Here is a 144,179-nt window from a genome sequence, read left to right as displayed (position 1 = left end):
TTCTCCATCCATCTTTCCCACTCTATTTCTCCATCCATCTTTCCCCACTCTATTTCTCCATCCATCTTTCCCTCTCTATTTCTCCATCCATCTTTCCCTCTCTATTTCTCCATCCATCTTTCCCCTCTCTATTTCTCCATCCCTCTTTCCCCTCTCTATTTCTCCATCCATCTTTCCCACTCTATTTCTCCATCCATCTTTCCCTCTCTATTTCTCCATCCATCTTTCCCCTCTCTATTTCTCCATCCCTCTTTCCCCTCTCTATTTCTCCATCCATATTTCCCCACTCTATTTCTCCATCCATCTTTCCCACTCTATTTCTCCATCCATCTTTCCCTCTCTATTTCTCCATCCATCTTTCCCCTCTCTATTTCTCCATCCCTCTTTCCCTCTCTATTTCTCCATCCCTCTTTCCCCTTCTCTATTTCTCCATCCATCTTTCCCACTCTATTTCTCCATCCCTCTTTCCTTCTCTATTTCTCCATCCATATTTCCCCTCTCTATTTCTCCATCCATCTTTCACCTCTATTTCTCCATCCCTCTTCCCCTCTCTATTTCTCCATCCCTCTTTCCCACTCTATTTCTCCATCCCTCTTTCCCCTCTCTATTTCTCCATCCATCTTTCCCTCTCTATTTCTCCATCCCTCTTTCCTTCTCTATTTCTCCATCCATCTTTCCCCTCTCTATTTCTCCATCCCTCTTTCACTCTCTATTTCTCCATCCCTCTTTCCCCTCTCTATTTCTCCATCCATCTTCCCCTCTCTATTTCTCCATCCATCTTTCCCTCTCTATTTCTCCATCCATCTTTCCCTCTCTATTTCTCCATCCATCTTTCCCTCTCTATTTCTCCATCCATCTTTCCCCTCTCTATTTCTCCATCCCTCTTTCCCCTCTCTATTTCTCCATCCATCTTTCCCACTCTATTTCTCCATCCATCTTTCCCCACTCTATTTCTCCATCCATCTTTCCCTCTCTATTTCTCCATCCCTCTTTCCCACTCTATTTCTCCATCCATCTTTCCCCTCTCTATTTCTCCATCCATCTTTCCCTCTCTATTTCTCCATCCATCTTTCCCCTCTCTATTTCTCCATCCCTCTTTCCCCTCTCTATTTCTCCATCCATCTTTCCCTCTCTATTTCTCCATCCATCTTTCCCCTCTCTATTTCTCCATCCATCTTTCCCTCTCTATTTCTCCATCCATCTTTCCCCACTCTATTTCTCCATCCATCTTTCCCACTCTATTTCTCCATCCATCTTTCCCTCTCTATTTCTCCATCCCTCTTTCCCTCTCTATTTCTCCATCCCTCTTTCCCCTCTCTATTTCTCCATCCATCTTTCCCACTCTATTTCTCCATCCATCTTTCCCCACTCTATTTCTCCATCCATCTTTCCCTCTCTATTTCTCCATCCCTCTTTCACTCTCTATTTCTCCATCCCTCTTTCCCTCTCTATTTCTCCATCCATCTTTCCCCTCTCTATTTCTCCATCCATCTTTCCCACTCTATTTCTCCATCCATCTTTCCCCACTCTATTTCTCCATCCATCTTTCCCTCTCTATTTCTCCATCCCTCTTTCCCTCTCTATTTCTCCATCCCTCTTTCACTCTCTATTTCTCCATCCCTCTTTCCCTCTCTATTTCTCCATCCATCTTTCCCTCTCTATTTCTCCATCCCTCTTTCCCCTCTCTATTTCTCCATCCATCTTTCCCACTCTATTTCTCCAAACCTCTTTCCCCTCTCTATTTCTCCATCCATCTTTCCTTCTCTATTTCTCCATCCCTCTTTCCCTCTCTATTTCTCCATCCCTCTTTCCCCTCTCTATTTCTCCATCCATCTTTCCTTCTCTATTTCTCCATCCATCTTTCCCACTCTATTTCTCCAAACCTCTTTCCCCTCTCTATTTCTCCATCCATCTTTCCCTCTCTATTTCTCCATCCCTCTTTCCCTCTCTATTTCTCCATCCCTCTTTCACCTCTATTTCTCCATCCATCTTTCCTTCTCTATTTCTCCATCCCTCTTTCCCTCTCTATTTCTCCATCCCTCTTTCCTTCTCTATTTCTCCATCCCTCTTTCCCTCTCTATTTCTCCATCCCTCTTTCACCTCTATTTCTCCATCCCTCTTTCCCTCTCTATTTCTCCATCCCTCTTTCACCTCTATTTCTCCATCCCTCTTTCCTTCTCTATTTCTCCATCCCTCTTTCACTCTCTATTTCTCCATCCCTCTTTCCCTCTCTATTTCTCCATCCCTCTTTCACCTCTATTTCTCCATCCATCTTTCCCTCTCTATTTCTCCATCCCTCTTTCCCTCTCTATTTCTCCATCCCTCTTTCCTTCTCTATTTCTCCATCCATCTTTCCCTCTCTATTTCTCCATCCCTCTTTTCCCTCTCTATTTCTCCATCCCTCTTTCACCTCTCTATTTCTCCATCCATCTTTCCCTCTCTATTTCTCCATCCCTCTTTCCCCTCTCTATTTCTCCATCCCTCTTTCCTTCTCTATTTCTCCATCCATCTTTCCCTCTCTATTTCTCCATCCATCTTTCCCTCTCTATTTCTCCATCCCTCTTTTCCCTCTCTATTTCTCCATCCCTCTTTCACCTCTCTATTTCTCCATCCGTCTTTCCCTCTCCTTTTACTCTCTCTCTCTCTCTCTCTCTCTCTCTCTCTCTCTCTCTCTCTCTCTCTCTCTCTCTCTCTCTCTCCACACACAGGCAGTGCTCTGAATGACAGGCACATACCCACTCAGTTGGCAGAACCGATCGATTTGCTCCCGTGTCTGTATCGGGCTAGCGAGATGAGGGTTTATGGGGTAGGAGGAGTGACTTCGCAGCCGCATGTCCACCTGCACAGACGGGCTCTGAGTCCAGACAGAGGCACCCTGTAGGGGGGCAGCTAGCTACCCAACTGGAACTGAACTGTAACACAACTGCAGTCAAAACAACATGCTGGTTAGCGACTAATTGCGCCTGCCTCCATATGGCGCGAGCTGACCCCGATATGTCCCAAAAGTAAGTGTGTGTGTGTCCGTGTGAGAGAGAGCCCACTCAGACTCGTGTGATGGCAAAACAAAAAGCCCGACATCAGCGATGATAAATCTAGCCATTATTACACGTGAGTTGGGAAAACAGAAACAACCTGCGAATGACTTCTCACACAAACCCAATCCCATACCCCTCCATTCCACCCCTGTCCCCCCATAGTGTCCCCCCACTGTCACCCCAAAGGCTGCACCCCCCTCCCCCTCCTCTCCTTAAGAAGGCACCTCAATCCATCTGCTACACATTGCCATTTGCATTTCATGCCTCCCGGCTTTTTTTTGAAGTGGCAATATTTTGATGCAGTCAGAAGGACACATTATCATTATTTCAATTTCCTTTGCGAAGGAAAGAGAGAGATGAGAGAGGAAGGGAGGGAGAGAAGGAGGGAGGCAAGGAGGGAGGAAAGGAGGGAGGAAAGGAGGTAAGGATGGAGAGAGAGAGAGAGAGAGCGAGAGAGAGAGAGAGAGAGAGAGAGAGAGAGAGAGAGAGAAGGACAGGGACTCTCAGTTTGTGAGTACAGATGTGCCTGGTAGCAATACTGTCCACCTATCCCTGCCAGTGTGCCTGTGGTGTGTGTACACTTGTATGGATGTTCTGTATGTGCAGTAGAAAGAGGTAGAAGGAGAAAAAGAAAGCAGAGAGAGAGGAGGGGACACACAGAGAGAGATGAGAGAAAGGCGGAATGAGAAGAGAGAGAGTGGTGAAGAGAGAGAGAATGGAGAAAAGAGTTCTGTGAATTTTGAGATGCCATCTGCAAGCCTCTCCTACAGCAATATGCTTTGTGCTTCGTGATGTGCCTCTCTCTCTCTCTCTCCACCCTAGCTCCCTCTATTCCTGAACAATGACACTGCCAGGCTAGCTCTGCAGAGAGACACTTATAGCACAACATCCTAAATCTCTCTCACTACTGGACTTTACGTTTTAGGAAAAACAGCGATATTAGAGCAGCTCTTCTTCAACCCGGGAAAGAATCATGAACCTACTTAATTATAGGTGTCTGACTGCCATTTTGAATGTGATTTGAATGTTGGCTCTACAATGTGGATTTACATCCAATAGTAACAGACAGCTATCATAGAAAAGGCATAAAAAAGGAGTGATTTAAGGCAATTAGAAAATAAGTCTGAGTGGAGAGAAAGGTAGAGAGAGAAAGAGAATAGCAGAGGAAGAGGAAGAGAAACAATCTCCAGCTAACATGAGAGAGTATAGGACACATAGTCTGATTCTGCCAAAGCCACACTGGAAGCCAGGTATGGTTTCCAATCAGAGGCAGCTGTCTATCGTTGTCTCTGATTGGAAGCCATACTTATTCAGCCTGTTTTTCCTGTGTTGGTGTGGGTAGTTGTTCTCCGTTTAGTTGTATGTTGCCTGACGGAACTGTTTGCTGTCGTTTTGTTTCTTTGTAAAGTGTTTCGTTTTTCATTAAAGAATAATTATGAGCACTCAACACGCCGCGCCTTGGTCCCCTCTATACGACGTCCGTTACAGGGACAGAAATAGAGCAGAGTCTAGATTGAACAGTACTTCCCCTATCCAGCACGTACAGTGTCAAGGTATGGGAATGTCCTGCTCATGACAATGACAGTCATTGCCCAAGGGTAGAATGAGATTGGATCTGTATTGTTCTCTGCCAGGCTAACAAGCTGACCTATCGTTAACATATTTACAACACATTATATAGCATACAGCGGCAGTGGACTTCACATACAAAACCACACATGCATAACAAAGATAACTCAATACCCTGGTCTGTGTGGATTGTTTCAGGCAAACCATTTTCACAGCTATATTGTTTTGGATTTAGTATTTCCCAATGGACTGGCCCAAGATAGGCTGTTATTTACTGGGAATGCTGGGATCCATTAAAGAGCATGGGATTAACCCTCCGCCTTCAACTCTCGCTTTCTGGGGTTAATGTTAATGACGGTCATAAAACGCCAGCGCACTCAATCTTACATTACTTCCCTGTGGGTCAAAGCCATCCATATGGAATACATTAGAATAAATACCACTCTGTGTGGCTGGCTAGAGGTGGCCAGACATAGGCTGGAGCAATCACCATCAGAGAGAGAATATACACACACACACACACACACACACACACACACACACACACACACACACACACACACACACACACACACACACACACACACACACACACACACACACACACACACACACACACACACACACTTTCTCACATCAACATACAGCTCAAGTCCCTTCCAAAATCTCCATGTTACACCCCAACACTAAATAGTCCTGTGCTCTCGGCCTGGCTGGCAATTTCCAAGGAAATGAGAAGCCCTTGCATCAGTGAGTAGATTTAAACAAAAGCACATGAGATTGTCCTAGCACACCAGAAAGGTAGTTAATGATGTGTTTTTATGTGCAGATCAAAATGCAACCCCCAAATCCTCCCGTTTGAATTAAGGGGCCGGGATATGGAAAGACTGATGGGACTAGCTTGGAGTTCGGAGTTAGTTAGCTGCGGACACAAACACACATACGTGCAAACACACACAAATGCACACAAATGCACACACACACACACACACACACACACACACACACACACACACACACACACACACACACACACACACACACACACACACACACACACACATACACACACACACACACACACACACACACACACACACACACACACACAGCAGAGATCAGCCAGTGAAACAGTTTTGCAATGGATTTCTGAAGAAAAAGAGGGACACCTGTTGGTCAGAATGAGGAACTGCACACTGTAAATGAGCCACTTCCGTCAAGTTGTAATTTTTGCTTCAGTTGAGATGTGCTCACAGTCAAAAGAGGCTAGCTGGATGTGAGCAGGCAAACAGTGTAAAGGAAATGAGAAGAAATCCCTTTGTTTTGAAGGAAATGTGTTTTGAATGTGTTGTCGAAATGAATCTCTCTCTCCATTCAACATTCCCAGTATTCTCTAGTAGGCTACACATACTAAAACATGATTGAATGACACAGCACAGGGGTTTGTGTTCGCTTCACCACTGTTTCACACACACACATATTTATTATATATTTTTATATATATACATTTCTTTATATATATATTTATTTTCACACTACTGCAACAATGCAGACAAACCTTCCCCTCCCTCTCATCCTCCCAGCTCTAGGTTTCAGGGGCAAAAACAGCAGCCTTCCAAAAATCATCTGTCTTTGAATTAAAAACAGGCATTGTTGTCCACAAACCCAACCACGGAAAATGGTGCCCATTATTCGGAGGCAAGAACAAGCTTGCCTCACATCTACACTGGTATAAGTGTTAATTAAGGAGAGTGAATACAATGTGTTTTCAACTGGATCCCTGTTTAATGCTGTCTGGCAACTCTAAATAGAGAAGGAATGAAATCCTCCCCATATGTCTCTATTCACTACTGAGGCTACTTGCCAGGTTGTGAGAAATAATTATAAAACATGTTTTAAAAAGCAGTAGGTGTAATGTTAATTCTCCATCCCTGTGTATGAGTTTATGGTTGTAATGTCAATCGTCTATGGGTTGGGACTACTTCTTGTTCATGGCTACTAGTGATTATGGAAATAAGCCAATAAGACAAGTTATAAAATACTAATTTAGAGTTTGTAAAAGCAATTACAAAAATTAATTTACAAGCCATAACATGTATATGCATTATTGCAGAGCAGTGACTATATCTGTGTTTAATAGAGAACAAACAAGCCCTATAATAACTATGTACAATTAAATGTGAATATTAAGGTAACAAAACTATATATTAGCAATGTAATGAAACCCTTATGCTTTAATGGATTTGAAATTACATTGTTAAGTTTTAAATACCAGTGGGTTTATAATAATAAGGAGCAGATTGAAAATAACTTTTATTAATTTTGATACAAGTTACTTTTATACCATTTATAATTTGTTTGCGGCAATTACAAATAACTGCAAGTCAGTTACATCTGCAACTAGTCCACGACAATCCAAATAGGCCAGCCAGCGAGTACCAAAAATACACACAGACTAGCATCTCCAGCCTAGAACTTAACAAATAGGCCAGCCAGCGAGTACCAAAAATACACACAGACTAGCGTCTCCAGCCTAGAACTTAACAAATAGGCCAGCCAGCGAGTACCAAAAATACACACAGACTAGCGTCTCCAGCCTAGAACTTAACAAATAGGCCAGCCAGCGAGTAACAAAAATACACACAGACTAGCGTCTCCAGCCTAGAACTTAACAAATAGGCCAGCCAGCGAGTACCAAAAATACACACAGACTAGCGTCTCCAGCCTAGAACTTAACAAATAGGCCAGCCAGCGAGTAACAAAAATACACACAGACTAGCGTCTCCAGCCTAGAACTTAACAAATAGGCCAGCCAGCGAGTAACAAAAATACACACAGACTAGCGTCTCCAGCCTAGAACTTAAGGACTGTCATAGGCCCAATCTTGAACCTGAAGTTTTCCTCTTCCAATCAAGCATTCAGTCCAACTCTTTTTGTCGGACAACTACTTTAGCTGTGTCTGAATGTGAAGAAAAAGGGAACGCGATCAACTGCTTGAAAGATAAGGAGTTTATTGAGATGGAAAATGGCTGCCGGTTAGTGGCCTGGGCTAAGTAAATGATATAAAAGGCAATCACATCCTCTTAATGGGTGCCGTTTTTTCTCAGAGGGGGTGAAAGTAATTAAAAAGTTCATTACAGTAATGAGGCAGGCAGCTTTCAAGGAGCCTTGGCTCGGCCTGGCCTGGCCAGAACTGACATGAGAACACTCACAGCATGCCGCGGGGACAGACGGGGGACAGACAGGGAACAACATGTGATGATGTCATCTAGAGGGTACGCTGAAGTCTCTCTACACACCTAAGACCTCAACCCACTGCAAAAATTACAACTTAAATACTCTGCATGTGTCAATTGACTATGCACAAAATGTGAGACACTTCAATGCAATTTTGACATTTGACATTTTGACATCTGATTTGCTTTTTGCTGAAGATTATGTTTTAAGAACATATGAAATGGCAGATTGGATTCTCCATGCCAGGGATACTGTATAAAACCATGTCATGGCTCTCCAGTGTACTCATCCTCACTGTCTTTCCTGCACAGACCTAAAGGATGGTTGTGCATTGAGTTTCCTGAGTACTCTGGACATGTAGAGAGACTGGTCTATACAAACACGCCACACCACTGTTATTTCGACCAGATGCCTCTCGTGTGTGATGGAGAGAACAGAGAATCGATCCAAAGTTGTTTCAGATGCAAATCAGCACTCTGAAGGAGACAGCAGACATACAGCATGGAGGAGAAAGAGAAGAGGTGAGAGAAGGAGGGGTGAGGATAGAGAGGCAGCGAGAGGAGGGTAGAGATGGAGAAATAGAGTGGTGGAATTCAGCATTGACGTCAGTCAGAGACTTTTGTGTCTGTTCTTCAAAAAACAACTTGCAAATATGCTCATTTCAAGTTAACTTTGCTTGTCAAAGCTTGTAGATGAGTTAGTGTAGGTGCGGGGTGGAGGGACAGGGTGGAGGGGGTCTATTTTAGCCCTGTATGCCCGAGCAAGAGGCTCCCACTGAGCACTAATCTGATCAATGTTGTGAAAACAATCCTGATGATGCCCTGGAATTATCCCGACGAGGCCCCCCTCTAGCCAGGAGATTGGAGAACGATCGGGGAGAGACCTAGCCTAATGACACCGCTAACTATCCAGCAAGCCTGGGAAATTGGGTGCCTGGTACTTGGAGAGCCCTTAATGGTGAATGCATTGTGAGTCAATTAGCAACTGTAAATACTGTACAGTGTGCACCTTAGAGACTATTTGCACTGACTCTCCACACATCCAACCCTTACACACAATCACACATGCACACAATCACCTATAAACAAACACACACAAGCACACAAACACACAGTCAACGCTGCTGTTCTATGCTATTTATTCAACTGCGCAACCAATACAGGACTGATGTTGAATCCTACTACACCGGCTCTGACGCTCGTCAGATGTGGCATGGCTTGCAAACTATTACAAAGGGAAACCCAGCCTCGAGCTGCCCAGTGACGTAACCTACCAGACGAGCTAAATGCCTTTTATGCTCGCTCCGAGGCAAGCAATACTGAACCATGAGTAAGAGCACCAGCTGTTCCGGGCGACTGTGTGATCATGCTCTCTGTAGCCGATGTGAGTAAAACCTATAAGCAAATCAACATTCACAAGGCCGCAGGGCCAGACGGATTACCAGGACACGTACTCAGAGAATGCGCTAACCAACTGGAAAGTGTCTTCACTGACATTTTCAACCTCTCCCTGACCGAGTCTGTAATAGCGACATGTTTCAAGCAGACCACCATAGTCCCTGTGCCCAAGAAAGCCAAGGTAACCTGACTACTGCCTCGTAGCACTGACGTCTGTAGCCATGAAGTGCTTTGAAAGGCTGGTCATGGCTGACATCAACACCATCATCCCAGAAACCCTAGACCCACTACAATTTGTATACCGCCCCAACAGTTCCAAAGATGACACAATCTCCATTGCACTCCATACTGCCCTTTCCCACCTGGACAAAAGGAACACCTATGTGAGAATGGTGTTTGTTGACTTGAAGCTCAGAATGGTGTTTGTTGACTACAGTTTAACACCACAGTGCCCTCAAAGCACATAAGCTAAGCTAAGGACCGTGGGACTAAACACCTCCCTCTGCAACTGGATCCTGGACATCCTGATGGGCCACCCCCAGGTGGTAATGGTAGGCAACAACACATCTGCCATGCTGATCCTCAACACGGGGGCCCCGTAGGGGTGCATGCTTAGACCCTCCTGTACTCCATGTTCACCCACAACTGCATGGCCACTCACGACTCCAACACCATCATTAAGTCTGCCGATGGCACAAACGGTGGTTTGCCTGAACACCGACAATGATGAGACAGCCTACAGGAAGGAGGTCAGAGACCTGACAGTGTGGTACCAGGACAACAACCTTTCCCTTAACGTGAGCAAGACAAAATAGCTGATTGTGGACTACAGGAAAAGGGGGGCCGAGCACGCCCCCATTCACATCAATGGGCTGTAGTGGAACGGGTTGAGCGCTTTAAGTTCCTTGGCGTCCACATCACTAGCAAACTATCATGGTCCAAACACACCAAGACAGTCATGAAGAGCCGCTCCCCCTCAGGAGACTGAAAAGGTTTGGCATGGGTCCTCAGATCCTCAAAAAGTACTACAGCTTCACCATTGAGAGCATCCTGACTGGTTGCATCACCACTTGGTATGGCAACTGCTCGGCATCCGACCGCAAGGTGCTACAGAGGATAATGCGTACGGTCCAGTACATCACTGGGGCCAAGCTTCCTGCCGTCCAGGACCTTTGTCAGAAGAAGGCCCTAAAAATTGTCAAAGACTCCAGCCACCCCAGTCATAGATTGTTCTCTCTGCTACCGCACGGCCAGTGGTACCAGAGCACCAAGTCTAGCTCCAAAAGGCTCCCAAACAGCTTCTACCCTCAAGCCATTAGACCGCTAAACAGTTAATTGAATGGTTACCAGGACTATTTGTATTGACCCCCTTTTTTACGCTGCTGCTGCTCGCTGTTTATTACCTATGCATAGTCACTTTATCCTTACCTACATGTACATATTACCTCAATTTACCTCGACTAACCTTTACCTCCACACATTGACTCGGTACCAGTGCCCCCTGTAAATAGCCTAGTTATTGTTATTATAAATATTTTAGTTTACTATTATAAAAAAAATGTGGTACTTAAAAAAAAATCTGCATTGTTGGTTAAAGGCTCGTAAGTAAGCATTTGGCGGTAAGGTCTACTACACCTGTTGTATTCGGTGCACGTGACAAATAATATTTGATTTGATTTGAATATACTACCCACTATGTATTTGTAAATACAGTCATTCTTGACATTGCACATTCATTATCTATACTGTATATCCTACTGTGTATATATCAGGATATTACTATACTTCCTCTTCTACTACGTATTATTTTTATTTATTTGTTTATTCTTGATATTGATTATTGTACTACAATGTTGCTATCACACAACCATTTCACTGCACCTTTTATACCTGCTGTAAAATGTGTACGTGACGAATAACATTTGATTTGATTTGCAGACCGGCGGCTTGGAAGAAGTCTCTGATAGAGGGGGAGGCCTCAGAACATTGTAAACACTCACTGCTGGATAGAACATTTCATTTCACAACCAAGATGCAATCTGTGGGTCTCTTCAGAAAATAGAGAACTGAGATTAGGATTCATCTGCCTCTGGGACTGGCCTCATAGTGTTTAGAGTAAATTACAGTAAATAGAAGCTGGTAATCAGCCACTGACCACCTAGAGGAGAAATCACCTGTTGGATGAATAAAACATGTGTACAAAGGCGGCTGTAAAGTGATCTGAGATGAGGGAGTATGTCTGCTGTCTGTCAAAGGTCATTGGGGGGCCTAGTCCCTAGACAATGGTCTGTTAGGTACAGAGACTTGCTGATTGGGCTAGTTCAATGATTGTGCATCATATCAGTAGAGCTGCAGTTGAGCTCCCATAGACATACAAACCTACACCAGGCCACCCAGGCACTATTGGCAGCATCACTTGTAGCGTTCTGATTTGGCAGAGCCATAGCCAACGGCTACACTGCAATTTACATTACTGGAGGGCCGGCTGTAGTTTTACGGCATTGCACCCAGCAATTTGTATTTACAATTCGTCCAAGTGTGCCTGTGTACCTGTGTGTGTGTGTGTGTGTGTGTGTGTGTGTGTGTGTGTGTGTGTGTGTGTGTGTGTGTGTGTGTGTGTGTGTGTGTGTGTGTGTGTGTGTGTGTGTCCGTGCGTGCGTGACTGTTTGTGTGTGTCTATACAAGCGTGTGTTTTTTTTGTGTATTTATGTGTGCTTATGCGTATGTGCATGCATACATTTGTGATTATGTTTGTGCGTATAAATGAACGTGCGTTGGTGGTGCCATGCCATGCATCAGTGCCTCACGCAAACACCCATCCCCACTCTCTCTCCTCCCTCCTACCCCCTACTCCCCCGTTTGGCAGTGAGTGACTCATAATCCACTTTCCTCTCCTCCTCTCGTCTCCTCGGCACCACACACAGCCAGGGTCTCTTTAAACAGAAAACAAAGCAACTATGAGAGAGTGAAGGATCATTTAATAGGATTTCATTCAGCGGTGATGGGGGAGGGAGACAGGGAGCCAAGCCAATGGAAGACTGGGCCATGGCACATTCTCTTGCGTGAGACAGGAACACCTGACAAATACAGTAGGAGGAGGAGGAGGAGACACATAACGAGGGTGATTACCGACTAGGGCCAGGAAACAAATAGGACTGGGTGCAATCAAGGCCATGCCTTGTCTAATCAAATGATGCTGGAGGCTCTAATCCCAGCATTTAAGGAAAACATGAAGCCTTGTTGTCATCTAGCCACATTCAGGGATGTGAGAGGAGTGGAAGGGGGGGTGAAGGGTTCATACACACTTACACCTTGTACATAGACTTATGAATGCCATTTGGCAAGAATATTGGAAGAGCACTGCAGTACTGTTATGAATAAACCATTTGGTGCAAACTGCACAATTTCAATTAGTAGTATTACATGAGTAACAAGACGTGCAACCTAAGTTGTTGTCTAATAGTTGATACAGTGAGACAGTGGAAGCAGTGACTTTCTCAGAGAAATACTGTCCAGTCAGTGTGAGTGGAAATAAAATCAAAGACCGCCTTGAGATACCTATATGGGGACAGAGTGGCTTACTGCATATGTATTCAAAACAACAGCATTGTGCTTACTGAATATGTATTCACATCAACAGCATTGTGCTTACTGAATATGTATTCACATCAACAGCATTGTGCTTACTGAATATGTATTCACATCAACAGCATTGTGCTTACTGAATATGTATTCACATCAACAGCATTGTGCTTACTGAATATGTATTCACATAAACAGCATTGTGCTTTTGTTTATGTACACATTGTTTTGTATGTGTTTATAGTGCTGGATGACAGAAATAAGTGTTTTTGGTGTCTGTGTGTGTGCCTGCGTGAGTGCGTGCGTGCGGTGTATATTTGGAAGTGTGTATGTGTGATGTCTCAGTTGAGTGCAGCAGGGTGATAGAGAGAGAGAAAGAGAAAGAGACTGAGTGGGATTGACAGGAAGAGTTAGAGGGTCCCCCTACAAGCCAGTGACCGCTAGTAGTTCAGAGTCTAACAGGGCCAATCAGCCTCAGAGTGTCAGATAATGAGGGTTGCTGGGGCCTCTCCTCCCCTCTCCTCCTCTCTTCCTGTTATCAGCCAGACCATACTTCTGCTGAATCAGGCAGGCAGTGGGTGTGAAGCAGGTTATTAGGGGCCAGATTAGGTCATCCCTTACCTGCATTACCTCCATCTGATCCCACCTCTTTCACCAACGGTCCGGCAGTCACTCATAGCGATATGATCCTAATTTTCACAAAGGAACAGAAAAGGGCCAGTCTCGTGAGGCCTTGGTGTTTCAGCTCTCTCTCTCTCTCTCTCCTTCACGCCACTGCTCCTCTCACCACACACCCTGCCGAGCGCAGCCGCCCAGCAACTTACAATTTTCCCATTATCATATTTGACTTCCACCTCTTCCACTCGTCTGAGTGGCCCATTTTATCCGGCGAGCAGTGCACTTAAGGAGGAGTTTACAACCTCTCTGGCTTCCACAGCGCTGGACACAGACATCAAATAGAGCCCGAGATGTCTCACAAGAGCACGCATCGGAGAGTCGACCACCAGACAAAGCATGTTGTGGCTCAGAGAGGTCTAAATCTGCTTTACCCTGCCTAGAAATATACAACAGCGCTCTGCCACATAATCATAATCAAAGTGTTCTACAGGCAGCAGAGTTAGTTGCTCATGTAACATAAACCTCCAACATGGCCCAGCTACACTGGGAGGGAATCAGCCTAGGCAGCCCCAGAGATCACAGCATTTGAATAAATCGAGTTGAAGGCACCTTTTTCACCAGCGGAAGAGATTAAAATTGTGAAATGTGTAAACGTCTTTTAAGAAGCTGGGGCATGGCGATAAAGCATGATGTGCTGCTACTAAGGGAGAAGAGGAGGCGGGCAAGGCGAGAGGAGAGGAGGGAAACATGGACTTTGGCAAATGTGGTCTCTTCAGGATGTTCTGGGCTGGGTTACCTTCACTTTGACTGCTCATCTTTTCTGCTGCAGCCTGTAAGCCTTCAATTAAATGACGGCTACCTTTTTCAAGTCACTAATCCTCTTAACTCAGTGTCTGCACCCTTTGCCATACGCAAAGAGCCCTGCATGGTAAAGAGAAGAACATTTTGGAGAGTAGAGTCACTCCTCTCTGCCCCCTCTCTCCCTCAACGTTGCCATACCTTCTGGGGTTCACCAAGTGGGGGCCCAGTCACAGGCCGTGAATGAAGCCTGGGTGTAAATGTGATCTTCCTACAGCCAGGGGGAATGATAGGTTGGTGGTAAAAGAGACTTGGAGGGTGATGGGACACAGTCATTATTCCAACAGCCTTTCCTTCCTTCCTTAGACACACGTCTATTAGCAGTCAGTGATCCCATCAACCCCCCATCCCCCAGCCAAGGCAGAAAAGCCAGTGCTTTATGACAGCAAGATCAAAGGTCAAAGATGAAGGGTCAGGGTCAGCTACACCGCTCCTCCCATCCCCTATGTCTTAGCTTTACTTTGCCTCCGTTCTTGAACCCAAAAAACATTTCCAAAGAACATTGGAATACATAACATAATGTAGCTGCATTTTTTTGCTATTATTTCTTATTCAGGAAGCATTATGAATTTGAGATGTCGGAAATTGAACCATACTTCCTCAAATCTACCAAAAGGGAAATGAAACATTTAGCAATGGTAAATTTCCCTTCCCAAATTGGTTAAATTGCAGAGGGTTGGAAATTGTGGGGAAAGCAATTTTAGGGGGAGAACAAAGTGCAAAAGCCCCAAAAAGCCTTCATCATTTAGGTTTAGATTCGACTCTCATCTTTTTCCATTTAGTATATGCAGAGAGTTAGGCAGGAGGCAGGCAGATGGGGAGGCAGGAGGCAGGCAGATGGGGAGGCAGGGGTTTGGGGGCCGTAATGGAAAGACAGGAGTTTGAGACAGAAATACCGGTCGCAGGTCAAAGAGGACAGAAGAAGATTCACAGAAGTCTCAGACCTTCAAGATGACCCCCACAGTTGTGTCACAATACTACCATAGTCATCCTACATTTACGACACAATACTACCATAGTCATCCTATATTTACTACACAATACTACCATAGTCATCCTATATTTACTACACAATACTACCATAGTCATCCTACATTTACTACACAATACTACCATAGTCATCCTACATTTACTACACAATACTACCATAGTCATCCTAGATTTACTACACAATACTACCATAGTCATCCTACATTTTCTACACAATACTACCATAGTCATCCTACATTTACTACACAATACTACCATAATCATCCTACATTTACTACACAATACTACCATAGTCACCCTAGATTTACTACACAATACTACCATAGTCATCCTACATTTACTACAAGACACTACCATAGTCATCCTATATTTACTACACAATACTACCATAGTCATCCTAAATTTACTACACGATACTACCATAGTCATCCTATATTTACTACACAATACTACCATAGTCATCCTACATTTACTACACAATACTACCATAGTCATCCTAGATTTACTACACAATACTACCATAGTCATCCTTCATTTACTACACGATACTACCATAGTCACCCTACATTTACTACACAATACTACCATAGTCATCCTACATTTACTACACGATACTACCATAGTCATCCTACATTTACTACACAATACTACCATAGTCATCCTAGATTTACTACACAATACTACCATAGTCATCCTTCATTTACTACACAATACTACCATAATCATCCTACATTTACTACACAATACTACCATAGTCACCCTAGATTTACTACACAATACTACCATATTGCCCTACCAAGCAAAAAGGCAGTAACTGCTCATAGAGCGGAACTGAGAAAAATGGCTTTTATTTACCTTGGTTAAACAGTAACTTTATGCAATTACTGCTAACATGACCCCCCATTTTCTCCAAAACACAATACAATATAGGCAGGATACTTGTCCACATGATTAAGTATGTATTTAACATAGCAAAAATGACATGAACTCATGTTCAACCAAATTAGCAGTTACTGCCTTTTTGCTTGGTAGGGCAGCATAGTCATCCTACATTTACTACACAATACTACCATAGTCATCCTACATTTACGACACAATACTACCATAGTCATCCTAAATTTACTACACAGTACTGCCATAGTCATCCTACATTTACTACACAATACTACCATAGTCATAAATTACATTTTATGTACTGTACTATAGGAAAGATCCAAGCTGAAAATCTATGGTAATTCAAATTAGCTCCACATGTAACCAGACTAAATATTTACATTACAACATAAAACAGTGATTTGTGTTTACGTTAATTGTGGTTTTGTTTGTGTCGCTACCCGTCACGTAAATACATGTTTTCCTACACTGACTCATAGAGCACCCATGGAGAGCTGCCTTTCAGTGGCCTTATTGATTGATGTTGTGTACAATGCCTCTTTAAGAGAGGGGGTGTTCCCTCTATAATCAGACTATGTTTACTATTGATTGGCTAGTGGCAGGCAAACAGGGGAGGACACAGTCACAGTCATGGACAATTAATGTTCTCTCCATAGGTCTCTCTCACTCTGTCTTGCTCTCTCTCTCCCTCTCTCACTCTGTCTTGCTCTCTCTTTCTCCCTCTCTCACTCTGTCTTGCTCTCTCTCTCCCTCTCTCACTCTGTCTTGCTCTCTCTCTCCCTCTCTCACTCTGTCTTGCTCTCTCTCTCCCTCTCTCACTCTGTCTTGCTCTCTCTCCCCCTCTCTCACTCTGGCTTGCTCTTGCTCTCTCTCCCCCAACCCCCTCTCTCAGGCAATTCAATTCTATTCAAACTGGTTTATTGACATGGTAAATATGTATCTACACTTCCAAGGTGTGGAGGACTATGCATTATTAGCAAAAACACAAAACTCAGGATTGTGATTACACACCAAACAAAACTGCTCTAAACAGTAGTGTGTCTCCCACTGTCACTAACTAGCTGGTAAAATGAGATGGACACTGACATGTCGTGTTGTGATGTAAAACACACAAACACACCCGTGCACCATGTTCACCCACGCACACAAACACACCCACGCACCATGTCCACCCATGCACACAAACACACCCACGCACCATGTTCACCCACGCACACAAACACACCCGCGCACCATGTCCACCCATGCACACAAACACACCCGCGCACCATGTCCACCCACGCACACAAACACATCCACGCACCGTGTCCTCCCACGCACACAAACACATCCACTCGCACCATGTCCACCCACGCACACAAACACACCCGCGCACCATGTCCACCCACGCACACAAACACATCCACGCACCGTGTCCACCCACCCACGCACACAAACACATCCACTCGCACCATGTCCACCCACGCACACAAACACATCCACGCACCGTGTCCACCCACCCACGCACACAAACACATCCACTCGCACCATGTCCACCCACGCACACAAACACATCCACGCACCATGTCCACCCACGCACACAAACACACCCACGCACCGTGTCCACCCACCCACGCACACAAACACATCCACGCACCGTGTCCACCCACGCACACAAACACATCCACGCACCGTGTCCACCCACGCACACAAACACATCCACGCACCGTGTCCACCCACGCACACAAACACACCCACGCACCGTGTCCACCCACGCACACAAACACATCCACGCACCGTGTCCACCCACGCACACAAACACACCCACGCACCATGTCCACCCACATACACAAACACACCCACTCCCCATATCCACCCACGCACACAAACACACCCACTGGAACCATGTCCACCCACGCACACAAACACACCCACTCACCATGTCCGCCCACACGCACACAAACACCCACACGCTCACAAACACACCCACGCACTATGTCCACCCACGCACACAAACACACCCACGCACCTTGTTCACCCACGCACACAAACACACCCACGCACCAAGTCCACTCACACACACAAACACACCCACGCACCATGTCCACCCACACGCACACAAACACACCCACTTGCACAAAGTCCACCCAGGTACACAAACACACGCATGCACATCATGTCCACCCACATGCACACAAACACATACGTAGCAAAAATAAGATAATCCAAGGAAATCGAGTCTCCTCATTCAACACAGAACAATGAAAATGGGCTGGTAATGACAATAAGGGCTCTGTAATTACCAATCTTTAGCAAAGAGAAAAGCTATTATCTTTCAATATCCTCTGAGCTCGCCCGCCCGCCTCTGGATAGCAAGCCTGGCTGCAACACAATAATTTACTGGACAATTTTATACTGCTCCTGTATCCTTTTCAATCAAATATCCAATATTAACACCAAGAAATAATTTATTCTGCTTTATTACAAATGCAACCCTCCTTTTTCGATAAATCAGCCACAAAAGCTAGAATAATTCACAGTGGAAATCAAGCATATTTTCTTTGAGGCAGAATTACAATCAAAAAGAGTAATTATTTTCAAGTTCTTGTTCTGTGGAACAGAGCCAGAGAGAGAGAGAGCCAGAGACAGAGCGAGAGAGAGAGAGCGAGAGAGAGAGAGAGAGAGAGAGAGAGAGGGAGAGAGAGAGGAGAGATAGAGAGAAAAAGAGAGAGAAAAAGAGAGAGAGAGAGAGAGAGAGAGAGTGAGAGGAGAGAGAGAGTGAGAGAAGAGAGCGAGAGTGAGAGAGGAGAGAGAGAGTGAGAGCGAGAGGAGAGAGCAAGAGGAGAGAGCAAGAGGCGAGAGAGAGAGCGAGAGAGAGAGAGAGAGATGTGTCTCCCTCGACTAGTATCACTTTGTCTAGCTGCCTATCACTCTGTTCTTGTGTTCTAACTTAGTTGTGGTAGAAACTATTGCCTCTTGTCAAGGTATCATGATACACAATACATAACAGAAATCCAGTGAGAATGGAGTTTCAATTAGTCAAACCTTTCTGACAGTTAGATTTGAGATTTTCTGGTCATGGAGACAATGCTGATACCCCTGTGAAGTTATCCATTTCTATTTTTGGTACCAAAACTAGCAACATCTATTTTCACGTACAGTAGTGTACTGTCATGACTTGTCTGCCATGTTGGCGTACAGCACCTGTAGTGGTCTGGGTGTAGCTGGTGCAGAGGAGTCAGGCGCAGGACAGCAGAGATGAGTAACACAAGTAACTTTACTCAAATATTCCAATAACATGTCTTAATACCGAGCCCACAATAACGGACCGAACATACATAAAACAATCACGCACAAAAACCATGGGGAAAACAGAGGGTTAAATAATGAACATGTAATTTGGGGAATTGAAAGCAGGTGTGTAAAACAAAGACAAAACAAATGGAAAATGAAAAGTGGATCGGCGATGGCTAGAAGGCCGGTGGCGTCGACCGCCGAACGCCGCCCGAACAAGGAGAGGGACCGACTTCGGCGGAAGTCGTGACAGCACCTCCAAACCTCCTTCCTCTCTGCTCTCATTAGAATACACACAGAAACCACATATGCCTCAATGCGCCGCTACATCAATTAGCAGCAATTAACACTGGCTCGCGGAGCACCTGTGCAGTGTGTGTAGTGTTAGTATCTGGGCCATGTTAGCAGGAGTGTGTGGTGTGGTGTAACACAGCGATGCCCCAGGTGGACCCTGTCAGGCCCCAGTTGGCCCATGTCTCAGCCTGTCTCTCTGAGACAGGACCAGCCACCAGACAGGTGAGCACAGAACTCTGGTGTGGATGTGATCGTATCAATGAATGTATGGGACATTCATTGATATTTGTTTTAGGTGGCCTGTGCAGTATGATGAAGATTGATTGATTGATGCCTTTTGAACTGATCATGGCCATTCTATTTCCTTCTAGATCTATAGCTGTCACTTTTATTTCTAGATCCTCCATCCAGCCAAGCAGCAGTCAGTCCACATTATTAATTTTTTCACGACTAGCACATTACTCAAGAAAGGCCAGAATCTGGGTTTTAGTGGAGGGAGACAGGAGGGAAGGGTGTGGGGTGGGGGGCAGGCAGGACTAGATGAAAGAAACAGCTGTATACAAATGACAGCCAGGCAGCACACCCCTCTACTCCCCCCTGTGGTGAAGTGCCCTGTGCGGTCATCAAACAGCTTCAAAGAGGAATGCAGGCAAGTGCCACAGAATCCTCAAAGAGCCAGCCTCTGTCACACAGCCACAATCCCCCACGCGCACACACACACACACATACACTAGAGAGAGAGTGAGAATGAGAGAGAGACAGAGTGTGAGAGAGAGTGTGTGTGTGGGAGGGAGTGTGTGTGTGAGAGAGAGTGTGTGAGAGAGTGTGTGTGAGAGAGAGAGGGCTGGGTTCATGATGAATTGCATGTATAGCCAACATTATAGGCAAGGGTTGGTTAGATCTATGCAGTCCATATAGGGAAGTGTGTGTGCGTACATATATGTAAGTGTTTGTGTGTGTATCGTGAGTGACTCACGAGCGAGTGTCCTGTATCTTCTCATTTATGGGTCTTGCAGGGAGATCTCAGAAAACACATTTTATGGTGCATTGCATTTGGTTGGAGTTTTACAAAGGAACAGACATATACATCAAACAAACATAACCTGTCAATATAATAGGTTTGTATCCTATCAACCAGTTTCCTCAAACCATAGCTGCAGTGACCTTTTAGACCCTTCTCCTCTGCACACTGTACCTGTGAGAAGTGTTCATACAGCAAGACGACAGTGTGAAAATGCTAAATGGTGCCAACAAAGGACTTGGCGCCAGCATACTGCAGAGTACACTGTACAAGTGAATACACACCAATACACTGTAACTAGGAAGGGTATGAGAGTATGAACAGAAGACTGTGTGTGTGTGTGTGTGTGTGTGTGTGTGTGTGTGTGTGTGTGTGTGTGTGTGTGTGTGTGTGTGTGTGTGTGTGTGTGCGTGTGTGTGCGTGTGTGCGTGTGCGTGTGCGTGTGTCTGTGTGTGTGCATGCATGGAAGAGTGTGTCACGGAGGTCTCAGTTGGAGATCATGGGTGCTCAGTGTGTGACTTGGGGGGTGGAAGGGGGTGCCTGTATGGAGGGTAGAGGGAGGAATGGTGGGGTGTGTGGGGGGTGGTGTTACCAGGAGAAGGGATCACACCTCCATGCCAGCCCCCCCATAGTAATTACACACTCCAGTGGCTGGACTGGGAGGGAAATTGAAGGCCTGGGCAAGGGAGGCCCCAGCTGCCTCTCCCTCCCTCCCCATCAGCGGAGTGGTGATTGAACCTGGCTAACAAACACACGGCACACACACGGCACAGATGCACACACGGCACACAGACAACACACACACATACTGAATCCTCAGAGGAAATGCTGCTTTGTGTCGCGGTAATGAGATTCTCACACACCCTGCCTTATTTACCAGCACAGATGGGTGAGGACGACGGAGGGAGGAAGAGAGAGAAAGCGGGAGAGAGAGGAAGGGAGGGAAAGAGGAAGAGATGGAGGATGAGGGGAAGAAGAAGGGGCAGGCCATAGCCAGCCACTCCACAGTTATATAAATAAATCAAAATATCCACCCCACTGCCTAGAGAGACGGTTCAGCTGGCCTGGGCTGAAGGAGTGAGGGGTGGATTGAAGGTTTCCTAAAATAGGCCTGTTTTGGCTGTGGGTGGGACCTGTTCTCGTTAATAGGACAAGGGAGAAGGTAATATTGATCAAAAGTATAAAACTATACGCAGCCAAGCACGTCTGGGCCCTGTGTCGCCCTTGTCCTCCTTGGCACAGCGGGGACACAGTCGCCAGCGAGCCATGGGACTTGTACACAATTAAACACATCAGCGTGGGGTAACCCACCACACCTGCAGGGGGTGAGGACAGCAGCACCTCGGACAGACCAGGCACACAAACACGCAAACACACAAACACACACACACACACCTGCAGGGGGTGAGGACAGCAGCACCTCGGACAGACCAGGCACACAAACACGCAAACACACAAACACACACCTGCAGGGGGTGAGGACAGCAGCACCTCGGACAGACCAGGCACACAAACACGCAAACACACAAACACACACACACACACCAGACAGTGGTGGGGACAGGATAATTAAGAAGATACCTTGAGAAGGGGACCAAAGTCCAGCTATGACCTCGATTCCCACTCCATACACAGTAGCGACATGAAGAAAATACATATAGATAACACTAACACATCGTGAAAATGGATTACATAATAATAACTTATTAATTACTTTTTTATTTCTTTGGAATTCATCAAAACATGCACTTGTTCTGTACCAGGTAGTTGCAATTGTATTTCTTTGAAGTAGCCGAATGTACCCATTGTTACCACATCATTTCCTACCAGGAAATAGAGGAAATGGCACCATTAAATGAAGTGCTACTGACAACGTTATACAAATGTTCATGAAAACAGGTGTCATAGTTGTTGGACTAAAGCAGTAGTTTGTCAGACAGTGTTTGCTTTATTTAGCAACCAATCGCACAAGCAGTGCTATTCTTGTTTGCGTTAGACGGAATTACCTTGATTATGTACCAAAAAAGTCAATTAAATGAACTGTGAAAGGCTATTTATTTTAACCCCAGAATGTGTTCGTTTTTTATTTAATAGGCATTATAGGAAAAAACTGAATAGCACAAAATTGGCAGGAGAACAAAGAAAGAAGCAGTGACGTTACTGTGAGCACCTGAGTCACACTGCCATCATGTGGTCAAATAGAAGTACTGCACAACTACAAACCAACATGGGTACCATTACAGTGTAAACCAGTATTTCTAAATTCATTCCTAGGGGACACCTTGGAGCACACATTTTTGTGCTAGCCCTGCTATAACACACCTCACTAGCTAATCAACCAGTCACCAAAAATGTGCATGTCTGAGGTTTTGGACTTCAACAACCCCACCCTACTCTTGAGTGTTGAGAAAAATCCACTCTTACAAAATACACATCTTTATTTATTACTAGAGTACAACAAATTGATTTCTCCCCCAAATGTCACTTCATACGCCTGTTGAGTTGAGTAGGGCTACCCACTCTGTTGTCGAGTATACAGTAGGAGCAACTTCAGTCTGAAGAAACCCTCTACAGTCAGACTGACAGCCACACACACAGAGACTCAAACACACGCACGCACACATGCACACACACACACACACACATGCACACACACATCACGCACGCACACATCACGCATGCACGCACACACATGCACACACACACACAAAGATAGAGGGAGAGAGTGATATGCGAGTGAGAAAAAGACAATGTGATTGCCTTTGATAGACTGTGGGGTTCTTTCCGTCTCATCGAGTTTCAATAATTTCCCAGATCAAATTAACAGTAATTACACAAGACCATCTCATGTAGAATGAGGGAGTGGCCAAGAATGTTTCACTTAATTGTAAACAGCCCACTGAGAAGAGACGTCAATTCGACGTTGTTCAACATAGTTTATTTTAAATGACGTGGAAACAACGTTGATTCAACCAGTGTGTGCCCAGTGGGAGATGTCATATTGGCAATGCAGTCACTTTCTTCACACATAGCTATAGTTGAAGTCGGAAGTTTACATACACTTAGGTTGGAGTCAATAAAACTTGTTTTTCAACCACTCCACAAATTTCTTGTGAACAAGCTACAGTAATGGCAAGTCGGTTAGGACATGTACTTTGTGCATGACACAAGTCATTTTTCCAACAATTGTTTACAGACAGATTATTTCACTTATAATTCACTGTATCACAATTCCAGTGGGTCAGAAGTTTACATACACTAAGTTTTCTGTGCCTTTAAACAGCTTGAAAAATTCCAGAAAATGATGTCATGGCTTTAGAAGCTTCTGATAGGCTAATTGACATAATTTGAGTCAATTGGTGGTGTACCTGTGGATGTATTTCAAGGCCTACCTTCCAACTCAGTGCCTCTTTGCTTGACAACATGGGAAAATCAAAAGAAATCAGCCAAGACCTTAGAAAAAATATTGTAGACCTCCACAAGTCTGGTTCATCCTTGGGAGAAATTTCCAAATGCCTGAAGGTACCACGTTAATCTGGACAAACAATAGTACGCAAGTATAAACACCATGGGACCACGCAGCCATCATACCGCTCAGGCAGGAGATGCATTCTGTCTCCTAGAGATGAACATACTTTGGTGCAAAAAGTCCAAATCAATCCCAGAACAACAGCAAAGGATCTTGTGAAGATGCTGGAGGAAACAGGTACAATAGTATCTATATCCACAGTAAAACGAGTCCTATATCAACATAACCTGAAAGGCCGCTCAGCAATGAAGAAGCCACTGCTCCAAAACCACCATTAAAACAGCCAGACTACGGTTTGCAACTGCACATGGGGATAAAGATTGTACTTTTTGGAGAAATGTCCTCTGGTCTGATGAAACAAAAATAGGACTGTTTTGCCCTAATGACCATTGTTATGTTTGGACAAAAAAGGGGCAGGCTTGCAAGCCGAAGAACACCATCCCAACCGTGAAGCACGGGGGTGGCAGCATCATGTTGTGGGGGTGCTTTGCTGCAGGAGGGACTGGTGCACTTCACAAAATAGATGGCATCATGAGGTAGGAAAATGATGTGGATATATTGAAGCAACATCTCAAGACATCAGTCAAGAAGTTAAAGCTTGGTCGCAAATGGATCTTCCAAATGGACAATGACCCCAAGCATACTTCCAAAGTTGTGGCAAATTGGCTTAAGGACAACAAAGTCAAGGTATTGGAGTGGCCATCACAAAGCCCTGACCTCAATCCTATAGAAAATTTGTGTGGGCAGAACTGAAAAAGCTTGTGCGAGCAAGGAGGCCTACAAACCTGACTCAGTTACACCAGCTCTGTCAAGAGGAATGGGCCAAAATTCTCCCAACCTATTGTGGGAAGTTTGTGGAAGGCTACCCAAAACGTTTGACCAAATTTAAACAATTTAAAGGCAATGCTACCAAATGCTAATTGAGTGCATGTAAACCTCTTACCCACTGGGAATGTGATGAAAGAAATAAAAGCTGAAATAAATCATTCTCTCTACTATTATTCTGACATTTCACATTCTTAAAATAAATTGGTGATCCTAACTGACCTAAAACAGGGAATTTTTACTGAGATTAAATGTCAGGAATTGTGAAAAACTGAGTTTAAATGTAGTTGGCTAAGGTGTATGTAAACTTCCGACTTCAACTGTATAAGCTTTGGCACTGTTGTATGGACTCAAGATCCCTAATGTAAGGTATGGCCTGTGGTCTGTAGTCTGTAGTCTGTGGAGGGGAGGGAGCTGGCCATGGTGCTGAATAAGGACTAAACTTAAAGATGTAACTGAGAGTTCGGGTTAGGGATCGAGCCCAAGATCTACACGTTTCTCCACTGTTGCCATCTTGGAAAGGAGTCACCTAGTCATAAGAAAGCACACAGTCATATAGGCAACCACCTGCTACACTAGGAAGAACCAACAGTACTCTGAAATCACTGAATTTAATCTCCACATTACTCAACAAGGTTGACTATACGTGTGATAAATCAACCAAATGCTCATCCTAACCAATACTTACACCTCCACACCGGTGAAGGCTGCTGAGGGGAGGATTGCTCATAACAATGGCTGGAATCGAGTCAACCTCGTGTTTGATGTGTTTGATACCATTCCAGCCGTTATTATGAGCTGTCCTCCCCTCAGCAGCCTCCACTGTTCAGCATTATAGGCCTATATGACATAATGGGAGCAGCAGCAGACATTGGCAAACTGCCACCTCTGAAACAGTGGTTGTTGGGTGGCTCTATGGAAATTAGGTTTACTTTACTTCAAGCATGTTAATGTGGCTAATCCCCAGATTACGTGCCCATTTTCAAGGTGCTATTACATCACTGAGTGTGAGGATCACCATAATAACGGCTTCTCGTTTCCACCTAATCCTGCAGCATTTTATTATCAAACCAGGTGGCGGGTGATCGGGAATGATGCGGGCCTTAAGGCTCTTTGTCCTTAACACAAAGGGATGGATCAAAAGTGTAACAGGATGCATCTTGCTTTCTGAGACACTGAGACATAAGAGCAGTCCAAGATGGTAACCTATAAGGCAAAGTCCTGCCACCTTGGGGAGAACTGTTATAGTTGTATCCCGGGGGTTGGGTACATCTGATTGTGATGATCTACTGTATCGTCCATGTTCCAACTCTAATCCACTGCTGGTTTCTAGGCAACAGTTGAGGAGGACAGATGGAAAGATGGGTCACATACACAAAGGTGCATGAACCATGGTGCAGGATTGATAACCCACTGTAGGCCACAGAGATCCTATTAACTTTGATTTATAATATGCCATTCTATGCTGTGGGCCAACATCTCTTTAGACACCAGGAATCAGGGGATGGTGTGTGTGTGCGTGTGTGTTTCATATTAGGAACGGTATAAGTAAACAAACAAGCAAACAGCGCCTATAGAGGCAGGGCGCCAATTGAGGCAATCTGAGATTCAGCACCATGGACAGTAATGATACTCTTGGATGTATAGTGTACAAGTAATAAAGGGATGGGGGCTGGTGATATCAAATGGATATCTGTTGTTGAATGTGTCGTGTCTTTGGGGTACCATTAAACTGAAGACATGTTTATCAATTAACTCCCTGTAATTATTATCACGCGATTAAACGGATTAATCGTTTAATTGTAATTCACTAGGAGATCGGGGCACCAAGGAAAATATTCAGATTACAAAGTTATAATTTTCCTAATATAACTTTCCTATATTATAATATTATAGTATAGGCCGATTATCTTCTGGTTTAAATGGTGTATTTTACCTCGCGTCCAGTCTCATTCCAAACGTCGTAAATTGTTGTATCTGCACATACCCAGTCTTTACTAAAATCATCCATACATCAATTGTCTTAAAATCATTTATTTACTACACTAAGTAATTAACAGAAAACATACAAACAGTAATTATCGTCACAAAGAATTGGTAGAGGAATGTGCCCTTGTGGGCTAAACAGGCAGGTCGGCCTGTTGAACAATGGATCATAAAAGGTCAGCTGTGGCACACAGAGTTCATTAATATTAACAATTGATATGCTAATCATTTGCACATGAACGCTCACTCATTCGGGAACAATTGCAATCAATATATATTTACGCTCAGTGTGTCCTCGGGATCCTTGTTGGAGAGTTCTGTTCTTTTGGAGAGTTTTGTCCGCGTTCTCTCTCTCTCTCTCTCTCGGTTAGAATGGATCTTTCAGAGCGACATTCATTAATGTCGTCATAGAATGGATTTTTCGTCGGTCTTCGCGTTCAATGATATCATTTCTAGCTGCAGACTATTAATTAATATCAAAGACTTGTTCTTATTCTGTCGGTCTCGATAGTCTAAAAGTTAACCACGTGGTGTAGTTCACTTTCAGTATAGGAATTGGATGGTCAAACCTACTGGCCAACTCGCCATGGAGTGGAGGCCTGGTCTGAAGAAAGTAAATCAGGGTGGGGGTTTTATAGGTGACCCTAGAACAGGCTTGTCAAATGACGCCTGGTCCTGTCTGTGTCCCTGGGGGGTGTGCCGATGACTGAGTTAAGCTTGGTACAGAAATACAATTCTATCACATTAACATCAGTACATAGCATCTCAATGTATTACAAATAGCTTTATCCTTATTAATACATTTTATACAACCATGTGGATGCAAGTCTCATCGCTGAGGCTATTATATAAACAGTTTTATGGTAATATGGCTATATTGTCTCTTCTGAGTATCACAAAATTGTACCAAGTGGACCAGTTCGTAGCTGGATTCTTCACCAATCTTCCATACCTTCTCCAGAACACAAATGTCTCTTGGCTCCCCAATTCTGTGAGTTGGAAGAATTTCCTGTGTCTCTCTATGGGCCATGTGGCAAGAGATTCTCCTCTTAGAGTTTTTACAACCCTTTCACACAGAGCCTGGGTGGGGGAAGGTAGGTTGGGAGATGGTGCAAAGGGGGGAGGGGGTCAACTGTCCTCCCTGTACTCAAAGAGGCCAACGTCATGACAAAAGATATCCAACAAATGGATGTCAAATACATGCCCACTGCTTTGAAGACTCTTAAAACAGTAAGTGGTACAAACAGTTAATACGTGGCCATTAAATACCATCTGGCTGCTCAGTCTGGCATGCTTGGAATATGCTGTCTCCGCCAACCAAAAATGTGGTAGTTCCCACATGGGCCACAAATATTAAATATTGAACATGTGATGTGTTTTAACTTTGTTGCATTGGATAAATCATGCACTCTGACGACATTATCTCCATAAATCGTGCACTGTAGAATAACTATCATTAGTATTATTAAATATTACTTCAGTGAGAATACTCCAATTACCAACGTAGAATCTTAATTTGATCACCCTATTGCAGGAGAACCTTCCTGTGATGCAGGACATTTAAAATATGTAGTGTTTGAGTTTTCAAAAGGTTTTGGAAGTTTGCGGTTTCCATTTTGAAATTTCTGATTAGATTTTCCTTTACGAAAAATGCATCAACCCCTACAATAATGTCCATTAATTATAATACACATAATAATTAAAATGTCCTGTTGCTGCAGGGTTATTTTCCTGCTGTAGAAAACTGGCTCAAATTAAGATCCTACATCTGTATGACAGATGCAGTGTGATAGTGGTGAATGTGAACAGAAGAGTCAGTGCACAGATTCCCAGGGTTTTGTACAGACTACAGAAACTCTGAAGGGCAATACCTGTATCTGTAAGGTGTTCCCTTGAACCATTCTAAAAGATCATCATGAAACCAGAGTAAAATGTAAATAGTCTAGTGGACAGACCATATGGTTCAGGAGAAAATTGCCTTTTTCATTAAACAAATATATTTTCAACAATGATGGCATTTGAAAGCAACTCTGCAACAACTGAACTATTGACACAGTCAACTGACACCAGTTCGGCCCCAAAAAATAACCACAAAGATATATAAAAGAGAAAGAAAGTTGAACAATATAAAGGTTTTTCTGTGTTGAAATCTTCAGTAACTATATTCACTAGATTGATAGGTAATATTTAGGTTAATATTTTACAGTTTTGAGATTCTATTTTTAATATAAGGGCGTCAGGTAGCCAACTGGCTAAGAGTGTTGGGCCAGTAACCAAAATCCCCGAGCCGACTAGGTGAAAAATCTGTCGATGTTGTAACGTGGGTTGTATAAAGGGGACCAAGGCGCAGCGTGTAAAGTGCTCATATTTCTTTTTAATGATAACACTTAAACAAAATAACAAAAACGACAGCCAACAGTTCCGTCAGGTACATAGACAAAACGGAAAACAACCACCCACAAAACCCAGGAAGAAAAACCCCTACTTAAATATGATCTCCAATCAGAGGCAACGAGGACCAGATGCCTCCAATTGGAGATCAACCCCAAAAACAACAACATAGAAATAGAAAACCTACAAACAAACATAGAAACAGAAAACATAGAAAAACACAAAACACCCCCTGTCACGCCCTGACCTACTCTACTATATAAAATTACATCTTACTAGAGTCAGGACGTGACAGATGTGCCCTTCAGCAAGGCACTTAACCCTAATTTCTCCTGTAAGTCGCTCTGGATGTAAAAAATATAAGAAACATCATCCTTTATAATTTTATCCTTTTTCTTTATCTTACATTTTATTGAGAAATCCCCAGATTCTTGATTACTGGTAAATTTCCGAAGTTATTGGGAATGTTCCCTCTCTTTGGACAACCCCAATAAGGAATGACAATCAGCTGACCTGAAAAAGTTCAATTTCATCGATAGTAGAGATGATCAGAGGGGCAGAATTTCCATTACGTTTACCAGGGCAGAAGTATGGATAGAGTTTCTCAGTGAAGGTGTAGTCAATGAAAGACCTGGCCTCCACATCACAGAAGGAGACCTGACCCTCTTCATAATCCACAAACACTCCCCACCTTCTGTGACTTCTCTCTCAGGGAGAAACGTGGAAGCACCAGTGCCGTACTCATCTTCATTCCTCAGTGACAGAATCCAGAATCCATTCCCAGGGCTCAGTGTAATCTTCCCCTTCCTGTTGATGGACTCTCTGGCCTTCATATAGACTAGTCAGTCTTCCCCTTAACCTCCCACTCATAGTGGAATCTCCCTGAAGAGAAACCCTCCTTTCCCAGGACATAAAAGGAAGTAGTATCAAACCTTGCTGGTTTGTCAGGAAGATCCTGTTTTATATCACCAAGTCTTACTTGTTTCCCATTCTCAGACAGGTAGTTTGCGGTTTGCTGTATCAGGGTCCAGAGTCACATCCACTGCATACTGATGCATCCTCTGTTGCTCAGAATCACACAATGACCACCTCCATGTAGTAAGTCTGGCTTTTCTAAAATCTGCGCACCAGATCAGTGAAGGGTTCCATGGTTTTTGCTTTCTCCCTGTGTTTTTGTTTCTGAGATCTACTGTGTTTCATCTCTTGAATCTTCTGCAGTCGCTCCTGGATCAGATGCTGCACTTCGGCCTATGTCTACACCAGCTGAGCCTTCATCTCTTCCAATAGAGGAACAGTGTGGTGATCTTTGTGGTCTGTCTCAATGCAGAACTGGCACACACATATTTGGTCAGTCCTACAGAACAGCTCTAGGAATTTGTTGTGTTTCTTACACGTCCTGTCTTCTTCCAGGTTGTCCACAGTTAATCAGCGTGTGTCTCTTTAGGGCTGGAGATAGCTGATGAGGCTGCAGGTGTGTCTCACAGTAAGAGGTCAGACACACCAGTCAGAACTTCCAGGATTGAGCTTCCAGGCCTTGAGCCAGTATCCACTGATGCAGGCCATGCAGAAGTTGTGTCCACATGGAGTTGTGGCTGGCTTAGTAAACACATCCAGAGATAGAGCACAAGAACTGCACTTCAGACTGGGGACTGCTGGAGGTAGCTATATCTAGACAGACCAAAGGCAAGACCGTAGGAATAAACAAACCCAGCTTTAGAAAAGTGTCAAGGATGGTTTTGTATGTGCTAATACCAATTAATCGGTATACCTATGTGCATGCATTTAGTTTAAAGGGATATTTTACAAAACAAATGTTTGAGTAAATATTTTTAATCATGTGCATATAGTTTGCCTTATCATCACAGTTTTTGCTCTATACTTAAAGTGCTCTATCTTCAAAATGTGACTGCTGACATGGAAAACATGTTGGGATCATATTAAATGGACTAATAAACAAAATACTAAAAGATAGTTTGAGTAAAATATAAATATAAGTTATATTTTCACCTTGGCCTTTAAAAGATTGGTTGAAACTGGAGCAGCAGCATGACCAGGTGGACTGGGGACAGACATGAGTCATCAGGCCTGTAACGGTAGTCGTAGGGTTGAGACCAAGGCGCAGCAGGTTGAGTGCTCATATTCACTTTATTAGAACAGTTAATAAAACAAGAAAAAACAAAACGAACGACAAACAGTCGTGCAGGCAACACACAGCTATGCAACGAACAACCTCCCACAAAACCCCATGAAAACAAACTCCTAATTATAGGACCTTCAATCAGAAGCTACAATAACCAGCTGCTTCCAATTGAAGGTCCAACCCCAATAAACTAAACATAGACTAGACTAGACAGAACATAGAAATACACTAACATAGAACAGTGCCCAAAAACCCCAGAATACATAAATCAAACACCGCTCTACATACACACACAACCCGAACCATATAAAACAAATACCCCCTGCCACGTCCTGACCAAACTACAATAACAAATAACCCCTATACTGGTCAGGACGTGACAGTACCCCCCCCCCCCACTGGTGCAGACCCTGGATGCACCTCACACAAAAACCCCAAAATAACCCCCCAAAACAAAATAAATACTAAAATTACATGGGAGGGAAGGGAGGCCGGCCAACGTCACCGACAGTGCTCCTACAACACCCCCCCTTTCCCCAATACTCCCCCCTCAGGAGGTGGCTCAGGAGCTGGACGCAGACCCCACTCCACCCCTGGCTCACTCCACTCACACAATGTCTCTACAGCGATGTCCCTCTCCGTCGACCCCGGACTGTAGGGCCGACTCCAGGAGCTCTGGACTGTAGGGCAGACTCCAGGAGCTCTGGACTGTAGGGCCGACTCCAGGAGCTCTGGACTGTAGGGCCGACTCACTCGGTTCCGGACAGTGGGCCGTCTCACTCGGTTCCGGATAGTGGGCTGTTGCCGGATACTCTGGACGGGGTACTGTTGCCGGATACTCTTGACGGGGCACTGTCGCCGGACACTCTTGACAGGGCACTGTCGCCGGACACTCTTGACGGGGCACTGTCGTCGGACACTCTAGACGGGGCACTGACGTCGGACACTCTTGACGGGGCACTGTCGTTGGACACTCTTGACGGGGCACTGTCGTCGGACACTCTTGACAGGGCACTGTCGTCGGACACTCTTGACGGGGCACTGTATTCGGACACTCTTGACGGGGCACTGTCGTCGGACACTCTTGACGGGGCACTGTCATCGGACACTCTTGACGGGGCACTGTCGTCGGACACTCTTGACGGGGCACTGTCGTCGGACACTCTTGACGGGGCACTGTCGTCGGACACTCTTGACGAGGCACGGTTGCCGGAAGGCCTGGACGAGGCACTGTTGCCGGAAGGCCTGGACGAGGCACTGTTGCCGGAAGGCCTGGACGAGGCACTGTTGCCGGAAGGCCTGGACGAGGCACTGTTGCCGGAAGGCCTGGACGAGGCACTGTTGCCGGAAGGCCTGGTGCGTGGGGCTGGCTCAGGACGCGCCAGACTAATGACACGCACCACAGGGCTAGTACGAGGAGTAGGGACATGACGAGCTGGACTGGGCTGACGCACTGGAGCCTGGTGCGTGGTGCTGGTACTGGAGGTATCAGACTGGAGACACGCACCCCAAGGCTAGTGCGAGAAGCAGGAACAAGACGAGTTGGACTGGGCTGACGCACTGGAAGCCTGGTGCGTGGTGCTGGTAGTGGACGTACCAGACTGGAGACACGCACTTCACGGCTAGTGCGTGGAGCGGGAACAGGACATACTGGACCGTGAAAGTGCACTGGCGGTCTCGAGCACAGTACTGGCTCCACCCTTACTGGCTGGATGCCCACTTCCCCCTGACAAATGCGGGGCGCTGGCACTGCGCACACCGGCCTGAAAATACTTGGCCTCGCCACAGTACGCTTTACCCCGAAGCACGGGACCTGTCCAGTCATGGGTTACTTGACAAAAACACGGGGATTTGGCTTGGGGCTTAATCCTCGCCCAGCCAAACTACCCGTGTGCCCCCCCCCAAAAAAAAATGATTGGGGCTGCCTCTCCACATTTACCTGCTTCCCAGGCAGGTTGTCACAATAGTCCAGTAGTTGTTCCCACGTCCAGTCTATCCTTGCCTCTAATACCTCCAGCGACCAGGATGCCATCACCTCCCGAGCGCGCTGCTTTCTCCGCTCCAGGTGCTGCTCCCTTCTTTCCCTGGCCCAGGATCCTTCCTCCTCCTGGGGCTGCTGCTTGGTCCGGGTTTGGTGGGAGGTTCTGTAACGGTAGTCGTAGGGTTGAGACCAAGGCACAGCGGGTTGAGTGCTCATATTCACTTTATTAGAACACTTAAGAACAAAACAAGAAAAAACTCAACGAACAACAAACAGTTGTGCAGGCAACACACAGCTAAGCAACAAACAACCTCCCACAAAACCCCATGAAAACAAACTCCTAATTATAAGACCTTCAATCAGAAGCAACGATAACCAGCTGCTTCCAATTGAAGGTCCAACCCCAATAAACTAAACATAGAAATAGACTAGACTAGACAGAACATAGAAATACACTAACATAGAACAGTGCCCAAAAACCCCGGAATACATAAATCAAACACCCCTCTACATACACACACAACCCGAACCATATAAAACAAATACCCCCTGCCACGTCCTGACCAAACTACAATAACAAATAACCCCTATACTGGTCAGGACGTGATAGGCCAAGTAGTCCTGAGGCATAATCCTAGGGCTTAGGTCCTCCGGGAGGGGAGGGAGAGAGAGAATTAGAGGGAGCATACTTAAATTCACACAGGACACCAGATAAGACAGGAGAATTACACCAGATATAACAGACTGACCCTAGCCCCCTGGGCACATAGACTATTGCAGCATAAATACTGGACACTCACTGTTGCTAAAACAACTCTTTTAGCTAGATGGCTAATACTCCAGAACTGGAAGATGGCAGTTCCCCCATCTTTTAAATATTGGGTGGGAGATGGGTTGTGCTCTCTGAAATTAGAAAAAATTCAATACACGTGGGAACTACAAACTGTTTAATGATGTTTGTGCTCCATTCCGGTCTTCCTTTGAACAGACCACCCTCTGATGGTATTCTTTTGGTTGAAGGAGCATTTCTTTGTGGGTCTATGCGAGGACATTGAGGTTGGTGATGTACCTATTGATTCCCATTGAATGTGACGTGTGGATGCCTTATTTTTCTTGCCCTGTCAGAGACTAAAACGTGAGCTTGTTTTGCCATGTTTTCATTTTGTTTACACAAAACAAACTACAAAAAAACATTGAAAACGTACATTTTGGTCCAGCGAATGATCAGTCTATGACCATGACCGTCTGTGAGTGCTTGCATTTCTCCAGCCCCATCCCACGTCTCTTAACTACAGATTGCCATTTAACCTCTGTACCCGTCTGCTCGGTGTGTTTAACTTGTCTAAATGACGGTGTGTTTTATACGTATGTATTCTTTTTATTATTCTTTTTTTGTTTTCTAGTTGAGTATATTATTTATATTGTTTATTGTGTTGTCTTATTATGTGTGTAAAACTGAATTAACAGAGTTTTCAACAACAACAAAAAGATACTGGAGACTGAGACAGGGGTGGGTCGGGGGACACTGCAGCCCCGTCTGACGATACCCCCGGACAGGGCCAACCAGGCAGGATATAACCCCAACCACTTTGCCAAAGCACAGTCCCAACCACACTAGAGGGATATCAACAGACCACCAACTTACTATCCTGAGACAAGGCTGAGTATAGCCCATGAAGATCTCCTCCAATGCACGAGCCCACTCAAGTGACGCACCCTTCCTAGGGACGGCATGAAAGAGCACTAGTAAGCCAGGTACTCAGCGCCCATAATAGGGTTTGAGGCAGAGAATCCCAGTGGAGAGAGGGGAGCCAGCCAGGCAGAGACAGCAAGGGCGGTTCGCCGCTCCAGTGCCTTATCGTTCACCTTCGCACCCCTGGGCCAGACTACACTCAATCATAGGACCTACTGAAGAGATGAGTCTTCAGTAATGACTTAAAGGTCGAGACCGAGTCTGCGTCTCTCACATGGATAGGCAGACCATTCCATAAAAATGGAGCGCTATAGGAGAAAGCCCTGCCTCCAGCTGTTTGCTTAGAAATTCTAGGGACAGTAAGGAGGCCTGCGTCTTGTGACCGTAGCGTACGTGTATGCATGTACAGCAGGACCAAATAGGAAAGATAGGTAGGAGCTAGCCCATGTAATGCCTCGTAGGTTAGTAGTAAAAATGTTGAAATCAGCCCTAGCCTTAACAGGAATTCAATGTAGAGAGGCTAGCACTAGAGTAATATGATACAAAAATGGGGTTCTAGTGAAGTAGCCATATTTAGCACTAACTGAAATGTATTTAGTGCTTTGTCTGGGTAGCCGGAGAGTAGAGCATTGCAGTAGTCTAATCTAGAAGTGACAAAAACATGGATTAGCTTTTCAGCATAATTTTTTTACAAAAGGTTTCTGATTTTAAACACAATTTCCAGTGGCACACTGACTCACCTAATGACGAAGTTGAAGCCATTGCCGACTACTGACGGTGATGGCCAATGCGCTCCTCTTGGCAATAGCCTATCTCAAGATGAGCTACTTTGAAAAACAAAAAAATGGAGTAGGCAAACAGACAGCCACAACCAACCTTAGAAATATAGTCAATAGATGGCAGTTCCCATTCATACAGAACTGGCAGCCATTGCTAGCGTACCCATGAGTTTAACACTAAATTTCAAGCGTAAGAGGTTTGCAAAACAGCTCTATGGATTATATGTCTATGGCCACAACACAACAAGCTGTATATTTGCCGTGCCAGGCAACCGGTAACTGCCACAATAAAGGAAACACTTGAGTAAATGAGGGATACAACGTTAATATTATGTCGGGTGGATGTTTTCTATGCCAAGGTGCATTGAAGCTGTTCTGGCAGCTCGTGGTGGCTCAAGATCCTTTTAAGACACTTTATGTTGGTATTTTCTTTATTCTGGCAGTTACCTGTATGCGCTTGTGATAAAATGTAATCCACATGTTGTTGTTTTTTAAAACTATTGATCCTCTGTGGCTAAATTATGCTCTCTGGTGCATTTTGAACAATGGAGAGTGGGTTCCTGTGGTTGGATAGAAAATGAATAGTAATGATAATAATAAAAGTCATTGTTTTTGTTGTTGTTTTTTTCCCCTCTTGGGCCCCATATGGGCTTGGTCCCAGCCCCTGACTCACACAATTGACCTGTCACATTATTTATTATTATTTATTATTCCGTTTATTTTTATTTATCAGTTACCCAATCACGTGGGCCCCCTAGCTCCTCTCCTCCCCCCATCTGACGATTAGCAGAGCGGCAGCAGGCAGCAGCAGGCTGTCTACACTCATTGAGAGCAGGCTCCTGAATCCTCTTGAGGTTGGAGGTTGCAGTAAAAAAAGTAAAATATAACGGGAATGGAAAGGGGGATACCTAGTCCGTTGTACAACTGAATACATTAAACTGAAATGTGCCTTCCGCATTTAACCCATCCCTTCGGAATCAGAGAGGTGCGGAGGCCTGCCTTAATTGGCATCCAAGTCTTCGGCGCCTGGGGAACAATGGGTTAACTGCCTTGCTCAGGGGCAGAACGACAGATTTTCACCTTGTCAGCCTATATACTACATATCTAATATATACTTTATATACTGTATAATATATCATGTATATATCAGTGTAGGCTCCTCAGAGGAGGAAGGGGAGGACCATCCTCCCCAGTGAATTTCATAAAAATGATAAAACATTGAAAAGGTTTTCCTTTTTAAATAAACTATACTAAATACAATCACAGGTCACCGAAAAACGTATTAAAACACACTATTTTGCAATAAAGGTCGACAGAACCCTCAACAGCACTCTGTAGGGTAGCACCATGGTGTAGCCGGAGAACAGATAGCTTCCGTCCTCGTCTGGGTACATTGAATCCAATACAAAATCTAGGAGGCTCATGGTTGTCACCCCCTTCCATAGACTTACACAGTAATTACGACAACTTCCAGAGGACGTTCTCCAACCTGTCAGAGCTCTTGCAGCATGAACTGACATGTTGTCCACCCAATCAAAGGATCAGAGAATTAATCTAGTACTGAAAGCGGAATATGGTGAGTAGTTGACTCAAAGAGAGAGAAAGACAATAGTTGAAAAGTTTTGAACAAATTCATTGCTTCCAAAATGAAGGAGAAGCAAAAGAGAAATGGGTGAGAGATTGTCATTTTTTTCAGTTTCATTTACTTAGCTAGCAAATGCAGCTACCTAGTTAAGCTTACTCACCCTGCTCAAACAGAGGGATGCTAGCTGGCTATGACTATCCAACACAAGACTGGAACTCTTCCAAAGGAGGAGGTCAGAAACCGGGCCGTGTGGTGCCAGGACAACAACCTCTCCCTCAATGTGATCAAGACAAAGGAGATGATTGGGGACTACAGGAAAAAGAGGACTGAGCATGCCCCCTTTCTCATCGATGGGGCTGCAGTGGAGCAGGTTGAGAGCTTCAAGTTCCTTGGTGTCCACATCACCAACAAACTAACATGGTCCAAGCACACCAAGACAGTCGTTAAGAGGGAACAACAAAACCTATTCCCCCTCAGGAGACTGAAAAGATTTGGCATGGGTCCTCAGATCCTCAAAAGGTACTACAGCTGCACCATCGAGAGCATCCTGACTGGTTGCATCACTGCCTGGTATGGCAACTGCTCGGCCTCCTACCACAAGGCACTACATAGGGTAGTGTGAACGGCCCTGTACATCACTGGGGCCAAGCTTCCTGTCATCCAGGACCTCTATACCAGGCGGTGTCAGAGGAAGGCCCTACAAATTATCAAAGACTCCAGCCACCCTAGTCATAGACTGTTCTCTCAGCTACCGCACGGCAAGCGGTACCGGAGCGCCAAGTCTAGGTCCAAGAGGCTTCTAAACAGTTTCTACCCCCAAGCCATAAGACTCCTGAACATCTAATCAAATGGCTACCCAGACTATTTGCATTGCTGCCCCCCCCCCCACACCACTGCCACTCTCTGTTGTCATCTATGCATAGTCACTTTAATAACTCTACCTACCATGTACATACTACCTCAACTAACTGCTGCCCCCGCACATTGTCTCTGTATCGGCACCCCTCTGTATATATTGTTATTTTTTACTGCTGCTCTTTAATTACTTGTTACTTTTATGTCTTATTCTTATCCTGTTGGGGATAGGGGGCAGTATTTGCACGGCCGGATAAAAAACGTACCCGATTTAATCTGGTTACTACTCCTGCCCAGTAACTAGAATATGCATATAATTGTTTAATTTGGATAGAAAACACCCTAAAGTTTCTAAAAGTGTTTGAATGGTGTCTGTGAGTATGATAGAACTCATTTGGCAGGCCAAAACCTGTGAAGATTCTGTACAGGAAGTACCCTGTCTGACCATTTCCATATGTAGCGAGGGCCAGCCGACTAGAGCATACAGGTCGCAGTGGTGGGTGGTATAAGGGGCTTTGTTAACAAAACGGATGGCACTGTGATAGACTGCATCCAGTTTGCTGAGTAGAGTATTGGAAGCTATTTTGTAGATGACATCGCCGAAGTCGAGGATCGGTAGGATAGTCAGTTTTCCGAGGGTAAGTTTGGCGGCGTGAGTGAAGTAGGCTCTGTTGTGAAATAGAAAGCCGATTCTAGATTTGATTGGAAATGTTTAATTTGAGTCTGGAAGGAGAGTTTACAGTCTAGCCAGACACCTAGGTATTTGTTGTTGTCCACATATTCTAGGTCAGAACCATCCAGGGTAGTGATGCTAGTCGTGCGGGCGGGTGCCGGCAGCAATGATTGAAAAGCATGGATTTGGGTTTACTAGCGTTTAAGAGCAGTTGGAGGCCATGGAAGGAGTGTTGTATGGCATTGAAGCTCGTTTGGAGGTTTGTTATTAACACAGTGTCCAAAGAAGTGCCAGATGTATACAGAATGGTGTCGTCTGCGTAGAGGTGGATCAGGGAATCACCCGCAGCAAGAGCGACATCATTGGTATATACAGAGAAAAGAGTCGGCTTGAGAATTGAACCCTGTGGTACCCCAATAGAGACTGCCAGAGGTCTGGACAACAGGCCCTCCGATTTGACACACTGAACTCTGTCTGCAAAGTAGTAAGTGAACCAGGCGAGGCAGTCATTTGAGAAACCAAGGCTATTGAGTCTGCTGATAAGAATACGATAATTGCAGAGTCGAAAGCCTTGGCCAGGTCAATGAAGACGGCTGCACAGTACTGTCTTTTATTGATGGCAGTTATGATATTGTTTAGTATCTTGAGCGTGGCTGATGTGCACCCGTGACTAGCTCGGAAACCGGATTGCACAGCGGAGAAGGTACGGTGGGATTCGAAATGTTCAGTGATCTGTTTATTAACTTGGCTTTCCAAGACTTCAGAAAGGCAGGGCAGGATGGATATAGGTCTATAACAGTTTGGGTCTAGAGTGTCACTCCCTTTGAAGAGGGGGCTGATCGCGGCAGCTTTCCAATCTTTAGGGATCTCGGATGATACGAAAGAGAGGTTGAACAGACAGGTAATAGGGGTTGCAACAATGGCAGTGGATAGTTTTAGAAAGAGAGGGTCCAGATTGTCTAGCCCAGCTGATTTGTAGCCGTCCAAGTTTTGCAGCGCTTTCAGAACATCTGCCATCTGGATTTGGGTGAAGGAGAAGCTGGGGAGGATTGGGCAAGTAGCTGCGGGGAGGGGGGGCAGAGCGGTTGGCCAGGGTTAGGGTAGCCAGGAGGAAAGCATGGCCAGCCCAGCCATAGAGAAATCCTTATTAAAATGTTTGATTATCATGGATTTAACGGTGGTGAATGTGTTACCTAGACTCAGTGCAGTCTGCAGCTGGGAGGAGATGCTCATGTTCTCCATGGACTTTACAGTGTCCCCAAACTTTTTGGAATTAGAGCTACAGGATGCAAATTTCTGTTTGAAAAAGCTAGCCTTTGCTTTCCTGACTGACTGCGTGTACTGGTTCCAGACTTCCCTGAACAGTTCTATATCGCGGGGACTATTCAATGCTATTGCAGTCCGCCACATGATGTTTTTGTGCTGGTCAAGGGCAGTCAGGTTTGGAGTGAACCAAGCGCTATATCTGTTCTTAGTTCTACATTTTTTGAAAGGGGCATGCTTATTTAAGATGGTGAGGAAATTACTTTTAAAGAACGACCAGGCATCCTCAACTGACGGGATGAGGTCAATATCCTTCCAGGATACCTGGGCCAGGTCGATTAGAATGGCCTGGTCGCTGAAGTGTTTTAGGGAGCGTTTGACAGTGATTAGGGGTGGTCGTTTGACCGCGGACCCATAGCGGATGCAGGCAATGAGGTTGTGATTGCTGAGATCCTGATTGAAAACAGCAGAGGTGTATTTGGAGGGCAAGTTTGTCAGGATAATATCTATGAGGGTGCCCATGTTTACGGATTTAGGGTTGTATCCCAGTTTAGGTCACCTAACAGAACGAACTCTGAAGATAGATGAGGGGCAATCAATTCACATATGGTGTCCAGGGCACAGCTGGGAGCAGAGTGGGGTTTATAACAGGCGGCAACAGTGAGAGACTTATTTCTGGAGAGATTCATTTTTAAAATTAGAAGTTCAAACTGTTTGGGCATAGACCTGGAAAGTATGACAGAACTTTGCAGGCTATCTCTGCAGTAGATTGCAACTCCTCCCCTTTGGCAGTTCTATCTTGACGGAAAATGTTGTAGTTGGGTATGGAAATTTCAGATTTTTTTGGTGGTCTTCCTAAGCCAGGATTCAGACACATCAAGGACATCAGGGTTGGCGGAGTGTGTTAAAGCAGTGAGTAAAACAAACTTAGAGAGGAGGCTTCTGATGTTAACATGCATGAAACCAAGGCTTTTTCGATTATAGAAGTCAACAAATGAGAGTGCCTGGGCACACGGTTAACCTCCACATCACCCGAGGAACAGAGGAGGAGTAGGATGAGGGTACGGCTAAAGGCTATCAAGACTGGTCGTCTAGTGCGTTGGGGACAGAGAATAAAATGAGCAGATTTCTGGGTGTGGTACAATAGATTCAGGGCATAATGTGCAGACAGGGGTATGGTGGGGTGTGGGTACAGTGGAAGTAAGCCCATGCACTGAGTGATGATAAGAGAGGTTGCATCTCTGGATGTGCTGGTTATCACCTATGTAGTCAAGTGATCATAGGGTCCAGTGAACAGCAATAGATGGAGCAGGGAAGCTCCATCTATTGTCGTTGATGGGAAGAGATATATATCTTTAGTCGTTACTACGCTGGCACGAGGGAGACACAGCGTTTAAAGTTAGCAGGCCGGGGTAAGTAGAAGCGTCTGCTCCGACGTCCAGCAAAGGCCGGTTGAGGACACAGCGGATGGAGTTATGTCTGCGGACCAGTCATGGTGGTACTGTGGGGCGCAGTGTCGACAAAGGGACCGGGCCCGATGGCGAAAGAGGTATTGTAGTTGAAGTAATTTTGTTTGCTAGCCGGGAGATGCGCCTGGCTCAGGGCTAGCTTCGGGGCTGGGTCACTCTGTGGCAGCTAGCTAGCTGTGATGACCAGGAGTAATGGTCCAGGGTTTACGGCAGGAATACGACGTTGTAGTGGAGAAAAACAGTCCGAGGCTGGCAGGTATTGAACTGGTTAAATGGAATATGGATGACATTCATCCAATATGCTGTAATAGAAATAAGTTCATGCTCATGAAAAAAGAAAAATATCATCCTTCCTCATCTTAAATTCCACTGACCGCCACTGGTAAATATGTATTAGTATTATTATTATTCATATTATTGTTGTACTTTTTTTGTTGTTTCAGCCCCGTTAAGCCCCTGCATTAAACCGTCCCTGCACATTATTCCCTTGCAAAGAAAGAAGAAATGTAACTGGTAGGCCTACTCTAAGCTATAAGCACTCAGCCATGCATTAAATGGTCTATTTTGCAAGCAGTGATTGAGTTATATTATTAGACAAAATTATGACTATCCAATATACTCCTCACATTATGAGTAGTAGCCTATCTTACATAAGTCTGCAAATGCGATGATGCATGGAATGCTTTATAGTAAAGGTGCTTTTTTATGGTGAAAACAGGATTTTCCTTTCCCAAATTTGAAACTCATGTGCCACCTATGGTTTGATGTGACATATAATTTGTCACGTGACACTGATGCGATAACAAGATTATCTTTATCATGGAAATAAGTCAGTTATATCGACATATTTCAAATTGTGTTGCCTAGTTGTTACAGGTAGGTGCGGTCACTCGCAAAAAGTTGTTAAGCCATCCGCGCTTTTCTCCCGCTGAATTTTTATGCTCGAATACACGTTACCGTTACCGTATCTCATGTTTTCTGGTTGGGAAACTGAGTAGGATCCTACTCTCAAGCACAGATAGAGACAATATAGCAGCAAATTATTCCAAGCAAGCAGTTTGAAGCACACGTATTCAATCTTCCACAAAAAAGATGGTACCAAAATGTTTGTTTCATTTTTGCGCCTTATCAAAAAAGATGCCAAGAGTGTGCAAAGCTGTCATCAAGACAAAGGGTGGCTACTTTGAAGAATCTAAAATATAAAATATATTTTGATTTATTTAACACTTTTTTGGTTATTACATGATTCCATATTTGTTATTTCATAGTTTTAATGTCTTCACTATTATTCTACAATGTAGAAAATAGTAAAAATAAAGAAAAACCCTTGAACTAGTAGGTTTGTCAAAACTTTTGACTGGTACTGTAGAATAACCAATTATTTTACCCCATCTTTTAAGACGGCATAATACGGTTATCTTATATTATGCAATGGTCATCATACTGGATTAATGATATCCCAGAGGCACACATCTCCATCAAATTCTATCAGCCATTTTTACTGTGAATTCTTGACATAGAGGTCATTAAAGTTCACTGTATTATTAGAACTTATTTTTTTAAAGACACAGATAAAGAATGTGGGGATAGACCAATGAATAATCTCTCTTTAATGAAATTTAAAGAAAAACTAAGAAAAACCTATCAGGCTCAGTTAGATATTGATGTGTCTGTGTGTGTTGGTGTACTGTGTTTGTATGTCATCACTGTAAACACATCTTGTTTTCACAATTGAACATTTGCTAAACAGCACCCACGACAAGCTTCTGCAGCCTCACTCTACCAGTGATATCAAAGTCATTTTTTGATAAAGCGCGAAAATGAAATAAACAATTTGGTATAATTTTTATTGTGGAAGATTGAATAAGTGTGCTTCAAACTGTTTGCTTGGAATGATTTACAGCTATGATCTCTATCTCTGCATGAGAGCGCATGTGACTCAGTTTCGTACCAGAAAACACATGGCAAAGTGTTGTGTTTTCACACGTACAAGTTCAGGAGAATACTGAAGTGTGGATGGCTTGACTGTTTTTTGCTCACTTGACTGCAGTCAAGTCAATTCAATTCAATTCAAATGGCTTTATTAGCATGATAATCATATGTTTACATTGCCAAAGCAAGTGAAATAGATAATAAACAAAAGTGAAATAAACAATCAACAATAAACGGTAAATATTACTCACAAAAGTTCCAAAGGAATAGAGACATTTATTTTAAATGTCATATTATGGCTATATACACTGTTGTAACTATTCACAAATACTTAAAGTACAAAAGGGAAAATAAATGAACATAAATATGGGTTGTATTTACAATGGTGTTTGTTATTCACTGGTTGCCCTTTATTATTGTGGCAACAGGTCCCAAATCTTGCTTCTGTGATGGCACACTGTGGTATACCACCCAATAGATATGGGAGTTTATCAAAACTGGATTTGTTTTTGAATTCTTTGTGGCTCTGTGTAATCTGAGGGAAATATGTCTCTAACATGGTCATACATTTGGCATGAGGTTAGGAAGTACAGTTTCCACTTCATTTTGTGTACACATAGCCTGTCTTCTCTTGAGAGCCAGGTCTGCCTACGGCCACCTCTCTCAATAGCAAGGCTATGCTCACTGAGCATGTACATAGTCAAAGCTTTCCTCTTTCTACCTGACACAGTATTAGTTAGCAGCATGTCCATAAGCAACTTTCTGACCATGAGATTTGGCCTCCTGCCAATCTGAGCTGACCGCTGTTCGAACAGATTAACTCGGCCTTCTCTGTGACCATCAGCAGAGCCATTTCAGGACGGTCCTACCCTATTGCTTCTGGTACTCAAGCCACTGAACAGACGGTCAATATGGTCCAGAAGTTTTTTGATGAGCACGCGGCTCCAGAGGATCAGAGCTCCAGCTCTGAATTAGATGTTGAGTCCGGCATTCCACCTGCAACGGAAGAGGTGATGACTTTTATTGCAGACATGGTGGATTAATTGGAAAAATAATATCCGGAATCAGCTAAGCTGCTTCGAGAAGTGGCTGTGAAAGTTCAAATTTTGGCATCTTACAGTGACCTTGCAGTGGAGCATTTGGATGCTGAAGACTTTCCTGTTCCAGAGGAGCTGAACATAATATTTACATCTTGTAAGGCAAGCCTCAAAGGCAGTGAGCGGTGAGGAGGAAGATTTAGAATGCACATCATCTGTTGCAGAGGGTTCCTCTTACAACTCCCTTGAAGTCTGTGGCTTTTTGGACAGTGTCATGTCTAATCTAGAAGACATGCCTGTGTCTGGTTCTTCATGGTTGGAAGGATTAAGAGATATTCCAGCCTCAGTAATTGAGAAACTCTCCAGAGAAGAGTTACAGATGAACGCTACCAACGAAGTGTGAAAAATACTGATCAAATCAGTCAGTAGCTTTCCCAGCAAAGTCAGTTCCAGCCAGCCAGATTCTCAGATGTTGGCAGCAACATCAACCATTTCCATGAGGAATACCGATCAACTGCTTTTGAAATCATTGGATCAATTGCAAACAACATGAAGAGCCTTTTCCCACCCACAAAGTATTCTACTAATCTATGGCAGGCAGACTCTATGCTTCAACAGAGCGATGTGAAAACCTTAGAGTACACTGAGGTCGCACCCACAGGCTCCAAATCTGGTGTGTAAGAATCTGAGAAGAAGATCTGGACAACTGTGAAGACTATTTACCACAAAGTGAGGAAATATTGTACATGGCAAAAACAAGCCAAGCAACCAAAGCTCAAGATAAAAAGACCATCGGCCATATTCTGGTTTCAATTGAGAAAGACCTGTCAAAATCTGACCAAACTAAATCAAATCAAATTTTATTGGTCATATACACATGGTTAGCAGATGTTAATGTGAGTGTTGCGAAATGCTTGTGCTTCTAGTTCCGACAGTGCAGTAACATCTAACAAGTAATCTAATAATTCCACAACAACTACCTAATACACACGGATCTAACGGGAGGGAATAAGAATATGTACATATAAATATATGGATGAGCGATGACCGAGCGGCATAGGCAAGATGCAATAGATGGTATAAGATACAGTATATACAGTTGAAGTCAGAAGTTTACATACACCTTAGCCAAATACATTTAAACACAGTTTTTCACAATTCCTGATATTTAATCCGAGTAAAAATTCCTTGTTTTAGGTCAGTTAGGATCACCACTTAATTTTAAGAATGTGAAATGTCCGAACAATAGTAGAGAGAATGATTTATTTCAGCTTTTATTTCTTTCATAACATTCCCAGTGGGTCAGAAGTTTACATGCACTCAATTAGTATTTGGTAGCATTGCCTTTAAATTGTTTAACTTGGGTCAAACACTTCGGGTAGCCTTCCACAAGCTTCCCATAATAAGTTGGGTGAATTTTGGCCAATTCCTCCTGACAGAGCTGGTGTAACTGAGTCAGGTTTGTAGGCCTCCTTGCTCGCACACGCTTTTTCAGTCCTGCCCACAAATTTTCTATAGGATTGAGTTCGGGGCTTTGTGATGGCCACTCCAATACCTTGACTTCCTGACTGATGTCTTGAGATGTTGCTTCAATATATCCACAGGATATCACCTCCCTCATGATGCCATCTATTTTGTGAAGTGCACTAGTCCCTCCTGCAGCAAAGCACCCCCACAACATAATGCTGCCACCCCTGTGCTTCAAGGTTGGGATGGTGTTCTTCGGCTTGCAAGCCTCCCCCCTTTTTCCTCCAAACACAACGATGGTAATTATGGCCAAACAGTTCTATTTTTGTTTCATCAGACCAGAGGACATTTCTCCCAAAATTCCGATCTTTGTCCCCATGTGCAGTTGCAAACCGTAGTCTGGCTTTTTTATGGCGGTTTTGGAGCAGTGGCTTCTTCATTGCTGAGCGGCCTTTCAGGTTATGTCGATATAGGACTCGTTTTACTATGGATATAGATACCTTTGTACCTGTTTCCTCCAGCATCCTCACAAGGTCCTTTGCTGTTGTTCTGGGATTGATTTGCACTTCTCGCACCAAAGTACGTTCATCTCTAGGAGACAGAGATGCATAGTCTCCTCTTGTACTCCCTGTTCACCCACGATTGCGTGGCCATACACGACTCCAACAACATCATTAAGTTTGCTGACGACACAACAGTGGTAGGCCTGATCACCGACAATGATGAGACAGCCTACAGGGAGGAGGTCAGAGACCTGGCGGTGTGGTGCCAGGACAACAACCTCTCCCTCAACGTGAGCAAGACAAAGGAGCTGATTGTGGACTACAGCAAAAGGCGGTCCGAACAGGCCCCAGTTAACATCAACGGGGCTGTAGTGGAGCGAGTCGAAAGCTTCAAGTTCCTGGGTGTCCACCTCACCAGCAAGCTATCCTGGTCCAAACACACCAAGACAGTTGTGAAGAGAGCACAACAAAACCTTTTCCCCTCAGGAGACTGAAAAGATTTGGCATGGTTCCCCAGATCCTCAAAAAGTACTACAGCTGCACCATCGAGAGCATCCTGACCAGTTGCATCACCACCTGGTATGGTAACTACTCGGCATCTGACCGTGAGGTGCTACAGAGGGTAGTGCGTACGGACCAGTGCATCACTAGGGCCAAGCTTCCTGCCATCCAGGACCTTTATACTAGGCGGTGTCAGAGGAAAGTCCAAAAAATTGTCAAAGACTCCAGTCACCCAAGTCATAGTCTGTTTTCTTTGCTACCACACGGCAAGTGGTCCCGGAGCGCCAAGTCTTGGACCAAAAGGCTCCTTAAAAGCTCCCATCCCCAAGTCATAAGACTGCTGAACAATTAACCAAATGGCCACCAGATTATTTACATTGACACTGCTTTCCATTTGTGTTTACACTGCGGCTACTCGCTGTTTATTATCTATGCATAGTCACTTCACCACTACCTACGTATACAAATGACCTGGACTAACCTGTACCCCCGCATATATTGACTTGGCACTGGTACCCCCTGTATATAGCCTCGTTATTGTTATTTTATTGTGTTACTTTTTATTATTTTTACTTGAGTTTATTTGTAAATATTTTCTTAACTCTTTCTTGAGCTAAACTGTTGGTTAAGGCTTGTAAGCAAGCCTTTCACGGTAATACACTTGTTGTATTCGGTGCATGTGACAAATAAAGTTTGATTTGATTCCTGTGAGGTCATTGAGCAAGGAGCTTCTCCACAGTTGTAACGAGGCATCAAGAGCAGCCTCAAGAACATCTTTCGAAGTCACCAGTCCTGATGCTCTTCCCATGGCTGAGGATGTCAAGGCTACCAGAGGGAAGCTGTCTTTCTTACAAAGGCTTGCCAGGGTGAAAATCAACTTAAAGGTAGAGCAGACATATTTTAATTAACAATTGTGGGAGAGGAATTGTCACTGTGAATGCTACCATTATATTCAGATTCCAAATTAAATATTGTGCTGGAGTGGTAGATGTGGTTGTTGTCATTGAGGTTGTTGACATTGTTTTTATCTTCCTCTTAGCCTTCCATAAAGGGAACAAGAAGGATTCCAAGGATTCCCACCCCTCTGAATCACAACAAGATCTGACACAGCAGGAACATTCATTGCGATATTGGTGTACATAGAATGCTATTGCAAAGGAACCCTAAGCCTACATTATATATTGATAGTCATATCTTACAGTATATAATAGTATTTATATTTTCCAAACCTTAAGATGCTGTTTCTCATCTATTAATAAAAGTTATGTTGAGTTGTAACTGAGAATAGTAGTTATATATATATTTTTTTACCTTTATTTAACCAGGTAGACTAGTTGAGAACAAGTTCTCATTTACAACTGCGACCTGGCCAAGATAAAGCAAAGCAGTGCGACACAAACAACAACACAGAGTTACACATGGAATAAACGAAAGAACAGTCAATAACACAATAGAAAAAGTCTATATACAGTGTGTGCAAATGGCGTGAGGAGGTAAGGCAATAAATAGGCCATAGTGGTGAAGTAATTACAATTGAGCAAATTAACAATGGAGTGATAGATGTGCAGACGATGATGTGCAAGTAGAAATACTGGTGTGCAAAAGAGCAAAAAAGTAAATATATTCAATATGGGGATGAGGTAGGTAGATTGGATGGGCTATTTACAGATGGGCTATTTACAGATGGGCTGTGTACAGCTGCAACAATCGGTAAGCTGATGCTTAAAGTTAGTGAGGGAGATATAAGTCTCCAACTTCAGCGATTTTTGCAATTCGTTCCAGTCATTGGCAGCAGAGAACTGGAATGAAAGGCGGCCAAAGGAGGTGTTGGCTTTAGGGATGATCAGTAAGATAAACCTGCTGGAGTGCGTGCTACAGGTGGGTGTTGTTATGCTGACCAGTGAGCTGAGATTCGGCGGAGCTTTACCTAGCAAAGACTTATAGGCGACGAATATGTAGCGAGGGCCAACCGACGAGAGCATACAGGTCACAGTGGTGGGTGGTATATGGGGCTTTGGTGACAAAACGGATGGCACTGTGATAGACTGCATCCAGTTTGCTGAGTAGAGTGTTGGAGGCTATTTTGTAAATGACATCGCCGAAGTCGAGGATCGGCAGGATAGTCAGTTTTACGAGGGTATGTTTGGCAGCGTGAGAGAAGGAGGCTTTGTTGCGAAATAGGAAGCCAATTCTAGATTTGATTTTGGATTGGAGATGTTTAATTTGAGTCTGGAAGGAGAGTTTACAGTCTAGCCAGACACCTAGGTATTTGTAGTTGTCCACATATTCTAAATCAGAACCGTCCAGAGCAGTGATGCAAGTCGGGCGGGCGGGTTCGGGCAGTGATCGGTTGAAGAGCATGCATTTAGTTTTACTAGCGTTTAAGAACAGTTGGAGGCCACGGAATGAGTGTTTTATGGCATTGAAGCTCGTTTGTAGGTTTTTTAACACAGTATTTAAAGAAGGGCCAGATGTATACAGAATGGTGTCATCTGTGTAGAGGTGGATCAGGGAATCATCAACCTGGCCAAGGCTTTTGACTCTGTCAATCACCACATTCTTATCGGCAGACTCAACAGCCTTGGTTTCTCAAATGACTGCCTCGCCTGGTTCACCAACTACTTCTCAGATAGAGTTCAGTGTGTCAAATCAGAGGGACTGTTGTCCGGACCTCTGGTAGTCTCTATGGGGGTTACACAGGGTTCAAACCTCGGGCCTACTCTTTTCTCTGTATACATCAATGATGTCGCTCTTGCTGCTGGTGATTCTCTGATCCACCTCTACGCAGATGACACCATTCTGTATACTTCTGGCCCTTCTTTGGACACTGTGTTAACAAACCTCCAGACTAACTTCAATGCCATACAACTCTCCTTCCATGGCCTCCAACTGCTCTTAAATACAAGTAAAACTAAATGCATGCTCTTCAACCGATCGCTGCCTGCACCCGCCCGCCCGTCTAGCATCACTACTCTGGACAGTTCTGACTTAGAATATGTGGTCAACTACAAATCCCTAGGTGTCTGGTTAGACTGTAAACTCTCCTTCCAAACTTACAATAAGCATCTCCAATCCAAAATTAAATCTAGAATTGGTTTCCTATTTTGCAACAAAGAATCCTTCAATCATGCTGCCAAACATACCCTCGTAAAACTGACTATCCTCCCGATCCTCGACTTCGGCAATGTCATTTACAAAACAGCCTCCAAAATTCTACTCAGCAAATTGGATGGTCTATCACAGTGCCATCTGTTTGGTCACCAAAGCCCCATATACTACCCACCACTGCGACCTGTATGCTCTCGTTGGCTGGCCCTCGCTTCATACTCGTTGCCAAAACCACTGGCTCCAGGTCGTCTATAAGTCTTTGCTAGGTAAAGCCCCGCCTTATCTCAGCTCACTGGTCACCATAGCAGCACCCACCCATAGCACGCGCTCCAGCAGGTATATTTCACTGGTCACTCCCAAAGCCAATTCCTCCTTCAGCCGCCTTTCCTTCCAGTTCTCTGCTGCCAATGACTGGAACGAACTGCAAAAATCACTGAAGCTGGAGACTCATATCTCCCTCACTAGTTTTAATCACCAGCTGTCAGAGCAGCTCACAGATCACTGCACCTGTACATAGCTCATCTGTAAATAGCTCATCCAACTACCTCATCCTCATACTCTTATTTATTTTTATTTATTTTGCTCCTTTGCACCCCAGTATCTCTACTTGCACACTCATCTTCTGCACATCTATTGCTTGGTGTTTACTCCAGTGTTTAATTGCTAAATTGTAATTATTTCGCCACTATGGCCTATTTATTGCCTTACCCCCCTTGTCCTACCTCATTTGCATACATTGTATATAGACTTTTTCTATTGTATTATTGACTGTCTGTTTGTTTATTCCATGTGTAACTCTGTGCTGTTGTTTGTGTCGCACTGCTTTGCTTTATCTTGGCCAGATCGCAATTGTAAATGAGAACTTGTTCTCAACTAGCTTACCTGGTTAAATAAATGTGAAATAATATTTTTTTAAACAATATATATTTTCCGCCATCACCAAACGTCTATCCAAGCAATTACAACGGTCCTCAAAGAGCAAGTAACCCAACTAATGTTTTGGCCAATTGATTGAATATAATTGCATTGATGGCCTTACTGCCTTCGTTTTCCTGTTAAGTTGATGTCCGATCCTGTGCAGAAATTAGCAAATTAGCATAAACAAATGTAAAATGCTGATGAATCTCCATGAAGAAAAAGCAAGTTACATGAACAAGAAGTAAGTGCAATATCTAGAGCAAGTCACACTAATAAACTATAGGCCTGTTTGGTTTATTAATTAATTAAATAATAAAGGATCCAGGACACTCAGTGACAAGGGAGTCAGCTGTTTTTATTTTTCAAACGCATTCAAGGGATATATGTCATACCTGAATAAATCCAGTAGGGGGAAACATATACAAAGCAAAGGAATGATGGACCAGCCTGAGCTCCAAATAGAGGCCTGAACGATAATATAAATCTCTGGTAGCCTATCGCTGTCTCTACTACTCTAACGCTAGATGGGGCTGAACATGCAATGGGGTACCAATACATCATTGGGGTACGTGGGTTTTGGGCTCTGAAATATAATTTCAAAACATAGTGAGATATTACTGTCCACTTTGGGATGACAATCGATAGGCTATATTTGTTAATGATACTGTTGGCTCCTTACACTCAATTCTGGACCTGTAAACCAGATCCACTGCTTTTGTTAATGGTTCCTCTCTAATCAGGGACTGATTTAGACCTGTGACACCAGGTGGGTGCAATTAATTATCAGAAAACCAGCAGGCTCCGGACCTAGGTAAGATTTGAATACCTCTGATGTAGGCTAATACTTGCATTCATATATCCCAATTATTTGAAGTAGCTAATCACTTGGAAATTATTATGCTGTAGTTATACACGTGCCGCGTTCAACGAATCAGCAATTCTGACATTTTCGAGTTTCCGAGTTCCAACTAGCACATAAAACGCGGCATTTATTTTAAGGGCGTCATAGTCAAACAATTGCAAAGTTTCAGTTTTTTTATCAAACATACCTAGATACATAACAGTTAAATGAACAACAAAAAATGTGTAGCATAAATTATAATCGTTCGTGGACAGACTACGTACATCGAGCATATGACCAATTACACGAGACTTTAGTAAAAAAAATATATTGGTATTATTCAAATTACAGTAACAAATAAACAGGACATCACTACAATTACAGTTTATTCTTATGAAACAAAATAAAATTATAAAACAAAAAAAGGTCAGGGGTTACATTTGTATAAACCTATGGTACAGTTGTAAGAATGAATAGTTTTTTTTGTCATTGACTAAATCTAGAGATGTTTGTACATTTTCGATTTCAAGCAAAAAAAAATATTGCATTTGGGAACAGATTTAAATTATTTTATTTTGTGTATGTAAAATTGACCAGAGAAAATAAAGACTAACTATTAAGTAGCAGTAGGGGAAACTTTTATACACATTGTTTATGAGTGCGACTCTGTGAAGATATTTTGGAGCGAGCTAAGTAATTACATGTTTTACTTCATTAATAACAATGCAATATGTCATATGTTTTTATTCAAATCAAATCAAAGCTACAACGAGGTTTTAGTTCTGGGTTATCCCAGATGACCTAAATTACGACATCGTGGAACTATCCTTCGTCGCGGAGGGCATATTGCGCATTGATGTAGTCCGCGGAAGGATATAGAAGGAAAGATTTGTCACAGTACTCTTTTCGTCATTTGTTAAGTATTGACGTAGGTAAGGTATGTCTGTAGACAAGGCGGTACTTGGCCAATGTGATTGGAAGGGGAACGACGAAACCAAAATAATTTAGCAGATTAACTGTATTAAGGGACATACATTCAATGGTTGTACTTGTTGTACGGTTTAAGGTGAATTTGAATCGGTTGCCATGTTCTTGCTGACCCAAGTATTTTCGCCCTGTGACTGAGATTTGATGACCAATGATGAAAATCAAGGAATTTGAATAGATGCGATTTGGATTACATTGAAGAGAATCGCACGAACGTCAATGTTTTCTAAGCAGAGACGTCTTCTGGATAGAACATCTCACCAGAGGACTATTATGACAGTAAACTGATTGACACGAATTATATTGAAACTCAGTAGTGTTGCATTTCATAGCTTTTTAGGAAAATATATGGGCCTGTATTTTAGATGTTCTTGCAATAACCTGCGATAATCGGATCATTGCTAATTGTGATCCGTCAATTCAATTGCTATTCTGTTTAGGTAGCATGAAGCTAACGTTAAAGCTAACCAGCTACTGTATATAAGATGCTGTTAGCATGGTTGTTTGCTAGCAACAATGGGCAACATGACGCATGTCACAGCATGTCACTCTCTGGTTATATAGTATAAGTGTCTGTGGGTGTTTGAAGCTTGCAATCTTTTTATCCAGAATACTTGACATCATGTAGAATGTCAAGCAAAGCAGTTTTGAGCTAATTTGTTTGCTAACTAAATGCACATATAACTAGGTAGCTAGCCAGTGTATAACGTTAGCAGTTTGGGTCAGAAAATGACAGCTGGCAGTAGGGACTGACATTGTGTACCTTGGGATTGTGTCCAGCCATGCGTAAAGCTGACTGCATTGTCTGATTGTGGAAATAGTTAAACGTCAAACATTGCAGAATCTGTTGTACGTGGCTACTGATAGGAAATCATTTGACACTAGCTCCAGTTTTGCATCCCATTTTAAAGGTGATCAGTTACATCATCACATGGCTGTTTCTCAGGCAATATCAAAGGTGGACTGGAATGCACGCTTGTCCTTGTAAAACTGACTTGTATTGTGAAAACACAATCACTAGTTTGCTTGACAGCTAAAGCAACGTTTGGGTGGATACATTGTTGCACCAGGGTTCTGATATCAAAAGAGCGCATCCTTCAACGTACATCACTGAAGAAAGAACCTTTCCACACCTGACCTAAATTGGACAGTTACTTTGACAATGGAGACAGTTGGAGACTTTGAATACAGCAGAAAGGACTTGGTGGGTCATGGGGCTTTCGCTGTGGTGTTCAAAGGAAGGCACAGAAAGGTAACTATCTGGAACATGAAAGGTCTGCATCTCCATCTTTCCCGTTGCTTTGCTTGCACCCTTCCTCTCTTCTTATTTTCTCTATAATGTTATGTGAGAGTAGTGACGTTTATATAAATCTATGTCAGTGGCATTACACTGCAGTAAATAAACTGTCATTCGGCATCATTTTGTTTAGTTTTCCTTCAACTAACTAGACATTATAAATATTAGTTACGATAGTGATGCAAAAAAATTGCAGTTAAATCCATTCTATCCATTCATAGTCTTCACTGTATTCAAATATAACAATGTTATATACATGTTTGATCATGCATGTTATTGTGTTTCATAAGCCTCGATCATGTGGTGATGTTGTGCAATCTTGCGTTATGGTCTGGTACTGGGTGCAGAGAGATGCGAGCCGTTCATTCATGAAACGGATGACTCAAACAGCAATGAATAGCTCGCTGACGTAGCCAGCCAGCCTAGATAAGGTGGAAAAGGAGCATGTCTGCTTGTTTTTCCTCCTCAAGGTCTTCTTTCTCCGTCTTCAGTCATGATATGAGCAATCGTCTACACATCAATGTAATCCTTTTTTTATATCAACAATGGAATGTGATGATACAGTCTAGTGATGATACATTCATCCTATTAGCTTGATTGCCACACACTCACAGTGATAACAAAGCATCTTGACTGACTGCCAGGACTGTGGTGACTGTCCATGATAGGGATGTGGACCAAACAGTGTTCTGTTGATCAAGGTGCAGCTGAAGGACGGTCAGAGAGGAGAGAATGTTACATATTTCTGAGCTGCTCCACATCTATCTCACTGTGTGATGCATCCAGGGATGATGTCACCATGCTACCCTATTGCCACTGTGTAGTGTACAGTATTGAATAATTTTTTTCTATGAGAGCAGAACGTCAGTATGCAAAGATTCATTATACAGTAGGTAGCTACTCCAATGGTGAAGGTATGTCAACGTTAAGAATAGATGGATACAATAACAGGGGTGTGTAACTCAAATTCACACACGAGCCATATTGATAAAACACAAGGAATTTGCGGGCCAGACATTTTACAAAAAAGGGATGATGTCATCATGCTACCCTATTGCCACTGTGCAGTATCAAATTAAATCACACTTTATTTGTCACATGCGCCGAATACAACAAGTGTAGACTTTACCGTGAAATGCTTACTTACAAGCCCTTAACCAACAGTGCAGTTCAAGAAGAAGAAAATATTTACCACATAGACTATAATAAAAAGTAACACAATAAGAATAACAATAACGAGGCTAAATACAGGGGGTACCGAGTCAGAGCGCGGGGGTACAGGCTAGTTGAGGTAATATGTACATGTAGGTGGGGGCGAAATGACTATGCATAGGTAACAAACAAACAGCGAGTAGCAGCAGTGTACAAAAGGGACGGGGTTCAATGTAAATTGTCCGGTGGGGATTTTATGAATTGTTCAGCAGTCATGGCTTGGGGGTAGAAGCTGCTGAGGAACTTTTTGGTCCTAAACTTGGCGCTCCGGCACTGCTTGCCGTGCGATAGCAGACAAAACAGTCTATAACTTGGGTGGCTGGAGTCTCTGACAGTTTTATGGGCTTTCCTCTGACACCGCCTATTATATAGGTCCTGGATGGCAGGGAGCTTAGCCCCAGTGATGCACTGGGCTGTCCGCACTACCGTCTGTAGCTCCATACGGTCAGATGCCGAGCAGTTGCCATACCAGGTGGTGAGGCAACTGGTCAGGATGCTCTCGATGGTGCAGCTGTAGAATCTTTTGAGGATCTGGGGACCCATGTCCAATCTCCTGAGGGGGAAAAGGTTTTGTCGTGCCCTCTTCACGACTCTTGGTATGTTTGGACCATGATAGTTCATTGGTGATGTGGACACCCAGGAACTTGAAACTCTCAACCCGCTCCACTACAGCCCTGTCGATGGTAATGGGGGCCTGTTCGGCCTGCCTTTTCCTGTATTCCACGATCAGCTCCTTTGTCTTGCTCACGTTGAGGGAGAGGTTGTTGTCCTGGCACCACACTACCAGTTCTCTGACCTCCTCCCTGTAGGCCGTCTCATCGTTGTTAGTGATCAGGCCTACCACTGTTGTGTTGTCAGCAAACTTAATGATGGTGTTGGAGTCGTGTTTGGCCACTCAGTCGTGGGTGAACAGAGAGTACAGGAGGGGACTAAGTACACACCCCTGAGGGCCCCCAGTGTTAAGGATCAGCGTGGTAGATGTGCTGTTGCCTACTCTTACCACCTGGGGGCAGCCCGTCAGGAAGTCCAGGATCCAGTTGCAGAGGGAGGTGTTTAGTCCCAGAGTCCTTAGCTTAGTGATGAGCTTCGTGGGCACTATGGTGTTGAACGCTGAGCTGTAGTCAATGAACATGCTCACATAGGTGTTCCTTTTGTCCAGGTGAGAAAGGGCAGTGTAGAGTGCAATTGAGATTGCGTCATCTGTGGATCTGTTGGGGCGGTATGCGAATTGGAGTGGTTCTAGGGTGTCTGGGAGGATGCTGTTGATGTGAGCCATGACGAGCCATCATTTAGGCAGGTTACCTTCGCTTCCTTGGGCACAGGGACTATGGTGGTCTGCTTGAAACATGTAGGTATTATAGACTCTGTCAGGGAGAGGTTGAAAATGTCAGGGAAGACACCTGACAGTTGGTCCGCACATGCTTTGAGTACACGTCCTGGTAATCCGTCTGGACCAGCGGCTTTGTGAATGTTGACCTGTTTAAAGGTTTTATGCACATTGACTACCAAGAGTGTTATCGCACAGTCACTTAGAACAGCTGGTGCTCTTGTGCATGCTTCAGTGTTGCTTGCCTCGAAGTGAGCGTAAAAGGCATTTAGCTCGTCTGGTAGGCTCACATCACTGGGCAGCTCGCGTCTGGGTTTCCTTTTGTAATCCATAATAGTTTTCAAGCCCTGCCACATCCGTCGAGCATCAGAGCCAGTGTAGTAGGATTTAATATTAGTCCTGTATTGACGCTTTGCTTGTTTTATGGTTCATCTGAGGGCATAGGGGGATTTCTTATAAGCGTCCGGATTAGTCTCCCGCTCCTTGAAAGCGGCAGATGTTGCCTGTAATCCATGGCTTCTGGTTGGGATATGTACGTACAGTCACTGTGGGATGACATCATCGATGCACTTATTGATGAAGCCGATGACTGAGATGGTGTGTTCCTCAATGCCATTGGATGAATCCCGGAATATATTCCAGTCTGTGCTAGCAAAACAGTCCTGTAGCGTAGCATCCGCGTCATCTGACCAGTTCCGTATTGAGCGAGTCACTGGTACTTCCTGCTTGAGCTTTTGCTTGTAAGCAGGAATCAGGAGGATAGAATTATGGTCAGATTTGCCAAATGGAGGGCGGGGGAGAGCTATGTATGTATCTCTGTGTGTGTGGAGTAAAGGTGATCTAGGATTTATTTTTTTCCCTGGTTGCACATGTGACATGCAGGTAAAAATTTGGTAAAACTGATTTAAGTTTCCCTGCATTAAAGTCCCCAGCCATTAGGAGCGCCGCTTCTGGGTGAGCATGTTCTTCTTTTCTTATGGCCTTAGAGTTGGTTGAGGGAGGTCTTCGTGCCAGCATCTGTCTGTGGTGATAAATAGATGGTTACGAATAATACAGATGAGAAATCTCTTGGTAGATAGTGTGGTCTACAGCTTATCATAAGGTACTCTACCTCAGGCTAGCAATACCTTGAGACTTCATTAATATTAGACATCGCGCACCAGCTGTTATTGACAAAATGACACACACCCCCACCCTGTCTTACCAGAGGTAGTGTCTCTGTTCTGCCGGTGCATGGAAAATCCCGCTAGCTCTATATTGTCCGTATCTTCGTTCAGCCACGTCTCGGTGAAACATAAGATGTTACAGTTTTTAATGTCCTGTTGGTAGGATAATCTTAATCGTAGGTCATCAATTTTATTTTCCAATAATTGTACGTTAGCAAGAGAAATGGAAGGCAATGGGAGTTTACTCGCTCACCGCCGGATTCTCAGAAGGGTGCCCGATCTGCGGCCTCTTTTCCGGCGTCTTTTCTTCACGCAAAAGGTGTGGATCTGGGCCCGTTCCAGTGAAAGCAGGATATCCTTCTTGTCGGACTCGTTAAAGGAAAACGTTTCTTCCATTACGCGGTGAGTAATCACTTTTCTGATGTCCAGAAGTTATTTTCGGTCATAAGAGACGGTGGCAGCAACATTATGTACACAATAATGAAAAAAAAATAAGTTTCACAAAACGCAAAAAAATAGCACAATTGGTTGGGAGAATGTAAAACATCAGCTGTGTTCTTCGGTGCCATCACAATCAACAGTATTGATGTCCACCAGAGCTGTATATTGTATTGAATTATTCTGTGTGAAGAGAATATCAGTATGCAAAGATTATGAATCGGTACCTACGCCAATGGTTAAGGTACAGTGTGTTAACGTTAAGAAAATATGGATACAATAGCAGGGGTGTCAAACTCAATCCGCTATATTGATAAAACACAAGACATTTGCGGGCCAGACATTTTACAAAAAAACATGCATACAACTTCGACCCAACTCTGGCCATTGTTTTATATATATATATTTTTAAAATATGTCCCTTTTTTAAAATGTCCACTTATGTACATAGGATGCTGTATATAGCCTTTTAACATATTAAAACAAAGATATAAATAACATTTGTCCAGCCTTTGCTGCTATGCTTACAGATCTGCATAATATGCTGTGACCTTAATCAAAAAGTATAGAATAACTCCAAATAACAAAATGTTGCTAGGTTGTTCTAACAGTTTAACTTGAATCATATATATATATATCATTTATTTGCACTGCATGGATCACAAGTGCTGTTGAATGCAGCATTGATGTATGGTGCACTCAAAATGAATTACTTTGTTGAGTGTCCAGCCTAGGCTACTGCTCAAATGTTTTTGTAATAGGCCTTCATGTTTCGCATCTGCATGGCGTTTTGTTTTTTGGTTATTAGTTGTCAAACTTTAAAAACCAAAGCCAGACTGCAACATTTAACACTGAACAAAAATATTAACGCAACATGTAAAGTGTTGGTACCATGTTTCATGAGCTGAAATAAGACCCCAGAAATGTTCCATATGCACAAAAATAGTGTTTCTCTCATTCTGTACACACATTTTTTTACATCCTTGTTAGTGACCGCCTGACAGGTGTGGCATATCAAGAAGCTAATTAAACAGCGTGATCATTACAAAGGTGCACCTTGTGCTGGGGACAATAAAAGGCCACTCAAAAATGTGCAGTTTTGTCATACAACACAATGCCACAGATGTCTCAAGTTGAGGGAGCGTGCAATTGACATGTTGACTGCAGGAATGTCCACCAGAGCTGTTGCCTGAGAATTGAATGTTAATTTCTCGACCACAAACCGCCTCCAACGTCGTTTTTTGAGAATTTAGCAGTACCTACAACCGCCTCACAACTGCAGACCATGTGTAACCACGCCAGCCCAGATCCTCCACATCCGGCTTCTTCACCTGCGGGAGTGTCTGAGACCAGCGTGTATGGCATCGTGTGGGCGAGAGGTTTGCTGATGTCATCCTTGTGAACAGAGTGCCCCATGGTGGGGTTATGGTATGGGCAGGCTTAAGCTACGGACAATGAACACAATTGAATTTTATTGATGACAATTTGAATGGACAGAGATCCTGATGCCCATTTTCTGATCCCACGCCCCAACCTTTTTTTTTGACCTGTGACCAGCAGATGCATATCTGTATTTCCAGTTATGTGAAATCCATAGATTAGGGCCTAATGAATTTATTTAAATTGACTGATTTACTTATATGAACTGTAACTCAGTAAAATCTTTGAAATTGTTGCATGTTTTGTTTATTTTTATTCAGTGTGGTAGCATAGCTAGGACTGTGGCATGTGTCTGTACACTTTCCCTCCACTGTGGACACACGAAAGCAGCACGATTGACTTTCAATTCATTGACACAAGCGCATCAGGCTGTAATTTCATGAAGTAGATGACTCAACTGTTGACTCATTTATACTCATTATGTGTCCTATTGTCCTTTAGTAGTAACTTATACCCGCGTGTGAATCCTTTATCTTGTAACTTTTTGACAACCAAGATAAAATTCTGTGTGCTACAGCAATGAACTGTTAGAACCAAAACTTGGCATGGACATTTAGCCTACAACAGTTTAAACTTTCGGTCTGGTAGAAGATTAGGTCAGTGGCATTCATGATGATACAGCGCACTGGCTAGCTTGTGGGTGTGTGTGGGTCTGGGAGAAGGGGTGTATATGAAGGGGTGTGTGTGTGACAATGCACTACCGGTTGGCGTGCAGCACGTTGGCAGTGCCTGCTGGGACTTGTAGTGTAGTGGAAGCAGGCCGAAATAAATTGACAACCCAAATCACTGCGTGGGCCGGATAAAAATGTGTCGTGGGCCGGGTTCTGCACGCGGGCCTTATGTTTGACACGTGCATTATAGGGACACCTACAGTATAGTGTCATTGCTGGGTTGTCATGGTAACACCATAGTATTGTACATTTCACTGTTATTGAGGAGCCTGAGCTGGGGTGTAGCTTATGTTCATACTGTACCTAGCCCTATGCGTTTGCCTGTGACCAGAACATAGCAGCTAAATTTAGTGTACATTTGAAGCTGTGTGTACTACCAGTGTACCGGTATGTGACCTGATATCCTTCCTTCAGTGATGTTCTTGAGCTGGTTAAAATGCAAGCACCAATAACATCCCATTCTGTCTGTCCTCCATCTCCTAGCCTAGGTGGAAATAATCCTATAAATAGAAGGCATGCCGAGGCAGGGTTATAAATATTCCAATCACATGATGCCAGGTCCACTTTTAACAGGGCTGATGAATTGCCTCATCTTTTAAGCATCCTACTGCAGTTTGAACTAGCCCTGCCGTCACTGTTTAGATCAGGGATGGGCAACTTTGATGGGGTGGGGGCCACCAAAAAATCTGAACCCATCATGAGGGGCCACAGTTACTCGCTGGTCTGTGTACCCGCATCTGTGGCTTCCGTCTGGCCTCTCTACCATAAAGGCCTGATTGGTGGAGTGCTTCAGAGATGGTTGTCCTTCTGGAGGTTCTCCCATCTCCACAGAGGAACTCTAGAGCTCTGTCAGAGTGACCATCAGGTTCTTGGTAACCTCCCTCACCAAGGCCCTTCTCCCCCGATTGCTCAGTTTGGCCAGGTGGCCAGCTCGGGGAAGAGTCTTGGTGGTTCCAAACTTCTTCCATTTAAGAATGGAGGCCACATGGAGGCCACTGTTCTTGGGGACCTTAAATGCTGTAGAACTGTTTTGGTACCCTTTCCCCTTCCCCAGTCCTGCGGACAATTCCTTCGACCTCCATGCCTTGTTTTTTTCTCTGACATGCACTGTCAACTGTGGGCTGTTATATAGACATTTGTGCCTTTCCAAATCATGTCATATCAATTGAATTTACCACAGGTGGACTCCAATCAAGTTATAGAAACATCTGAAGGATGATCAATGGAAACAGGATGCACCTGAGCTCAATTTCAAGTCTCATAGCAAAGGGTCTGAATATTTATGTAAATAAGTTATTTATGTTTATCTTTAATACATTTGCTAAAATAAAAAAAATAAAAACATTTTGCTTTGTCATTATAGGGTATTGTGTGTAGATTGCTGAGGATATATAGATATATTTTTTAGAATAAGGCTGTAACGTAACAAAATGTGGCAAATGTCAAGGGGTGTGAATACTTTCCGAAGGCACTGTACATAACAAGAGAAAATGCTAATGCACATCCAAATTTAGAAATTGCACCTGATGTATTGTAACTTGTGCAACAGTAAGTTGAGACCCCGAATGAGTTCCTAATTGGAAATTGATCCGAGGGCCTTCATGCGGCCCACTGGCTGCCATTTGCAAATCCCAGATTTTGACATTGGGATATCATATGCGTTTTGCGTATTGTCTTTTCTATTCTGGATTTTGTCTTAAAGGATCTAGTGCAATTTAGAATCTGTAGTGAGAACACTCACTACAGATACACGTGCATGTATGAACATCTTTATTCATTATTGCCTCTCACTTTGTCTCCTGTGATCTATTCACAAAGTCCTGCAGTTTGAACTAGCCATGCCGTCACTATTGAGATCACATATGCATTTGCCTGTTGTCTTTTCTTTGTGGGTTTTGTCTTACATAGTGTAGTCAGGGCGGCAGATAGCCTAGTGGTTAAGAGCGTTGGGACAGTAGCTGAAAAGTTGCGGGTTCGAATCCCAGAGTGAAAAATCTATCGACGTGCCCTTGAGCAAAAATTATTATTTACAATGACTGCCTACCCCGGGCCAAACCCGGACGAGGCTAGGCCAATTGTGCGCCGCCCTATGGGACTCCCAATCACGGCCGGTTGTGATACAGCCTGGAATCGAACCAAGGTTTGTAGTGACGCCTCTAGCACTGTGATGCAGTGCCTTAGACCGCTGCGCCACTCGGGAGCCTCATCGGGCTATACCTGCTGAAAGGGGCTTACAATAGATTTTATTTGGATTATTCTGGTTCAACGTCAGCAATAGTTTTGGTAGTTTTGCTTTAAACAATCAGTGTATATGGTAATTTTAAGATAAACGGTAAAGTTGGTAATGCCATAGCTAATTTGTGTAAACGATAAATATTGATATATTACTAGCTCAAACTTTTAATCTGCAAAAACAAGTTAATTAGTAGGTGATGGTGATTTAGTCAGCTCAGAGAGGCCCAGCTCAGAGAGGCCCAGCTCAGGAGCTCCATCAGCAGAAGATTTCATTTAGAATGGAAAATGTATGTTTGTGCATCGTATCGCATCAAACTGAATGACATCAATTAATTATCTAGTCAAACCGAATTGCACCAAATCATTTCAAACTAAAACATATTGTTACAGTATCGGAGCCCATGTGTCTAGATGTGTATCGAATGGCCTTGAAAGGGAGAGATGCCCATCCCTATGTTGCTGACATTAAAGGCTTCCACATGCTTTGGTCTCGACTGGCACCTTATAGTTGAACCGAACGAGTGTGCTCACATACTCCCTTAAAAGACCTTCACTTGAAAAAACAGTCCATCTTGAGGCACCGTAGCCATTACGCACTTCCTCAAAATAATTTAAGGTAACTGAAGAAATTGGCAGAGGATATCTTAGTTGTGCAATTTTACATCTAACTAATAAAAAAAAGTCCAATGGAAAGTGCTTACTTTGCCCTTCAGTCTCTCTGACTGTCTCTGTGTCATCCTAGCAGGAGACTGGTCAGTAACTTGATTTGGTGCACACAATACCCACCACCCTCTGCTCAGCATTACACCATAGGCCGATGGGGTGATTCTATTGTATGGGGTTTCTGTTTGCTGCACTGCCTTGGTATATGTCACGGTTGGCTAGGGCATGCTGTCACGTGCTGCCTCCCTGTGCTACTACCAGTAGAACCCTGCCTAGCGGCAAAGCCAATTACAACACAGAATTAAGACCTCTCCTATTAACCTAGATTCATTTGGAAAGCAGCAGCCCTTTTTTATTCATAGAATTGCTCTCGGAAAGTCTTACAATGCACCATCCATTCCACCTAGCCTAGCAATTTAGGCTAGTTGCGGTCATTGTCCAAGCTCAGTGTCTAGCTCAAGGGCAAAGAAATCAAGCATTTTGAGTCTTGTGAGATTGAATAGTCATTTTTTAATAGGCTACTCAGTCACACTAAGGGCTCATGTGAATAAAGAAAGCATGGAAATGATCTCTCTAAACTTGAGTAGAAAATAGGTCTCTCGCTCAGATTTTAGTGGAAGTGGGCTACCTCACATGATAACTCAGTGTTCTAGTATTCTTTTGACTGTTTTGTCATTCAGTGTCACAGAGGCCTATCTGATTGAAACCCAAGAAACCTGTGTTGATTTAATGTCTAAGATGTCCTCTCTTCCCCCGCATCTCTCTCTCAAAAACAATGATGCACAGTGCACACAAAGCAATTATAGGCCAGCTGGCCTAGGCTTTACACACACGCATGCACAAACACTTCCCTTAACATTAGTGTGAGTGATGGGGGAACTGAACACATCTAAAGGGATTTTAACTAATTGTTCTTTATTTCTCTCCTTGCTCCATCTGCAGAAGACGGATTGGGAGGTGGCCGTCAAGAGCATTAACAAGAAGAACCTCTCCAAGTCCCAGATCCTGCTTGGCAAGGAAATCAAAATCCTCAAGGTGAGTAGTATGCTTAACCTAATTGCTTGTCATTTATCTTGGAAACATATTTAAAGAATGAGTTGACATCGATCCTCGATCAGTCAGCATGTTTGACTGAAAGGCCTTGACTTCCTTGTTATAAATGTAAATAGAAGCCAGTCGTCACGTCAACAGTACAGTAGCTAATGCATCACTAATGTGCTTCTTTCTTCATTACTTTTCCCAGGAACTTCAACATGAGAACATTGTGGCACTTTACGATGTCCAGGTAATTCCTTATCTGGTTTTCCATTGAAGTAAGGTCGAGCTCAGCTGATTGCAGGCAGACTGGGTGTGTCTACTGCGTTTGAGTTAGCCTAACTTCACTAAAGCCCGTAGGGTGCGTGCTGACAGCCTCCAGTTCACTCTGGTGCTTTTTACGATGACTGCTCTTCGATTCAACTAGCCATTCTCTTCAACAGTGCTCAATTAGACCTACATGGCTAGAATCCAATTATTTTATTCATTATAACTAGCCAAATGGGACAGTGCATGGGCAGTGCAACTGTATACAAGCAGAACACTCACAATCACTAGCTCACCAGTGAGACAGACAGACACATAATGGGTTGCCAAGCTCCTGAGTAGACCTTCTCTCTGTTTGCCCGGTCCATGTGGAGCTGGCTACAGATTACCAGAGCAGAAGTATGTGTGTAATGTTAGTGGACATTCATGTGTAAACCATTAACTCCGATAAGACTTCTGACTGGTGGTCCAAGGCTGTGAACACTGACTGACTGCTGGATCTTCTCAGTCACATGACACCACATGACTGGCCATGGTTACACCAGCATCATGCATTGTACCGCCCATCACCTCCGCTGGTCGTCAATCAGCACACACCGCTGACTGTCCTCAGTGATGTAACGGGGCCAGGGGGCAGGGTCATCCACTTCAAGGCGGGTGACAAAATGGCTGCCACCAAAGGTCAGGTTTTAGTCTCTCACCATGATCTTACTTCATGGTGACTACTGGACCTGTAGCTTTGGTTCACCATGGAAATCACTGAGAGCCTTCTATAAAAGAGCAGGAAAGCCTTTGAAAACCAGCTTAGCTCAGCCCTCAGTCCAAGAGCTCTCTGTGTGCGTGGGTTTTATTGTTCACTCCAAGGTTAGCAGGTAGCCCTATGAGTCGCTCTGCGTTCTCTATTTATAAAAAGCCTTTCCAGTAGGGTTCCAGCCAATAGGGAGAGATGGAAAGAGCGGTAGAGAGAGAGAGAGAGTTATTGAAGTCATGATCAAGCAGCGCTGCCCACATGGTGAGGCACTTTCTTTGTTTACGTAAGCCTCCCACCGGGACCCTGCTGCTCTCCCATCCGGCCCTCCTCCCTTCATCCCTCTATCCGCACCCCTGATGTGATCACCACTTATAGTCAGACCTGTCATTATACTAATGTAGCGTGTGATGTATAATGTGTTTGAAAAGCCTTTTATCAATACTGAATGGATGGAAGAAGGTTAAACCCACTAATACAGGCACTAGGTGGCAATATCTTTTCATACCCCTTATGATTAAGGTTATGATTGGGGGTCAGGGAGTGTGATCTAAGATACTCTTGGTCAAGTAGTTATGTGGACACCTGCTCGTCGAACATCTCATTCAAAAGTCATGGGCATTAAAATGGAGTTGGTCCCCCATTTGCTGCTATGACAGCCTTTACTCTTCTGGGAAGGCATTCTGCTAGATGTTGGAATATTGCTGCGGGGACTTGCTTCCATTCAGCCACAACAGCATTAGTGAGGTCGGGCACTAATGTTGGGCTATTAGTGCTGGCTCGCAGACCAGGTTTCCAATTCATCCCAAAGGTATTTGATGGGGTTGAGGTCAGGGCTCTGTGCAGGCCAGTCAAGTTCTTCCACACTGATCTCGACAAATCATTTCTATATTGACCTCGCTTTGTACACAGGAGCATTGTCATGCTGAAACAGGAAAGGGCCTTCCCCAAACAGTTGCCACAAAGTTTGAAGCACAGAATCGTCGAGAATGTCATTGTATACTGTAGTGTTAAGATTTCCCTTTTTACTGGAAATAAGGGGCCTAGCCCAACCCATGAAAACAATCCTAGACCATTATTCCTCCTCCACCAAACTTTACAGTTGGCACTATGCATTCGAGCAGGTAGCGTTCTCCTGGCATTCTCCAAACCCAGATTCCTTTGTCGGACTGCCAGATGGTGAAGCGTGATTCATCACTCCAGAGAACGTGTTTCCACTGCTCCAGAGTCATGGTGGTGAGTTTTTCACCACTCCAGCCACGTTTGGCATTGCGCATGGTGATGTTAGGCTTGTGTGTGGCTGCTCGGCCATGGAAACCCATTTTGTTAAACTCCCGGTGAACAGTTCTTGTGTTGACGTTGTTTCCAGAGGCAGTTTGAAACTCCTGTAGTGAGTGTTGCAACCGAGGACAGCTGATTTTTACACGCTACTTGCTTCAGCACTCGGCAGTCCCATTCTGTGAGCTTGTGTGGCCTACCACTTATCGGCTGAGCCGTTGTTGCGCCTAGACGTTTCCACTTCACAATAACAGTACTTACAGTTAACCGTGGCAGCTCTAACAGGGCAGACTTGTTGAAAAGGTGGCATCCTCTGACAGTGCCATGTTGAGTCACTGAGCTCTTCAGTAAGGCCATTCTACTGCCAATGTTTGGCTATGGAGATTGCATTGGTTGTGTGCTCGATTGTATACACCTGTCAGCAATGGGTGTAGCTGAAATAGCCGACTCCACTAATTTGAAGGGATGTCCACATACTTGTGTATATATACTGTATGTGGTTAGGGGAGCGGGCAACTTCTACCTGGAAGTGAGTAGGAATGCCACAGAACACTAACCATAATTGAAGACACTGGTTTGGGCTTTGTGTGTAGTGTGTCTTAGTCAGTCTCTCTCCCCTCTCTTCTCCTCTCCCCCCATTGGCAGTACCCTCCCTGGGCCATCTCTCCCCTCTGCAGCTGTCACTTTTGGCTCACAGGCAGTGGGGCTTAAAGATGCCGTCTGAAAGGGAAGAGAGGAGAGACTCCAGCTTTGGCGTTTTTATAGGGAGATGAAGATAGTGTTGCAGTGTTATTGATGGGTGTTAGGCCTCCAAGCACCCTCTCTCTTTCTAGGGTTTCTTTTCACTCTGTCTCTCTTTCTATTGCACTCTCTCATTTCTCTCCTTTGTTTTGAATTCCCCCCCTCCAGTCCCCAGTTACAATCTTGGCCTTTCTGTATCTTTCTGGTGTTATGTTGTTTATTCCTCTCTCTGTGACCATCAGAATGTGCAGCCTGACTGTAATGGAGAAGTGTGGGCGAACGTTGGCTTCTGGCTTTGTTGCTGCTAGGTTTCTCACTCCGTGTCATTCTTCCCTCTTTCCCTTCCTCCCTTTTTTCTCTATCCCTCTCCTACTCCGCTCTCTTTCTCCATACATCCCTCTATCTCTCTCTCTCTCCCTTTCACTCTTCAATCTCCCTTATCTTTATTTATCTCCATGTCTCTCTAACCATACTCTCTCTCGTCTCTCTCTCTCTCTCTCTCTGTGGGCCTCTGCCCAGCCTCTTCAGCTGTTCTGACTTGCACCACATGCGCCAGGTCACTCAGTTTACCCAGAGAGCTGTAAATGATGGGGCTTGTGCAACAACCACCAGACAGAGTTACAGCATTGTCCTGGCGGGGGCATTGGGGCACCCTCCCCTCTCCCTCTGACTGATAAGGAAAATAGTTGCCATTGTCGGCTAGGTCGCTGTTGTGAGACAAATACCTAAGACAGCTGCCACCCTATCTTTCCAATAGAAGATAGCAGGTGCTCATGCATCTTTGCCCTCATTCCTGTGGATGTTTATGGAGCCCCGGTTAAAGGTGCAATATATATAAATCGCTCCACCATATAATCTCAAATGCGGTTTAAAAAAAACAATTCTATAACCAAAAAGAATGTATTTTCAACTGTTTGAAGCTGGTGTTCAAAACCAATAGTAAAAGATACAAAAATCTAACTCAACAATAGGAAACATAGAAATACCACACACAGAACCGATTATACTGCTTCCGAGACTTGCTTTTATTGAGAATGACAGATCTATAACTCACATTTCTATGTAAATTTGGTAAGGTTGCTCAAAACGTTAAATATTGTCGCTTTAACATTTTAGCAAGGCCTAGCACGGGGGTAAGCAACTAGATTCAGCCACGGGGGGGGGGGCGGAACATAATTATATTAATTTGACACTGCAAATTGACCACAACTAAGCCCAAAAAGAGATTTGTATTTGAAAATAAAAATGTCATACCTTATTTGCACTGAGACACGTTCACATATTTATTTGTGGGAATACTTTGGAACTGATTTTTTTATTTGGGGGAATAATTGGGATTTCTGCAATTATATATTTTTGGGCTGAATTCTTGGTATTGCTGAATTTAAAAAAATAATAATGTTGTTTTACTACTTGGACAAACATTTTTTTGTCCAAGTAGTAAAAGAACAAAAACTAGACCTGACATCTGGATTCAGATATAGGCCTAGATATTAGCCTGTCCTTACTCCTATTCTTCAGTCTTAGTTGAGGTGGAGGGCCGCTAGTGGTTATCGATGCCACACCCCTGAAAGGCCAATTAAGCAAGTGTGGTCTGTTTACAGTCGACGGTCATTAGCTGAGGGTAGGAGGACTGTCACTGCGTGTTTGTAGGAGTGTGAGGTGGTGCCTCGTTAGAGAACGCTGCTTGAAAGGCCCGCTTCACGGTGAGGGCTCCTTTAGATCTCAATGTGGGCAAAACATAAAGCCTAGCCTATATACACAAACATCACAGACCTTGTGATATCAATCATTCATGTGTAGTATACAGTATACCCTATGAAGGCTATGCAGAGACCACACACACACACACACACACACACACACACACACACACACACACACACACACACACAACTACTCCATCTATCACGTACACACTCACAGCAATCACTAGTGTACACACACACACACACACACACACACACACAACTACTCTATCACGTACACACACAGCAATCAATAGTACACAGACACACACACACACACAACTACTCTATTTATCACGTACACACACACAGCAATCGCTAGTACAGTCGTGGCCGCAAGTTTTGAGAATGACACAAATATTAATTTTCACAAAGTTTGCTGCTTCAGTGTCTTTAGATATTTTTGTCAGATGTTACTATGGAATACTGAAGATTAATTACAAGCATTTCATAAGTGTCAAAGGCATTTATTGACAATTACATGAAGTTGATGCAAAGAGTCAATATTTGCAATGTTGACCTCTGCAATCCGCCCTGGCATGCTGTCAATTAACTTCTGGGCCACATCCTGACTGATGGTAGCCCATTCTTGCATAATCAAAGCTTGGAGTTTGTCAGACTTTGTGGGTTTTTGTTTGTCCACCTGCCTCTTGAGGATTGACCACAAGTTCTCAATGGGATTAAGGTCTAGGGAGTTTCCTGGCCATGGACCCAAAATATCAATGTTTTGTTCCCCAAGCCACTTAGTTATCACTTTTGCCTTATGGCAAGGTGCTCCATCATGCTGGAAAAGGCATTGTTCATCACAAAACTGTTCCTGGATAGTTGGGAGAAGTTGCTCTCGGGGGATGAGTTGGTACCATTCTTTATTCATGGCTGTGTTCTTAGGCAAAATTGTGAGTGAGCCCACTCCCTTGGCTGAGAAGCAACCCCACACATGAATGGTCTCAGGATGTTTTACTGTTGGCATGACACAAGACTGATGGTAGCGCTCACCTTGTCTTCTCCGGACAAGCTTTTTTCCGGATGCCCCAAACAATCGGAAAGGGGATTCATCAGAGAAAATGACTTTACCCCAGTCCTCAGCAGTCCAATCCCTGTACATTCTGCAAAATATCAGTCTGTCCCTGATGTTTTTCCTGTAGAGAAGTGGCTTCTCTACTGCCCTTCTTGACACCAGGCCATCCTCCAAAAGTCTTCACCTCACTGTGTGTGCAGATGCACTCACACCTGCCTGCTGCCATTGCTGAGCAAGCTCTGTACTGGTGGTGCCCCAATCCCGCAGCTGAATCAACTTTAGGAGACGGTCCTGGCGCTTGCTGGACTTTCTTGGGCGCCTTGAAGCCTTCTTCACAACAATTGAACCGCTCTCATTGAAGTTCTTGATGATCCGATAAATGGTTGATTTACGTGCAATCTTACTGGCAGCAATATCCTTGCCTGTAAAGCCCTTTTTGTGCAAAGCAATGATGAAGGCATGTGTTTCCTTGCAGGTAACCATGATTGACAGAGGAAGAACAATGATTCCAAGCACCACCCTCCTTTTGAAGCTTCCAGTCTGTTATTTGAACTCAATCAGCATGACAGAGTGATCTCCAGCCTTGTCCTCGTCAACACTCACACCTGTGTTAACGAGAGAATCACTGACATGATGTCAGCTGGTCCTTTTGTGGCAGGGCTGAAATGCAGTGGAAATGTTTTTGGGGGATTCAGTTCATTTGCATGGCAAAGAGGGACTTTGCAATTCATCTGATCGCTTTTCATAACATTCTGGAGTATATGCAAATTGCCATCATACAAACTGAGGCAGCAGAATTTGTGAAAATTAATATTTGTGTCATTCTCAAAACTTTTGGCCACGACTGTATACACACGCGCACACACACACACACACACACACACACACACACACACACACACACACACACACACACAACTACTGTATCACGTGCAATCACTAGTGTGTACACACACACACAACTACTCTATCACGTACACACACAGCAATCACTAGTACACACACACAACTACTCCATCTATCACGTACACACACGCGTGCTCTCACACAATCACACTGTTGCTATTCCTGGTCTTCTGACACACCAGTGTGTGTGCTAATACCTCAGTGACATATTAGTGTGAATGTGGTTTCTAACCATGCACTGACTAGTTTCACACATATTCTTTGTGAACCCCTATGTGTGTGAGATTTCCGACTGTTTTTATCTCCTGCACGTATTGGACGTCTCTGTGGAAATGAAACCAACGTCTGATAAAGGACTCAATATAACTAATTAATTAGTGTTTTCAGAAAGGAGTCATGTTTATAAAGCCAGTATGGGTGTAGGGCTGGGTGACAGGAAGGTTACAGAGCTTATTCTGATTCTGAGGTTCTGCTCATTAGGCTTATATCATAATAACAGGCCTATGCAACACTAGCTAGGCTACGTCTGTCCCAGCTCTTCTTTATGGAGCTGTTAACATTAAGCGGGAGGGAGGGAGGGAGGGAGGCAGCAGTGTGATGCAGAGAACAGTAATCACAGAGTCTCTCTCCAGGCTGACACAGCCCAGGCTGTACAGCATGGCTCGGTACATACCTGCTATTTCATTAAGTTCACTGCAGAGAGTGAGAGTGAGAGTGAGAGTGAGAGTGTGTGTGTGTGTGTGTGTGTGTGTGTGTGTGTGTGTGTGTGTGTGTGTGTGTGTGTGTGTGTGTGTAAGTGGTAGACCCATAAGGCATTGAAATGGATTCGAGACCATCTTGAATTGGCATCTACAACACTAGCCTGGTACACAGCCCTCACCGACTCACCAGACATGAAACAGGAGAGGGAGAGGTCGACCGATAAGAGCCACAACGAAAATAGAAAGAAGTAGGTCTACAGGTTAATTTGCATTATTTTTGTTAGTCGTCATACATTTTATTTATCACACGCGCACAGCATACAGAGCCTAGTTTGAGGAGCGGAATAGCCTACCACCTGTCAATGAGACTAGCTCCTCAAAAAGCCTGCAGGCTACGGGAGTGAAACCTGCTTTTGTAAGCCCAGTCATTGTGCAACAAATAACAAACGCTAAATGCAATTGGGTGTTAACTTTGGTGCCAAGATTAAAAAGGATCTATTTTTACTTCTCAATCTCAACTGGTAAACCGTGCCTCCCGTTCGCCATGCGGATGGATGCCTGCCGACCGTTGACTATCAGACGTAACCCACCACTTTGCAATGTCAGCTTGAGGCAGTATAATTGTTTACTTTACTTCAAATAATTAGGCATGTCTTACCTTGCTTCAAAGTAGCTTTGTGAAAATCCATCCACAGAAACGTGGTGGCAATTATTTTATAAAGACTTCCTCATGCCATTAATCAGTATTTCTCTCCTCTTGTATTGGTTTTCATATCAACTTTCTTTCGTTGTCCAGAAGCACAATCTTAGTCATATTAGCAACCCATCATAGTAGTTGCTATTAGATGTTCATCTCTGTCACATATGGAACTGCTCGCATTAGGTGTGCTGTTTACAACTGTCTTCCCCATAATGCATTTTTGGTAAATGTTTGAAAATGACGTGTTATTAGCTGCTTCATTCCAGGAGTTGAATAATAAGCTACAGTCTTTTGACTGGAAGAAGATAGGCTGGATATTGTTGCATGTTTCCATTAAGCTCTTAATGAAAAATGTCCGGTCCTTGTATGCATGCATAGTTTTAGAGAGGAAGAGGTGACTCGAGAGGTTTCACTCTCACCAAAATCTGTTCAAAATAAGTCCAATGCGTTTCTATGGGCTTATTTTGGGCCTAAGCTTGTCGTCTGCCCTCCCGCCTTGGGACGATTACCATTGTTAGGGCGGAAACATGAGCATCTCGTCATTATATACAGATCTCTGATAGTATTTTCTGTTGGTCACGTCATTTTACTGTTTGGATTATTATTTCTTTTTACTGGTTAATGAGGGTCAGTTAGTCAGCAGTTAAATTGACCAAAATGTGCATCCCTAGAAAGAAGAGAGGCGGATTTGTTTATGAAGTTGAAGAGTCATGTGTCTGTGAGGTAGTCCCGTGGTGGAAGCTTTCAAAACTTCTTCTGAACTCTGGTAGAACACTGTATCCTAGCATCAGCGAGAGAGTGTGTGTGTGGAAAGAAGGGGAGGTAAAGCGAGGTAAACGGGGCGGGGGGATGACTTGATAAAAATAAGGGGTGGGCTCTGGGCAGTATAACTTGTTCTTGGCGCACATGGGAGATTTCAGGAATTCTGTCGGTTTTCCTAGAAAACTAACTGCCTGCCCCTCTGTATTCCATCATCTGGCTTTTCTTTACAGCCCGTTAAATGGGTTAGAACATTCGCCATACTGTAGCAGTTAGCAACTCCCTCCCAGCACACTCAAATCTCCCACACACACACATACTGCTTTCACATAAGATTTATGGTATTTAGCATGTAAAACAAAGTGGGCAATGTTTATGGCCCCCTTACAAACACGCCCCTTTTTACCACAGTCTTGCCTGCGTAGCCTTTTATACCTCCCGTGCGCATGCCAGGGAGGAGTGGTGGTGGTGGTGTGGAGATCTTGGTGGGCATCTATTTTCATAAATCCATTGAGAATATACACCATCAAAAGGAAATCCTTAATTAATTTGTTTAGGCAGGTCCTAAGAAACATTATAAGACTAATAAAATGTATTTTCTAAGGAATAGTATAGCTATTTTGAGTTTAATTAGGCCAATGTTACGGGTCTGTGCAGCCATCCAAATGAAATCAGTAGTTCGTTATTATGTTCATTTAAACTGAAAAGACACACTTACCCGATCACAGTCACAGACATATATTTTATATTAAGAAGAATATAATGGAATATAAAATACATAAAATATTCTTCCCACGCAGCTTAGATCATGGGAACATGTGGAACTGCTGTCATATTAAAAAAATTATATTTTGAAACGGAGCTCAAGAACATGCTATTTTTTATCCACATTTCATCTCTTTCCTACCCTCACTACACTTTGTTCGGGAGCAGGAATAGGGTCTTATCGTCACCATACCGATTTGAAAAAAATATCAGTCCAATTTTCAAAAGCATACAAGTCTGGTGTTCATATTTCACACCCTATGCAGGCTTTTGGAGTTATACGCGATTGAGCAAAATAATAGGCCTACTCTAGATTTAGGCTACGTTACTGCATGCTAAATGTTTCTGATCAGTTATAGATGAGCAAACCACCTCCACTTATTTTCCCATCCGCAAACCAATTAACCAAATAGCCTATAGTAATGAAGATTCAGTGACACAAAATCACATTGATTGATTATCAGACAAGCCAGTGAAGTCGCAGATTTTTGGTTGGGAGTAGGCCTAGGATACTAAGCGACTAACAAGTGGATTACTTTTCTCTTCACTCGTAAACTAGATACGATGGCAAAATGTTGTAATAAATGAGCCAACTAGACAAGATGATGATGATGATGATGAGCAGCATTCACCTCAACTTAGATAACATTTCCCTAGCCTAATTGTGGCCTAACCAATATCCAAACGAAGATTCAGTGAAAACAAAAGTCTGACATAGATTAATGTATCAAGATGATTCCCCACGCTTGTCTCAAATCAGAGCGATGGCGCTGTCCCAATCAAAATGGTGCTGAAATTATCATCTAGTTGACCACACGCAGGTAGGCTATTGCTTAAAATATATTTCAAGGATTACTTTGGGAGTTTCAGTAAGCAACCATTTGATACATGTCTTCAGTTGCATTAGCCTACTTCATTCCAGTATTTTCATAATTCAGTGATATTTATTCCCACTGTAATTATTTCTGGATCCATCCCATTGTGGTTAAGAAAACAGTGCATGCTTAGTGGTGGGCTATGCCAAGAGATGGGCTAGATGCCTTGCAAAGTTTAGAACTGCCAGGAGGATGGTAACAGGGCGCTGCCTAGCAAGAGCTTAAGAGCGTAGTGTGTGCCAATGCCGCCTCAGCATTACGGCTACGTTTTATACTAAGCCGTAGGCAGAACTTTACCGAAATGTTTTTTATTTATTTTCTTTAACCCATATTTTACCAGGTAAGTTGACTGAGAACACAATCTCATTTACAGCGACTAGGTCGTTTGGCTTTGATACCGGCAATACCTTTCAGATCTAAAGAAAAGGTGGGAAAAAGTTGATGGGATGGTAAACTATAGTACTGTAGGTCTTAGAAAAGCTGGGGGTAGTTTGTGTGCTTTGTTCGCCCTAAGTGAGGAAAAATAACACAAACATGCATATTTGGTTCCATATGCACCAAGCAAGGAGAAAGTGTTATGCTAGAGGCATCTCATTTCATGAGTCAATATTTTCCTGACATTCTTTATTGTACAGTACTGCCTTTTTCTATACTCCTCTGCCTTGTCTTGGCCTAAGGAGGGGGAAGAGGCGCAGGATACCTCTTGTTAGTTGGCCTAATTTCTGGACACTCGTGACCTAAAATGGTGATCTCATAGAGAGACATTGCCAGGTTGTATATGATGTGATGCCTTTGCAGGACATTAGGTTCTCCCATAGGGACAGTCTGTGCCCTTCCACTGTGAGTAGATCACGTGTGTGTGTGTGTGTGTGCATTGTGCACATGTGTGATGAAAACACCAACAGGTCCCGTGCCACCACTAACAAAGCAGTATGTCCCCCTAAGGGTTCACCCTGTCTCTGAAACACATTAACAGAACAACGCTCTCTCAGCATCGTATAGTCATCATAGCAAGCGTCATATAATCACTACAGTGTCTGTCATAGGGTGTGACACAGCTATGTATCTAGCATGCAGTAATATTAGACTAGGCTAGATACTTGGTTCTCAGAATGCTCTTTGCGTAACAGATGCGTGCCGGGTGGATTTCCAGTCCACATATGGAACCCTGTTCTCTAAAGTCTTCAGCAATTTTAAACTGAGCCAAGCCGGCCCTCCCCCGATCTTCTCCCACTGTTACCTTCCCCCCTTCATTCTTATGTAGCCCAGCACTCATGGAGTCAATCGTGTGATGCAACAAACAGGACCGACACACTGAGAATATGTTGTTGTTTTGGCCCGGCTCTAGAGTGGCTGACATTCTACAAATGTCTGAGGTGGAGGGCTGAATCAGTGGAAAATGCTTGGGGGATGTTTTGAGTTTCCCTCAAGACAGCAACATTTCTTAGAGCTGATGTAGTACACTTCCTTCCAGTGTTTCCTAGAAGAGCATCGATCAAAGCTTGTTTGTGGCATAACTCTGGCTGGATCGCCTCAGTGGTTTTCCATCTAACAAGTGGATGGGAATAGAAAGATTGTGAAATGCTTTTATAAGTGGAATATGACTGCCTGTGTTTGCGGGGCTGCTGATGTTGGATAGCATGAAGCAGAATTGTTTGTGCTGATGTTTTTGTTTTGCCGTATTCCTTTTGAGGAAGGAGGGTTATGTAGAATAACCCTGTTGGCAGGTCTTGTGTGTGTCCAAAGTCCAATTCTTTAACAGATAGTGTTTTGAGTATCAGTAACATCTGAGTCATTGGGTGTCTCCTCTCGTGGTAAACATGTTGATAATAGCAACAGCTGTAACCAACCACTGCCTTAGAAAATACAGTGTCACTTAGTCTAGATTTGGACCATGGAAGAGGTTTTGGACTCTATCGTAGGATAGGTTTTCTGGTGGCATAGACAGTTCACTTTCAACCTACTGAGGGCTGGAGGTTAAAGGGGGAGAGGCTGTCCTGTATTTGTACCTCTCTCATCAGTTACCCTCCCCCTCCAGGACAGTGTATTGTACTGTATTTGTACCTCTCTCATCAGTTACCCTCCCCCTCCAGGACAGTGGTATTGTACTGTATTTGTACCTCTCTCATCAGTTACCCTCCCCCTCCAGGACAGTGTATTGTACTGTATTTGTACCTCTCTCATCAGTTACCCTCCCCCTCCAGGACAGTGTATTGTACTGTATTTGTACCTCTCTCATCAGTTACCCTCCCCCTCCAGGACAGTGTATTGTACTGTATTTGTACCTCTCTCATCAGTTACCCTCCCCCTCCAGGACAGTGTATTGTACTGTATTTGTACCTCTCTCATCAGTTACCCTCCCCCTCCAGGACAGTGTATTGTACTGTATTTTGTACCTCTCTCATCAGTTACCCTCCCCTCCAGGACCAGTGTATTGTACTGTATTTGTACCTCTCTCATCAGTTACCCTCCCCCTCCAGGACAGTGTATTGTACTGTATTTGTACCTCTCTCATCAGTTACCCTCCCCCTCCAGGACAGTGTATTGTACTGTATTTGTACCTCTCTCATCAGTTACCCTCCCCCTCCAGGACAGTGTATTGTACTGTATTTGTACCTCTCTCATCAGTTACCCTCCCCCTCCAGGACAGTGTATTGTACTGTATTTGTACCTCTCTCATCAGTTACCCTCCCCCTCCAGGACAGTGTATTGTACTGTATTTGTACCTCTCTCATCAGTTACCCTCCCCCTCCAGGACAGTGTATTGTACTGTATTTGTACCTCTCTCATCAGTTACCCTCCCCCTCCAGGACAGTGTATTGTACTGTATTTGTACCTCTCTCATCAGTTACCCTCCCCCTCCAGGACAGTGTATTGTACTGTATTTGTACCTCTCTCATCAGTTACCCTCCCCCTCCAGGACAGTGTATTGTACTGTATTTGTACCTCTCTCATCAGTTACCCTCCCCCTCCAGGACAGTGTATTGTACTGTATTTGTACCTCTCTCATCAGTTACCCTCCCCCTCCAGGACAGTGTATTGTACTGTATTTGTACCTCTCTCATCAGTTACCCTCCCCCTCCAGGACAGTGTATTGTACTGTATTTGTACCTCTCTCATCAGTTACCCTCCCCCTCCAGGACAGTGTATTGTACTGTATTTGTACCTCTCTCATCAGTTACCCTCCCCCTCCAGGACAGTGTATTGTACTGTATTTGTACCTCTCTCATCAGTTACCCTCCCCCTCCAGGACAGTGTATTGTACTGTATTTGTACCTCTCTCATCAGTTACCCTCCCCCTCCAGGACAGTGTATTGTACTGTATTTGTACCTCTCTCATCAGTTACCCTCCCCCTCCAGGACAGTGTATTGTACTGTATTTGTACCTCTCTCATCAGTTACCCTCCCCCTCCAGGACAGTGTATTGTACTGTATTTGTACCTCTCTCATCAGTTACCCTCCCCCTCCAGGACAGTGTATTGTACTGTATTTGTACCTCTCTCATCAGTTACCCTCCCCCTCCAGGACAGTGTATTGTACTGTATTTGTACCTCTCTCATCAGTTACCCTCCCCCTCCAGGACAGTGTATTGTACTGTATTTGTACCTCTCTCATCAGTTACCCTCCCCCTCCAGGACAGTGTATTGTACTGTATTTGTACCTCTCTCATCAGTTACCCTCCCCCTCCAGGACAGTGTATTGTACTGTATTTGTACCTCTCTCATCAGTTACCCTCCCCCTCCAGGACAGTGTATTGTACTGTATTTGTACCTCTCTCATCAGTTACCCTCCCCCTCCAGGACAGTGTATTGTACTGTATTTGTACCTCTCTCATCAGTACCTCCCTCAGACAGGTTACCCTCCCCCCTCCAGGACAGTGTATTGTACTGTATTTGTACCTCTCTCATCAGTTACCCTCCCCCTCCAGGACAGTGTATTGTACTGTATTTGTACCTCTCTCATCAGTTACCCTCCCCCTCCAGGACAGTGTATTGTACTGTATTTGTACCTCTCTCATCAGTTACCCTCCCCCTCCAGGACAGTGTATTGTACTGTATTTGTACCTCTCTCATCAGTTACCCTCCCCCTCCAGGACAGTGTATTGTACTGTATTTGTACCTCTCTCATCAGTTACCCTCCCCCTCCAGGGACAGTGTATTGTACTGTATTTGTACCTCTCTCATCAGTTACCCTCCCCCTCCAGGACAGTGTATTGTACTGTATTTGTACCTCTCTCATCAGTTACCCTCCCCCTCCAGGACAGTGTATTGTACTGTATTTGTACCTCTCTACATCAGTTACCCTCCCCCTCAGGACAGTGTATTGTACTGTATTTGTACCTCTCTCATCAGTTTACCCTCCCCCTCCAGGACAGTGTATTGTACTGTATTGTACTCTCTCATCAGTTTACCCTCCCCCTCCAGGACAGTGTATTGTACTGTATTTGTACCTCTCTCATCAGTTACCCTCCCCCTCCAGGACAGTGTATTGTACTGTATTTGTACCTCTCTCATCAGTTACCCTCCCCCTCCAGGACAGTGTATTGTACTGTATTTGTACCTCTCTCATCAGTTACCCTCCCCCTCCAGGACAGTGTATTGTACTGTATTTGTACCTCTCTCATCAGTTACCCTCCCCCTCCAGGACAGTGTATTGTACTGTATTTGTACCTCTCTCATCAGTTACCCTCCCCCTCCAGGACAGTGTATTGTACTGTATTTGTACCTCTCTCATCAGTTACCCTCCCCCTCCAGGACAGTGTATTGTACTGTATTTGTACCTCTCTCATCAGTTACCCTCCCCCTCCAGGACAGTGTATTGTACTGTATTTGTACCTCTCTCATCAGTTACCCTCCCCCTCCAGGACAGTGTATTGTACTGTATTTGTACCTCTCTCATCAGTTACCCTCCCCCTCCAGGACAGTGTATTGTACTGTATTTGTACCTCTCTCATCAGTTACCCTCCCCCTCCAGGACAGTGTATTGTACTGTATTTGTACCTCTCTCATCAGTTACCCTCCCCCTCCAGGACAGTGTATTGTACTGTATTTGTACCTCTCTCATCAGTTACCCTCCCCCTCCAGGACAGTGTATTGTACTGTATTTGTACCTCTCTCATCAGTTACCCTCCCCCTCCAGGACAGTGTATTGTACTGTATTTGTACCTCTCTCATCAGTTACCCTCCCCCTCCAGGACAGTGTATTGTACTGTATTTGTACCTCTCTCATCAGTTACCCTCCCCCTCCAGGACAGTGTATTGTACTGTATTTGTACCTCTCTCATCAGTTACCCTCCCCCTCCAGGACAGTGTATTGTACTGTATTTGTACCTCTCTCATCAGTTACCCTCCCCCTCCAGGACAGTGTATTGTACTGTATTTGTACCTCTCTCATCAGTTACCCTCCCCCTCCAGGACAGTGTATTGTACTGTATTTGTACCTCTCTCATCAGTTACCCTCCCCCTCCAGGACAGTGTATTGTACTGTATTTGTACCTCTCTCATCAGTTACCCTCCCCCTCCAGGACAGTGTATTGTACTGTATTTGTACCTCTCTCATCAGTTACCCTCCCCCTCCAGGACAGTGTATTGTACTGTATTTGTACCTCTCTCATCAGTTACCCTCCCCCTCCAGGACAGTGTATTGTACTGTATTTGTACCTCTCTCATCAGTTACCCTCCCCCTCCAGGACAGTGTATTGTACTGTATTTGTACCTCTCTCATCAGTTACCCTCCCCCTCCAGGACAGTGTATTGTACTGTATTTGTACCTCTCTCATCAGTTACCCTCCCCCTCCAGGACAGTGTATTGTACTGTATTTGTACCTCTCTCATCAGTTACCCTCCCCCTCCAGGACAGTGTATTGTACTGTATTTGTACCTCTCTCATCAGTTACCCTCCCCCTCCAGGACAGTGTATTGTACTGTATTTGTACCTCTCTCATCAGTTACCCTCCCCCTCCAGGACAGTGTATTGTACTGTATTTGTACCTCTCTCATCAGTTACCCTCCCCCTCCAGGACAGTGTATTGTACTGTATTTGTACCTCTCTCATCAGTTACCCTCCCCCTCCAGGACAGTGTATTGTACTGTATTTGTACCTCTCTCATCAGTTACCCTCCCCCTCCAGGACAGTGTATTGTACTGTATTTGTACCTCTCTCATCAGTTACCCTCCCCCTCCAGGACAGTGTATTGTACTGTATTTGTACCTCTCTCATCAGTTACCCTCCCCCTCCAGGACAGTGTATTGTACTGTATTTGTACCTCTCTCATCAGTTACCCTCCCCCTCCAGGACAGTGTATTGTACTGTATTTGTACCTCTCTCATCAGTTACCCTCCCCCTCCAGGACAGTGTATTGTACTGTATTTGTACCTCTCTCATCAGTTACCCTCCCCCTCCAGGACAGTGTATTGTACTGTATTTGTACCTCTCTCATCAGTTACCCTCCCCCTCCAGGACAGTGTATTGTACTGTATTTGTACCTCTCTCATCAGTTACCCTCCCCCTCCAGGACAGTGTATTGTACTGTATTTGTACCTCTCTCATCAGTTACCCTCCCCCTCCAGGACAGTGTATTGTACTGTATTTGTACCTCTCTCATCAGTTACCCTCCCCCTCCAGGACAGTGTATTGTACTGTATTTGTACCTCTCTCATCAGTTACCCTCCCCCTCCAGGACAGTGTATTGTACTGTATTTGTACCTCTCTCATCAGTTACCCTCCCCCTCCAGGACAGTGTATTGTACTGTATTTGTACCTCTCTCATCAGTTACCCTCCCCCTCCAGGACAGTGTATTGTACTGTATTTGTACCTCTCTCATCAGTTACCCTCCCCCTCCAGGACAGTGTCCAGCCTGGCCAACTCCCATCTTTCCTTTCCTCCTATTCTTCCTCTCCCAGTCCCCATCCCCCCATCAACCAGTATAGTGCAGAGGCTGAAAACGGCTAGTCCCCAGGCCAATACCAGCCACCCCACACACACACACACACACACCGATTGAAATCCATTTTCCTAGTATCCACAGCCACAAGCCAATGGGATTGGTCAGGGAGAAAGGGGCCCAGCCAATAAGCCAAGTGCAGGCTGACAGGTCAGCTGACAGGAAAAAAGCTGAAGTGGAATGAATGGTTTGCGGAGCGAAGGCAGTGGTTTTTGCTCTCCAACTGGAGACCTTGGCTGAGAGATAATTAGAACCAGAGAGTAATGCAGTCCAATAACTGACTAGTATGGCTGTTGGTAGTCAAGGAATTGATTTTCTGAGACCCTTTGATTTGTTAGTATGGTACACAGAAAATAATGACATTAAATTGTCTTGAACTCATACGCTCGTTAGAGATTAAAGAAGCCTTTCATGTGACAGGCTATTTCCTTTACCTAGAATCAATCATGGAAAGGCTTTGCATGGTCTTGTCACAAGAAACACTTCTGGATCTAGTCATAGATAGCCTACTTAGAATGGCGCTGAAGGGATTGGAAAATGTGTGACGACAGTTTATTTTTTATGGTTGTTGTTGATAACTTCATGCACATGGCAAGCTGCTGATCTGCCATATGATGCAGTACCCTCAACCTGACACCACACACACACACACACACACACACACACACACACACACACACTCCCCCAAATACATGTGAGCTTGCTTGCTTAACCTGGAGGCCTGATTTTGTGTTACTTGGCTCCTGTCCAGCATCTTCTTAGCTCCTCCATCACCATGATGACAAGGTGTCTCCTATATCTGTCACATTGCCCAGTTCCCTTGAACCCAATAGCCCCGAACACACACACACACACACACACACACACACACACACACACACACACACACACACCCCAACAATCTCAGCTTGACCCTGCTGTGTAATGAACTCTGTTCCTTTCCCTTCAAGAATGTAGACGGTAGCACGACACAGCTTGGAGGTGAGGGGTTCACTAAGGACGGCACGTTTTCTTGAGGTGTGCCAATTTGATCTTAACCCCATGTCAGTCGCACAGTGTGAGATGAAGGATGAGGGTGTCAATGTGTCTGTAGATTGGAGCCAGCAACTCTACTGTACGGATCTAATCCAGATCAGTTATGTGCTATGGGCTTCAGTTCATGCTTGGTGGCAAGGGAATCCAATTCTCTGTACTGTACACATATGATCCATCTGTACAGTATGTAGACTATATCTGTCTACGCCGTGCATACATGTCAGTCTGTGTGACGAAGCTGGTCCTCTACAGTAGTGGATGTGACAGGTGTTGTGAGAGATCACTCTAACCCATGTTGTTTCTCTCCTCTCATTCAGGAAACTCCCAACTCTGTGTTCCTGGTCATGGAGGTAGGTGGTGTCACACTGTCAGAATGCAACTTCTTCTGCTGAGCTGCCTGTAAGCTGCCAGGGTCTCTATATTTGTGTTGATACCTCTCCCCTCTCTCTAGCTGCTCACTCTCTCTCCACGTGCCCATGGTCATTTCCTCAGTCCTATGAGAGGCTGCAGAGAGAGGCTCACCTCATAAATGATTGTCCTCACACAGAACTTAATAGGATAGATTCACTAGAATATAATTGTGGGCCCTTATCCAATCATTTCATCCCAAACTTTACAGCAATCAATGTGGGCACCCCCATAATAGTGAAATATATTGTTACCCTAGAATTCTGTGGTTATGGCAGACCCCTAAGAATGTGTTATTGAAACCCTGCTCAATGCCTCTGCTGCTTGCAGTAAAAGGATGGACATACACACAGAGCATCCATCTACCCATGTCTCATGTCAATAAGGATCTGAGCTGGAATTGATTTTCCTGTACCAAGGGTAAACCAACATGGTGTGGTAATAAACTGAACTGGAGTCAGATCCTACCGGTCACTGTGATAAGGCAGAGGCTCTTTAAGGCCAGATCAAACCAATGCTTTGGTCAGAGGAAGCTTTGGTAACCAACAGGATTTAATTGGTGTTCTCATTTACAACTGCGACCTGGCCAAGATAGAGCAAAGCAGTGCGACACAAACAACACAGAGTTACACATCGGATAAACATATGTACAGTCAATAACAAAATAGAAATGTCTATATACAGTGTGTGCAAATGTAGTACGATTAGGTAGGTAAGGCAATAAATAGGCCATAGTGGCAAAAATAATTACAATTTAGCAATTAAACACTGGAGTGATAGATGTGCAGAAGATGAATATGCAAGTAGAGATACTGGAGTGCAAAGGAGAAAAAAAAAAAAAACTATATGGCGATAAGGTAGTTGGGTGGGATGGGCTATGTACAGGTGCAATGATCGGTAAGCTGCTCTGACAGCTGATGCTTAAAGTTAGTGAGGGAGATATAAGTCTCCAGCTTCAGTGATTTTTGCAATTCGTTCCAGTCATTGGCAGCAGAGAACTGGAAGGAAAGGTGGCCAAATGAGGAGTTGGCTTTGGGGGTGACCAGTGAAATATACCTGCTGGAGCGCGTGCTACGGGTGGGTGCTGTTATGGGGACCAGTGAGCTGAGATAAGGCGGGGCTTTACCTAGCAAAGACTTATAGATGACCTGGAGCCAGTGGGTTTGGTGATAAATATGAAGCGAGGGCCAGCCAATGAGAGCATACAGGTCGCAGTGGTGGGTAGTATATGGGGCTTTGGTGGCAAAACGGATGGCACTGTGATAGACTACATCCAATTTGCTGAGTAGAGTGTTGGAGGCTGTTTTGTAAATGACATCGCCGAAGTCAAGGGTCGGTAGGATAGGGTATGTTTGGCATCATGAGTGAAGGAGCCGATTCTAGATTTAATTTTGGATTGGAGATGCTTAATGTGAGTCTGGAAGGAGAGTTTACAGTCTAACCAGAAACCTAGGTATTTGTAGTTGTCCACGTATTCTAAGTCAGAACCGTCCAGAGTAGTGATGCTAGTCGGGGGGGCGGTGCAGGCAGCGATCGGTTGAAGAGCGTGCATTTAATTTTACTTGCATTTAAGAGCAGTTGGAGGCCACGGAAGGAGAGTTGTATGGCGTTGAAGCTCGTCTGGAGGTTTGTTAACAGTGACCAAAGAAGGGCCAGAAGTATACAGAATGGTGTTGTCTGCGTAGAGGTGGATCAGAGAATCACCAGCATCAAGAGCGACATCATTTATGTATACAGAGAAAAGAGTCGGCCTGAGAATTGAACCGTGTGGCACCCCCATAGAGACCGCCAGAGGTCCGGACAACAGTCCCTCTGATTTGACACACTGAACTCTATCTAAGAAGTAGTTGGTGAACCAGGCGAGGCAGTCATTTGAGAAACCCAGGCTGTTGAGTCTGCCGATAAGAATATGGTGGTTGACAGAGTCGAAAGCCTTGGCCAGGTCGATGAATACAGCTGCACAGTATTGTCTCTTAATCGATGGCGGTTATGATATCATTTAGGACATTGAGCGTGGCTGAGGTGCACCCATGATCAGTTCGGAAACCAGATTGCGTAGCGGAGAAGGTACGGTGGGATTCGAAATGGTCGGTGATCTGTTTGTTAACTTGGCTTTCAAAGACTTTAGAAAGGCAGGGTAGGATAGAGATGGGTCTGTAACAGTTTGGGTCTAGGGTGTCACCCCCTTTGAAGAGAGGGATGACCGCGGCAGCTTTCCAGTCTTAAGGGATCTCAGACGATAGAAAAGAGAGGTTGTAACAGGCTAGTAATAAGGGTTGCAACAATTGCAGCGGATCATTTTAGAAATAGAGGGTCCAGATTGTCTAGCCCAGCTGATTTGTAGGAGCCCAGATTTTGAAGCTCTTTCAGAAGAGCATAAGCTATCTGGATTTGGGTGAAGGAGAAATGGGGGAGGCTTGGGCAAGTTGCCGTGGGGGGTGCAGAGCTGTTGACCGGGGTAGGGGGAGCCAGGTGGAAAGCATGGCCAGCTGTAGAAAAATACTTATTGAAATTCTCGATTATCGTAGATTTATCGGTGGTGACAGCCTCAGTTGGGAATGGACATTTCAGAATTTTTGGTGGCCTTCTTAAGCCAGGATTCAAACATGGCTAGTACATCAGGGTTGGCAGAGTGTGCTAAAGCAGTGAATAAAACAAATTTAGGGAGGAGGCTTCTGATGTTAACATGCATGAAACCAAGGCTTTTACTGTTACGGTTAAACTCACGGAACTGGAAAATGGTGGACAGACGGGGTAGATGCTAGCATAAATTAGCCTACCCATTAGCTCCCCTCTGTTTCTCTACTTTTCTCTCCCCTGCTCCCTTGCACATTTTCTCTAACTCTCTCACTCTCTTTCTTGGACTACTCTCCCTCACACTCTGTCCTTCCTGCTCTCTGTGTTGACTAATGCCAGGATTAACAGAGACTGTCAGTACTGATAACAGCACAGCCATTCATCAGATTTTAATTGATGAGACCCTTTGTTATCTGGGCTTTGTGGTTACACACACACACACACACACACACACACACACACACACACACACAGCTTGATACTGCTAATCTGTGTTGTTCTTACACAGCCTGCTAATAGAATGGTTTTGTTTGTCTTGTTGCTCCGCACAGTACTGCAACGGTGGCGATCTGGCTGACTATCTGCAAGGTAAGCATCACACTAATCTCAACACACACTGGGTATTATTCATCAAAACAAAGTAACTAGCGGTGGAGAGGAGTGTGGGTACTTTTGTGTACGTCTCTATCTGCTGTCTGTGTGTGTTGTGTGTTCCCAATGCAAGGGAATGTTGTGTGTAGGAGCCAACACAGTGATATGACACAATGGGTTCCTTCTTTAGCACCAAGGTCAGCATAGCTGAGTCTCAAAGGTCACGAAAGCACCAAGCACTGAACGTCTTAATAGGATGCTGCTTGTGGAGGTCTACATGATATATCGTTGATTTTATTGGTATAGCAGTGAATTGCATAACATACCTGTCTCCCTGTTGCTATGGGTCATATTTGCAAATATATGTCAATGTCAACAGCAGGTAGTTATGCATTAATCCTAGCAGAGCTACAGTTGAGTAACAGAGAAATAAAGAGCTCATCATGAAATGGGCACCATAACAAGAGTTCAACGGGGAGTCTAAAAAGGTACTGAGGAACAGAACGTCTCAGTGCACCAGGTTCAGTGTAGACACTGGTGAACAGAGGAAAGCAGTGTTGTGGACTCTGGTCCTCATGTTGTGTTCTGATTCCCTTGTTATCAGGGGAACTGTTTTTTTATGTTGTACAGGTGCACACTCTCACGTCACCTCAGGGCATGGTACAGTGTCTGTACCTCTCTCTTCTAGCGCGCACGCACAGTCGCACTCTCCCCCTTTCTGTTGGGCTCTCCCTCTGTTGCGGTCTCTTTTTCTCTCTCTCTCTCACTCTCACTCTCACTCACTCTCTCACTCTCACTCACTCACTCTCTCACTCTCTCCCTTATAAACCCTCATTGTATAATATTGTCACACAACCATGTTGTTTTTTCATTAATTACACTCACTGTTGTACTTTAGAGAGTGTTGTTAAATCCCTGATTTAATGTGTGTAAGCATGGTTAGATTGACACAAGATCCATTGTGACCATAACGATTTGGTTTACTCTTTTTAGAGACCCAGGAATCCTCTAAGCTAGCAGCTCACTGGATTAGCTAATGTTATTGTTTCACTGCAACCAGTACATGCAGGACCAGACACACTCCACTGCCTGACCTCTTATGCTAACTACAGTAATCTTCACTGTTAATACTTTTATTACTTAGGCTGCTAATGTTCACACAATTACTACTCTAATCAGCTGTGCTTGCATAGAAGATGTAGACTACTTGCAGAATAAGCATTTTGTGCGGGTTGCTTTCCCTTGGATTCTGTGTGCAGTTGTGGTGACAGAGCTCTCCCAATGCATCCTGATGTAGACGTTTTAATGCATTTCTCTCATTGATATAGGTGCATCTAAATCACTTAAATGTAAGCTGAGGCAATCAGTAATTAATGCAATACATTAGGGAGATGGGGGTATTGAGTGTGTATAACTGCTGGCAAATGTTTGGTATGGGTCCCATGTGGCTCAGTTGGTTGAGCATGGTGCTTGCAATGCCAGAGTTGTGGGTTTTGTTTCCCACAGGGGAAAAGTATGAAATGGATGTACTCACTACTGTAAGTTGTTTTAGATAAGTGTCTGCTAAATGACTAAAATCTCAATCTGAAAATGTAAAAACATGTTAATGATTGGTGTGAGTGAAACATTAGTGTGTGAAATAGTTGTAAAAAGTTGTCTCTATGGCCTCTAGACTAGTGCATAGTGGGTGGATAATGTCCTTTATAGAGTTTCCGTGCAGTATGGGTAATGTAGTTTTGTATGAATAAAATATGTTTATAGCCAGTGTGGGTGTAGTAGTCTTTTACCACTACATCCCTGGTCATCATACATTATGTGCCAATACATTTCTACTGTATAATGAAGGATTGTGGGTAAGTCGTTTTTTCCCTCCTCTCTGCTCTCCCTAGCCAAGGGGACACTGAGAGAAGACACTCTGAGGGTGTTCCTCCAGCAGATAGCAGCAGCAATGAGGATCCTCAACAGTAAAGGCATCATCCACCGAGACCTGAAACCGCAGAACATCCTGCTGTCATACACCAGTCGCAAGAGATCCAGCATCAACGGCATTCGTATCAAAATAGGTGACTGAACAAACCAGCCCCTCAAACACAACACACACTCAGTTAAAACTAAGCTAAAACTTCAAAAAGACAACTATCCCTTTAGTTCTTCACAACTTCATAATGTTTCTATGATATAAATACTGTTTATACTGTGTATATATAGAGATGGCCTATCCATGAACTGTTAGCCATCATATGATTTGTCTTATTGTCTCACACAAGTGTCATATATCAAATGTCATGTATCACGATGCACCACAATGATAGCTAGCTAAGGTCATGATTAGTTGTTTTTAACCCTACAGCTATATTTAGTTTGCACAGTGCTATTCCCGCAAGGTGTGGTGACTCTCATGTTATGTGTTGCGTTCCCAACTGTCTAGTGTCTGAGAGGCTTGGTAATAGGAGTCGTGACACTCTGACAATAGTAGCTATTAATAACACAGACCGACAGACTGACGGCCTTTTCTCTTTCAGCTGACTTTGGCTTCGCACGATACCTCCAGAGCAACATGATGGCAGCCACGCTGTGTGGCTCCCCCATGTACATGGTGGGTGCAGGTGTGCGTGTGTGTTAGTGTTTGTGTGTGTGTAAGGGTGTCATGTCTGCAGTCTCTTGTTCTCCAGCAACCTGCAGCTGGAACGGTCCTTTCAGAGCATGACCTCTAACCTCTGTCCTCTAACCAGGCCCCAGAAGTGATCATGTCTCAGAACTATGACGCCAAGGCAGACCTGTGGAGCATTGGAACTGTCGTCTACCAGTGTCTCGTAGGGAAGCCCCCTTTCCAGGTAGGATGGAGAGCGAGAGAGCAGCATTAAACTGTGTGAAATATCAAATAAAATGGTATTTGTCACGTGTGGAATACGGGTGTAGACGTTACAGAGAAATCCTTACTTACAAGCCCTTAACCAACAATGCAGTTTTAAGAAAATATCCCCCCCCCCAAAAAAAAGTAAGAGATAAGAATAACAAATAATTAAAGAGCAGCAGTAAATAACACTAGCGGTGTTATATACAGGGGGTACTAGTACAATGTGCGGGGGCACCGCTGTCGAGGTCATTGAGGTAACATGTACATGTAGGTAGAGTTATTAAAGTGACTATGCATAGATAATAACAGAGTAGCAGCAGCGTAGAAGGAATGGGGGCAATGCAAATAGTCTGGGTAGCCATTTGATTAGCTGTTCAGGAGTCTTATGGCTTGGGGGTAGAAGCTGTTTAGAAGCTTCTTGGACCTAGACTTGGTGCTCCGGTACCGCTTGCCGTGCAGTAGAAGAGAGAAAAGTCTATGACTAAGGTGGCTGGAGTCTTTGACAATTTTTAGGGCCTTCCTCTGACACCGCCTGGTATAAACATCGTGGATAGCAGGAAGCTTGGCCCTGGTGATGTACTGGGCCATACCCTCTGTAGTGCCTTGAGGTCGGAGGCCGAGCAGTTGCCATACCAGGCAATGATGCAACCCTTCAGGATGCTCTCGATGGTGCAGCTGTAAAACCTTTTGAGGATCTGATGACCCATGCCAAATCTTTTCAGTCTGCTGAGGGTGAATAGGTTTTGTCGTGCTCTCTTCACGACTGTCTTGGTGTGCTTTGACCATGTTAGTTTGTTGGTGATGTAGACACCAAGGAATTTGAAACTCTCGACCTGCTCCGCTACAGCCCCATTGATGTTAATGGGGGTGTGCTCGGTCCTCCTTTTCCTGTAGTCCACAATCATCTCCTTTGTCTTGGTCACTTTGAGGGAGAGGTTGTTGTCCTTGCACCACACGGTCAGGTCTCTGACCTTCTTCCCATAGGCTGTCTCATCATTGTCGGTGATCAGGCCTACCACTGGTGTTGGAGTCGTGCCTGGCCGTGTAGTCATGAGTGAACAGGGAGTACAGGAGGGGACTGAGCACGCACCCCTGAGGGGCCCCCATGTTGAGGATCAGAGTGGCGGCTGTGTTGTTACTTACCCTTACCACCTGGGGGCGGCCCTTCAGGAAGTCCAGGATCCAGTTGCCAAGGGATGCGTTTAGTCCCAGGGTCTTTAGCATAGTGATAAGCTTTGAGGGCATTCTCACATAGGTGTTCCTTTTGTCCAGGTGTGAAAGGGCAGTGTAGAGTGCAATAGAGATTGCATCATCTGTGGATCTGTGTCCACAGATTAAATATGAAATATGTCACCCATGATGTGGTATAGTATACAAGTAGTATACAACCCCCCTGTCGCTCTGTTCTCTCTCTCTGTCTGTCTGTCTGTCTGTCTTTAGGCCAACAGTCCGCAGGACCTGAGGATGTTCTATGAGAAGAACAAGTCGCTGCTACCTATGTAGGTCAACAGATGATAGGATTTAGGAATGATTTAATTATCTGATCGAGGCCTTTTGGGCTGAAAATCATGTTTTTACCCAGAATGTATGTCTGTTCCTCTATTACTTAGCATCCCGAGGGAGACGTCTCCTTCCCTTGGCAACCTGTTGCTAGGCCTGCTGCAGAGGAACCAGAAGGACAGGATGGACTTCGGTCAGTTCTGACATCACTTCCCTTCCAGAAAGGAAATGATTTAATACGTCATGTTTGTTATCTATAAATTGTACATTACTTCTCTAACATTCACACTTCTGTCTTGTTGTTTCAGATGCGTTTTTCAGTCATCCTTTCTTAGATCCAGCATCTACCATCAAAAAATGTGAGTAGATAGATGAGAACTTCCTTCATCAATAACGGGGAAATACCTGTTGTGGTGTCAGAGCTGTATTGTGAGGTGGCATTGATGAAGAGCACTTAGGTCTTGTGTGAAAACGTGTATTTGTATGTTTTTTTTTTCTTCAGCATGCCCTGTTCCAGTACCCAACTGCCCTAGCGCTGTGACCGACATCACATATGGCAGCTCACCCTCTGTTCGCTACAACTCCCCTGCAGTAAGTTCATCCTGATTGCCTATACACCTCATAGTTGCATTCCACACCCAGTGGGTTTATCCGTACCTCAAGGCATAGCACCACACCTCAACACTCAGCGCTTAACAATCTAGACTTTGTACAGTAGCTCAGTGGGAAAATGGACAAACTGAGTTTCCCAGGGATGTACTCTTTCTCTCTGTCCACTGTGATTGCATTATTCTGGCAGTCTACATAGCCCAGTCTGGCACTAATTGAATTGTACAGCCCAAGCCCTCTCTCTCACTGAGATTTTAATCCTCTCACTTTCTTTCTTTGCCCTACCCTCCTAATACACACACACACCACCTATCCCCACCAACATAAACACACCTTTTGCTCACTACAACACAAACACACGCATACCCCTTCCCTTCTCCAGTCTCTCCCAGACATGCAGACGTTACCTGAGGACTGTCTGTCGTCGCCCCCCCTGGGCCCTCCAAACTACCTGCAGCTGTCTAAGGAGTCTGGAGGAAGCACCAGCAGCAAGAACTCCTCAAGCGACACGGACGACTTTGTTTTGGTGCCACACCTCTCCACAGAGTCTTGTGAGTCTGCAGGAACACACACATGCAGACATGCGCACACACACACTAACACTGGACACTTGCTACTCCTTATTACACTAGTTAGGCCTATTGACAACACTACATGTACATTGTGCACCTACGTACACTCTTAGACTAAGCACCTGCTATAAAACGCATACTGAGCACCTACTCACACTTGACACACACAGTTGACCAAATAGCAACACATTTTGAGTGGCAGTATGGGTAGTCCGTTAATTCACTTATGTGCCATGGTTTATACTCTTGTCTGGTTGGCTCACTTCCCTCTTCCTCAGATGACCAGCCAATGGGAGCAGTGGGGCATCGGCCGTCCGGAGAGTGGTGTGGAGGGTGAGTGTAACGTCATCAACTTCAGCTCTTAACATGGATTCAGCCAGTGTGTGTGCGTATTTATGTACAGTACCAGTCAAACGTTTTTGACACACCTACTCATTCAAGGGCTTTTCTTTATTTTTACTATTTTCTACATTGTACAATTATAGTGAAGACATTAAAACTATGATATAACACATATGGAATCATGTAGTAACCAAAAAAGTATTAAACTAATCAAAATATATTTTATATTTGAGATTCTTCAATGTAACCACCCTTTGCCTTGATGACAGCTTTGCACACTCTTGGCATTCTCTCAACCAGCTTCGCCTGGAATGCTTTTCCAACAGTCTTGAAGGAGTTCCCACATATACTGAGCACTTGTTGGCTGCTTTTCCTTCACTCTGAGGTCCAACTCCTCCCAAACCATCTCAATTGGATTGAGGTTGGGTGATTGTGGAGGCCAGGTCATCTGTTGCAGCACTCCATAACTCTCCTTCTTGGTCAAATAGCCCTTAAACAGTCTGGAGGTGTGTTGAGTCATTGTCCTGTTGAAAACAAATGATAGTCCCATTAAGCGGAAACTGGATGGGATGGCGTATCCCTGCAGAATGCTGTGGTAGCCATGCTGGTTAAGTGTGCCTTGAACTGTAAATAAATCCCAGACAGTGTCACCAGCAAAGCACCATCACACGTACTCCATGCTTCATGGTGGGAACCACACATGCAGGAATCATCCGTTCACCTACAGTACTCTGCGTCTCACAGACACCAGCGGTTGGAACCAAAAATCTCAAATTTGGACTCATCAGACGAAAGGACAGATTTCGACCAGTTTAATGTCCTTTGCTCGTGTTTGTTTGCGCCAAGCAAGTCTCTTCTTCTTATTGGTGTCCTTTAGTAGTGGTTTCTTTGCAGCAATTCAACCTTGAAGTCCTGTTTCGCACAGTCTCCTCTGAACAGTTGTTGAGATGTGTCTGTTAGTGAATTCTGTGAAGCATTTATTTGGGCTGCAGTTTCTGAGGCCGGTAACTCTAATGAACGTATCCCCTGCAACAGAGGTAACTCTGGGTCTTCCTTTCCTGTGGCGGTCCTCATGAGAGCCCGTTTCATCATAGCACTTGATGCTTTTTGTGTCTGCAACTTTCAAAGTTCTTGAAATGTTCCTTATTGACTGACCTTCATGTCTTAAAGTAATGATGGACTGTCGTTTCTCTATGCTTATTTGAGCTGTTCTTGCCATAATATGGACTCGGTCTTTTACCAAATAGGACTATCTTCTGTATACCACCCCTACCTTGTCACAACACAACTGATTGGCCCAAATGCATTAAGAAGGAAAGAAATTCCAGAAATGTCTTTTAATAAGGCACACCTGTTAATTGAAATGCATTCCAGGTGACTACCTCATTAAGCTGGTTGAGAGAATGCCAAGTGTGTGCAAAGGTGTAATCAAGGCAAAAGTCTACTTTGAAAAATATGAAATACATTTTGATTTGTTGAGCACTTGTTTGGTTACTACATGATGCCATATGTGTTATTTCATAGTTTTGATGTCTTCACTATTATTCTACAATGTAGAAAATAGTAAAAAATAAAGATCAACCCTTGAATGAGTCGGTGTGTCCGACCTTTTGACTGGTACTGTATGAGAAAAATGAGAAAAAAGTGTCCAACTCTTTGTCTGATTTGGGCCGGCCACCATTTCAGAAAATAACATAAAGCCTGTCCCTGCACCACCTCTGGTTATCCTTGGAGCACAATATCTAGATGACCTGACCTAGCTTCTCTGTTGACTCCCCTGGGCTTGACCGTGTTGCACCTTGCTCATTGGAAATCTATCATGTTTTCACTGTTGACTTGTTGCGTCATGGAAATGTAACTTAAGCTCAGAAAAGATGAATAAACAGTCTGTTTGACCTGTGTCCCTAAACTGGTATATTTCAGGAAATGGCCAAGTTTTTTTTATATATTTGAGCAATTAGATTTATAGCACATTAGAGAGATCTAACAATGATTGTCACAAAACATAACATAATAAATATGTGTGGTGGATGTTGACAAGGACCAAGATTAAAAATAGACTGTAGCTGATGGAGATATGAGCCAGTCTGACGTGCATGCTGCTATTTCAGCCCCAGATATCGTGTGTGTGTGTAGTGACGTGTGTGTAGTGACGTGTGTGTAGTGACGTGTGTGTAGTGACGTGTGTGTAGTGACGTGTGTGTGTGTAGTGACGTGTGTGTGTAGTGACGTGTGTGTGTAGTGACGTGTGTGTGTAGTGACGTGTGTGTGTAGTGACGTGTGTGTGTGTGTAGTGATGTGTGTGTGTGTAGTGACGTGTGTGTGTGTGTGTAGTGACGTGTGTGTGTGTGTAGTGACGTGTGTGTGTGTGTAGTGACGTGTGTGTGTGTAGTGACGTGTGTGTGTGTGTAGTGACGTGTGTGTGTGTGTGTAGTGACGTGTGTGGTGTGTGTGTGTGTAGTGACGTGTGTGTGTGTGTGTGTAGTGACGTGTGTGTGTGTGTGTAGTGACGTGTGTGTGTGTGTGTAGTGACGTGTGTGTGTGTAGTGACGTGTGTGTGTGTGTGTAGTGACGTGTGTGTGTGTGTAGTGACGTGTGTGTGTGTGTAGTGACGTGTGTGTGTAGTGACGTGTGTGTGTATGTAGTGACGTGTGTGTGTGTGTGTGTGTGTGTAGTGACGTGTGTGTAGTGACGTGTGTGTGTGTAGTGACGTGTGTGTGTGTAGTGACGTGTGTGTGTGTAGTGACGTGTGTGTGTGTAGTGACGTGTGTGTGTGTAGTGACGTGTGTGTGTGTAGTGACGTGTGTGTGTAGTGACGTGTGTGTGTGTGTGTGTGTGTGTAGTGACGTGTGTGTGTGTGTGTGTGTGTGTGTAGTGACGTGTGTGTGTGTGTAGTGACGTGTGTGTAGTGACGTGTGTGTGTGTAGTGACGTGTGTGTGTGTGTGTGTAGTGACGTGTGTGTGTGTGTGTAGTGACGTGTGTGTGTGTGTAGTGACGTGTGTGTGTGTGTGTGTGTGTGTGTGTAGTGACGTGTGTGTGTGTGTGTAGTGACGTGTGTGTGTGTGTGTGTGTGTGTAGTGACGTGTGTGTGTGTAGTGACGTGTGTAGTGACGTGTGTAGTGACGTGTGTAGTGACGTGTGTAGTGACGTGTGTAGTGACGTGTGTAGTGACGTGTGTGTGTGTGTGTGTGTGTAGTGACGTGTGTGTGTGTGTGTAGTGACGTGTGTGTGTGTGTGTGTGTGTAGTGACGTGTGTGTGTGTGTGTAGTGACGTGTGTGTGTGTGTGTGTGTGTGTGTAGTGACGTGTGTGTGTGTAGTGACGTGTGTAGTGACGTGTGTAGTGACGTGTGTGTGTGTGTGTGTGTGTGTAGTGACGTGTGTGTGTGTAGTGACGTGTGTGTGTGTAGTGACGTGTGTGTGTGTGTGTGTGTGTGTGTGTGTGTAGTGACGTGTGTGTGTGTGTGTAGTGACGTGTGTGTGTGTGTAGTGACGTGTGTGTCTGTGTGTAGTGTGTGTGTGTAGTGTGTGTGTGTAGTGACGTGTGTGTGTGTGTGTGTGTAGTGATGTGTGTGTGTGTGTAGTGACGTGTGTGTGTGTGTGTGTGTAGTGACGTGTGTGTGTGTGTAGTGACGTGTGTGTCTGTGTGTAGTGTGTGTGTGTAGTGTGTGTGTGTAGTGACGTGTGTGTGTGTGTAGTGACGTGTGTAGTGACGTGTGTGTGTGTAGTGACGTGTGTGTGTGTGTAGTGACGTGTGTGTGTAGTGACGTGTGGTGTGTGTTTGTAGTGACGTGTGTGTGTGTGTGTGTCGTGTGTGTAGTGACGTGCGTGTGTGTGTGACGCGTGTGTGTGCGCGCAGTGACGTGTGTGTGTGTGTGTGTGCGCGCAGTGACGCGTGTGTGTGTGTGCGAGTGATGTGTGTGTGCGCGAGTGACGTGTGTGTGTGTGTGTGTGTGTGTGTGCGCGCGAGTGACGTGTGTATGTGCGCGAGTGACGTGTGTGTGTGTGTGTGTGTGTGTGTGTGTGTGTGTGTCCGTCAGCTGTGAACAGGCTCTGCATGAGTAAGTGCATTCTGTCTACTCCACATGGACATTTCAATGTATAACTACTGGTGTCATCTCTGTCAGTCTGCACAGCAGCTGTGTTTTGTTCATTTTATACCCCTTAGTCATAAACTACATGATATTTGTGTCTGGAAGCAATATATTAGTCTTCCTTTTTCCATGAAACTATGTCAAAGGCTAAATAAGGTATTTTGTTCAAGTCAAAATCGATTTGATTTGTGCTTATATTGTGTAGATGTCTCAGATAAATGGCTACTTTGTATCCTAAACAACCCAGACTAGGCAGGTCTGTGGTATAAGAATAGATCTCTTACACAGGAAATCGCTCTGGGCAAACGTCACGGCACCTCAAGTGACTGTCTCATACACACAGAGCAGAGACATAAACACCACTTCTCCCCAAAGTCACTTCCTGTGACCCCACACTCTCTCTCTCTGTTTGTAAATAACCTGCAGCATGACAAGGCTCTCCACCCTTATCTATCACTCTCTTTTTCTTTTCGCTCCCCCTGTTCCTCTCCCTGTTTCTCTTTGTAAAAAGCCTCCAGTAATACTGTTTTCTAATGCTCTGTTTCTCTCTTTGTAAAAAGCCTCCAGTAATACTGTTTCTAATGCTCTGTTTCTCGCTTTGTAAAAAGCCTCCAGTAATACTGTGTCTAATGCTCTGTTTCTCTCTTTGTAAAAAGCCTCCAGTAATACTGTGTCTAATGCTCTGTTTCTCTCTTTGTAAAAAGCCTCCAGTAATACTGTTTCTAATGCTCTGTTTCTCTCTTTGTAAAAAGCCTCCAGTAATACTGTTTCTAATGCTCTGTTTCTCTCGTTGTAAATGGCCTCCAGTAATAATTAGAAAACAGTATTACTGGAGGCCATTTACAAAGAGAGAAACAGCGCATTAGAAACAGTATTACTGGAGGCTTTTTACAAAGAGAGAAACAGATAATTAGAAAACAGTATCTGTTTCTCTCTTTGTAAATGGCCTCCAGTAATACTGTTTTCTAATGCTCTGTTTCTCTCTTTGTAAAAAGCCTCCAGTAATACTGTTTCTAATTCTCTGTTTCTCTCTTTGTAAAAAGCCTCCAGTAATACTGTTTCTAATTCTGTTTCTCTCTTTGTAAAAAGCCTCCAGTAATACTGTTTCTAATGCTCTGTTTCTCTCTTTGTAAATGGCCTCCAGTAATACTGTTTTCTAACTCTCTGTTTCTCTCTCTCTGTCTGGTATTCACACTCATTTGGTCTATTCCTTGCTTGTTTCCCCCTTGTCACTCTCTCCTCAATCATATAGCTGCTTTCCTCCTTTCTCACCATCTCTCTATATTCGCCTTGGGGTGATCGTTTCTCCCCCCCTCTTTTCCCTATCACCCTGACGCTTAAAGAGATCCTCCAAAGTTACCAATAGAAATTTGTACAATATGTTATGAATTTGTAAGTACTTAAGATCCTTGACTGCGTCTTTAATTCTCTCTCGGCCTGTCCCTTTCCCCCCATCCCTCCCCTCTCTTCATTCTCTTTCCCTTGGTTCCCTGGTTGTGCTGCCAGGTGGTTAACACTCAGCCTGTCCTTCTGTGACCTGTCTCTCTGCTGTGAGGTGAGGAGCTAGTTTGTATGAGTGCCAATAGAGTCATTCTCTATTCCTGGAGGATCCCACCCCTCAGTTGGCTCACATCACCTCAGCTCCCCTCAGCTCCCACAGTCACTTGTTTTTCCCCTGTGCTCTGTCTGTCCTTAATCGATCCCTGGGCCAGGGAATGCAAGGGAGGGAGGGAGAGTGCAGAGAGACAGAGCCACTACTAAGGATGAATATGGAGAAAAGAAGGGAGGAAGGGAGATAAGGAGAAAGAAAGAGAGCAGCTGCCCAAAATGAATGAGGAGAGGGCAACGAGCAGAGACAAAGCAAATAGAAAAAGTGGAGAGTATTTAGAGGGAGTGCACACAGAGGAGAGGGAAAGTGCTGTGTTTCCATTCCCCTCTGGGTAGATGCAGTAAAGACAAACAGATTCCCTCTCTCCTCTCAAAGAAGATGGTCATGACTGACCTACAAACTGCCTATTGTTAGGAAGAGCATCCTGTGTAGCTCCAGTGTCCCCATTAGCTTCTGTTGTTAGAACACATCAGCTTGTAACAACCTGTTCTGGGGAGAAATGAATGTGTTAAACTGAATGACTGCATGGGGTAATACAGTGCACTGAGGTTATAGAATAAACCACGGATATGCCACTTTGATGAACCTTTATGGCCCTTTTTATTTTTGGTTGGAACTAGAAGGGCGATTGTGTCTTACCAAAAGCTATGTTAATGTGTGTTATGTTAAAATGTGTTTCTTTGCGCCTCGGAGTGGAAAGCAGACAAAGAAAACCCTCTGTCTTTGTCTGTGTGTTGCTGCTGTACAGGACAGACGGATGGTCGTGTGCCTCACGTGTATCTCAGTCTATTCCCTTTCTCTGGTCTACACCCTCCCCCGCTAACGATCTTATTACATAATGCTGCTACTGTTAAATCTGCCCTGTTCTATAACATTTATATTCCTCCTCCCCTTCCTCTTTCCTTTTGTCATTCTAAACCCAAGTGAACCCCCTATGGTTGACCCGTGTATGACTTTAGCTCAGGGAACATTTTGGACCAATGGAATAACAAAGGCATGTAAATGAGGCCAGCTTTCTTTCCGCCTGTCCCTCTGTCTGATAGGAGGCGGGCTTAGCACGTGCTATTGGCCGAGCCCTCAAACCACACTCTTCCATAACTCCTCCTCTTAGTACTGACTGCTCCCCACTGATTGGGCAGAGATGTGTGTGTGTGTGTGTGCGCGCAATGGCCCTGCTTCCTCTGGGTTCTTGCAGGACTGAAGTTTAGTTCCTCCCCCAGCCTCAGTTGAAAATGCCATATGTGTAAAAAATGAAATAAAAAGAACTCCGAGACATAGCCTAGCTAGAAACTTCTAGTCAGTCTTCATGTTCTATTTATACAAATGCTGTCTCAGAAGGACTGAAGTATTTTTTTTTTACATTGAGTTCTATGGGTGTCATCATTCCTGAACAGATGGTGCAGTTTTGGCAGAACTAGCAGACAGACTGGCTAATGTTCCTGCTCTTCCCCCTTCACCACTCCAGGCAGCCGCAGACCACCGGACAGACCCCCATGGTGTCCCCCCGGGCAGAGACTACCCCCATCCCTGTGCCCACCCAGGTGCGGAACTACCAGCGCATCAAACAGAACCTCTCCAACAGCCCCACCACCACGCTCTACGGCTCACACAGGTAAGAGACTGGGGAGGGTTAGGGAGGTGCCACTATCCTGGGGGGTTCCCTGAAGTACAGCTGTCATGGTTAAGAAGTTGTTTGTTTTGTGGCTGTTCAGAGACTAGTCTATCTTGTTGTTTGATCTCTGATGACTAACCTTTGGGTTTGGAAAATTTACCTTCAACTCTGTCAGTTATTGCATCAGGCAATTAAGTTTCATCAGTTCAGTCAGTGGATATTGCTTGTGTTGTGGTGTGGTGGGGGGAAGTGCTTCAAGACATCTATAGAAAGGGAGGGAATAGGAAAAGGTTTTGAATCTCCTTTCGAGGCAAATTAGTTTTATTGTTGTGCTTCTATTGACTGTTGTGAGAGGAGATAAGAACATTGCCACAGGGATTAGTATAAAGTTCCTGTGGTGTTTTTCCATTGAGACTTACCCCCACACCAGTGGGCAGCCAGGGTTTTATGTTAATGTGAGCTCTAGTGTTATTGTGTTTCCATCAGGAGTGTGACACTAGAGACTTGTAGTGAGAAGAATCAACAACCTCTGCATCATCAAGACTGTTGCTTTGCAAGAATGTGTTAATGTTCAAAGTTAGCCAGTGTTATGTAAATGCAAGCTGAAAAGTACCCAGGGTCTTACCTTGGCTCCAACTTAGAGCAGGCCCGCCGGAGCCATGTCCCAGTGAGACATGGGTACCGGCCCACATAGATGGAAACAGAAAAGTCTGAGCCTTTTGCGTAAGCTACTGGGGTAAATCCTCAATGGAAATGCGGTACTGGAGTAGCCTAGCTCCACAGTGAACCCTCAACCCTACACCCCCTACTTACCCTCACCACAGGGCACCAAAGCTTGGGCAGCGGGTACTGAGTAGCCAGCCTCCCCATTTCCCTTGGCCCTGGGTCTGACTCTGGAGTCCTCCAAGGAGGATTAAGCTCTCTGTCACAGACCGACTACCCTGTCCCTTGACCATGTCTGGGCTAGTTAACAAGTTAGCGCTTAGCGCTAACAAGAAGAGATGAATGCAGAGCGCTAGCACAGCAGACTAGCAGAAAGACAGTGTGCAGACATCTCAGGGGAAGACTGGCTTCTATATGTGCCAGGCTGCTGCCTACGCTTTCTCTGTTCGCCATCTTTTTTTTTTTTTGAAACTCCATACATCTCTCAAGAGAGGAAGTGCAGGAGAAAGAGTGGAAGAGTACTCGCTATCAGCACAACAGTTTTCGCGAGGATAGGCTAACAGCTGTGTTTTGAAGTCCTGTGCTTGCAGCGTGACAGGGTTGTCTTGGCAGCAAACTGACGGTCGCTGAATAACTCAGGAAGTTTATATTAGAACCAAGCGAAAAAGGCAACAGTTAGACACTGAGCTGAGGGAATGGAATCTAGCTAAGCTCATTGACAAAAGGTGTATTAAATGTTAATGTTTTCAGGTGTTTCAGAAAGGTTATTCAAGTGTTATTTCATGATAAACATGAAGGACGGTGGTTGGAAAATAGAGCTTCGCTGTAAGCTGAAAATAAGGGTGAACTGTTAGACAAGTAATGAAGCTTGCTGGTGTTGGTTCTGGTGGACTAACAATGAATGTGTGTAACATTTTTGGTATGTATGTTCTGTATATTTGTGATATCTAAACCTCCATTGTGTGTGCTTGTTGTCTATGCAGGTCTGGTACAGTGAGGCGGTCCAACACCAGTCCCATGGGTTTCCCTAAGGTTGGCTCTGGGTCCCCCAGCTCTGCAGACTGCAGCCCTCAGATGACAGGCAGACGTCTCTCTATAGGCAGCTCCCGCCCATACTCCCCCTCACCTCTGGGTAAGAACATGCCCCAACATGTCCCCGTCTCATATCATTCAACACTCCTGGCATCATAATTATTTCACATTGAAATTTCTCATTGAAACTGCATTAATATGTCTGTTTCTCTTTAAGTGGGCACCATCCCAGAGCAGCTGGGTCACTGTTGCTGTGGACACCCTCAGGGCCATGAGTCCCGCAGCCACAGCTCCTCAGGAGGTGAGTTCAGTAGACTGACAGACATACAGACAGATAGAACCAGGCTGGGTTTCCCAAAAGCATCATGGCACTAAGATCATCCTAATTCCATTGAAACTAAATATGATCTTAGTGATATTATGCTCTGGGGAAACCCAGCCCAGGATGACTTTTTAAGGAGACAAAGCCAGCTACAGAAGTGTTTACATGTTCTTCCCTCCTCCCCCGAGGCGGATGTTTATGCCATGAGTCAGGTTATTTTTTAAGTAACAGGTGTTCCATTAACGCTCTGGGAGGGAGGTTGTGTGTATGGGAGTTGAAGTGTTTCACCCACCCATCCACGCAGTTCTCACAAGTGTGTCACTATTTGAGTCAAGAGGCCAGTATCCATGGCAACCCCAGTGAAGTAAGTGGGACTTACCCTGAGCAAAACAGTGCAGATACAGTTAGTTCTTAGTCTCCTTTAGGAAACTTGATGACCTACTAAAGAAAGTTTCCAGGTTCTTTTTGAACTTCTCAACAGCAATCCTGTGAATGAACAAGACGCTCATAACAACAGGAACCTAGTGGCCCTTTACTGCTGCTATTTTTGACTTGGTTTACAGTGGAAAAATACACATTTCAAGACTGTAGAGCCATCTAGTGGTGAATTTTAAATCTTCTCTAGATCTGTATGCGCTAACTCCACTGACACTATACTAACACTAATGTAACTAATGATCGCCACTAAAACAATTATTAATGTGAAACTTAAACTTTTACATTAAGTGAAAAAAAAATGACTTGTATGAATGACTCTCTGTGTGTCTCTTTTAGCTTCTCCAGTGCCGTCCTCCCAGTTACTGGGTGGTCGCCTGCAGAGTGCCCCCACCCTGACTGAGGTCTACCACACCAGACAGAAACTCCACAAGCATCTGTCAGACCCCGTCCAGCCCTCCACCTCCAACTACCCCCCCAGCCACTCCCCCCACCTGGGTCGCCCTGGCAACCTGGGCACCTCCCCCACCAAACACCTGGGCTCCTCCCCCCGCTCCTCTGATTGGCTGACGAAGTCGCCTCTGCCCACAATCATTGGCTCCCCCACCAAGGTCGGTTGAGTTGATAACCATTTTGGCATATTTTAATCATTAGCCTAATTCTGTTTTGCGTGTCCTACTTACCACAACCAGTAACTGTTGACCTCTATGTCCTTGTTCAGCCCGTCTCGGCCCCATTTAAGATCCCTAAGACGCAGGCGTCCTGTAACCTGATGGCCCTGGTGGACAGTCCCACACCCACTAAGACCCTGGCTGATGCACGGGACATCTGTGCCCACCACTGTACCCCCTACCCCAGTGGGCGCCAGTCTGCCCCTGAGGCCAGCAGGACCACGTTTGGCAGGTAAACGGTGCGCTGTTGTCTTTTTCTCTGTCTCCTCATTCTCTCTGTGTGGGTAATTATATCTCTTCTCAATGTGTTTCTCTCCCCAGGTCTGTCAGTACTGGCCGTCTGTCTGAACAGCCAGTCAGAATCACTCTAGGGGGACAGCCCTACCAGGGAAGCACAGACAGCCTCAACGCAGAGCGGCCCATGGATACAGGTAAATATACACACACACACGCACGCTGTCCTAGTTTCATCCTCCCAGGTATAAATAATGGAACAGATGTTTTTACCATTAATTAGAAAAGAGCTGGAGACTGAAAATGAGTCGTGAAATAACCTAGCTGGTAAACTGACCTGGACATCAATGGTTTAGTAGATAATACTTACCCGTTGTCCCAAAGAACAACACAAACACGTACCAGTCTCTCTGCTTTATCGATTCTCGCCCTGCATGAACTGCTTGGATTGGCTGCTCTGACAGGACCTTCCTGTGTAACAGAGAGCTTGATTGGCTTAGTGTGAATGACCGCCCCTCCCTCCCTCCCTCCCTAGCACCAGCAGGACCGTTTGGGCTGGCTCAGCCTCGGGGTGGGGCGGCGAGTCCCCGGACTGTTCTCTTCACCGTGGGCTCGCCCCCCAACAGCAGCACCCCCCCTACCTGCAGCCACCTGGGCACCCGGCCGCGCACCACCTCAGGTGAGACCGCTCACTGCATCAGCGGCTAACTGCTAGGCTAACCGCTTGCTAAACCCCACTTCCCAAAGCTACACCCTCTTAGCTAACCTGCTAACGCTAATTACTACGACTCGACTCAATGTTTCCTACCTGGAGTGAAGTGACTCCCGTGTTGGTGGTTCCAATGCCCTGAGATACATAACTGCTATTTAGTGGGCAGTCTCTCTCCCTCTCCTTGTGCTGTTCATCTTAGTGGGTACTATCAATAATACTCTGTCTCAGTGGACTGAACTTTGTTCTGGAAAATGTTGTAATTATGTTATCTTAATCAGAAATTCTCTATAGTTCAAATTCAGCCAATTAAAGGAGCAATCAAATTATGCCAAAGTGATAGGCCTACATATTGACACACATCAACAACAAAGTTATCCTCGCTCTCTGTTTCGCGCTCTCTCTCCCTCTCTCAGTGGGCTCCAACAGTTCGGCAGGCTCCCTGTGCTCCACCAGTGGGCGGGTGTACGTGGGCTCTCCTCCGGGCATGGCCATCGGGACCTCTCCCCCAGGGGGTGCAGAGGCAGGTCCCAGCAGCCTACGCTATGTCCCCTACGGCACCTCTCCCCCCAGCCTGGATGGATTCATCACCTTTGAGGCCCCAGAGCTGCCTGAGGAGACACTCATGGAGGTGGGAGAGGGGGCCCATTTTGTGTGTATGTGTGTGTGTGTGGCATTTCTATTTGCACACGTCTTTATGTAATATCTGACCTGTATCATGTGTTTGTGACTACAGCGAGAGCACACAGACACTCTGATGCACCTACGGATGATGCTGTCCTTCACTGACTGTGTGCTGGAGATCGCAGCGGTGCGAGCAGGAGGGGCAGACTTGGGCGTATCGGCTGCCTCCCTCTACCCCCCTCAGGAGAGTGTGGTAGTGGACCAGATCAGCCAGCTCAGCAAGGAGTGGGGGTAAGGGAGAGACCAAAAATGGGGGGATGGGGTTCAGTTTAACTGAAAGTATTCTGGTTTTAGTTTGGACCCAGACCTGTAGCATTTCATCATAGTGAGGCACAAAAACATCAGTTTCATCACAATTTAAATTATTGTTGTAAAAGACAATTATTATGTTTTTAAGAAAGAAAAGCCATGGAAGCCGTATAGGTTAGTAATGTGTGCTGTGCTACCCTCTACAGGCAGGTGGAGCAGCTGGTGCTGTACATGAAAGCTGCCCAGCTCCTGGCCTCCTCCCTCCACCTGGCCAAGGCCCAGATCAAATCAGCCAAGCTCAACCCTTCCAGCGCCGTCAAGCAGGGTAAGACAAAAATCCCCAGACCGGTACAGTGGCATTACACTATAGTATTTATAAACTGCATACGAACTTAAAACACACATGTATAATACTTAGATATAATTAATTTTTATTTGAACATAACTAACTTTCTCTCCCCCTCCCTCACCCCCTTCTTCAGTGGTGAAGAGTCTGAACGAGCGTTACAAGAGCTGCATCTCCCTGTGTCGGCGGCTCACAGACAAGCTGAACCACTTCTTCTCAGACAAGCAGCGCTTCGTAGACGAGATCAACAGCGTGACCGCAGAGAAACTCATCTATAACCACGCTGTGGAAACGGTGCAGTCTGCAGCTCTGGATGAGATGTTTCAGCAGACGGAGGACATAGCCTACCGTTACAACAAGGCTGCCATGCTGCTAGATGGCCTGTCCAAGATCCTCCAGGACCCTGCAGACATCCAAAATGTGGCCAAGTGTAAGTATCCACGTGCCGGCCTTAACTGTAGACTGAAGACCAGTCTGTTTCTGCTACACCATTGTTATGTCATGTATGGCCAAAGCACAAATCCATCTTTCAACCAGGCTCCCCCAACAGGCTCTGTCAGAGACCAGACAAGCTCATCACATTGTACTGTATCAGAGACTCTGGTGTATTGGACATGGATATTAATATGGACAGTCAAGTGTGTTAACTAGAGTCTCTTGTGAAAAATCCCTTTGACCTCTTATCTTTAATCAGCACTCACAGGCTTACTTGAACCACTTAGTCCAGCTCTGAGCTTCTTTCAGATGAGGCTTCAATCAGATGAGGTTTAGAGTGCACTGTGCTTCTCTGAAAGTGTGTGGGGCATGGTAGCCAGGTCATTGTGACATAGAACAGCAGCTACAGTCACTGTAATCTGACTGTGTGTTTGTGTCTCCTCAACAGACAAGGCCAGTGTGGACCGGAGAATCTCTGCCCTCTGCTACTGCACCGTCACACTGTATGAGTAGCAGACCACACACACATATCAGGGGCAGTTGTGACCTCTCTGTCCCCCTTCTCTGCCCAGAGGGACCACTCTACCCTGACAATAGAACATTGAGGACAAGCACGGAACCCCAATGTTCCCTCACGTAGCAGTCCAAGCACCTTTCCGTTTAGATTTTTTTCTGAGTTTTAGGAAACAACACGGCAGATAGTATAACACCTTCTTTGGCATCGCAGACTGAACGATGAAGTGCGTGAGAGATGATGCACACATTCAATACCAAAGATGATCCAATGATCCTGGAACTGAGACATTCACAGGACATGAACAAGACGCAGGCATCTTCTTGCGCACTGTCTGTCAACGGACTCCTTGAAGAGAGTGGGATGAGGACACAAACTCTACCCAGCTTTTTGTATCTGACTTGCAGGATTTTTACATTTTGTACCAGAAGAAAGAGATTGATATAAGGACAATGACAATCTATCATGGGCCCAGAGACTTATACACCCATGAAAAATACATATTTTTAATGCAAATCACAGTGGTTATTATAATGTAAAGGTTTTTACTCTGTATTAGTATTGTTGTTGTGATTATTTATTGTTTTGGAATAGGAGGCTGTTGTGATGCCTGTCTGACATCGTCTTTAGTATTGAAGTGGAAAGAAGGAGTATATGAGATTAGTCCATTTTAAAGGCGTATATGAGATTAGTCCATTTTAAAGGAGTATATGAGATTAGTCAATTTAAAGGCAGTCAGTCTAGCCAACCCTGTAACAAATACACATACTCAAACGCCAAATCACACACTTTACAATACATGTACATACAAGAACACACAGTTTTACACACATGGAAGGAAGCCTGAAGAGCAAACAACCATGTAGATTTGTAATTAGATATTTTTGTTTTGTTCATTTGTTAGCTGAAGCACTTTATTGTGAAAAGTGGGGGGGACACTTTGTCCTGACAGGTTAGGAAAGAGAAATGTGAAGGCTGTTAGTGGTAGCTCAGGTTGGTTAAAGGGATGGGGGTGGGGGGGTTCTCTCTCTCTCTCTCTCTCACCCTCTTCAGCCCACAACACCACTTGCCCTGCCACAGCTCTCCCTCTCATTGCTGCGCAACCTGCTTGCACACTCTGACTGTTAAGTGTTGCCATGGAAATGGGGTGAGGGGTCGTAAGAAACGTCCAGTCTCTACACATCCCACACCACTGGTGGGCGTTTAGAATAGTATGGCAAGAAGAAGCCTGTGGGTGACACAGAATCAGACTAAAACGTATGTTTTCTTTGCCCCTGGAACTTGTAGCGTTGACCAGCACATGCCCCTAGGCATTTGGGGAGGAGAGGCTCCTGGTCAATTAACCAAGGGAGAACGCCCCTCTCCAGGGTGAATCAAGACAAAACAGTCAAATTACTTGAGTAGTTTTCGCTAAATAATACAGAAACAAGCTTTTTTTATGTTCATACATGAATAACTGTAACTAATTTCCAAGTAAATTGATGTTTGCAAAAGTGTAAATATTTGTATGTTGTGCATGTGATTTTGTTTTCCTGAGTGAATGTGTGTGAGAGCACAGTGAGAGAGTGAGGGGGTCAGTGTGCGAGCCGACGCCATTGGATGCCCTGCCTCTCGATCAAAGAGCACAAACATTTGTATGTACTTTTAACCACGCCTGTCACGGGTTCAAGTCAATCTGTCCCCACTAGAGGTCCCTGGCACAGAGGAATGTGCCAATCACAAGGCAGCTGCTCCAAACATCTCCACACAACCTCTTCTTTATACTAGGACTGTTCATATACTATACCGGATTGGGATTCTGTGTGGAGAGATCAAATCTACTGTGTTGGAAGTAAAGAAAGGCACTGCCTAGCATCCATTCAAGTCTGCTCTGCTCTCTCCCCAAGCAGCTGCTGTGCTTGCAATGCAGTAATGTTAGTGAGTCTGCACACGTCATGTATGCAAAAGGCCAGTGATCATATAAAGTCCATTACAGAAGAAAAGCTGCCTCCTAAGCCTATTTGAAAAGTGGGCAGAGTCCTTTGATTTCCTATTGTACAAGTGTAAATGCGTAAACTTGCAACTGGTGGCCACTAGCTCTTTTTATGATGTACTGTTCCTTTTTTATAGACATATCCAAGTTTCTGTGGTTTATTTAGTTTTTGCTCTTGTGCCCTCTCCCTTTGCACGTGAGCACTCCGCACCACAAAAAGCCTTTTCTGCACACTGAGTGGCGGGAGAAGGACATTAAAACAGTCAGAAACTGTCTGAACATACCAAATCCATGCATCTATTTATAGCGCTGTAGATTTAGGCCACACTCCCTCACTAGCAGTGTTTTATTAAGAATGGAGTACTAACGATGGACTGTTTCAGAGACGAACCATTGGTACTAAGCACATGTTATATCCCGTAGAGTGAATGTATTCACCCTCCCAGTCATTTGCACCTCAGACTCCAGCTGAATGCATAGCAACCCTTGTGATGGTTAAGCCCCCCTCCCCTGAACTGACCATGACAATGCAACTGAATTTCCACACACCTATTTTTCAATGAGAAATGTTGATGTGTTACTTGATGTGAGTTAAAGGGCATCTTTCTTTTATGGAACTCTACAAATGCAGCCTTTGTTAATTAAAAAGAAAAGTTGGAACTACATGCATGGTCTGTATTATTTCATGGAAAATACTAATATAACATTTGTGGGTCCCTTATTAACACTAGAAAAGCCGGGCCTCGTGGGACCCCCATTTGAGCCAATGAGCAGTCATTTTCACTCTAACATTCACTAGATGGAGCCAAATTCCTGCTTCAAAATACTGAATGTTTCAAACCATGTCAATCTCATGGACCATCAGTCCATAGTTACGATGGTGGTTATATACAGTTTGTGTGGTTACATTTCTCCAGCCCCATACCTTAGCTGGATAACTTTTTTATCTGTCTAACAATCAAGCATCCCCATCCCTACAGATTCTGATAGCAAAACTTTCACCACAGATAGCATAATTAGCTACACAAGGGGCTCATTCACTGAACATCGCCTAATAAATGAACAGGATTCTAAAATCACACGGTTCTCTATGGAACAATTCTAACTCTTCCAGCCACTCCACTATTCACTGCCAAATAGAAAGTGACAGATAGGGAGGGAGGGATATTTTAGGACTGTGTTACTGACAATGTTTTCTGAGGACACAGCAAATTATTTATCCTTGAAACAAATTCGCAATACAAATGGATCTAGTACACAAACTGTTTGTGGCAACCTTCTAATCTCACCTTCAGCTGTTTATTTTTACAGACCTGAACAAGTCCAGTTAGAGGATAGATGTGGCCAGGTTCCCAAATTCTGCTGACAAGACCACTTCTGCGAAAAAAGAAGGTAAGCCCACAGTTGTATAAACATATTTTTTCTCTCTCTCAACTTCAATGTTTTTCATACCTGCCTCTTCATCTGTCTGTAGGTAGGTATGTGTATGTGTTGGGGCCCACTCTCTGTCATCATACTGTGAAAACAATGAATGTAGCCCAGAACCCACAGGTGGACAGCGGGGAGCCCAGTATTGTGCTGCAGGAGATGTTGATCATAATTTCTCCCACTTGGCCTTCCCATCCCTCTCGTTTCCTCTTAAAGCTTTGTTAACACCCAGAGCAGAGCCCCTGTTGTTTATGTCTACATCAACCATTTGTCAGTTGCTATGGATGGCCTTCATCACCACATTGAGGTTGCAGTAGAAATAAAAAACTAAAAGCATGGAATCCATTAGTCTGCATTATTGGGGACGTTTGCCTTTGCCCAAATTAAATATGTTGCCTTTTATTACTTAGATTTCCTAAATGCCATCTTAAGATTTAGGCTAAAGGCTACATAACATTGTGAAATTCTGTTAAGCATTCCCTTAATAATAGAGTGTTTCTAGATAGCCTACTGTCTGTAGCTTACAGTATCTATTATCAATTTGGGGTTTCCTATTTTTCATTTATCATCAGCCACATTTTTCCTAAGGTGTGCAAGTACCAAAAAATATTCTCTATTTATTTTAGCCAAAAGGGCTATATTTGCTAAAGTAGAACCCAGTCATTGTCCGAGTAAAAACAGACATCCTATAGAGTACCACAGTATGAGTCATAATACCCATAAAACCTAGCGGTCAATCGGGGAAATGGTTCCAATCGTTTTCCCACAATTTTTTACTAGGGGATTTTAAAGCACTTCAAATAAGGGCTGTGTTTCGTGTAGGCTTATCCTGGCATGATGTTTTGATAACCGTGTAAATATCTGTAGGACAAGGTGACATTTATCAATATATTCGCCTGAATTCCCCCCCCCCCCCCCCCACACGGACACACTCACACTATCATAAAGAACTACATTTTCCATGATGATCTGGACGAGACTGTCGAATCGAGACACATATGATAATCTCTAGATTAACTCTAATGTTAGCTAAATGGAGTAATCAATAAATTGGCTACATTTCTTTAAACATTTCTTTAAATTTCTTTAAATTCCGTGAACTGTCTTGTGAAAGTTTTTTTAAATTTACATTATCTGTTAGCAAAGGTGTCAGCTAGAGATGGTGTGCAGGAGCTTGCAGGGATTTGTAGTTTTGCATAATGTCTACTTTTCGAATCTGAGAGTAAATGGAGCCAAATATATTGAGAAAAGTCACCTTGCCTGAGAGAGATTTGCATGGTTATCAAAACGTCACACCGGGGTAAGCATAAACGAAACACAGCCGTTATTGTAAGCGTTTCTAAAATCCCCTTTGGGAAAAAATTAATGGTTGAAAACCTTTTGGAACAATTTCCCTGTTTGAACCCTAGGTATTATGGGTATTATGACACCTCCACTGTGGGGCTCTATTCCATAACATTCTTCATACAGTATCTGTAACAATAGAATCACTTCATTTCGGTCGCCGAAGCAACCGTCTCGCCGCTAGAGTGCGCCTCTTTCGTGTCCGACTTCAAAGCGATGCTGGCGGAAACCTATCTGGACTTCAGTGCTCTACGAAGAAGTCTGGGGAGCCTCGTCTCGACAAGTCAGGATAGATAGTTGCAGCACTGACAGTTAATATAAAACCGCAAGAAATCTCTAAATTGCCTGAACAGCACAATGATATTGGATTTACAAAAATGGGAGCGGAGGTTGAGTCAAGATTCCTTGGCGTGGTGAAGTAAACTGGTTTGTCCAGGAGAGCAACCAGTCTAAATTCCTATTTGATGGTAAAGGTATGTCTGAAATGCGTGAGCAAGTTAGAATAGTCCTTATTATCAACGGTATTTTAAACTTTTCTTTGGATTTCAAGGTTTTCAAGCCTTGGAACGACGGAGGTCAGATCATATTTCTGATTTCTCAGAAAAACTGCGCTCCTCTGATAGGCTATTAGGTGCAAATTGTACATATTAGTTAATTACACTTATAATCATATACTTAAAACCTTGAAGAATAGTTATTCACGGGCCAAATGCGTAAAACTTGGTTGAGTGACGTGTTTCATGGAAATGTGACAAGTCGAGTGATAATTGACAGAAGGTGGCGGGACTTAGGAGTAGTCTGGTACGTATGAGATTTGATTCATTTCTCAGGTACCACACGGATGAGTTTGACGGTCTCAGAAAAGTAGGCAGGCTGCAAGGTAAGGCGAGGTTTGCCACGGCTACAGGAAATTTGATCTCCAGCGGCAAACGAAGTCAATTTGCTAGCCTTGTTTTACTCACTGAGGCCAGTTCATATTGCGCTTAAATACCGCTTTTTTGTATTGAAAGGGGCGTTTAGGCAGCCTGTGTGGAAATGCATGCGCAGGGCTTTGAGTCAGACTTTATTTAAAGAATGCAAGCAAGACATTGCCATGGCTTAATAACGATTATTACTTTTTGAAGAATTTACTCTAAATCTAAGTTTTCATGACTCAAAATAGGTTTAATATTGAGATAATCGCATGCCATATCTATATAGTATGTTTTAAACTAAGTTATAGTCCACAGACGCTAGGACGCGATAGGGCTCAGAGACCACCATCCACGAGGGACTCACCCAATGCCACCCATGCACCATGCTGTGTATTCCTCAATACCAAATGAATGGAAAAGATCGTTTCAGATGGCGCCTATGAAATTAGTGTTTGAAATGATCAAATTTGTGCCCATCGTTCTATTTATTTGGGATTGAGTCATTTAGCTGGATCTTCACAACAGATGGTGTGGAACTCATCTTGAGATAAGATCACTTTTGAAGTCTTGAAATGCTTTGTAAACTTTAACAACACTGACATATAGCCTGTGCTATCAGTGCAATAGTTCAATCCTATTAATCATGGAAACTGAGGACTTGTTGTCCTGATGAGACTAGCCTATACTGTTTTCTGCACTACTTCAAGCTCACATTAAACCTGGCTCTTCTTAATGTCATGCATTAATTTGGCTTAAATGGATTAGCGCGCCCACACAATCTCTCCTAATTAAATTGTTTGTAGGCTTTGACTTTGGGATTTAGCTGGTAAAATGCACTCTTAGGGAAATAAAGGTGCTATCTAGAACCAAAAAGGGTTCTCCTATGGGGACAGACAAATAACCCTTTTGGAACCCTTTTTTCTGGGAGTGTACTCTCCATCACATGGAGAATGCTTCTGAACTGTGATAGACCTGCTGTCTGCTGCAGAGATCAGCTATGAGCAACATTGCAAAGGCCTACTTAGACCTATTCTAATGAGGCTCAAACCACCCTCAGATGCCAGGACATCAAATTACACTGGAAAATAGCCGAAAATGCAATAAAACATAATTCCCAGTTCCCACATAGCTTAGCATTACTCACATGTTGAGCGTTAAAGAATACGGAAAGTATATGTTGTCTTTTTGAGGATATAAGCATGTTGAAAGACAAGATCCTAAAAGTGAGATGTGTTTGTGGCCTACAATTTCCCCTGAGGAGAGTTGAGGTGCGGACAGCCATAGTTGTCAAGTAATTATAGTGGGCTGATTGTAAGTCTGGGCTAACAGCCATTTACTGTTTGCTGTAATTTATTGGTGAAAGGATGAGAGGAACACCTGGTGTGGAGAAGTTCAATGTCCCCAGTAAAAGAGCAGCAGATGTATTCATGGACAACATACATGGACAATGAAGAGAGAGGGAAAATTCACTAGCTAGCACCAATGTAGTAGGCTAGACTTCTGAACTTAGCCACAGATGTCCACTGCATGGCTTTAGACTGCCCCCTCATATGTGTTCTAATAAAGCCAGTCACTCAAATAATTGGTCACATACACGTTTTTAGCAGATGTTATTGCGGGTGTAGTGAAATGCTTTTGCTTCTAGCTCCGACAGTGCAGTAATATCTACCAATTTCACAACATATACCCAATACAAACAAATCTAAGTAAGTTATGAAATGAAGAATATATACATATATGGACAAGCGACGTCATGGCGGCAGGGTGTAGTCCGTGTCTGGGGCGTATGCAGGCTTGTAAACGTGGGATGGGAGGATGACGGAGGATGATTCCCCGTTGAAGTAATTGTTTTTATTAAAATGGAAACAAATGACTTGTAAAAGTTCATCTAGTATTGTGAAAACAAAACCTCATGAAAGATACATACCTTATCTTGGATTTGTGGTAAGCAGAAGCATAATACATCTATTGATCTTGTTTAATGGGGAAATACTCACTCACCGTCATTTGATATCTTCTACTTATTTTGGCTATCTGCCCTATCTTGTATGGTAGGGGGGACTCAGGCTTTGAGTCAACAAATCCAAAGAAAACACATTCTCTCTCTTTCACACACTGAGGACAGAGTGGCTCAACTGAAGACGGGGGAAACTGACCTATTTATACTGAACAAAAATGTAAGCGCAACGTAAAATGTTGGTCTCGTGTCATGAGCTGAAACAAAAGATCCAAGAAATGTTCCATACGCACAAAAAGCTTATTTCTCTCAAATGTTGTGCACACATTTGTTTACATCACTGTTAGTGAGGATTTCTCCTTTGCCAAAATAATCCATCCACCTGACATGTGTGGCATATCAAGAAGCTGGTTTGAGCATTGGGCCAGTAACCGAAAGGTTGCTGGATCGAATCCCCAAACTGACAAGGTAAAAATCTGTCATTCTGCCCCTGAACAAGGCAGTTAACCCACTGTTCCCCGGTAGACCTTCATTGTAAAGAAGAATTTGTTCTTAACTGACTTGCCTAGTTAAACAAGGTTCAATTAAACAGCATGATCATTACACAGATGCACCTTGTGCTGGGGGCAATAAAAGGCAACTCTAAAATGTGTTGTTTTATCACACAACACAATGCCACAGATGTCTCAAGTTTTGAGAGACCGTGCAATGGCATGCTGACTGCAGGAATTTCCACCAGAGCTGTTGCCAGAGATTTGAATGTTAATTTCCTTACCGTAAGCCGCCTCCAACGTAATTTTAGAGAATTTGGCAGTACGTCCAACCGGCCTCACAACCGCAGACCACGTGTAACCACGCCAGCCCAGGAGCTCCACTGCAGCTTCTTCATCTGCGGGATGGTCTGAGACCATCCACCCGGACAGCTGATGAAGCAGGAGTATTTCTGTCTGTAATAAAGCCCTTTTGTGGGGGAAAAACTCATTGTGATTGGCTGCGCCCCTGCCCAGTCATGTGAAATCCATAGATTAGGGCCTAATTAATTTATTTCAATTGACTGATTTCCTTATAAGAACTGTAACTTAGTAAAATCGTTTACATTATTGAATGTTGCGTTAATATTTTGGTTTAGTATATATGGAAATCCAAGATAGATCTTTGCGGGATGATATTTTGCTATATTACTGAAATTCTGTACAAATTTGCCATTTTTTAAATGTATTTTTTTTAAATTTTAGATTATTAGAATAAACTGACTCAAACCACCACACAACACGAACAGCTCCAGTTGAGTATATCAGTTTCTGGGCAGATTACCACATCAGTCTTCATGTTGAATCTAAAGTATACAAGATTTCCTTTTTGATTATCCAGCATCCCCTGTTACATAATAACCTCCTGTAGCCTTTGCAGGCCATCTAGGATTAACATACCTGATAACTCTTAAAACCTTTTACTGCTGTGGGGTAAATCAGGGTTGCACAGCGTTTCTTGGAAGTCTTAAACACATCTAATTTGAAGTAAAAGTATACACCTCTCACACATGGTTATAGTCTTTAAAAAAAGAAGACACCTGTACCATGTCAAATATAGTATGTATTCCATTTTGAGTTTGCATCCCAATATTACACTATATATATACTGAACAAAAATATAAACGCAACATGCAACAATTTCAAATATTTGATTTTAGTTACAGTTCATATAAGGAAATCAGTTAATTGAAATATATTCATTAGGCCCTAGTCTATGGATTTCACATGACTGGGAATACAGATATGCATCTGTTGGTCACAGATACCTTATTAAAAAAAGGTAGGAGCATGGATCAGAAAACCAGTCAGTATCTGGTGTGACCACCATTTGCCTCATGCAGCACGACACATCTCCTTCACATAGAGTTGATCAGGCTGTGGATTGTGGCCTGTGGAATGTTGTCCCACTCTTCTTCATTGGCTATGCTGGAAATTGGCATGAACTGGAACACACTGTCGTACATGACGATCCAGAGCATCCCAAACATGCAGGCCATGGAATAACTGGGAAATGTTGAGGCTGGTTGGACGTATTGCAAAATTATCTAAAACCACTTTGGAGGAGGCTTATGGTAGAGAAATTAACATTCAATTATCTGGCAACAGTTCTGGTGGACATTCCTGCAGTCTGCATGCCAATTGCACACTCAACTTGAGACATCTGTGGCATTGTTGTATGACAAAACTGCACATTTTAGTGGCCTTTTGACCCCAGCACAAGGTGCACCTATGTAATGATCATGCTGTTTAATCAGATTCTTGATATGCCACACCTGTCAGGTGGATGCATTATCTTGGCAAAGTAATAACCTTCCACCCATGAGGCCACTAGAGGGTAATTTGTCTGCACGAAAGCTTGATGTGATAACCTTCCACAGACTATACAGTAGCTAACCTTGGCCCACTGCACAAATTAATGATCAATCCTTCAATGGCTTTTCTGCTGGGTCATGCTTGGGTATACACCTCCTGACCAGTGAACGCTTATTCAGTTGTTATACAACTACACTTGTTAAAGCAGCAATGAGCCATTTAAACAATATCAAAGCGTTCTCCCCACCATTGTTTCGGTAAAAAGCAGTTGGGATGGGGCTAGAAAAATGTTACCACTTTGAAATTCAAAGACTAAGCTATAGATGTTAGGACAGACCATCCATGATATCAAAATGATAGTTTTATCCAGGTTTTTAGGCAATACAGTGTTTGTTTACATTTACTTTGTTTACAAATGTTGGAGTTAAACAAGTGTATATTTGGGGTTCTGATGGGGTATGACAGTTGAACTAAGCTCATGAGGCATTTCTAAGTTATGTTCTTTTTAGTACTCAATGGGTACATATCATTAATTTCGAAGTAAAACTGCTGATTGCCTCTTTAACCTTTGCCCAATTTCCATGTGTTGCGTGTGGGTACTCTGTGCTTTGCTCATTATGGCAGTGTTGCTGCCAAGTGCACTAATAGGTTTAGGAGCAGATCATTTACCTCCACAAAGGACGCGGGTTAGGTGGGTCCTGTGAACCACCAGCCTTCTTCTCAGTCAGATATCTAGTGCTGTGGAGTGAACAGGAAACTAGCGACAACAACAGAAAATAGAGGTATGAAGTGCATGTTCTGTTTAGTTATTGCTTGGTTATTATACTTAAATGTATTCATGGTTAACGGTTTTGTCTGACATTCCATTGTTATTTGTGATACAGTAGTCATCAATGTGTGCCATTTGACACACACTACTTAAGATGTAAATGTGAACTTTCTAATGAGCGGCTACTGGTGTCAGACATCTTAATACAGAACTGTCTGCTTGGAGGAGACTGACTCTCCTAAAGTCACATTTCCTTCTTCCCAATGTAAGCACACTTAGAGATATGAGACAGACATTATAAGGACCTTGAGTGAGGATGTCTCCGTTTTGCATCCTCACAACCATGAATAGTTTGTATTGTAAACTAAGAAAAAGAAGTGGGAATGAGCTCTTTGATCAAGAAAATGAGGTCAAATCCATTGGGAGCCCAAAGAAAAGAGGATTTAGGGCTGTTGATGTGTGTTGCGAGGAAAGCTTGAAGTGTTTCCGGTAACAGGTGGCATTTTGAAAGGAAAAACTGTCTGTTCCGAGAGTAATCTTTGTTACGTTGTTCAGTGAAGTGGTGTGAGGGAAGGAATACTGCTAATGTGTCTGCTAAATAAAAAGGAAATGACTCACTTATGGCCATTACCGCATTTGTCATATTTATTTTGTATTTAATGTGTATGTAGAGATTATATTTATGCATGATGTGTTTAACGCTCGCTGTATGTATTTATATCCTTAATGTATCCCTGTAATGGAGTGCATATCATTGTGACTCAGAGATTTTCTACTCTCTGTAGTGTCTATGGAGCCCCAATCTCCTCTAGTTTATCAGGATGTTGCTCTGTTCGCTGGATGATGCCGAGTGCTGTTAATCACACATGTACTGTATTTGTTTCTTTTGGGTCACTGAGAATAATATCCAATTAGCTGTTCCTTTTCATTTGAAAGAATGGAAGACATTAGATTACTAGTCACGTATTCCATGTATCTCACCTACCTTTTCTCAGATATCTGCTAGTCACTACAATATATAATTTGTTTATAGCCCAAACATACATTAGAAGTAACATCTTTTGTTTTGTATTTGTGTCCCCTTCAGAACATGATGGCGTTCCTCCTGTGTGTTAGTCTGTGGATGCTCCTGGCTGTTCACTGCCAGGCTGGAGCTGTGAAGAACTGTCACCCAAGCTGCCACTGTGAGGTGGAGACTTTTGGCTTGTTCGACAGCTTCAGCCTGACCAGGGTGGATTGCAGGGGAGTGGGCACCAGCCCCATCCCCATCCCCCTGGACACTGCCCACCTGGACTTGTCCTCCAACTCCATGTCCCTGCTGACCGACACTATGCTCTCTGGACCTGGCTATACCACCTTGGTCAGCCTGGACCTCAGCAACAACCGCATCTCCATGGTCAGCCCCAAGGCCCTGTCCAGGCTGCGCTATCTGGAATCTCTGGACCTCAGCCACAACTCCCTGGAGGGCCTGGATGAGGGCTGCTTCTCTGGCCTTCCTCTGGCCGAGGTGGACCTCAGCCACAACCACTTCCGGGAGTTTGACCTGGACATGTTCATCACTAAAGGTCACGGAGAGCCAATCAACGTGGATCTGTCCCACAACCGGCTGACGGTGGTCTCCAGGAGTTCCTCTAGGAGCCCCTTGCTACATGTCCAGAGCCTGACTCTAGCAGCCAATCAGCTGAGGGTCGTGCCCAAGCTAAAAGGCATCCCGTTGAGGGACCTAAGCCTGGATGGGAACATTATCTCGCGCATTGAGGAGGCGGCCTTTGAGGACCTTAAGGACCTGGTTCACCTATCCCTCAGTGCGCTTCCTGAGCTCTCTGACATCCAGCCTAACAGTTTCAGAGGCCTTCAGAGCCTTCAGGTCTTGGACCTGTCCAACAACGCCAAGCTAAAGACACTGAGCCCAGCTGTGTTCAGTGGACTTGTGTCTCTACAGGAGCTTAATCTGTCCAACTCTGGAGTAACGTCATTGCCAAATAACATGCTAAGTCACTTGCCAAGCATCAAGAGTATTACCCTGGGCCAGAATATCCATTGTTGGAGGGCTCAAAAGCAGGGCCAGTTTCACAGGCAGCTTGGACAGGAACAGAAACACGACGAGGTGCTAACCTGTGATGTTAAAGGCATTGTGTCGTGATTGTGTTGGGATTGTTGCCTTCGGTATGGACATCTAACTAGCACATTAGTGCTAAAACTGTGCCTTATATCACTATATGCAAAGAACAATTTTTGTTATTGCTGCCAAACATGATAATTACTATTTGAACAGTTTTGTTTAAATTAAATTTGTGTTTTGCTTTTATTCCAAAGGCCTGAGGTATTTATTTCAAACCACTGTTGATACACTGTCATGTCATGCTTGTTATGCATAAATCATGTATTTCAATTACAGTAACAAGCTAGCAATAACATTGATGGATATTATCTTCAAACCATTTAGCTTTTCCTCTTCCAATTTTGAAGGAGATTTTAGGATCTGGAACTAAAAAAGATACCTCAGCCACTAGGACACATTATGTTCCATAACAATCATCAAGGACCACTCTTATGTCAGACCAAAAGGTTAACATCTTATGTAGAGTATGTAGTTATGTATGTCTAGCATAGGAGGCTGGTGGGAGGAGCTTTAGGAGGACAGGCTCATTGTAATGTCTGGAGTTGAAAATATGGAATGTTATCAAACATGTTCCATTCCAGCCATTACAATGAGCCTGTCCTCCTATAGCTCCTCCCACCAGCCTCCTCAGTTGTCTAGTTATCATTTCAATCAGATATTATTGTGGACAAATTCTCCTGCTATCTTCCTCAGTCATGTTTACATGGCCTAAGACCTGGTAGCCAACATTGCGTGTTCTGTTTCAAAGAGCTGTTACACAACTGGTTGAAATGTGATCTGAACAAATCAATGCAGAAACAAATTCTTGAACGTCACCTAGGGGATTTTCGCTGCTCTGTTATTGAATCAGTTTCCCATGACAGTGACCATTTATTTCAAAACATAAAATTGTCTCCAGGCAGTTTATTAGACACAGACATGTTTCGTCCTGTATTTTCTTATCTCTTCTGACAGAGAAGTGTGTGTTAACTGAAACACTATACATGATGTATTTGATGCATTGTATTATTCACCCTACTTTGAAATGTTCTAAATGTCGCAGCTATTCTACAGCATCAACTTTGGCCAAAATCCTTCAGATATTCTGTGCAACAACAACTGCATGTTTGAACACCTGCCTTGGTTGCTATTCCTGTGGTATAATATGGACCGAAAGAGACATAACTGCACTTGAACTGTTTTGAATGTTAAACATCTGCGTAAAGATGTTTTATATTTCTTTATCAATAGTGTATACACTTAGTGTACAAAACATTAAGAACACCTTCCTAATATTGAGTTGCACCCCAGAGAACAGCCTCAATTCGTTGGGTCATGGACTCTACAAGGTGTCCAAAGCGTTCCCCAGGGGTGATGGCCCATGTTGACTCCAATGCTTCCCATGGTTGTCAAGTTGGCTCAATGTCCTTTGGGTGGTGAACCATTCTGATACACATGGGAAACTGTTGAGCGTGAAAAACCCAGAAGCATTGCAGCTCTTGACACAAGCCGGTGTGCCTGGAACCTACTACCATACCCTGTTCAAAGGCACTTAAATGTTTTGTTCTGCCCATTCACCCTCTAAATGGCACATGTACACAATCCATGTCTCAAGGCTTAAAAATCCTTCTTTAACCTGTCTCCTTCCCTTCATCTACACTGATTTGAAGTGGATTTAACAAGTGACATCAATAAGGGGATCCTAGCTTTCACCTGGTCAGTGTCATGGAAAGAGCAGGTGTTCTTAATGTTTTGTACATTCGGTGTATAACTTTGTATAGATGTAAAATAGATGGATTATTCTACACATCTGTGTACTTTACATAAATGTATTAACTTTTAATTATGTGTAACTTTGTTTACTACCCTGTCCCCAACAGCCTGTGGCATTCCACAATTGCTAGGTGTGTCTGTATATGAAAATATATAAATTGTTTGGGTTTCAACGCACACCACACTGTTGTCATTCCAAAAGGGTTTCACAATATCACAGAATTCCCTGTATTTCATAGAGCTGCATTCATGTGATTTAATTTTGTCTGCTGTACTGACTCACAGGGTGTGTCCTGTAACAATAGCACTTATGTCTTCCTCAGTGCCTAGCGCAGAACTATATTTACTTTCACATACCGCCTAACATCCTTTATTTACTGAGACTCCCTGTAAACACACACACACTAGTGGTTTCGAGAGGTCCTTAAACAGAAGCAGTCAGAGACACTAGTTCCAGGCAGGGAACCATAATACTGTGGACTGATGTATGAAGTCTGTGAGAAGGGGAGAGGGAAAGGAGGAGAGCGGCCTGACTTTGTGTAATGGCGGCTGGCTGTAACTCCACAGATCTCTGTGCTCTGAGAGTGTTCCATTGTGTGCTCCTCCTTAAAGACACAGAGAGCTTTCAGCTATCCCCTCTGCTCCTTGCAGTGGTTGCCAAAGCACAGTCCTTTGGCACACGGGTCTCTTCGAATTTCAAAGACTGATCCAAAAGAAGTTTGACTCCACAAAAGAAGGTTTACTCCAGATTACATCTCCTATATTACAACATCCTGCTCTGGAAAAGTACGGCTTTGTAGGAAAAGCTTGCTATGATTTTGCTTCAGTTTATACTGTTTTAGATATATTTTTGCCAACCAAGGAGAGAGCGAGAAGAGCAAATGTGATTTTCTGAGAGTTTGGCCCTCTGCGGATGGCCCCATTTTAGTAAACCAGTTCCAGATGTCTGGGCCATTTGTCCATCTCCTGGAGAGCAGGAATTTGGAGGCGGGGTGGTCGGAGGGCTGTCAATCACAGCTACCTCCCTCAGGTCAGCCTGCCAGGATCAACCTGAACGGTGTTAAATTACAAAAAAACATTTGCAATCCAAATATAACTAATCAGCTTAGCATAAATGAGTCATAAGAGAGTCACAAAGGAGTCTTAAACTTTTCTTTACCATTTATTTACCTTTGTAATCTAGTGACTCAATCTGCTGAGTACCTTGGTTGTTACTTTATCTTTGGTTTTGAAATAGAAGGATACCCACATGTCTCTCCAGGGCAATATAAAAGGTTCAGGTATATGAGGGGTCATGACACTCAGAGCTACTGTATCAGGGTAGCCCAATAGAGCACAGATCCGTGAGCCAAAGGCTCAACTCTCCTGAGGTGTTTTAATGCAGCAATGCTTTTCTTACTGAACCCTCTGGAGACATGTTCAACATCCCCAGGGCACTTCATAATGGATAATAAAATATAAGATACACACACACACACACACAGCTGGCCATTTGCTCCATGCGTTATGGATTCACTGGCTGAGAAAAATCAATGCTTCCCAGTAAATGTGAAGATTTTCATTACACTTTCTATGACAATGTGTCTTCATCTGACAAATAGAGTAACACAATGTGGAATTCACAGAAAATGATCATACTGTAACCTGGATGTCTAAGAGTGGTTGCTAAGTAGCTGTCTGCTACAGTAGCTATCTGCATACATGCAATATATCGTATTGGCATTTGTATTGCACTGAACTAATGTCATGTTTTGGCAAAATATATTTTAAAGTCCACAGCAGCACCCTTACCAATAGCCCAGTTATCTACAGAATCTCTCTGCCTCTGGATATGGCTTGATTATAACACTTTTATTTTTTTTATTTAACCTTTATTTAGCTGGGCAAGTCAGTTAAAAACAAATTCTTATTTACAATGACGGCCAAACCCGGACGATGCTGGGCCAATTGTCCGCCGCCCTATGGGACTCCCAATCACGGCCGGATGAGGATTTTGACTGGCCGGTCACCTGAGAGTAGGAAGTTATACATCTATTGCCAACAAGAGAGGGGACTCCTTAAAAATACGCCACTTCGATACAGCTACAACTGGAAGTGACTTTTCCTAGCAGGTTAGTAGAGCATTTTCGCTAAACCTTTTCATAACCTTAACCTAATTCTCCTAACCTGCTGCAAAAAAGTGACTTCTGGTGGTAGCTGTATCGAAATGGTGTTTTTTTTTAGGGAATCTCAGCAAGAGAGACAGAGAAGCATTCCACAAAGATGGTGGATAAGTCAGGCTGTTTACCAATGAAAAAAAATTGTCACAATTCTGGTCTGCTTAAGGGATGGCTCTCCCATAGGCACCAATGCATTAGCAGCTGGGTCTGGTCTGCTTAGTTCATTGACTGTATACGAACCCGAAAAAAAAGCTGTGATTGAGATCTCGCTTCCTCTTCCGTCTCTAATGTCATGTGAATAGGAAATGTGATGATGTTAAACCCACGGGTAGATCAGATCCAAGGAGCTGGCCTATTAATAATCACACATGAATTGCCTTCTTTGTTCCGCTTTAGCCCATGTGTTGATGGATGACCCACTTTTTGAATCTCTTAGCTCTACTACAATGACACATACAGTACAGTAGAAGAAGAAACTACAAGAATACATTTGCCCTTTTACGGTTACCTCTGCTGGAGTTGAAAATTGGGGCATGTAAGCCATGAAGGGTTGTTTTCTGTTTCCAGTGAGAGAGCTAAAGTGATACGATCAGAAACACAATCAGCCATCTCAAGGCTTCAGACATGACTAAACAGTCAGTAAATGACCCACTGTAGCAGGTCATGTGGGGAAATTGGTTACACTGCCCTATTTCATGTAGGATTGTTTATCACCTTTTGCACAATAATACAGCTAAAACAAGGGAGGGAAGGCTAAAAACAGGAGGGAAGGTAAAATAGAGGGGAGGAGGATTGGCAAACAAGCTGCAAAAGCCTTATTCTCACGGACTGTTGAATGATACCGCGCCCGAGCAGGTGTGTGCACATCTCCATCTACCTCTGACCTGCTCATAAGACTTTTATAGGGTAAGGGTTCTTATTATCCTTATTGGTTATTTGGGTTGATTGAAATAGGCCACGGGCTCCTGTGCCACAGTGCTTTGGCTCTGAGATGTAATTACTACAAAGGGAGGGAGCTTTTGGGGTGTGTAATTAGTTCAGGCATGCAAGACCAGGATGTCTTTATTAACTTCTCCACGCTCGCTTGAACCGCTATCAGACAGATGCAATCTGACCTTAAAACGGACAGATCCTCTAGAGCAGAGAGTTATTGAAGCAGCTAATTCATTTAGCTCACATAGCTTATTGCTTCATGGTTCTCTGTAAACTGCAGGATTTGTATGGCCTTAGAGGATTGCCGCAGTTCAAGGGAAAAGGATATTTCTTTCCTCATAAAGCTGGGGTTTGTTTAGACAGCACAGGCCAACCTGATATTGTTTGCTGCCTGGCAGGAAACAGTGGGTGAATGAACACAATGTTTAGGGCTTCTATGCAGGGCAACAATGGGAGCTGACACACTATGTTACGGGTTGTGAGGACGTGCCATTGTCATGTCAGACAACTACAACAGACTTACTGGACTTGTGTGTTTTGCTTTCTGGTGTTAATTTCTGTGACATTATATACAATCTAGGCTCTGGTATCCAGTCATCAGTTTACTGTTTAGTAGACACACTTCTCCAGAGCGACTTACAGGAACAATCATTATTAAGTGCCTTGCTCAAGGGCACATCAACAGATTTTTCACCTAGTCGGCTTGGGGATTCGAACCAGCGACCTTTCGGTTACTGGCCCATCACTCCTAACCGCTGGGCTACCTGCCGCTACATGAACATTATGTTGATCATATTTTATTCCAAAATCAAATTGGCTGGAGACCAGTGCTGCATGTTGGAATGCAGATCACATTGTTAGATACCTCCAATCCAATTTTTGTTATTTGTTTTGTATGGCCTTTATACATAGTTTTGCATAAGAGTACGCGGATGAGAATTAGCCTTCCAAATTCTTAGCCGAAGGCCAAAGAGCAGTTCACAGGGATTTCAACCACAAATCCCCATGCCAGACACTTCCTTTGTATATTTAAAACTTGATTTTCCATTATAGTAAAAGTACTACATTAACTATTGTACACTAGCCTATGAAGATCCCTTTGATTTGAGTAACTGAGCCAATGAGACTCACCACTTTGTTAACATTCTGTTCAGGATAATCTCTGATTGATGTGTCTGCGGCGAACATGCAAAGAACGTCAAAGAATGTGTCTTTGAGAGTTTTTAGCCAGCGATTCTCCCTTCACTGAAGCCTTTCTTTATCAACATGAAAGCAGAGTCACTATCCACAGCAAGCTCTAGCCTTCAAACTGGGATGAACAAACAGGCTGGTATGTAGACTGTTTGAGTATGGTTACCAACCTGTTCTGACCTACTGTTCACTAAACAAAACTTTAAAAAAGTGAATTTCTAAAGAAACAAATTCATGCAGGATGTTACCATTTGCAAGACGATGGCAGTATAGTGTTATGACTTTGAACATAGGCAAAGTGGCAAATTAGAATGTTCCTCATGACACTGAGTTTGTTACACAGGTCACTCATTACTGCCTGTGATCAAATAATAATATATTTATGCATGATAAAGCAGAACTGATAATGCTAAGGTATTAAAATAATCCACTTTGCCTCTGTGAATGAGATGTCTGTAATACTCTCTTAAGTTCAAGTCAAAAGTCAAAGCCCTATTTTGGGGAAAGGAATGTCATGTACAACTCACAATGTCTCTTTTCTGGGTCTTCTCTATGGGTCTTATTCAGGGACAGCGTTTAAAATTGCTGTTAGAATTTCCTTCCAACTGGCTCCAGAGAGCATGACCTGTCCAGCTGACTGGGCTGGGCCTGATGGGAAAGAGAGCTATTGGCTCTGTCAGCATCATATTAGAATTAACTGTTCATTGACTACAGCTCAGTGTTCAACACCATAGTGCCCACAAAGCTCATCACTAAGCTAAGGACCCTGGGACTAAACACCTCCCTCTGCAACTGGATCCTGGACCTCCTGACAGGCTGCCTCCAGGTGGTAAGGGTAGGGAACAACACATCCGCCACGCTAATCCTCAACACGGGGGCCCCTCAGGGATGTGTGCTCAGCCCGCTCCTGTACTCCCTGTTCACTCATGACTGCACCGCCAGGCACAACTCCAACACCATCATTAAGTTTGCTGATGACACAACAGTGGTAGGCCTGATCACTGACAGTGATGAGACAGCCTATAGGGAGGAGGTCAGAGACCTGACTGTGTGGTGCAAGGACAACAACTTCTCCCTCAACGTGGTCAAGACAAAGGAGATGATTGTAGACTACAGGAAAAGGAGGACTGAGCACACCCCCATTCTCATCGATGGGGCTGTAGTGGAGCAGGTTGAGTGCTTCAAGTTCCTTGGCGTCCACATCACCAACAAACTAACATGGTCCAAGCACACCAAGACAGTCGTGAAGAGGGCACGACAAAACCTATTCACCCTCAGGAGACTGAAATGATTTGGCATGGGTCCTCAGATCCTCAAAAGGTTTCACAGCTGCACCATCGAGAGCATCCTGAAGGGTTGCATCACTGCCTGGTATGGCAGCTGCTCGGCCTCTGACCGCAAGGCCGTCTTAGTCATAGACTGTTCTCTCTGCTACAGCACCGCAAGCGGTACCGGAGCGCCAAGTCTATGTCCAAGAGGCTCCTAAATAGCTTCTACACCCAAGCCATAAGGCTCCTGAACAGCTAATCAAATGGCTACGCAAATGCCCCCCCCCCCCCCCCCCCCCCACCCGGAACGCTGCTGCTACTCTCTGTTATTATCTATGCAAAGTCACTTTAATAACTCTACCTTCCAGTTCTTAGGAAATTATGCAGTATTTTTTTAATGTATTATGTCTTACATTGTTACCCCAGGAAATCTTAAGTCTATTACATACAGCTGGGAACAACTATTCAATATAAGAGCAACGTCAACTTACCAACATCAAGACCAGGAATACGACATTCCTGAAGCGGATCCTCTGTTCGGACCACCACCCAGGACAATGGATCTAATTCCAGTAGTCGACCCAGAACAACGGCGCTGCAGATGGGGCAGACGAAGCGGCCACCTGGTCAGGCTCCATTGACATGCACATCACCCACTGCTCCTGATTATACTACTAGCCAATGTTCAGTCTCTTGAGAACAAGGTAGACGAAATTAGAGCAAGGGTTGCCTGGATGGATTGCGGCATTCGCTCAAAACTGAAAGCGCGGTCCACCTCATTTAACCATGGAAAGAGGTCTGGGAATATGATTGAATATAAACAGTGTAGTTATTTCCTCCGCAAGGCAATCAAACAAGCAAAACGCCAGTACGGGGACAAGGTGGAGTCGCAATTCAATGGCTCAGACACGAGACGTATGTGGCAGGGTCTACAGGAAATCACGGTCTACAAAAAGAAAACCAGCCACCGACGTCCCGCTTCCAGACAAACTAAACACCTTCTTTGCCCGCTTTGAGGATAATACAGTGCCACCATCGCGGCCCCGCTAACAAGGACTGCGCCTCCACCTTACCGGCCACCCTAGACCCACTTCAGTTTGCATACCGCCCCAACAGGTCCACAGACGACGCAATCGCCATCACACTGCACACTGCCCTATCCCATCTGGACAAGAGGAATACCTATGTAAGAATACTGTTCATTGACTTCAGCTCAGCATTCAACACCATAGTACCCTCCAAGCTCATCATCAAGTTGGAGGCCCTGGGTCTCAACCTCACGCTGTGCAATTGGGTCCTGGACTTTCTGATGAGCCCCCCCCCCCCCAGGTGGTGAAGGTAGGAAACAACATCTCTACTTCGCTGACCATCAACACTGGGGCCCCACAATGGTGCGTGCTCCAACTCAATCATCAGGTTTGCAGACGACACAACAGTAGTGGGCTTGATTACCAATAACGACGAGGTGAGGGCCCTCAGAGTGTGGTGTCAGGAAAACAACTTCTCACTCAACGTCAACAAAACAAAGGAAATGATCATGGACTTCAGGAAACAGCAGAGGGAGCACCCTCTTATCCACATCGAAGGGACAGCATTGGAGAAGGTGGAAAGTTTTAAGTTCCTTGGTGTACATATCACAGACTGAAATGGTCCACCCACACAGACAGTGATGTGAAGAAGGTGCAACAGTGCCTCTACAACCTCAGGAGGCTGAAGAAAGTTGGCTTGTCACCCAAAACCCTGACAAAATTTTACAAATGCATAATCGAGAGCATCCTGTACGGCAACTGCACTGCCTTCACCTGCAAGGCTCTCCAAAGGGTGGTGCTGTCTGCACAACGCATCACCGGGGACAAACTACTTGTTCTCCATGACACCTATAGCACCCAATGTCACAGGAAGGCCAAAAATATCATCAAGGACATCAACCACCCAAGCCAAGGCCTGTTCACACCGCTACCATCCAGAAGGCAAGGTCAATGCAGGTGCATCAAAGCTGGGACCGAGAGACTGAAAAACAGCTTCTATCTCAAGGCCATCAGACAGCAATCACTAACTCAGAGAGGCTGCTGCCTACATTGAGACCCCATCACTGGCCACTTTAATAAATGGATCACTAGTCACTTTATACAATGCCACTCTAAATAATGCCACTTTAATAATGTTTACATATCTTACGTTACTCATATCACATGTATATACTGTATTTATACCATCTATTGCACCTTGCCTATGCTGCTCGGGCCATCGCTCATCCATATACTTACATGTACATATTCTCATTCAACCCCTTTAGATTTGTGTGTATTAGGTAGTTGTTGGGGAATTGTTAGATTACTTATTAGATATTACTGCACTGTCGGAACTAGAAGCGCATGCATTTCGCTACACTTGCTAAACATGTGCTAAACATCTGCTAAACATGTATATGTGACAAATACATTTTGATTTGGTTTGATTTACATGTACATATTACCTCAATTACCTCGACACCGGTGCCCCCGCACAATGACATTGACTCTGTACCGGTACCCCCTGTATATAGCCCCGCTATTGTTATTTACTGCTGCTCTATAATTATTTGTTAATCTTATCTCTTACTTTTTTTGTGGGTATTTTCTTAAAACTGCATTGTTGGGTAAGGGCTTGTAAGTAAGCATTTCACTGTTGTATTCGGCGCATGTGACAAATAAAATTTGATTTGATTTATAGCCTCGTTATTGTTATGTACATGCATGTTACTTTTTTATTGATTCGATTTTTTAAAACTAAATAAACAAAAGTTATATTTTATCAACTCTATTTATTTTATTGTATTGTTGGATAAGGGGTTGTAATTATGCATTTCACAGTAAGGTCTGCACTTGTTGTATTCGGTGCATGTGACAAATAACATTTGATTTGAGGATACATTTTTTGAATGGCATTGTATACAGTACACGTCAGGTATGTGTATTGCAGATTATAATCTCGTTCAATTTACATTTACATTTTAGTCATCTAGCAGACGCTCTTATCCAAAGCGACTTAAAGTAGTGAGTGCATAAATGTTTGTACTTGTAATCCGGCAGGCTTTATTCAAATCCTTTTTTTTTTTTTTTTTTAACTAGGCAAGTCAGTTAAGAACAAATTCTTATTTACAATGACGACCTAGTGGGTTAACTGCCTTGTTCAGGGGCAGAACGACAGATTTTACCTTACTGGCCCAACGCTCTAACCACTAGGCTACCTGCCACCCCAGGTATTTCATTCCTGATAGGGAACTTGATGTGTGGTGAAAGATTGTTACATACAAAACACTAAACTACATAGACGACAGAAACATGAACAAAACATGTACTGTATTTTAAGAGGGGGTGATTTAATAGTTCAGACAAATTGATTACACAAGCGAGTTATGCTATTATGTGGTTGTTATGTTGGTTTGTTGTCTAGGAATTCCTCCCACTCAGCCATACCCTCTTTCCAAACCCTATCTAATCTAGCAGGCCTGATGCGTACTCACTGTCAAAATAATCACTTCCACCAACTGTGTTGTTTGGGGGGAGGAGGGGGGGGTGAAGTTTAAAGAGCTTGCATCACTCTCAGTAGTGGTGGTCTGAGATGGGATTTTTCCTAAGGAAAAGGGACACATCCTGAGATTTTATGGCCTCTCTCTCTCTTTTCCTCCCATCTGGTTTCCATCAGAGGTGCCAAGACTGGAGTTACTTCCAGCAGGACACAATAGAGCACCTCCATGCAGTTAACTATTTGTGGGTCTTTACTCTGCTTGAGGTGTTTTCTTAACACAACTCATTCCTTAATTTGAAAGTTATTTTCTTTAGGTGTTTCATTGTGTTATCACGCTACATGTTACATTTCCACAGTACATTGGGTTCTCTGACAGTCAATAAATGGCCAATATCAGTCAGAATCAGGATGGTAACAATATGAAACATGACCGGTGTTGTATCATTTTGAGACCTTATGGATATTTTCCTATATCTTCTTAGCTATGGTCGGGGGAGAGGAATGTACCACCAGCCAACAACAGAGCTTGTCTCAGAGAAATCGGTGACGCAGCTAACGAGGAAAAGAGAAGACTAGGGGCCTGCTCTGTAATTGCATCCACATGGTCCGGCCCAAAGATTACGTTTCTTAAACTCACAAGCTTCATTGCTATTTTTGTTGGGAGTCTTGGATCGCAACTGGTCCACCTTGGAGAGTCTCAGAGCCTGTCTGGGCTTCAGAAGCCTCATGCTGACTCACTGATGCATCATAGATACCATTCTGATCAGTTCAGCTCAAGAACATGTACTAAGAATATAACTACTAGATTTAATCTCTATTTGCTCACTCTAACATACATGTTTTTATCAGTGGACTTGATTTATACTTTTTACTACAGGTGTAGGCTATGGAAGGCTTGACAGAACAAACTAAAATTTTTGAGCAACATAAGCTGCTACAGTTTGGCACTGATAGGGTTGTCAATTTTCCCATAGTTGAGCTAAGACGCATAGTATGTGGGTCTGTGGCTGCATCTTAACACGCAGAGCTTTTCTTGGAAGAATCACAGCATTTAATGAGTGACACATGTTACTCAGAGTATCCCATTTTGGTTTGAGGGGCTGAGCTCAAAGTAAACCACCATTCAGACTGAGCTCACAGTAAACAACCATTCATACCAGAGGAGACTGGTGGAAGGAGTTATAGGAGGACTAGCTCATTGTAATGGCTGGAATGGAATGCGGTTTCCATGTGTTTGATGTGTTGGATTAATTCCATTCCAGCCATTACAATGAGCCTGTGCTACTATAACTCCTTCCACCAGCCTCCTCTGATTCAGACTGATCTAGCAGGAAACCGTGTTGACGTAGCACCCTCATGTGGTGTAAACTTAGAACTGCTGTCTGGCCAATGACAATACAAGGATGTATCCATGTAAAAACAAGCAGGGAGGGCTAGTAAAGTCATAACCTACACCAGAATGGCAGAGCTATGCCAATTTAGCTGCCAAGTCATTCCTGTTACAGTATTGACGACAAAGAGGGAGTATTTTGGCAGTTGTGGCTGGTTACTCAATACCGTGGCATGGTGATGTGTAGGTGGTTTGTGTGCACTTGTGATTCATAAGCAGTCTTTTATGCCGTCTGCTCTATCTATCTTGTATACTTCCTGACCACAATGACCTTAGATGATCCAAGATCAGACTCTGTGGTAGTATGACAACGCCTGCCAAAACAAGCACCCAGTGTAGAATGTGGTCCCATAAATTCCCATCTCTTCCCATCCCTTTATCTATTTTCCTACATCTCTTACCAAACGTATCATCTCTTCCCACGTCTCTTACCGTATTTTCTCCAAACAGATGCATTTTGTCTTGATACAGAAAAATCGTATTTTGAGTATGATGTCGGCCTACACATGTCTCACTCTAAATGTTGCTATAGAGTATTTAAATCACAAACACTCAGACAATACCATTTGCACGTATTATTTTATTCATGAAAATATGTCATTAAAATTAGTAGTAAAAACATTCACAGTCCATAAAAGCATTAGCTCGTACTCTAGATTTGGTGTCCACCTATTGGTGGATCTGCAACACATGTAACTTCCCCAAGTAACATTTACATACAGAGAGAAATGCAATTACAGCATTATAAAGTATATCAGAGTGATTTCTATCCCACCCTTCAATACTATAACAAGTAATGTGAATATGATGCACATTTTCTGATACCCTAAAACAAGACCCTGCATAGTGGTTTCTGCATTTGTTCGATGCATAAGCAAACCGTTTTCCAATTCCAAATAAATATTACACATACTTCAGTCTTCAGACATGCATTTTACATGCAGTTTTCCAGCGTACTTTGAGATGAGTTACAAATAACAATAACAAACAAGTGTCCAGCACAAATTACCTATTGGTACGTTTCCCATAAAATAACAGTAGTTCTCCACCAGTGGATCAGCAGTTGAGAAAAGAGTTTGTCCTAACAATCTGAATGACCTTCCTTGCACTGTAACTATATTCAAACTGTGTATGTTCATGGAAGAAATGCAAATATCCTGCAAGGAGAAAGAAAGGATGAATTTGTTAAAGAGAGCTATTTATTATATATTCAAAGCAAATGCAACGGAAACTACATAAGAATATTATTGAAATTAGTGATTGTGATATACCATGTTTATATAAGGCAGCATCCACTTCATCCGCCATTCCAGGGAAATCCATCTCAATGGATCTTGGGAAGCCACTGTCCATTGTGTTAGTCTTCTCATCATAACTGTCAATAAGACACAACCAAGACTTTAACCGATAATGAACAGTTATGTTTGCAGATAACATCTCTCAACAAGACTAGACCAGACCAGTCCAGACCATATCGTCCTACCTCCAGAACTGCTCTTCAGAGAACAGAAGGGTCTTGCCAGTGTCTGGGATGTACACAGCAGCATCCACCGTCCGCACGGTCTTGGGGAGTCCCAGTTTATGGATGTATTTGGGGTAGCCCTCCACTAGGTTGTAGCCATTCAGGGCCCACATTCTGATACCTGGAAAAATATTTCAATTTGTCAATGAAATTACACTTTTTTTTACTAGGCAAGTCCCTTAAGAACAAATGACAGCCTAGGAACAGTGGGTTAACTGCCTTGTTCAGGGGCAGAACAACAGATTGGTACCTTGTCAGGTCAGGGATTCGATCTTGCAACCTTTCGGTTACTAGCCCAACGCTCTAACCACTAGGCTACGCTGCTGCCCCACCTATGTCTCTTGCACCGATATCAATTTTATTAGATATCTAATGTATATGTGACGGAAAGGAGCAAAGTAGAACTGTAATTGCATATTCAGGATGACAGAGGACTATGCGAACAGTGTTGCCAGCATGTAACTCACCACTGAATATGAAGACCATGTCTTTCTCAGGGTACTCATAGGCAGCATCCACTTTGTTGGGGAGGGAGGGCCAGGTGGATTTGATCAGGGTTTGCTCAGGCTCTGCAAACTGAGGATGGAGACGCCAGTAGAACCTATCATCAAATAGAAAACATCAACGCACATACATTTTGTCAATTTTAAGCTTATAGTTTGTGTCGAAAAGTTTTTTAATGAATGGACACACTCCCTACCTGTCTTTGAAGATGATTGTTTCTCCTCTGAGCTCAGTAACAGCATCAAAACTCAACATGGGGTCACATTTGTTTGGGGCATCTGGCTTGGGCTTCACTTTCCTGTGATTGGGGTTCGGGCCTAAAGAATTGAACCACATAATGAAAGTTTCAAAATATGTCTCCAGTGGGTGGAATTACAGTACCAGTAAAAAGTTTGGACACACCTACTCATTCTACATTGTAGAATAATAGTGAAGACATCAAAACTATGAAATAACACATATGGAATCATGTAGTAACCAAAAAAGTGTTTAAAAAAAACAAATATATTTTATACTTGATGACACCCTTTGCCTTGATGACAACTTTGCACACTCTTGGCATTCTCTCAACCAGCTTCACCTGGAATATTTTTCCAACAGGCTTGAAGGAGTTCCCACATGCTGAGAACTTGTTGGCTGCTTTTCTCATCCCAAACCATCTCAATTGGGTTGAGGTCGGGTGATTGTGGAGGCCAGGTCATTTGATGCAGCACTCCATCATGCTCCTTCTTGGTCAAATAGCCCTTACACAGCCTGGAGGTGTGTTGGGTCATTGTCCTGTTGAAAAACAAATGATAGTCCCACTAAGCACAAACCAGATGGGATGGCGTACCGCTGCAGAATGCTGTGGTACCCATGCTGGTTAAGTGTGCCTTGAATTGTAAATAAATCACTGACAGTGTCACCAGCAAAGCACCACCACACCATCACACCTCCTCCATGCTTCACAGTGGGAACCACACATGCGGAAATCATCCGTTCACCTACTCTGCGTCTCACAAAGACAAGGTGGTTGGAACCAAAAATCTCAAATTTGCCAAGAGTGTGCAAAGCTGTCATCAAGGCAACGGGTGGCTACTTCGAAGAATCTCATTGTTCGTGTTTCTGGGCCAAAGCAAGTCTCTTCTTCATATTGGAATCCATTGGTAGTGGTTTCTTTGCAACAATTCGACCATGAAGGCCTGATTCACGCAGTCTCCTCTGAACAGTTGATGTTGAGATGTGCCTGTTATTAAACTCTGTGAAGCATTTATTTGGGCTGCAATTTCTGAGGCTGGTAACTCTAATTAACTTATCCTCTACAGCAGAGGTAACTCTGGGTCTTCCTTTCCTGTGGCAGTCCTCATGAGAGAGTTTCATCATAGCGCTTGAAATTTTCCAGATTGACTGACCTTCATGTCTTAAAGTAATGATGGACTGTCGTTTCTCTTTGCTTATTTGAGCTGTTCTTGCCATAATATGGACTCTGTCTTTTACCAAATAGGGCTATCTTCTGTATACCACTCCTACCTTGTCACAACACAACTGATTGGCTCAAATGCATTAAGAAGGAAAGAAATTCCACAAGGCACATCTGTTAATTGAAATGCATTCCAGGTGACTACCTCATGAAGCTGGTTGAGAGAATGCCAAGAGTGTGCAAAGCTGTCATCAAGGCAAAGGTAGGCTACTTTGAAGAACATATATTTTTATTTGTTTAACACTTTTTCGGTTACTACATGATTCCATATGTGTTATTTCATAGTTTTGATGTCTTCACTATTATTCTACAATGTAGAAAATAGTACAAATAAAGAAAAACCCTTGAATGAGTAGGTGTGTCCAAACTTTTGACTTTTCTTTTGACTTAACTATTTTCTGTTTGGGTTAATAAGTGGCACACTGACCATAAAGAGCTTGAATGCCGGTGATATCATCCTCAGACAGTGGATAACCCTCACTGTAGGAGTAGACTGGGTACATCAGAGCTCCAGGATCAGAAGAATGGGACAAGCCAAGGGCATGGCCAAACTCATGAGTAGCGACCAGGAAAAGGTTGTAGGCTACAGGAGAGGAAATATGTCAGTAAGTAATCATTGATTAAATGTCATACATTTTACCTGATCCCCACATAAATGTACCAAATATTTACCGTCTGAGTCTTTTGACCAATGTTCATCTTCATCAAAGTGTGTGTCTCCTCCAATGTCTCTGCCAGGGGGATAGGCATGGGCTAAGAGACCGTCAGGGCCATCAAAGGGGTTGAAGTCTCCATGTTCTAAAGACAAAGAAAGGCCAGGTAAAAAATTATGTTTGAGGATGGTTTCAGTAAGTGTTGCCAGCATTCAATCAATTTATTCTATGACAGGGTCTTGCACAACTCTAAACAATGATCACTGAATGTTGAACAAAACTACAGTAAGATTATCAAATGAATCAAGATATTCTCCATATATTCTGTATAGTATTACTGACAAAAATGTATCAACTGTAGGCCAGAATAAAGAAATTTGTCTACCTTTTGTCCCAAATGCTATCATGATGTCAGCCTTCCCCTCGTGCAGTTTCTTGAAGGTCAGAGGAGTGACGTCAGCCCAGATGTTGAAGGCATTACGGATAGCTCTGTCCACATCTGCCTTCTTCAGATCAGGAGTATAATTCACTATTCTGAAGGACCGTTCAAGAGAGAGGAAACATGTCTTCATTCAAGAGAAACTTGAAAAGTTTTATCCAAAGTAATGAAAGCTGATAATATCCATTGATTCCAAGGTCATGTGGTGTATGTGGAGTAAATTAACATTATTTCACCAATACCATAAAAAAAATACAAATTAGGGTTATGACACAATCTATGACCCAGAGTGTTTGAGAAGCCTCACCTGAAGGTCACGTTGGTGTTCTGCCATTTGAGGTGTCGGGGGAAGTGATTGTATTCCCCCACGTCAGGGACACCACACCTGGCCATGCTCATCAGTTCCAGGGTGTTAGCGTCCAGGCTCCCTGTCACTTGGAGGTTGAAGAAGGACTGCATCTCCCTGATCTTAGCCTGCATGGCATCTGACGACCTGTGGGTCGAGGTTCCCTGAAGTCCAGCTTGAAGGTGGTAGAACTTGCGGAGGTATTTCTGAAGAGGAAACAATAACATAAGTTAACACCTTCATGATATGCAGATGTTTAAGCGTGGTCATATATAATGGATGTAATTTAAATATGGTCATTTAAGGAGCAAATTCACAAGAGAAACACAGGGTTCAATTTGAGGGGTTATATTATTTCAACAACGTCTGGCATATTGTATGCAATTAACAATTTTGTTTAAATAAAACAATGCTAATTTTGTTTATACTATACATTATCGCATGTATCCTTATGTCGAGTATGAGGATAACTGTAAAATCAATATTAAAAACATAAATATTCAGTGCACCAAACAGACATTGATAAACAAAAGGACATCAGAACCACAGCTTTAGTTGGCTTACCTCGGCTAATAGCCACTTGTCAGTCTCCTCCGGCGATGATAGAGGCATAGCAAATGACTGAGCAACCACCACAAGGAGCAGTAAACCTGTGATTTCCATCTTGTCTTGTCTTGGTGGCGTCCAGCACAGTGACTGACTGGGGTCCAGGAGCCAAGTCTGTTTTTATACTGAGTGTTTGCGTGTTTTTTTTTCTAAGTGTCTGTGATTCATGTAAAGGTACCTAGCCACTTCCTCCTCAAAGACTGCCTAAAACTGCTGGTAGTTCAGAAAACGGAGTGCTTGTGGTTTAGTATCTGCTATGAATATATCTGAATAAGCAGTGATGTCACATTTTTTTGACCAAATGTTCATGACTGCTATAAACACACCTGAATAAGCAGTGATGTCACATCTTTTGACCAAATGTTCATGACAATTTTTTTAAAGATTCAATGAATGCATATGGCAAGTGACCAGGTCTCTGAACTTTTGTGACACTATTCTATGTTCTTCAAAAGATAAATACATCTCTAAATTCCTCTATAATGAAAAAAATTATATTGGGCTTTAAGTAAGAAAGTTAATTAAATACTGTATCTTTAAATGGTAATGTACATACATGTCGATGACTACACATGCTATTTATAAAACTTTCAGACACCCATGACTGTGATACACTTCCATGTTATTTTGATTAAGACAGAGGATGACCGTTGGTGGCCATAGATAAATCAGTTAAAGGGATAATCCACTCAAAATACAACCTAACATGATTTACCACATACCTTGGCAGAACATGATATGTATTTCACATTTGGTCACTGATATAAATGTATATATTAGATTATATTGGATAAGGCTAGCCTGTGTCCCAATTTGTAGCAGCAGAGTTTAAGTACTGGGGGCAGGGCAGGTCACTTGTATGTCTGCTGCTTCTGTGTGTCTGTGTGTGTCTGTGTTGCCACATGTGGTCATCAGTCTGCTATAAGAATGGAATTCCTGAACCCAGACTCCGAGCCAAGAGGGGTATTTTATAGCAATTCACAAATAACATGACAAGCAGCCTTACAACAGGCATGTAAATAACACTCTTAACTGCAATTAACTTGAAGTTTCTGACAGAGTTAATGGGGATTAAAAGCTTGCCAAACATACAATGTGCACCTCATGCAGATGCTGTTAAGATAAAATATAGGTATTTATGAACATTGGCTGACGCTATTATACCTACGGTATATCACTTTATCAGAGACATATGACTATGTTGAGAGAGAGCATTAGCTAAACTGTTTTAGACTGTGGAAACAGAGCCACTGAGCTGAGTCATATTGAGGGGAATTTGGCTTGGGGATTTTTGCAACTGACTAAGAAGGTCACCCACATTCACAAACACAACTAACTAGAACATAAATAATACATCCAATTAAAACTTTAACATATCCAATAATAAGTTTATGTCACTGATGGTAGAATGATACAAGAGTCATTTTGCCTTTAAAAATGCTTCTTTATTGGTTAGAGGGGAACATTGGAGGCTTTAGCACCAGAACTGCTCCCATCAGTAAGCATCATTAACTCACAAGGGCTCGATTCCGACCCGAGTTAACCGCATGCAAATGGAATGTAATTACATTTTTATGCACTTTTCTCTCTACACATATTCTGACCTTGAACTTAAGCATGAGAAAAGTGTGCTATTCACCTGCTATTCATTTTGGGTGGAGCTCTAAGAAATGAAGGTGTGCTGGCGGAGGTGTCTTCTGACCTTGACTTAATTGTAAGCATTTCACTGTAAGGTCTAAACCTGTTGTATTTGGCGCACGTGACAAATAAACTTTGATTTGATTCCCCTAATAATTCCACCACCTTTACGCGCGAGGAAACCATGAAAAAGGTCTAGCGAACCTACCGGCTTCAAGTTGAAAAAGCATCTACTTTATTTTTCCCAATAGAAATAATGACATTCTCCATGCACTGTAATTTACAGCTTATTAAGAGTTATTGATAAGAGCTAGGTAAATGAGTAATCGATTTGGATAAGGGAATTCTGAATATAAATGACACTTTATATATATATATATATATATATATATATATATATATATATATATATATATATTTATATATATATTTTACCTTATAATTGCTGGAGACAAATGTGAAATCAGTCATATTGCAGCAAACTGAAGAATTTCAACATATCAACTTTCTCACAGTAAAGAATTTAAATTGTACAGCCTTTTAACTTGCATGTTAAATACTGTGTTACCCTGTTATTTCCCTTCAGTTGGTATAGCCTACATTATCATTACATTAAATTCAATTTTTTTGTTTACCTTCATTTGCTTCTTCCTTACACACCGTCATGGCCATGTGATTGTTGTTGAAGATTGTTAGTAACAGTTGGTAATATAAAAAAAGACATGTAGGCTAATTAAATCGTAATGGAGCAGAGCACAAACCACGCCATAACAGTTTGAACCCGACGCATGGTGCAATAATTGGCTGTGTCATCACACAGTTCCATGGTTAGTGCAGGCGATAGACGAGGGTATAGCCTACTATTGTACACCATTCTCCCTATTATAATTATATGTACACTAATCTTTCAACATTACTATGGGTTAAAGAACTGAATGTGCCAATTTTCAGAATGAATCAAACCACCATTTTTTTTATTTTGTGAGTAAAGGCTCTCCAAACCATTTTCTTTATGATTCATAAATACTTTCCTAACCCTAAATAATCTACAATATGAGAGTATTTTTAAATCTACCAATTGGTGCTGAAACGGAGACTAATATGCCTATATTTAAATGGCTATCTTTAACCTGTCTGGGAAAGGGGGCAGTATTTTCACGGCCGGATAAAAAACGTAACCGATTTAAACTGGTTACTACTCTTGCCCAGAAACAAGAATATGCATATTATTAGTAGATTTGGATAGAAACACTCTAAAGTTTCTAAAACTGTTTGAATTGTGTTTGTGAGTATAACAGAACTCATATAGCAGGCAAAAACCTGAGAAGATTCCAAGCAGGAAGTGGCCTGTCTGACAACATCGAAATCACAGTATCTGTGCTGTTACGTGACACTTTCTAAGGCATCCATTGGCTCTCTAAAGCCTTCAGAAACCGAATTGACGCGTCTCCTGTCTCTGGGCAGATAACAGCAGCAGAGTTTGTCAGTGGACTGCCTGGTGACAGAGAGACTGGAGATGCGCATTCACGAGACCTCACCATTTTTTCTTTCCCTCTTTGAATGAATACAACGTTGTCTGGTTGGAATATTATCGCTATTTTATGAGAAAAATAGCATAAAAATGTATTTTAAACAGCGTTTGACATGCTTCGAAGTACGGTAATGGAACATTTTAATTTTTTTGTCACGAAATGCGCTCACGCGTCACCCTTTGGATAGTGACCTGAACGCACGAACTAAACGGAGGTATTTGGATATAACTATGGATTATTTGGGACCAAAACAGCATTTGTTGTTGAAGTAGAAGTCCTGGGAGTGCATTCTGACGAAGAACAGCAAAGGTAATCCAATTTTTCTAGTTGAGTGAGCCTCGAAGTTGGTGGGTTTCTGAATAGCTAGCCTGTGATGGTCGAGTGTAATGGCTGTTGTCGGATATACAGACCAAAATGCAGCAGGGAAATGTGCACTCATCTTCTTTAGTATAATCGGACAAGAAGGAGAACCAAAATAAACACGTACACAAAGAAACCACAACGACTCTTCACAGGCTTGTAAGGCACAAGGCTATACACAGAACAATCTCCCACAAAGCACTCAACAAACACATACCTATATATAGGACTCTCAATCAGAGGCAACTAGAAAACACCTGCCTCCAATTGAGAGTCCAACCCCAATTAACAAAACATAGAAATACAAAAGACTAGACAGAACATAGAAATACACTAACATAGAACAGTGCCCCCCCCCCAAAAAAAACAGAATACATAAATCAAATACCCTACTAAACAAACCACCACCCGCACCACATAAAACAAATACCCTCTGCCATGTCCTGACCAAACTACAATAACAAATAACCCCTATTACTGGTCAGGACGTGACACCGAGCTATGTACTCAGAATATTGCGAAATGTGCTTTTGCCGAAAAGCTATTTTAAAATCTGACACAGCGATTGCATAAAGGAGTTCTGTATCTATAATTCTTAAAATAATTGTTATGTATTTTGTCAACATTTATGATGAGTAATTTAATAAATTCACCGGAAGTTTTCGGTGGGTATGCTAGTTCTGAACATCACATGCTAATGTGAAAAGCTGGTTTTTGATATAAATATGAACTTGATTGAACAAAACATACATGTATTGTATAATATAATGTCCTAGGAGTGTCATCTGATGAAGATCATCAAAGGTTAGTGCTGCATTTAGCTGTGGTTTGGTTTTTTGTGACATATATGCTTGCTTTGAAAATGGCTGTGTGATTGTTTTTGGCTATGTACTCTCCTGACATAATCTAATGTTTTGCTTTCGCTGTAAAGCCTTTTTGAAATCGGACAATGTGGTTGGATTAAAGAGAGTCTTATCTTTCAAATGGTGTAAAATAGTCATTTGTTTGACAAATTGAAGTTATAGCATTTTTGAGCTATTTGTATTTCGCGCCACACGATTCCACTGGCTGTTGAATAGAGTGGGACGCTAACGTCCCACCTAGCCCATAGAGGTTAATTGATTCCTAATATTCGGAACCCATTCTCGAACTAAAAGGTACACCGTAAGATAAATAAGATAAATGTACTGAAAACCCTATTGAATGGAAATTCCACAAGAACATCTCTTGGCCAGCAAGTGGGAGGTATTTTTCAGCAGTTGAATTACATATATTCAGCAAACGCAAGGGAACCACGCCTGCAAAGCCAGGTACGCACCTTCATAAGGTAAGTCTGAATATCAACTACTGAGAAGTGCGTAGGAAAGGAATTAGTAAGAAAGGCGTAATTTCCTAAGTCTGAATCAGGCCCATAGGGAAGAGCAGGAAGCTACTGTGTTGATTAGAGTGGTCAGTACCTGTAGTTGGGTTGTAGGCTATGCTGATGTTGGTTAGACTGTAAACTCTCCTTCCAGACTCACATTAAGCATCTCCAATCCAAAATTAAATCTAGAATCAGCTTCCTATTTCGCAACAAAGCCTCCTTCACTCATGCTGCCAAACATACCTCGTAAAACTGACTATCCTACCGATCCTTGACTTCGGCAATGTCATTTACAAAATAGCCTCCAACACTCTACTCAGCAAACTGGATGTAGTCTATCACAGTGCCATCCGTTTTGTCATCAAAGCCCCATATACTAGTCTTCCCTGTGGCTCAGTTGGTAGAGCATGGTGTGTGCAACGCCAGGGTTGTGGGTTTGATTCCCACGGGGGGCCAGTACAAAAAAAATACATGAAATGAAATGTATGCATTCACTACTGTAAGTCACTCTGGATAAGAGTGTCTGCTAAATGACTAAAATGTAAATGTAATACTACTCACCACTGCGACCTGTATGCTCTTGTTGGCTGGCCCTCACTACATATTTGTTGCCAAACCCACTGGCTCCAGGTCATCTATAAGTCTTTGCTAAGTAAAACCCCGCCTTATCTCAGCTCACTGGTCACCATAGCAGCACCGACCTGTAGCATGTGCTCCAGCGGATATATTTCACTTGTCATCCCCAAAGCCAGCACTTCCTTTGTCCGCCTTTCCTTCCAGTTCTCTGCTGCCAATGACTGGAACAAATTGCAAAATCTCTGAAGCTGGAGTCTTATATCTCCCTCCCTAACTTTAAGCATCAGCTGTCTGAGCAGCTTACCGATCACTGTACCTGTACACAGCCAATCTGTAAATAGCACACCCAACTACCTCATCCCCATATTTTTACTTACCCTCTTTCTCTTTTGCACCCCAGTATCTCTACTTGCACATTCATCATCTGCACATGTATCACTCCAGTATTAATGCTAAATTGTAATTATTTTTGCCTCTAGGGCCTATTTATTGCCTACCTCCCTACTCTTCTACATTTGCACACACTGTACATAGATTTTTATATTTTTCTTTTATTTTGTGTTATTGACTGTACGTTTGTTTATGTGTAACTCTGTGTTGTTGTTTTTGTCGCACTGCATTGCTTTATCTTGGCCAGGTCGCAGTTGTAAATGAGAACTTGTTCTCAACTGGCCTATCTGGTTAAATAAAGGTGAAATAATATTTTTGAATGAAAATGTCAATGAATTGAAATTGAGAGAGCGGGAGCACAAGACAAAGAGGCAGAAGACAAGAGAAGTGAAGCGAAAGAATAAGACAAGAAGTAGAGAGATAAAGAGAAAGAAAGAGACCAAAAGAGACAATTGGATTGCAAGTCACTAGCTATGTCATATTACATCTTCTCTTTCCATCATAAAGAGACTCATCTATACAGAGATCAGATGACATGACCCACCACTGGTTTGTAGGAAGTGGCTTCATGGTTCTCCTAGCCTTCTGATAGGCTTATGAGCTTTCACCATACTGTTTCCACCGAGCCCCACATTTCAGATCTGCAGACTATAGCAAACTAAGTCCTGTACCAAGGGAAGATTAAGAGATTGAGATTAAGTGGGGGCTTTGGGGTTGTTTTGGAGTCTAGGGGAAGGAGTAGAGGGCTGGGTGGAGGGGGTAGAGGTTGTTTTGAGGTTTAGGGAAATGGGGTAAGAGTAGAGCGCGGGGTTGTAGGGGTAGAGGGTGTCTAGCATCCGGTAACCGTTGACCAGACTGAAGTGGAATGGCGCTCCACTTATCACGATGTCACACAATGAGGCGGGGTCTGGTGGGCAGATGTCTGCCTTTCCAGCGAATGGCGACACAGTGAGGGTGTGGACAGAGGGATAGGAGCGGGTCGACTGGATACTGGACAAACCACCGTCCACGTAAGACTGTGGTTACACACACAGACGCACGCACGCACGCACGCACGCACACACACACACACACACACACACCTTTATAGCAGTCGTTTTCAAACCCCACCTCAGGGACCCCAGTAGTTCCATGTATTTGAACAATTCCAGAGCTAGCACACCTGATTCGACTTGTCAACAAATGAATTAAGCCCCTGACTACTTGAATCAGGTGTGCTAGTTCAGGGCTGAAACAAAATCATAAAACGTTTGCTGATAGCCTGACTGGAGTGTGTCTTGGATACAGCTGTAAAGGTGTTTGAGTGTGTGTATTAACTGAAAGTATATTACAATTATTATTATCCTACAGAGCAGCACAGCAGACGTTCTATCCACACAGACACGTTCCCCGCCGGATGCAGCAGCCCCAGGATCCGCTCCCTGATCAGCCGCTCCAACCTCAGCATCTCATCACGCACCATGTCTGCATGAC

The 144,179-nt window shown here is 43.7% G+C and overlaps 3 protein-coding genes across 6 annotated transcripts; 2 read left to right on the top strand and 1 right to left on the bottom strand.

The window, feature by feature from the left end:
- Positions 1-53,139: 53,139 nt before the first annotated feature.
- LOC115163563 (serine/threonine-protein kinase ULK2-like) lies at positions 53,140-108,901 on the top strand. 2 transcript variants are annotated; one of them, XM_029715558.1, is made up of 26 exons: positions 53,141-54,483; positions 64,623-64,715; positions 64,924-64,965; positions 83,518-83,550; positions 86,737-86,773; positions 88,666-88,839; positions 89,299-89,372; positions 89,509-89,610; positions 91,074-91,132; positions 91,244-91,326; positions 91,442-91,492; positions 91,636-91,724; positions 92,125-92,293; positions 92,593-92,647; positions 99,824-99,970; positions 101,617-101,765; positions 101,883-101,966; positions 102,762-103,033; positions 103,144-103,325; positions 103,415-103,524; positions 103,863-104,006; positions 104,453-104,667; positions 104,773-104,951; positions 105,176-105,294; positions 105,452-105,745; positions 106,199-108,901. In XM_029715558.1, exons 1-26 carry the CDS (start codon positions 54,394-54,396, stop codon positions 106,261-106,263), a joined length of 3,111 nt encoding a protein of 1,036 aa, XP_029571418.1. In that variant the 5' UTR covers positions 53,141-54,393; the 3' UTR covers positions 106,264-108,901. The 2 variants fall into 2 exon arrangements, with proteins under 2 accessions (XP_029571419.1, XP_029571418.1); XM_029715559.1 differs by lacking the exon at positions 103,863-104,006 and having other exon boundaries at positions 53,140-54,483.
- Positions 108,902-111,174: 2,273 nt separating this feature from the next.
- LOC115163561 (tsukushin-like) lies at positions 111,175-120,030 on the top strand. 3 transcript variants are annotated; one of them, XM_029715555.1, is made up of 2 exons: positions 111,175-111,481; positions 118,081-120,030. In XM_029715555.1, exons 1-2 carry the CDS (start codon positions 111,473-111,475, stop codon positions 119,134-119,136), a joined length of 1,065 nt encoding a protein of 354 aa, XP_029571415.1. In that variant the 5' UTR covers positions 111,175-111,472; the 3' UTR covers positions 119,137-120,030. The 3 variants fall into 3 exon arrangements, with proteins under 3 accessions (XP_029571415.1, XP_029571417.1, XP_029571416.1); XM_029715557.1 differs by lacking the exon at positions 111,175-111,481 and adding an exon at positions 111,861-111,888; XM_029715556.1 differs by lacking the exon at positions 111,175-111,481 and adding an exon at positions 116,831-117,006.
- Positions 120,031-131,878: 11,848 nt separating this feature from the next.
- Positions 131,879-137,190, bottom strand: LOC115163560 (collagenase 3). Its single transcript, XM_029715554.1, has 10 exons — positions 136,806-137,190; positions 136,203-136,447; positions 135,842-135,990; positions 135,476-135,601; positions 135,231-135,386; positions 133,541-133,661; positions 133,308-133,441; positions 132,802-132,961; positions 132,590-132,693; positions 131,879-132,475 (listed from the first exon to the last, which is right to left on the bottom strand). The coding sequence occupies exons 1-10, from the start codon at positions 136,902-136,904 to the stop codon at positions 132,375-132,377; spliced, it is 1,395 nt and encodes a 464-aa protein (XP_029571414.1). The 5' UTR covers positions 136,905-137,190; the 3' UTR covers positions 131,879-132,374.
- Positions 137,191-144,179: the final 6,989 nt, after the last annotated feature.

This window comes from Salmo trutta, chromosome 26, assembly GCF_901001165.1.
Source record: "Salmo trutta chromosome 26, fSalTru1.1, whole genome shotgun sequence".
Lineage (NCBI taxonomy): Eukaryota > Metazoa > Chordata > Actinopteri > Salmoniformes > Salmonidae > Salmo > Salmo trutta.
The sequence above is the reverse complement of the archived record's forward strand: the minus strand, read 5'-3'. Positions and strand labels throughout refer to the sequence as shown.

Excerpts from the sequence above, each read along its gene's own strand:
- LOC115163563 (XM_029715558.1), top strand. The coding sequence starts at position 54,394 with ATGGAGACAGTTGGAGACTTTGAATACAGCAGAAAGGACTTGGTGGGT. Across the intron at positions 104,952-105,175 it reads CAGCTCAGCAAGGAGTGGGG|GCAGGTGGAGCAGCTGGTGC; the intron begins GTAAGGGAGAGA and ends TACCCTCTACAG. Across the intron at positions 105,295-105,451 it reads TTCCAGCGCCGTCAAGCAGG|TGGTGAAGAGTCTGAACGAG; the intron begins GTAAGACAAAAA and ends CCCCTTCTTCAG.
- LOC115163560 (XM_029715554.1), bottom strand. The coding sequence starts at position 136,904 with ATGGAAATCACAGGTTTACTGCTCCTTGTGGTGGTTGCTCAGTCATTT. Across the intron at positions 135,387-135,475 it reads TTGGTCAAAAGACTCAGACG|CCTACAACCTTTTCCTGGTC; the intron begins GTAAATATTTGG and ends CCTCTCCTGTAG. Across the intron at positions 133,662-135,230 it reads CGGCATTCAAGCTCTTTATG|GCCCGAACCCCAATCACAGG; the intron begins GTCAGTGTGCCA and ends TCAATTCTTTAG.